General features: G+C 43.2%; 1 protein-coding gene and 1 non-coding gene across 3 annotated transcripts; one reads left to right on the top strand and one right to left on the bottom strand.

Annotated features, from left to right (window-relative positions):
• The first annotated feature begins 69,098 nt into the window (after nt 1–69,098).
• CYGB (cytoglobin) lies at nt 69,099–131,796 on the top strand. Of its 2 annotated transcripts, none has more exons than XM_063120349.1 (4): nt 69,099–69,578; nt 100,878–101,109; nt 103,160–103,291; nt 128,958–131,796. In XM_063120349.1, exons 1-4 carry the CDS (start codon nt 69,436–69,438, stop codon nt 129,030–129,032), a joined length of 582 nt encoding a protein of 193 aa, XP_062976419.1. In that variant the 5' UTR covers nt 69,099–69,435; the 3' UTR covers nt 129,033–131,796. The 2 variants fall into 2 exon arrangements, with proteins under 2 accessions (XP_062976419.1, XP_062976418.1); XM_063120348.1 differs by having other exon boundaries at nt 103,160–103,323; nt 128,958–131,581.
• On the bottom strand, nt 91,754–91,822 carry TRNAA-UGC (transfer RNA alanine (anticodon UGC)). Its single transcript has one exon. It is a non-coding gene; the product is annotated as a tRNA-Ala (tRNA).
• Nucleotides 131,797–132,147: the final 351 nt, after the last annotated feature.

Genomic DNA, 132,147 nt, shown 5'->3' with positions numbered 1-132,147 from the left:
CAAGCTTTCCATACAACAGAGTTCCAGAATAATCAGAAGTGCTGCTGAGTGACAGGTGCAGTGGGGCGGGGGGAGGAGAAGGCAGCAGTATGGCAAAAAGGAGAGGGAGGAAGAGATGGGGTATACACAGTATCTGTACAGGCTTAGCCAGGATAAAAGGGTCAGCAGGGGAGAGCATTTAGGGCCATGTAAAGACAAGCTGAGTGTTGCCAACAACCCACTCATGAGGATTCACTTACTATCCTTTGCTTGTCTAGGTTGGTTCCTCTCTATTTAAAACAGGGCTGAGTAATCTGCAAATGACAGGCATTATAAATCCTCTAAAGCTGTGGCATGCAGCTCAGAGGCTCTTGTTTAAACCCTAAGAGTTGCAGTGGCTAGCTAGAGTGTTGGGCCTGGGCATCGGCAGCCAAGGTTGAAATCCCAGTAACTCAGATTTCATCTTAAAATGTATCTCACAGGGTTGTGGTTGTGAGGTTAAAATACCACTCTAGAATTCTTTGAAAGAAAGATGGGATACGAAGGAATAGATAAATCACCCTCTCTCACTGGATTACCAGATTCAGAAATAGACACGCAGCAATGGGTTTAACAAAGGGCCACAAGTTTATTTGTTTATACACAGGCACTCTGCAATGGAGGCATGTTATCTGATCTGTTAGGATGAGGGTCACCTGGCCACAGAGCTGCACTGTGCCTGCCCCACCTTTGGACCATGTCTCTAGGTACTGAGGGGCGCCCTCCTCAGTCTCATCCCCTCAAGTCCTTCAATTGCAACTGACATCAAAGGTAGGTATCGTTGGTCACCTGCTGAGGCTCACACACCTGAAAAAGGCCCAGTGCCACTCTCTGGAGCCTCCTGTGCCTGCTTTTTGCCATCCAATCCCTTACTGCCATTGCTTGTTCACCTGCCCGTTCAGAGCCTCCAAGCAATGACAAGAATTAGGAGCTGGGGCACCAGCCTCCCTTCTGGACAGCTGTATGGGTTGGGACCGCAGGGAGAGGGCAGCCGAATGGACAGCAGTGCCTTGGAGAGGAGGGGGGCTATTGAGGGGAACTTGCATAAGGGGCTCCCAAAACTGGGAGATGGCACTCCCACAACTCTAGTGTGTGACCTGTTCAGGCCCCAGAGGGATTCCTTTCCCTGCACCAAGTCCCACAACCCAACAGGTCCCAGGAATCCCCTTTCACCTCTGGGTGCTCACTGAAATTCCATCCCCGAAGTACCTTACCTGCAATGCCTGCCTTGCTGTGACCCCCTACTGACCTCTTTAACAGCACAAATTGCCAATTACTCCTCTGGTGCTGCAGTACAGGATAGGTGAAATCTACCCTCAGGCCCCGGGTCCAACCTGCAACCTGTACTGCAACTATCCAAGGAGGGAGGGTGTGTATGTGCTGTCAAAGTAGCACATCAGTTGGTGCATGAGCGCTCAAGATTCCACGCATGCGCCCCATGGCCTGCAGATTGAAAAGTAATGAACTGCTGAGAAGGAAGAATTATAGCATCATCAGATGAGCGCACACTCATTATTGGCCACTGACGGTTTTTTGCAGATCCATTTCACGACAATGTCCGTCTCCCGTTCCTTCTGGTCTTTTTTCCATCATAAAATAAAACAGAGAAAACCTGATTTTGTGGGGGGGGGCGCTATAATGAAACTTGCGGCCATTTCCTGCTGTGTGCAGGAGAAGTGACATGATAAAATTGCCCTCTGACTGGGCCACGTCTTCGTTGCTTGCTTCCTCCTTCTTCCCCGTGTGAAGAAAGAGGAAGCTGCTCATCCCTATTGTGGGACAACAACAGGAAGCAAAGCGACGGTAGGGAAATGCGATTTCCCCTGCATCTGATGACACAGTTCGTGATGAACTGTTGGAAATCATTGCAGTTGGTGTGAGAGAAACTGCAAGTTGATGTGGCTGGTGAAAAACCTACGGCAATCTAAGGTACTGCAGTGGACTTGTATAAGTCTATGACATCATTAAGTCCTTTTAAAAAAAATATTCTGCTTACATGTTGGTTGCCCTGTGGGAATAGACATGGCCAACCCCAGATGTTTTGCTGCCTAAGATAGTACAGTCTGCACAAGTCAAGGTGCATAGGGCACAGTGCTGGTCAGGTTCTCTTGGCACTGGAGGGAGAAAAATGCCACAAGAGCTTCTCCCCCTCCCTGGCAGTAAAAATATAAGAGTAATAAATGAAATGAATAACAACTTGATGCCCCTTCCTGAGACTCCATATCAGCTGCTGAAGGCAGCCGCCTCACTCTGAGTAACGGTAGGGCCGGCCCTGATGAGATACTCTCAATCACTTTGAAGAGGAAAACGAAACAATAAAGAAAAACAATAAGAACCAGCAGAAGAACAACAAAACATATTCTTCCTTCGGGCTCAGGGAGGATTTTAGATCAAGGGCGTGAGCAGGGGTTGTGACAAGTGGTGACAGTTTGGAGAAAACAAAAATGAAGGGAACATCTTGACACTGTCAAGAAACATGAAAGGCAAGTTCATGGTGGCAGCTCTGGGCATTTGGCTCCTCGTGTTTCTTTTTAATGCTTCTGAAGGGTTGCAGGGGCAGGGAGGGAGGGAGGGAGGGGAGAGAGAGAGAGAGAGCTGGGAAGATGGATAGTTGGAGGAATTATTCCTTGAGAGGTAAGCACAGGGCTATGCAATCTGTGGCCCTTCAGATGTTTTGACACAGCACCCCTCACCATTGCGAGTGCTGGCTAGGAATGATGAGTGTTGCTGGCCAAAACATCTGGCAGGCCACCGGTTGCCCAGCCCTGAGTTAATTGTTCAGATGCTGAGCCCATGTGAAAGTAGGGGGCGGGATGCAGGGAGTATCCCCCTTTCCAGTTTCTCCAGGGGTCCTAGTCACTTGCTTTCATCTGAAATGAGAGGTCGCTCCTTCTACTGTTGTCTTCTTTTTCTCTCCGCACCTGCAGAAACCTGAACCTTCCGATCAGAAGGATCCAACCTAAGCCCGTCAGCATCATTTTGCCCACACTGTTCTGATGGCAAGGTTTGTATGCCTTTGGCATGGCGCTTATCCCTCCCTTGAAGGAAGACATGCTGCCATCACACACACAGCGGCCTCCTCAGACGTTTAACCTACCACACTTGATAGGGTTATGCTGAACCCAGCCCCACTTCCCCTCCATAAAAGCGCATGCTGGGGCCAGAGAGGAGTGATGGAGGACAAAGCACCATCAGACGAGTGTTTTATTGCTGACTCGTGGCTGGGCACTCACGGATTTTCATGGGTCCCTCTCACGATGTCGTCTACCTCCCGCACGCCTCCTGCCCCTTCTAGCCTTCTTCATGTGACAAAAAAAAATCCCAGTAAGTCTGACTTATTTTTAAAGACGGATGTTGCTGCTATCTCCTACTCTGTGTAGGAGAAGCAGCAGGATTAAAATGGCCCACTGGTCCATGCGCACATTGTTTGCTTCCTCTTTCAAAAGAGGAAGTAATTGACAAATGTGCAGGCGGAGAAGCGACAGTAAGCAAACACGATTTTCCCCGGCGGGATGACGCTCCCAGTCAGCTCAATATATTACTGGTCGTTTCAGCTAGTTAGATCACAAAGCAGGATGCTGCAGTATTCCAGCACTTCAGATTTCAGAAGGGGAATCCTGGTTTTTTCTCCATATCTGTGAGTTATTTGAAAAATGTTTTGTTGGGGGTGTTATGATCATGCAAAACCATCTACAGCTACCAATACCTCCCAGAGTTAAAATGCTCTGGTAACAAAACAAACCTTCCTCTGAAGCTACAGCTGCTTCCTCCAGTAACTGGATAGCCTTCTCTCTCTCTCTCTCTCTCTCTCTCTCTCTCTCTCTCTCTCTCTCTCTCTCTCTCTCTCTCTCTCTCTCTCTCTCTCTCTCTCTCTCTCTCTCTCTGTGTGTGTGTGTGTGTGTGTGTGTGTGTGTGTGTGTGTATGTGTGTGAGTGAGTGTGACACAAGCACAGAGCAAGTACTCTGGAAGAAACATTTACTGAGCAGCAGCTCTTCATGGCACTGGGTTGGTGCCGCTTCCAACCAAAACCTGCAGTTTTCATCTCCCAGGGTCACGTGGGGTAATCCTGATGCCGAGGAGAAAGCGTGGGGTTTCTGGGCAGCCATCCGGGTACCGGAGCCAACCCCCATCCTCTTCCTGGTGAAAGGCTGGTAGCCTTCGCTGGTAGCCTTCCACCAGGCACTGCCCCCAGATTGGCCCCAGAGTGATGTCAAATGGCAGGAGAGCTGTACCGTCACTCCCATTGAAAAAGTTGGGGTAAGTCCCTGACTTTTTCAATGCACAGCTTTGCAGGAAAGCCCCACATTGGCTGCGAAGCTGTGTCTGCATCACATAACTGAAGCAGCGCAGAACTGCAGCCACCACAGGGCTTTCCCTGCATATAGACAGCCCCCAGGGGTTATTCAAGCATCCCTCCAGGGCTGATGTGCAACCCTTCAGGGTAAGGCAAAAGTCCATGATGCAGGATTCAGCTCCTGGTAGCCCGGTCAGACCAATTATGAGCATAGGGAACTGCCTTATATGAATTAGACCATGAGTCCATTTAGCTCAGTGTAGTCCACTCTCCAGGGTTTCATATGGGGCCTTTCCTAGCCCTACTGGACATGCCAAGGACTGAATCTGGGACACTACATGTTGCCCCCCCTTTTGATTCCAATCCCTTGAAGGACACACTGCCTTGTCTCATTGCCAGCACAGAGCCAAAAGAATGGATGTGGAAAGACTAGCCATCGTCTAAATGGAACTTACCATTGGGCTACTCCGAAGAGCAGGGTTTGGGGCCTTGGCCCACACTTCTTCTGCCTCCCTTCACAAAAAAATGAGTTGCACTCATATTCTGCTTGTGGGTTTCCCATGGTCGGCTGTGTGAACAGAATGCTGGACTAGATGGACCCCTGGTCTGATTCAGCAGAGCTCTTATGCTCTTAGGGTCTTCTTTTCATTTTAGATTGTAGTAGTCTTGCACATTCTTCCCACTCTGTTAGAGATGACAGACTGATGATCCCGTAACAGTGCAAGCAGGGGTGGTCCATCTGAGATCTCTCCAGCAGTCCTATTATTCTATTAGACCAGCAATGGGGAACCTGTGGCCCTCCAGGTGTGGCTGGACTGCAATTCTCATCATGCCTGACCCTTGGCCATCTTGGATGGGGCTGATGGGAGCTGAAGCCCAACCACATCTGGAGGGCCCCAGGTTCTCTCCTCTCCCCTTTGCTTTTCTAAGAATAAACCTCAGGAATGAATGATTCATCCAGCCACATGGAGCTACTTGCTCTCTGCTGTCCTGTTCATTCCTGTTTCAATGTTGCTCTTTGTTTTTCACATAAATCCGACCCCTTCTTCTCCTTGGTAATCTCTCTTACACACAGCATCTCTCCCCACCCTTTCCTCTTCCCAAATCAGAAGTGGCAGCTGTGATTTATAGGCTACCACTCTTGAGACGGTTCTCGATATTTGTTTATTTGAAAAGCAAGACTATTAATGGAAAAGCCAGAGGATTCCACACTCCAGCGCAGCAGGTGGAGGGAAAGAGGCCGGAGGGCAAGCCAGAGCAGGGGGAGGAGGGAGGTGATAAATGGCTGCCAGCCTGTTGCAGCTAGTGAGGCCATGGCCTGTTGCTCCGCTAAGAGACCTTGAGGAGACCTTGGGTGGCTTCTCATCTCTCCTTCAGAGGAATGCAATGTTTTTCAGAGGGGAGAGAGGTAAGCTTTTGCAGGAAGTCCAAAAATGGGTGAAAACATCATTTCCCCCCCACAGTTTTGTCTCACTTTCAGCATACGTACACAGGCCAGGCCTATTCCTATAGCTTATTACCATGCCCTACTTTTTCTGAATCTTATCAGCCACCTTGCTTTCATCCCTGTCGCCTGTTCTCCTCTGCCCACAGATCTGTGCAGCATGTTCCACCCTCCCTGTCCTTCGTACCTCACAAAGATGTCTTCATTTGTCAGAAATCTCCCTAACCAACCTAAATCTGCAATGCTTCAGTTTCAGCCATGACTGCTTAACACTAAAATGGGAAGTGGGAGGGAAGAGGAATGGTCCTTGCCATTTTGGCCGGTACCACCTCCACCTCTAGGGCTGCCTCCGCTCAGCGAGTCCCCATGTAGCCTTCTCCTTCTTTTGTTCCCTGGCAACTGGCATTCAGAAACTATGAGCCTCCTGTATCTCCTGTGAGATAGCATGAAAGTTCTGCCTGTGGTGCCCCTTCCATGAATGTAAGTCACTTTGGGTTGTTGCGTGACCCTCTCCTCAGAGGCCTGCGGCACATGCACTGTAGCAAGGAGGGGGAGCAAGAAGAGCCTAAAGAAAGCCCCTTTCACTAGAGATGACATTCCATTATGTAGCAAAGAAGGAATGTCATCTTAAAGGACTACTGCCCCACCAACCTTTCCCAAGCTCTTTGGCCTCAGACCATGTCCTCCACTCCCACCCAATTCACTTTCCTATGCAACATCCTGATATAAACCATGTATACCATTTACTACAACCTCCCACCCAGCAACTGGTGTATATAGGCTTACTGTCTCACACATATTTGAAGATCAGTTGGGGGATGATACAACCCCAGAAGCAAAATAATCCCGATGCCTCTGGAGTAACCATAGGTAAGATGCTCTCCAGACACATACCCCACACACACTCATACCACTGCATTAATTTCTCTACCCCCACCCACTTGTTTGCTCCTCCCCCCTGCAAGAAGGGGAAAGGATGGGTCTGTCTTTCTTTCTTTGGGGAAAAGGGAAAACAGAAAAGGGGATCCATTATTTTAGCTTCCTTTCACCTAATAATCAGGGGGAGAGCAGGGGAATAGATGGATGGAGAGATACAAGAATGAATAATTGGGGGACAGATGGATGGGCAGATAAAAGAAGGAATAATCAGAGGATAGAGGGTTGGACACAAACAAGAACGAATTCTTTTTAGATTTCTTTTAACAAAGAAAAGCAAAAGTGTCTCATTCCCTCTCCTCCTCCTCTGCCACCTTTCACCTGGTGGTGAGAAAGGGAAGAATAGCTCCTTCTTTCTTTCTTCAAAACTTTTCATGGAGGGTGTCAGCATGTTTGCTCAGCATGGGGTTCTGAGGCTGAGCACGCTGGGGAAATGATGATAGAGGGTGCAACATTGCTCCAAATGAGGGAAGGGAAAGGAGGGAGGGAGGGAAAACATTGCAACAGCTGCCACTGACAGGGCACACTTGTTGGGGCCTAGATGTTGACAACCTCTACACCAACGTGCAAAGTTGAATCTTTCCTAAATGCTTACATCTACCCGACACAACGTATGTACAATTTGGGGGTAGACTTAGGACTGCCTTTCTCAATCTCTTCCCTTCCATATATTTTGGACGTCAGCTCCCATAAGCCCAGCCAACACAGCGAATGGTCAGGAATGATGGGCATTGTGGTCCAAAGCATCTGGAGGGGGTAGGTTTGGAAGGGCTGTCTTAGGTCTTCCTGCTCCTTCAAATTTGCTAATACAATTCCATTGATGTCAATCTCATTTCAACCACATCAGGCCCATTTCTACTGCTTGGTAGATGAAGTCATCGAGCAAAAGTCTGGGACCAACGTCTAGGGGCTCTTATTTCTGTCCTCTGTTCAATCTGCATTTATACAGCTCTCTTTTGCAAGATTTAGCAAATTAGAAGTGACTGAATTAATTATAGGGTTACACAAACATCAGAAGGAATCAGTGATTGAAAGTCTGAAGCAAGTTAAAGACAGTTTCATTTAAGAGTTGCTTGCTTTGAAATGTCTGGGAATTAAAAAGAAGGGAAATGGACAGGAAAATCCTCCAAGGAATCTGCATTGGCCAGAACAGATGATAATGTCTCATTCAACATTAAACCACAAGGCATTCAAGATTGTATCTGAAAGCACCAGTCAGCATTTTCTACAGCTTGTGGAAAGCAGGGAGCTGCAGGACAATTCCTAAAGCCGCCCTGGATTTTCACTTGAGAATGAAAATGCAGTCAAAATTAATGGAGTATTGACAGTAACTTTTCAGCACTTCATGGGCAGAGCCTGGGGTGGATTGCCTCTCATATATCACTGCTAAATTGTCCAAACTGCCACCTTTGGGTGCTCCTTAAACTCAGGCAGATGCTTTAAAAGTGGGTTTACAGATAGTTCCAATGTGGTTTAAGTTAACTGCAACACAAAGTGCTGGTTAAGTTATGGTCAAGATTTATTTGAGCTGATGTGCAGGTGGTAATCTCCAGAGTGAGCCTAGGCACTTAAAATAGTTCTATATTATCCAGCAATGCCCTTCCCCATGGCCAAGATCCTTCTATAATGTTCAATCGCAGCTTTTAAAGCTCAGCTAAAAACTTTTCTTTTTTCTAAAGCTTTTAAAACTTGATTTTGTTCTGACTTTTATACTGTTAGTTTTACTCTACTCTGTGCCTGTTTGGTGCATTCTCTTCCCCTTCTTATTATTTTATTATGATATATTAGAATGTAAGCCTATGCGCAGGGTTTTGCTATTTTATTGTTTTACTCTGTACAGCACCATGTACACTGATGGTGCTATATAAATAAATTATTATTATTATTATTAATAATAATAATAATAACAACAACAACAACTCATAAGGACATCCCACTCAGCAAAAGACCCCTGCAACATTAATTGGTAGCTTCCTTCCCACAGGTTCTCCCCTTTTTATGTGGCCAGAGGGATTAGTGATGAATTGCTCAGGGCTGGCCCTACCATTAGGCAGAGTGGCAGATCCTGGGAGGTGACAGTGAGCTGTGGGTCATATGGCCTGCCCTGTGCCCCCTAAGCTAGCCTGCTGCCTTCAGGTTTGGTGAAGGATGCTGTCCCATTACCAGTGCTGAAGAAAGATTCAACCACCAGTCTTATCAGCTTTTGTACATGAAATGGAAGAGGGTGGCATCTTGTCTTTTGCCTCAGGCAACAAAATAACATGGGCAGGCCCTGGATTTTTTCTTAATTAGTTTCTGTTTCTTATGCTGGGGTGGGGCTTTCATTACAGGTTTCCTTTCCTTATTTCTCCCCTTTCCCTTCTTTCATAGCAAATTATTCCTTAAAAGCCCCAATAGCACTTTTTCAGTTTGTAGTGAACAGATTGGCACTGAATTTGCATACCTGCCCTCACACCCCAAAAATGGGCCACAAATCAGATTATGGGGAAAAGTGGGATGCCAACACAGAAAATGACAGACTGCATTGATTTAGTAATGATTGGATTCTCTGCACAAACTAAGCGCAAAAACAAATTATGGCAATTGTAGAGAAAGTGTGGAAGCAATGTAGGAGAGGGGTATTCTCACACTTTGCTATATTTCCACAAAGAATATACCTTTTTACATGCAAACCATCCAATGCAAACCTGACATGGTTTTAGACAAGTGCTTTACGGGATTATAATGTAGTAAGAGTGGAAAGTTTCCAGTTAAGGTTTGCTGGTAATATCTAGATTTAGAGCTTGTTATCATGAGATAAGAATTCCAACATACATTCCAAAAACAAGCTTTTTCTGACTAGAGTGGGGAACAGCAGTGCACCTAGGTACTTATGGATTGCGGTATGAAATCACTTCTGTTGCGAATGACACATCTAACAATAATCTTCTCCCGGCTCCACCATACCACCATTCAATGCTTTATAATTGCTGCTACATTCCTGATATGTTAGAACATATCATCATCATCATCATCATCATCATCATCATCATCATCATCAAAAGCCTGCATGCCCACCCCACCCCAACAACTACTGCACCTCCCTAAGGAGTCCCTTCTCTTGGGAAGTGTAGCTAGGGAGGGTTGCCAACTGATTCGTTTTTTAAAAACAACAACAACAACAACATCCAGATCTGCTTTTGGGCCTTTAACAGCAGCTTGATCTGCAGAAATCAGAAGACAGCGAAGCTTTTCAACACATGGAAAGAAGCATCATCACCTGCATTAGTAAAGGCTAGTTGAAAAGTTATCAACACAAGGTGTTCATCTAGGAGCACCTTCCCCAAACTAGTTGCCCTCCAGATTGATGATCTACAAGTCCCATCATCCCCAGCTAGCCTGGTATATGTCAGTTGGTATGAAGGGAGTTGTAATATGACACAATTGTAGGGCACATGGTTGCAGTCAGAAGGCTGCTCTAGAGGGATGGTTTTGAGGGTGTTAGGAGCTGGAGAACCCATTATGGCTGCCCTCACCAATTGCATTTTTAGACCAGCTGGAGGCTACTTTGCTGTATACCTCCTATAGTACTAGAACCCAAAGGGGTCATACCATGAAGCTGATTGGTGGGAGATTCAGGATACATAAAAGGCAGTACTTCTTCACACAGCACATAAACTATGGAATTCTCTACTACAGGATATATGATGGCCACTCATTTAGATGGCTTTAAAAGGGGGTTGGATAAATTCCTGGAGGAGAAGGCTGCCAATGGCTATTAGTCTTGATGGCTATGTGTTGCCTCCAGTATCGGAGGCAGTAAGCGTATATGCACCCATTGCTGGGGAACTTGGGTGGGAGGGTGCTGTTGCACCATGTCCTGCTTGTGGTTCCCTGGTTGACAACTGGTTGGCCATTGTGCTGGACTAGATGGACCCTAGGTCTATCCAGCAGGGCTCTTCTTATGTTCTTATGTTCTCACCTGGAACTGGCAAAGGTGACTGGCAGCCACTGACCTTATAGGAGTGAAAATTGAAGCTGATTGTGCAAGCCTCACGGCTCAGAGAGATTTGTGGAGATGAGATTGATGCTCTTTTATAACAATGAAGCTGGAGATGTCTCCTAGAATTGCATTTGGGTGGTGAATTGGACTGACTTGGAGTGAGATTCTTTAGGGAGTGGAATAACCTCTGGATGACCTTGGGGAGTACTGACCAGATGGAACACCCAGGCTGTGTCTTAACTTAAACCACTTGGGAGCCAAGTTCCACACAGCGTTTGTTCTTCAGGGCAGTGATCCACATTTCTGAGTAATCTGAAAGACTAGAGGCTGTTCCTGCTGGTGTTTCAAAATTAATGGAGATACATTAGGCACTGCCGAGACAGTGATAATGACGCACAGATCCTCACCCTTCCTCTTTTATTTCACTTGAAATGAGGAGACTTCAAACAGAATGAGCCCAAATTGCCTACAGTTTTGAAAGGGGACTCATTTTCAGAGTTGAAACGGTAACATTTTGAATGGTAAGAGCGTCCAAGTCTTACTTTTAAAATGTAACTTTCCTCAGTGTTTAAAAACAACACTAAGGAAGGTCTCCTGCACAAACCTCACTGACATGAACAGGAGCTGCAAAAGAGTGTTGCTTACACAGCTTGGATGGCCACTTACACACTGCCAAAAAAAGAGAGAGGAAAAACCAAAAACGACAAAAGGGGACACAGACATGTATAGCTGCAAATTTAGAAATAATAACTGTAATTTAAATAGAAATGCAATCCATCTCACCCTAGTGAGCAAAAGTGTGACCAGGTGAATTGTATGCCTTGCTCAGCCTGCTGTCCTGGTGTGGTTGATGATGGGCAAATTTGGATGGTTCTTTATCTTAAACAAGACCTGGACTGGACAGCTTTTCAAAATTATTTATTTAAAATACTTCTATACTGCTTTATATATTAAAATCAAGAAGAGGTTGACATTAAAGTATATAAAAGGGCCAGGAAGGCCTGTGTGAATAAGTGTGTTTTCAAGAGGTGCTCCCACCAGAGGTGCTTTCACATAGTAGTTTGATTATGGGAAATGCATGTTAAGGTTAGAGCCTGCTTGTGTGAACACTGTACGACTTGATGATTCAGGCCAGATCTACACCAAGCAGGATATAACACTTTGAAAGCGGTTTGAAAACGGTATATGGAATGTGCCATGGAGCTCCATCATATTGCACGCTTGTTGCTGAGCACTCACAGATTTTCACGGGTCCGTCTCACAACATCTTCTGCTTCCCGTGCACCTCCTACGCCTTCTGATCTTCCTTGCTCCACAAAAAAACACCCAGAAAGTCTGATATATATTTAAAAATGGAAGCTTCCACTAACTCTTGCTGTGTGCAGGAGAAGCAGCGCGATCAGAACAGTCCACTGAATGGGCCACGTGCAAGTTGTTTATTTCCTCTTTTGAAAGAGGAAGTATCAAGCAACGAAAGTGGGTGTGGAGAAGTGACGGTAGGGAAGCATGATTCCCCACCCACCCCGTCTGATGGAGCTCATGGGCCCCACCAGTTGTCAGTGCACTTCAATACCATTTTAAAACAGTAGTGTAGATCCTGCCTCAGTTCATCCATCAGAATGTGTCCCATTCACATACCTTGAATGCAAACATGAGTGCATCGTTCAGAAAATGTTCACATATTCCCAAATTTACAATTGCGTTCAAAAAATACATGTGGTAGGAAAATGCACACTGTAAACATTTGTATTTTAGTGGGAGGAAATGCATTTCCACACAATATTCAAGTGGGGGGAAATATGCATTTGGGTGTGCACTTTACAGAAACATGTGCTCTTTCCCTATTTAAACAGCAAGGACAAAAAGCTCATACTTGGGAATGAGGAAGACTGAGCCATAGGGTGGAACTCAGAGAACATTGACAAACTCAGACCTCTCTGATTCTCCCATTGCTAAGCATAAGGGCACCCACAAGCATCTTGATTGGTTGCAAAAAAGTCTTTGCCCAAGTATTTCTAGCTGCACAGAGACATTGAGCAGGGGGTTGGACTCTATGGCCTTATAGGCCCCTTCCAACTCTACTATTCTATGATTCTATGTGCTTAAGGGTTGTTCAGTGCCTTTAGAAGTAAGCACTGTTGCCCTCCGGTGCAGGCCCTTACATTCATGTCGCTTTTGTCATTACAGCCCCCATCCCGGATCTGTGCCTTGGGCTCCTCTAGGATTTTGCTGCTTTGTTTCTTAGTATACATCATAGGCTAAGAATCTTAGAAATCTGACCCTCGGTTCTGCTTTCTGACCTCCATTTCATTCCTGCCCTTCAGTTCTGGCCCTTATCCTGCGTCCATATTCTGTCTTGTTGTTCTGGTTTTGCTCCTAGCCTAAGGTATCCCTGCCAGTCTCCCATGCTAGGTACACTCCTTGGTCCATCCCCCCTACCCAGAAGTGAATTCCTTTTCAGCTTTCTAATCTTACTAGGTCAGCAACCTATCCACCAGGGACTCTGAATCTGAAGCAGTACTGACCACTCAAACTCCAAAGCCATTTTACCTTTACGAGAATTTGTGGGTGTGCGTGGGGAAGTGAATGGCTGCTGGAACCCAGCCACCCCCATAAACGAGAGTGCATATAAACCTTACACTCTTTTATAGTCACAAAGCATTTAGAGTTTCTTATTTAGTATAAACATTTTCATCTCTGCTAGAGCATGAATAGCATTAAATAGGATCGTTAAAAAGTTTGGAGCCAACTGTGGGTCTGCTGTCATTCCGGGTGGCACCAGGGATGAATTTAATCTCTTTCCAAGCAGTGGCGATTCAATGCATGCAAGTAATTCTCTCTTAAAATTCCCCCAGTTGGACTCACTGGACCAGACTGGTGTAAGACATCAGAAGAACTTTACATCAAATTGTGGACCCATACTCTCCTTTTCCTCTTCCCTTTCATTCATCTTCTGTTCAAACAATGGTCCTAAGACTGAAGAGAGACCTCCAGTCAATGGATGTTTCTTATTTACCCAACGTGTCAGGGAATGGTTCAGCAGGTTTTTCCTGGATAGGTTGTAAAGTTATCTTTTTTATTATTATTTTCAAGTTTTTTTCTAAGAAAATTTAGGGATAAAAAGTTTCCATTCCTCTGCTGGAGGTGTCCCCTATAGAAATCACTTTCTTCCTCCTCAGGAGTGACTTCTGCTTATTTGGGGAGGGGGGGCATGTACTGAGCAGGTATTAGTCAGCAAGATCAGAGTGCCCCGGTGGCACTTATTCATTAGTAGTTCTTTTAAGGAGGACCATCTCATTAGAATTGCCCTGTTGTTCCTGCACTGGAGCCTCATCAAAGATTTCCATTAGCTTTCATTCTTCCAGCAGGAGGTATTCCTCACCAGATCTTTTATCTTTGTTAGAGAGAGAATCATTCTCCTCTCTTTTCTACTGGTTCAGTTGCACTTGACTGCATATTATCTTTAGAGCCCTTGCCCAGGCCACTGAAACTTTGTCTGGAGTCCAAGGGTGAAAAAGATACTTTTCTTCTGGGAAAAAATATACTTTTCAAGCTCCATCACACTCTTTTTTTTCCTGGTATGCGACTGCGATTTTGACTTCCTTTTCATTAGCGTGGCAAGTGCTGGCCCTTTCCACGAATGTCGCTATACTGGCGGACTCTCTTTTCATTGTTTGCTCTCCTGTTATTGCACCCACCCCACCCCTTCTCCTTCCCTCTGCCCTTCCCCCTGCCCTTCTTTCCACATACTTACATTTTAGAGGGGGAGGAAGAGGACCAAAATCTATCTATCTTCCAGATTTGGGAGAGGAAAACTAATAGAAAATGTAAAGGGGATGGAGTGCTCCAAAAGACGGTAAGGCAGTTCTGTTTGTTTGAAAAGATCCAGCTGACAATTCCTTTGCCTAATTTTGCACGTTAAAATGGAGACCATTATGCGCTTCTGGACGCTTGTTCGGCTCAGCTCTTTACACCCTTGGCAAAGAAGAATGCTCTTCGTTTGGATGCTTGAGGCAGGACCAACAAGATCAGGAGGAGGATCAGCATTGTTCTCAATGCTTGTTGGGGGAATGTTTTCTAAATAAACTCCTTTCAGCACAGTTAGATTTAAAGGGGTGGGAGTGGGAGTAGAAGGGAATGGGAGGAGGAGGAGGCAGCTCTGTTACCCATCCTCAGCGGTTTCCCCACCACCACCCCTATACAGGTTGTAGATCCAGCCACACACTGCATGGCCCAAAGTCTACAAAGAAGGAAGAATCACCCACTGGGGGTGGGGGAACACAAGAATGCTGCAGTCCATTTTAATCATCTGGGCACCATTTCTGCAGGCAAGGAAGGCGGAGTTGAAGCAGCAAAAGCTCATCCAACCAGCTCAGAACCTCACCACCACCCCTCTTTTGCCAGCATGCACAAGTTCAAAGCATAGGCCCCCAACAAAGGATATAACCCAAGGATGGCAATACACGGGGGAAGAAAGGCGCTTTAATCCCACATGGAGGGCCAGGATCTCGTCTCGATCCTCCCAGAGTGCAGGACACGGAATAACGGGCTCAAGTTACAGGAAGTCAAATTCTGGCTGGACATCAGGAAAAACTTCCTGACAGTTAGAGCAGTACAACAATGAAACCAGTTACCTAGGGAGGTCGTGGGCTCTCCCACACTGGAGGCATTCAAGAGGCAGCTGGACAACTATCTGTCAGGTATGCTTTAAGGTGGATTCCTGCGTTGAGCAGGGGGTTGGACTCGATGGCCTTATAGGCCCCCTTCCAACTCTACTATTCTATGATTCTATGAAATAAACCAGACTTTCCCCGCTCCAAAATAAGATGGAAAAGGGAGGGGAAGAGGCGTGATGAGTGCAGGACAGTGACGACGTCATGTGAGTACCATGTTGCAAAACCACAAACCAGGCACGATGAGAGAGCGATAAAACGCTGGTATGATGGATCCCTTCTTCTGGGAAGCCATTTGCTCTTCTTTATGCAGATTTATCTTGTTGAGATAATCATGGGCCCTAGAAACTTCCAAAATGATAAGTTTCCCAACTTTGTAACCTTTGTGATCAGATCCTGAATCTTTATAATATAAGGCCATAGAGTTAAGATTTTCCATTATATTTCAGTTAATTTCATTATAGTCATAAGGCTACTTCAATGTCAAGAGTGTACAAGATTTCAGAATCCAGCTCCTGCACCTTGCAATTGCTTCCCTGTAACCTGGGGATTAATCCTTCCACTCTTATAGCTTGAGCAATTACAGCTTGGGCAATTTCTGCTGCTAAATCAATTTCTCCATCTGTGGCAGATATGGCAAGTTTGTTCCAAGCGGGGTAGTCCACAGACTAATCGAGAGTGCTGTCACAAATGCTATGTGCTTCCTTCCCTCCCTTCTTCTTTTGAGGTAAACAAGTCTGAGATTTTTGTTTGTTTCATTTGTCTTTTTCTCTGGGGAAGATCAAACGTTGAGGGAGAAGAAGTCCTCAGGGTCTGACATCCTCATCCCATGAGGACCATACTCATGGGCTCAGTTACAGAATTCCAATTTAAAATGGTTTAAATTGGGATAAAATTAATTAAGATTAAATGGTTCAAATTGTTTCTGAAGAGCTCCATGTGGGTAAACACAGCTTGGAATTTCACAACTCTGTGGTGTTCTGCCCATTCATAAATTCAAGATAAGAGCATTCATGGCGATAGAGCTAATCACTTTAACCTCAGAAGTTCATAAAACTATGCAGAGAACTTTCCTTAGAAAAGTCTTAAGAACATAAGGACATAAGGAATGCCATGCTGGATCAGACCAAGGGTCCATCTAGTCCACACTCTGTTCACACAGTGGCCAACCCAGCCGTTGGCCAGGGAACAACAAAGCAGGACATGGTGCAACAGCACCCTCCCACCCATGTTCCCCAGCAACTGGTGCACACAGGCTTACTGCCTCGAATACTGGAGATAGCACACAATAATCAGGGCTAGCAGCCATTGATAGCTTTTGCTTCCAGGAATTTATCCAACCCCCTTTTAAAGCCATCCAAATTGGTAGCTGCGATGCCACCACCTCACATACAAGGCTTTGACACACACATCTCCCTCAGGCTAATCACCACCACTTAAATACCTGAGGAAGGGGTAAAAAGAAAAGTATAACCTTTCCCGTAAGCCTCCATGTAGTGCTGTCCCTTCCCTTTTTCCTTTGTTGGGTGTGTGTGCTTTGAATGGAGTCTTGCTGAGGAAAGGGGAGGGCGGGGCAGTTCTCCTCCTCCAGCACTCCGTGTGGAATGTTGAAATGAATGGACTTTTTCCGGCTCCAACCCCACCCTCCTTGCCTGCAGGTCCCTCATTTCTAAAGATAAAGAGATGAAACTTGGGACCCTGAGAGCTCTTAAGTAGAGCTTTAGGCATGCCAAGTTTGAATCAGATCGATTCATACCTTGACTTTTTAGGAAATTTATAATTCCTCCTTTAAACCCTGTTTGCAATTGTGAAGGATCTATTTTCCTTTCCTTTGATCATGCAAAGCTGTGCATCTCCAGTTCATAAAATAGAGATTTGGCATGACTAAAGCCCTCCTTAAGAGCTATCAGTGTGCCAATTTTGATCTCCTTAAGAGCTATCAGTGTGCCAATTTTGATCTCTTTATCTTTAAAAATTACACAGATGTAAACATTTTGGTTACCTTGCAGCAAAGGAGGCGACCCAACCACCTTTACAAAAGAAATTAGTTAAAATTATTGTTCATCTGCCCACCCTTTGAAATGAGCAAAACAAACTTTCATTCCTCCTCCCCTGTAAACCTTTCCCAAGCCAAGGGGCAGCAACAGCCTCCTGCTTCCTACAAACGGCCTTCCTTCCTTGGAGTTTGTTTAATATGAACTTAAGGGAAAGTACAGTGTGTTGTTTTACCGTAGTTTCAGGCTGCTGTACTATTGTATTTGAGCAGAAATAAAGAAATACTTTTTAAAAATAAAAAATTTACTGCGGGGGAAAAGAAAACATAGGAGATTTCGCAGGAGATTTCGCCAGCATAGCAGCGCTCCAGGTGAAAAGATACGTGAGCTGAAAGAGCACAGATCTGAAAGTGCCCAGTGCTCAACTCGCTAAGGAAACAGAAGGGGAAACCGCGGATGCAAACCTGATAAAATAAAGGAAGTATAATGGAGCTCTGTGCCTTGGTTACAACATATTTAAACTTTGAGAATGTACTCTATGTGGGGCTACCCCTGAAGAGTATCCGGAAGCTTAAGCTAGACTTCTGACTGGAGCAACGTATTGGGATCTTATTAAATCTGGCCTGAAAGACCTGCTCTGGTTGCCAATTGCTTTCCAGGCTCAATTCAAGGTGTTGGCCTTATCTTTTAAAGCCCTAAACAGCTTAGGACCTGGCTATCTAGGGGACAACCTGTCTCATTATGAATCTGCCCAGGTATTAAGGTCTGCAGGAGAGGCCCGTTTGAGGGCAGCATTACCCACAGAGGCCCATTTGTGGAACACATGTGAAAGGGTTTTTTTTCTTCTAAGTTGTCCCCAAACTATGGAATGTGCTCCCTCAAGAATAACAATTGGCCCCCACTGTCCTGGCCTTTACGAAGGGTGTAAAGATGCATCCTTTCAAGTTAGCCTTTTTAAAAGTGAGCAGTTTTTAATGCTTATACTGTTTTTAATGTTCTTGTTTTTATTGTTGCAAGGTTTGTTGTTTTAAATTGTTTGTACACCACTTTTTAGCAGATAAGTCTCATAGACATGCTCATAATAAATAAATAGTGTGGAAGACAGTGTTCAGGCTGCTATCCAGATACTTAGTGTTGGTGGGCAACCATTCTGATGATTCGTTATCTTTAACCAGAATTGAACAGGACAGCCCTTTAAACAGAGGTCATCTTCAAATAGAGGACAGTCCTCTGCCAGGCAGCCCTTCAAATAGTAAAAGAGGACATATGGCCACCCCAAGACAAGGCCTGTTTCACACGTGATAACCGCTATGGGAATAAAACAAATGTATACAGAATATGAAGCGTATGAAGCAGGAAGGTTGCTTTCAGTGAGTCTTAAGGCAAAAGCTGAATAGCACATGAAGCAAATTTGCATAAATCATTTTGGCGGTGGTGACGGTGGTTTTGCTTTTATCCAGTCTAGAGTATCTGTCTGCTGAGATGGTGAATACTTCATAGTGAAGGCCCGGCTGCTTTGGAGTAGTTCAGTGTAGTCTCCCAAATTTTCATGCAGGCCCGATGGATGTTCTCCTTCCAGAAGACCCTGGAAGAATGCCAACAGTTCGTTGTCCTAGGCCTACAAGCCCAATGTAATCAGCGTCAGTTTTGTTTTTCTCATGAAACTGCCTGTGGTTTTGGCTGGTGGGGGTGATGGGAAGATAAAGACAATGGAGCAGTTTCCCATTCCCATCCATCAAGGGCCTTCTGGGATGAACACAAATCTTCGTCCAGACAGTAAGGGCTCAGGGTGGGCCAGAAATCCTTGCTCACATATTTCTTAAAAGCAAATCCACCCACTATTAGCTCAGCCTCTGGCTCCAGCTGGTCAATTAAATAATAGTGAGCAGAATTCCCAGAGGATCTACTTCCATGGAATTTTGTGATCAGAATGCTGCCTTTTCCCAAGTCCTGGGATATTTTGCTTCTAAAAAAGTACTGCCCAATCTATGGCTACCAACTCTTGAAAGAAAAATGATGCCACCTGAGAGATGGACCTGGAGGTGAAGCCTGGCCAATAAGGAGGTGGAGCCTTATGTACCGGGGATGGAGCTCACATAAAACACTCCTTTTATCTACAAATGGGGTGCAGTATCAAAACTGGGCTGTATTATTATTATTATTATTATTATTATTATTATTATTATTTATTTATTTATATAGCACCATCAATGTACATGGTATGACATAAGGTGGGTGTCACCACTCCCACCTGTCATCAGTTGGCATGGCCGAACCCTCTAATGTCATGTGGTTGTGGGTATGCCCACCCAACTTAACTGGCTCCCTTACTGAAGCACAGGAACCACACTAGAGGCATTCAAGAGGCAGCTGAACAACCATCAGTCAGGTATGCTTTAGGGTGGATTCCTGCATTGAGCAAGAGGGTTGGACTCAATGGCCTTATAGGCCCCTTCCAACTCTACTATTCTATGATTCTATGATGCTATGGAGCCTGGCTTGAGTCAGGGACCTCAGCTAGACCTACCGGGTCTAGCGCGATGGAGGGGTGAGGATCTTGCGATATTTTTATCGCAAGATCTCCCCCTGGGTTTACACGTGGCGCATGATGACCTAGGAGGGAGAGGACGTCACGCCCGCCATTTTGTGTGGGTTTTTTGTTAAAGGAGAAGAGCGCATGAACGCTCGTGCGCAAAAGGTAAGTTATTATTTTAAATAATTTTTCCTGCTCACCCCACCCCACCCCCGATGGGCGCAGAGGTCCTGAGGAGCTCTGCATCTCGTGTGCAGGTCCCAGATCCTCGCAAGTAACCATGAGGAGCCGGGACAAACCGCAGCGCCCGCACACATGTTCCATGGTCTCGGGATCAGCCCAAGACTGTTGAAAAAGTGGGTTCAAAGGGTAGGGCGAGATCCCAGGGAAAGGGAGGGATCAATCCTTCCTGCTCCTGGGATCCCCTGTGCATCATGTGGACACACAGGGACAATCCCAGGGACCGCTCCAGGATATCACCCCATCTAGTTATGGCCAGGGACTAGGCTTTGCTGTATGCAGGCCTTCTCATCAAAGAAGCCCCACACACAGTGAAGCTGAGCCAGTCACATCATCTTCATGCTTCTGATTTTGTCCGCCCCACCCCATGCCCATTGGGGAGGAGTTGGGGCAGGCAAAGCTGAGCCAGCCAAGTCCCCGTCACTGCCCACTGGAGCAAAGCAGCGGTTCAGGGAAATTCCTGCTGTTCTCTCCTACCTGTGGTTGCAGTTAACAGCAGGGATTCCTCTCCCCACCTCCCCCCGCTCCCTGGTAGGGATGGGGCTTGAGGAGGGGAAGAGCCGCAGAGGCACACACCTCTGTGGGCTGGATGCAGATCTGGCCCACAAGCTGGAGGTCCTGCACCCCCGCTCTACGATGCTGAACTATGGCATATGCTTACAAATCCTTGGCCACCACACAAAACCTTCCACACATGGAATCAGCCCCTCTCCACATCAGTGCAGTCCAGGCTACAGCTATGCTGTGATTCTAAAGCAAGAAATAACCTACACTCAAAGAAGAAAATTCAAGAAAGTGAGCCAAGTCACAGACTGCAGTCCATGAAGTCCTTACATGAGAATTATATGGCTCAAGAATTAATCAAGTAGGAAACTGAGACACGTAAACATTTCCTCTCATTTGATGCTACGTGCACACAAGGCAGCGAGACCCAGGCCCAAACGCTTTCCCTCACTTGAACCCATTGGCGTGCGGACAACAGGTTCAAAGGGTTCAGTTGAACACCCTAATCAGCCACCGCCGCCATGTTGCAGTAGCAGGGCCGGTGCTAGCTGTAGGAAAGAGTGACAAATCCAGCTGCTTCCCATCCCGCTCCGCCTCCGGAAGCCTTTTCTCACCCGTGCAGCCGCTGCCCTCCCCCCAGCTTGCTCGCTCGCTCGCTCGCTGGCTCTTTCACTCACTCACTCAGCCGCTCCCTGCTCCCAGCTGCTCTGCCTGATGGGAGCAGCAGCCACGCTGGGGCCAGGAAGCAGCACGTGGTGGAGCCGAGGAGGGGACTGTTTCTGTAAGTAGTAAGATTGCCCTCCCCTTCGGAGCTGCTGCCCTCCTCTCATCATCAGCCCTGCAGGTACTGTAATGTTTGGGAGAAAGAGAGAGAGAAAGAAGCTGTATGTTTACGTGCCTTCTCTCCTCATCGCTGCCCCACCGGCCACCCCAGTCTGGACTCCAGCAAGAGAAAAGAAAGGGGGAAGGCGGGAGAACTGCAATGCCCCCCCAGGACCTCCTGGCTAAGGAGGGTTCATTCAGCAGCACCTTTTCAGAATGCTTGCTAAAACCATTCCTATCTGCCCTTGCTTATTTTAGGTTGTCCAACCCCCTTTTTTCAAGCCATTCTTTTGGTAAACATGGTATGTGTGTATCTTGTGTCACTTTAAAACAGAGCTGCAGCACAATCCTATGTATGTCTACTCAGAAGTAAGCCCCACTGAGATCAATCAAACTTACTCTGAGGTAAATGTGCATAGGATGCAGCCTGAAAATGAAGAGAGGATGAAAAAAAGACAGGAGAAAAAGAATTGTAGAAATTGAATAGCAAGGTAACTGTGGGATATTTAACCATATTTAAAGACAATAAGTACAGTAAAATTAGTGCTCCTCTACTTCAGTCCCAATCAAATAATTACAACAGTGCAGTACAGATTATTTGTTAATTAAAAAAATACAGTTTACTTCAGTTTTCATTTATTTCGTTTGTTTGATGAATGAAAAAAGTCCTTTGTTACTGTATATTCAATCAATGTTTACCTTAAAAAAAAAATCCCTGGCCGAACCACCTAATGAAATGTGCTGAGCACGCCTATGCTTGGACCATGTAGACGTGCCAGACACACAAAAAAGGCAATCAGACCAGGTTGTTTTGGTTAATATTGGCATCTTGCTTCAGTTCAGATCTGAAGCAGGGCTTCACTTTAGTTCATCTTCTGAAGTTTCAGGTATTTTCCCCATTAACTATAATGGAGAAATCAACAACTTGCTAGAGCTTTTTTTATTTTGGGGGGAAGAATTGGATGAAATTTGCAGGTATAATATTCACCTTCAGAGAAGGATAAAAACCTGTTGAATTTCAGATAAATGGGTGTTTGGAGTGTTAAGAACATAAGAAGAGCCATGCTGGATCAGACCAAGGGTCCATCTAGTCCAGCACTCTGTTCACACAGTGGCCAACCAGCTGTCAACCAGGAAATCACAATCAGGACACAGGTGCAACAGCAGCACCCCACCCATGTTCCCCAGCAACTGATGTATATAGGTTTGCTGTCTCTGATAATGCTCTGCCTTCTCTGTAGTTTCCCAGGCAATTTGCATGAACATGACAATACAATGTAGAGGGGGCCCTAGGTAAGTTTCCTTTAGGGCTCAACCCTATTCATGTTTAGACAGCAACAACAAAGAATCCTACAACTCCCAGCATTCTCCAGCCAGCCACTATGCTAGTGCAGCACCCATAACATTCTTGGAGAAATCAGTGCCCCAGCTAATGAATGCTACTGGTTTTGTGCTAGAGTAGTTTATGCTACTGCAATGTAATTTTCACTAGCAGTTGCTCCCCATTGGATACTGCCTCAACTCTGGTATTTTACTCCTTTCTTCACTTCTATTTTGTATTATTAGTTCAAATGGATGAACACAAGAAGAAGACAGTGGTTGCACCACATCATAATTATAAAATGATAAATAAAAGGGAATACTTTTATATTTTAATGCATTTGACATGCGTTTTCATAGAGTCTATAAAAGAAGCCAGGATTGATCAAGGCTCTTAGAATAGTGTCTACTCTCTCTTATATGTAGGTATCCACTTGGCTTTGCCATTTTGGCAGTTCTCCAGGTTTTATGTATCCACTCCTTTGGAGTTTGTGCTGTAAGCCACTTAAAGCCTATCTATCTATCATCTATCTATCTATTGTCACTATTGATAGATTTACACCATATTGTGGTGTGTGTTTTAACTGCTCTCCTCAAACATCCAAATAAAACATTAATGAGATTAAGATATATTTTTTCATTAGCCAACAAAATTCTTCCAAGAAAACATCTTAATTATGGAGAGATCCCACCAGATGTAGTCAATGTAAAGCAGATCTCTTGCATGTTGCCAACATTTATCCTGTGAACTTTTATATATTTTACTTAATTTGCACGGAGTTAGCAATAGAATACCTTTTCAGCATAATGTATAAAAATCCTCGTAATTAGGTGATATCAGTGCAGCAGATAAAAAAGTGGGAGAGAACTACAGCAAAGTTAGATGGGTAGGGAAGCATCACGTTAGAAACAGCTGCCCCAGGGTACTGGTCCGCAAGGTTTTACAGCAGCAGTAGGCAATCTGATGCCTTCCAGATATTTTGGACTACAACTCCCACAATCGCTGACCCTGGGCCTTGCTGGCTGGGGCTTATAGGAGTTGTAGTCCAAAACATCTGCAGGGCACCATGTTGCCTACCCATGTTTTACAGGCTTGGTTGCAGGATGCAAAATGAGCCTTCATCGGCCATCCATCCAATTCATATGCACTGCCTTTCGTCAAAGCCCAGGGTTGCCTATGCTTTTAGCGCCTTCTCCCAGTCTATCTCTAATTAGCTGCACCTTCTGTGTCCTCCTTTTCCTTGTGTGTGTGTGTGCTTGTAATCAGCTGCAAAAATGGAAAAGGCCCTGGCAGAGCAGTGGCTTTGCTCCCTCTTGATGAGAGACATTATTTCCGGACCAAAAAACATCATTAAGAGTTTGGAGCGGGAGTTGTAAAGACTTAATTAAATGCTCCAGGAGGAACAAGAAAATCTTATTAAAAGAACTTGGTAGTCATTAAAGAAAGAACGAAATCTAAGTCCTGAGTTATAGAAGAAGTTAGGAAACTCTCGAAACCAAAAGGTAAGCTTATTTATTTATTTATTTATTTCCGTGTGTGTGTGTGTGTGTGTGTGTGTGTTAAATACAAATATATCCTGCTTTGTTACATATAAAAGTGGTATTTTACACACACACATACACACACACACACACACACAGAGAGAGAGAGAGAGAGAGAAACACTCTACACTAATGAGAAGAAAATATATGGTTGAATATTGTCCTGATTTTTGCTATCAAATAAAACCCATTTTTCAATAACTTTATGTATTTGTTTCCCATACCTTGATCTTCCATAATAAGTTAATTTCGATAAGATTGCAGTATTCCATATTCTACCATATTGTTGGAGCAGCAGCTTTCTTCTCATTTGCTGCAATGCACATCTTAAGTGATGTGAACAAATTCAAGGTCAGTATCTTTAAAATAACACAACAGCACTATTTTAGGATTTTGTGGTATTGAGCAACTCCTGATTTCATTAACCAAATTCAAAATATTGGTTCAAAAGGGCTGTATAACTGGATAATTCCAAAATATATGCCAAAAATAAATAAATCCTCATGACATCCCACTTAAACACATTGCCAACAAAAACCAAGAGCTCTAAAATAAATCTGGCTTAACATTTGTGGAGTCAAATGCCATTGATGTTGAATTTTTAAAAAGTTTTCTTTCAAATCAGCTGATATGAATGCATTTGATATATTCTTCCATAACCATTTCCCCTCCTTTATTGGGATCTCTTGTCCCAAATCTTTTGTCCATTTTTTTTTTAGTAAAAGTACCTGTCAACTCTCTTAAATCTAATAACAACGCATAAAATTGACTTATGAGAACTTTGGAGTTAACAAAGATCAATAATTTATTTCTCCCCCACCTCCCAATTCGATTATATTTTCTATGTGAGGATATTGCAACATGTTATGCTTGAAAATATTGGATCCATGGAGGTAAGCTTCTATCAAACATCTCTTCGAGCAGAATTAATTATCCCTCCACCCCCTGAGAAGCCTAAAGCATGTTGGCTGGGAATTATAGGGGTTGTAGTCCAACACGTCTGGGCTGGAGAAGGCTGGGCTACACTTTGTACCAGAGCTTGGGTAATGTTACTACACCTAGTTCCTATCAGAAAGAATTTGGGCCTTCCCTGAAGACAATTAGGATGTGACTAGTTGTTGCACTTCCATTCTGTTGCTTTAGAGGTGAGCTAAACCATAACCTTTGCTGAAACAATGGGGGATCAACAATAGGTTTTCCAAAGTTGGTGTTCTGTGGATCTGTGCAGACTGTGCAACTTGGGTAGTGAGGTGTTAGTCCCTCTATTTTTCTGTCCCCATCTCAAGAAATTCTGAATTCTGCAAACATCTAAACTTTTGCAACTGGAATAAATTTGGGAAATGAAGCTTTTTTTTTGTCAATTAAACAAGTAGACTGTTTATTCTGCTAAGCCAGTCTTAAGATTTTTAGTGCAGAAATAGGAACTTAAGAACTTTGAAGTCGCTGAGATTGCAAACCTGGCTCTGCAGTCCTAACCAGTTTCTTTCGTCTCTTGGCCTGGTGAGTAGGAGCCTTTATTGTGTGGTCGTAATTTCTGACTCATGGTACTTTGTGGGTGCTTTACATGACTTCATTATCCTCCAGGGCCTCTCCTGTTATAATGGTGTGTGTGTTTTTCTAACGAAGAAAGTCCGGCATTTCTGTGCATCAAACCCTGTTGTATTTATGCAGTTCCACTATACTACAGCACCACCTAGTGTTTGTGTAAAAGAAAGGCAGAGAGAGCAAAAAAGACGTGCAAAGGAGCCAACCTTAATCCCACTAAGAATTTGGAAGCAGAAGCCTTGGTAAAGTGGTGGGTTAAAAGCTTCATATAGAAAAGCCGTAAGAGGAGGTGCCCCTTTTCCAGGAGGAAAATATGCAAGTTTAAATTGTTTGCAACAGAAGAAAATTGGGAGAGTGGGAATTTGGAATGGAAATCAAGGCTTAAGCACTCCCTGCACACTTCCACTTCCGCTATTCCCAAATGCCCTTTCCTGGAGCAACCTTTCCTATTAAAAGATTGCCATCAGGGTACTTTTACGTGCAACATGCTGTTTGGTCTTTAGAAGTAAGGAAAGCCTAGCTGCTATATGTGAGAGTATAAAATATTAATCAGGACAGGTCAAGGAGCTAGGAATGCTACTTGGCAATCTTGCTCAGCTAAGATTCAACTGAGATAACGTCAGTTGTGAAAAAAGGGACAAAGCAAAAGCACATGATGGAAGGGAGGGTGCAGAAAATAACAACACAGCGTCAGCATTCTCTTTCCCACCAGACCATAACACGTCAGGGCTTCCTTTGGGCCTAACATAAGTAGCCCGATTAACTTCAGATACAGATTTGTTTGTTGTTTTTAATTCTGGGGGAAGCTTTATCCAGGAGTGGCTCAGTTCCTCAGGGGTTGGCCAAGCAATTTTTCTGTCTGAGTTTTAATGACTGGGCTGTGAGTCACCAATATGAAATAGGAACAGGGCTGACCCAAGACAGTTTGCAGCCTGAGGCAGAGCAGCAAATAGCAACCTGTCTCCACACCCAAGTCAAGGTTCCAGCCTTGGGCCTTGACTCGCCATGGCTGGTCAAGTTATTCTGACACTCAAAGCAGAAAAATCCCACAACCACCTCTCCTCCTTCCTGGCAGTAGACGTACAACAACAGATTAAATAATTACCAATTTGCTGCTCTTTCAGTAGCAAACAAAAAAAAATAAGCTGCCAAGGTAGCCACCCCACTCTACCTAATGGTTGGACCAACCCTGGGAAGGATCAAGTGAGATGGAAGTAGGAGTGGACAGTTCTCCAGCTCTTGACTTTCAAAAATACATTTCCTTCCATGCCTGGCTTTACATGCTTGGCCACTGTATTCATATAGTATTTGTGATGACCCACAGAAATAGATTTTTTTTCCCCTTCTGTGATAAGTGGATGTTGCATTAACTTTGTGATAGCTCTGAATTCTTATGGTTGGAAACCTTTTCTCTATTATGGAAGTCTTTCTAGTGAAGCAATCTTTCTGCTAGGGTGAAGACAGATGTAACGCTCGCTGAAATCTGTACAAATGTCCCTTTTTCTTTCCTGAGGAAAGTTCTAACACAGGGTTACGTTTCAGCCTGGGAAAAGTCAGCTGTGGAGGGTCTGGTTTGGCTAACACCCGCTGTGACAGCACCGGCACACCTTCCCCCAACCCCAAAGCAGTTTTCCAACTGTTTTGAACATGTGTGAGGGATTATTCTTTTTAAAGAAAAGATAAAGGATGAATGAATACATTCGCATGTGCTGAAGAGAGCGAGAGCGAGAGCCAGCTTCATCACATCTAGTCAAATGCGTGGCTCCCGTCGCTTCTTCTGTCGCCACTCCCACGTCGCTTCCTGAAAACAGGAAGTAATTAGCCCCATTCAGTCGGGTAGGAGAAAGCAGCAACCGGACTTAATGAGGTTTTTTTGCAGCGCAATGATGGCCAGAAGGGGCGGAAGACGGGCAAGAGGCAGACAATGTAGAAGACTGCCCTATGTAAAAGAGGTCACACAGCCAAACTAAAAAGAGAGTGACCATCTGAAGGATGAGAAAGAAAGACATGAATGATGGCTGAACCAGCATTTAACCTGGCGATATGTAACTTAAATATGACATCTGTATTTAGTAATGCTTTGTGTTCCTGGTTAGCACTTTTCACCCACAGAACTTGTACTAGTATTTTTTTTAATACGATCTCATTAGACAATGTTAATTCTTTCCTGTAGGTAAGGAAGCTGAGATTCTGAGCCAAACAAGAGTGATTAGGGTGGTCCAGATGTAACACCACGGTTTCCTTTAAGCATTAGGAGCCGGAGCCTCAGGCTCCTGGGCTCCCACCTGCCCCTCCTCCCTCTCCAGCTGTGCAGGGCTCCTGCCCTCCATTCTTGGTTTGAGGCAAACCACAGTTGGCTTTTTCATCCAAACCTGCAAATGAAGCTTGGCCTCAAATGGAGAACAGGAGGGAAGGAATTGGCACATGCCACGAGAAAGGGGAAAGAAGGCAGAGGAAGTGGGCAATCCTGGGTGTCCATCCAGGTTTTTACTTGTCACTCCAATGCCACGCTTTGACATTCATTCTGAACCACCACACTGTGTCAAGGACACACAATCAGTCTGTGGAGCAATGGCAAATTCAGCCCATGTTTGTCAAATCCTCCTACTTCCTGTTGATCCAATATTAACCCAACAGTTATGTGCTTTTAAAGCTGCTAGATTCATAGGTGTACCATTCATTCATTCATTTATTTGTGTGTGTGATGACATCTTTGACAGACAATTAAATCCACATAACATGTTAGCTCCCTGATTGCAGACAATGGAACATTTCTTCCCTTGGAATGGCTTCTTCTCCCCCCTTTGTGATAGCACTGGGTTTTCATGTGGGTGCTGATTGAATCATGGATCTCTTCGTCTCACCCGCTGTGCTTTTAAGCAATGAAGAACCTTCTGTCACCTTAAAGAGTTCCTTTCTTCTTTCCTAAACCCCTCTGGAAATGCAGCTATTATTATATTTATCAAAACACTCTTATTATAGTTATCAAAACACAGCTAGTTGCCTTCATTGTTGGTGTGGTTTTCTGGGCAGCTCCTGTAACTGATGTATCATTTATAACCTTCCTTTAGGCAAGCTGAGGCTTTGGCATTATCAGTGCTTTTTACTGGAGAAGGGAGATGATTTGGTGAACCTGGAATGCAAAGCAAAATGAACAGATCATAAAGGTCCATGCAGACGGTGAAAGGGAACAATTTTGAACATCATCCTATTCCTACAGGGCTTGGCCTAGCCATGGCTTGCTCCAGCTCAAACTGTCAGAAAGTTCACATGGACGGGAGAGAAATAACAGGGATTACGCATCCCTTATAATAGTATCTCCTTCCGTAAACTTACAAATCTAGCTTCTGTTAAGGCTTTATGGCCTGATCCAATGTGGCTATATCTTATGCCTGTTGCAGCTGTTAGGCTAACTATATAGCAATACAATCCTATACATGTCTATTCAGAAATAAATCACATTGTATTCAATGGGACATGCTCCCAGGTAAGTGTATATAGGACTTTAACATAAGTTTGTTTGTTTTTTAAAAAGTGATTATTTCATGTAACTCCCAGAATTTTAAAATTAGACTCCAGCATCTGTCCACTGAACTCTGGACACTCTAGAAAAAAGACCGGGACATCTGAGTTATTGATTAAGGATCAGTAGTCAACAAGTCATGCAATTACAGACCTGTCAAATGTGTTAACTCTATGATCTAAACCCTATGATCTAAAAGAAAAAGAGATAGCATAATTGAGGTGATGGGAGAGTAGTCAAGAAAAGGATGAAGATGTTTGGGGGAATATTACCACCCCCACCATTTGTAAAGTATGAAAGACAAATGGGACCTGAAACAGAATGTTGCAGAACATCCTCCCTCCTAAAAGTAGTTGCTCTCCTGTTCAGGATTCCTGGTAGCCACTTCCTCAGAGAAGGCATTCTGCTCTCCCTCACCCACGCTGTGCCTTGTTTTTCTTTTGTAGCTATGATGCTACATTCTGAGGCTCCTGAACATGCTCAATCCTCATTGGGCTGGAGCAGGTGAGTCTCGCCCCCTTAGAAATTTTTTAAAAATATATTTTTGTACCTCTGCAAACATTGGGATCGTCTTGTTTCTCAGTGACCCCATTTGGGTGGCAAGCATGGTGGCACGCAAGACCTGAGTTTGCAATTAGAAGGAGGAATATGCGCTATGATCTCTTTCTCTGAAGAGCAAATAGGAGAAAATTGTGCCAGTTTTAGGAGACACTTTGCATGTAAAGTTGTTGCCTCTGCTCTTTCCTTTTTCCCTTGCAGGATAGTTATGTTGATTAATGAAATGTTGTTTTGTTATTGATTAATAAACCCTGTTTAGCTTGGCTATCTCAGGTCATTATTAGAACATGCTTGAAGAACACAAGGAAAGAGAAAAATACTTCTTTATTTTGACTGGACTCGCTGGACTGTTACCATCTCACAGACCTTTCTCTTCCTCTTATCCCCACACTGACTTTGGTAGCTTCCAGACGAGGCTTTTATTCTGGAATCGCTTGCCTCATTCACGGAATTATAAGGGAAGTCTTCCTTCCATGTAACCATCCCATAGTTGTTTTCCACGTAACCCTTCCATGCTTTCCAGCCACTTCCTTCCTTTTCATTCTTACCAGAAAAAGATCTATTCAGGAGGGAAAGCCATAATAACTACACAATGTCTTTTGATTGGTAGCACTAGGAGCCATCTGTCTCAATAAACCCTTATCCTCCATCTGCACACTTACCATGACATGACAAAAAGGCTGTGAATTTTCCACCCATTGATGTCACTGTGCAGTGAAGCATTTATTATTACTCTTCCACTCATTTCCAATCAAATTGCCTGCTGCAGGGACCAGAGCTTAATTTCTGGTTTTCCTAAACAGAACACAAAACACGGTTTAGTTTACATTCACTGCAACACAAGATACATATTTTGCAAGACAGAGACCTGGTTTATATGACATGGTGCGGCTTGTTGTCTATTATTTAACCCATGATGCCTGAGTATGGGTGCCACTTTTCATATGCAGCCCTGCTAGGTCTTTTGTAGAGATATGTGAGGATTGTTTAACCTTTGCATAAGCTATGGTCACTTGGTTCACTTGACACAGCAACCCTTGAGTGGGGGTTGGTTATGCAAAACGGCGGCCACACAGACCCCGCACATGCTGCAGCCTCACCGCAGGTTAAAAAAACCACAATGGGCTGTCATGTTCTGCAAACCAGCTCTGAGCCAGCTTTCCATACCTTTTGAATTAGACTACATCAGGGGTCCCCAACATGACATAAATGAGTGCCACATCACCAGTAGACATCTACAATGGCGCCTGTAAAGGGGTTTCCAATGTGACACCTGCAGGCACCCACAAAACTTTGAATTGTTTTTCCATTTTGTAATATATGTACATGGATTTGTATATATCTATAGCAATGAATACATATCAATGCATACAACTTTCTAGGACTTATAGATCAGCTTTAATAAAATCACACCAAATATCCAAATACATATCCAATTGAAGGTGCTGTCTATATGCCACTGTGATGTTTCACTATTGTATGCTATATATCTGTTATATAAATACTGTTTAGACTTTGTATGATAAAGCTGGTAAGTAGTTAATTCTGTTGGGAGAGGGAGTGAGTGAATAGAATGTTGGAGTGGATGCCGATTGGCTGTTGGATTTGAGTGTGTGAAGGGGAATGACAGTTAAAAATCAGTTGGGAGTTGGGAGTTGGGAGTTGAGGAGAGTTGGGATCAGTCTGCTGAAGAGGATAGATTAGTGAGACGTCTGCGGTTTATTGTTTTGGAAATAAAAGGGAGCAGGAGGGGTTAGATTTAGGGGTGTGCAACAGACCCCCCAATCCGCTTCGTGGCCCGATCCAGAAAATCCGGATCGGGCCCGATCCTCTTCGCGCCGCTCCGCCCGTCTCCCACTCCGCTCCGCGGGGTGAGATCCGGCTTCACTGCCGTCACTATATGGACAGCGGTGGCGGCGCAAGAGAAACCACCCACCCACCCCACCCCCTTACCTTCCTCCATCGCGGGATTCAATTGAGGCCCCGGTTGAAGCCGGAAGAGGCCTCGGCCTTCACTTACGGCTTCAACCGGGGCCTCAATTGAATCCGGCGACGGAGGAAGGTAAGCGTCCTTCCTCCCTGCTCCCTTACCTGGCGCCGCCGGCGCCGCTGATGCATGGATGGCAGCGCCGGCGGCGCCAGGTAAGCCAGACCCCTGCCCCGCCCCCGCCCCCTTACCTTCCTCCGTCACGGGATTCAATTGAGGCCCCGGTTGAAGCCGGAAGAGGCCTCGGCCTTCACTTCCGGCTTCAACCGGGGCCTCAATTGAAGCCGGCGACGGAGGAAGGTAAGCGTCCCTTCTCCCTGCTCCCTTACCTGGTGCCGCCGCCGCCGCCGCATGGATGGCGGCGACGGCGGCCCCCTCCCCCCCCACTTACCTTCAGGTGAAGCTCCAGATTGAGGCGATCCTCTTCGCCTCGATCCACAGCCCCCCTGACTCTCTTCGCCTCTGCCTTAAGGGTAGGCGAAGCCCCCCACTCCGCTCCTGCTTCTCCGGTTCGAGGAGAAGCGGAGCACATCCCTAGTTAGATTAGGATTTAAGGGTAGAGTAAGCAAGGATACATGATATCTTTATTGTAACAACCAAGTACTGAAACAAATGAAGCCACAAGCTTGATAAAATGCGTGAACTTACTTCTTCTTAAATAAAAGTTATTTTGTTTCACACTGGATTGGATTCTTTAAGTACCAGAGGTAAGGTATTGATTTATATGGTGGCAGTGGTAAAAGGTGAATAAAAAGGTACACAAAGTTCCAAGCTGGTTGTTGTGGGACCAAAAGGGGGTCAGAGAATCGCAGAAACATTAAGAGAATAAAAGGAGAGGCAGAAACAGAAAAGAAGATTAATCCACAGAGTGGGCAGCATCTACCGACTGCATTCATGGTTGGGATCCTTTAAAGAAAAGGGTAAAAAGGAGTCTCAAGGTGAATGAGCCACTCATTCAAATATTGAGAGTAAGGGCCTCAATCCATTGCATTATAAGAGGTGAGTGTTTACCCTTCCAATGCTGTAATATCAGTCTCATAGCTGTCAAAAGGGCACAGAGAATCCATTTACATTGACCATTTGTTACATTCCATGAACAGGTAAATAATTTAAAAGTATGTAAATCCGTGAATATTAAAAACTGCTCCAATACAACATTTAGCTGTGTAATAACCTTCTTTCAAAAAGAAGCAGATACTGGACACTGCCAAAACATATGTTTAAAAGAAGTATTAGATGTGTTTCACCAGCAGCAATTAGACAATCTCTTATGAAAGAGATGTTGCGGTGTCCAGTTGACATGAAACAAATGTATTTGCTGAATAAGGTACAGTGTAAGATCCACCGATGCGACAGGTAGATGCCAAAGCAGCAATCCATTGATTAGGCATTTGAGGTGGTGCCCAGAGTATTCCTCAAATTCCCAAATGTGCCCATGGGTCTAAAAAGGTTGGGAAGGGGGCTGCTCTATATTGTTGCTTAATGTTTTTAAATCACTCCAGGGTGTTGTTTTTTTAATCATTAAGAGGGCAATCCTATCCAAATCTTATCAGATGTAAGTCCCATTGAGTTAAATGAGGCTTCTTCACAGATAAGAGGGAATAGGACTGCAGCTTTAATCTCTAGCTACAACCATAGCCATGGTTGTATTATCATAAAGACCATCATCACACCAGGGGGGGGGGGGATTGTGTTTGCTTACTGTTGCTTCTCCACCAGCGCGTTTGTCCCTCATTACTTCCTTTTTTGAAAGTGGAAGTAAACAATGTGCATGTGGCCTATTCAGTGGGCCGTTTTGATCCTGCTGCTTCTCCTGCACACAGAGGGAGATAGCAGCAACTTTCATCTTTAAAAATAAGTCGGGCTTAACTGGGGTGGGGTTTTTTTGTTGAGCGAAGAAGTCTAGAAGGAGCGGGAGGGACGTGGGAGGCAGACAACATTGTGAGAGAGATTTGCAAAAATCCGTGACTGCCCAGCAATGAGCATGCAATGAACACTTGTCTGACAGAGCTCAAAATCTGATGCTGGACATAATCCACCAGGAACTTCTGCTCTGCAAAACTCATTTAAATGAATGAGATTTGTGTAAACATGCTGTGCTACCTTGTGGAGGAATCTGATTCAACTTCTTGCTTGCTTTCCTCTGTTCCTTCCCTGAAAGATGGAAAACAAAGAGAGCCAGTTCATAAGGATACATCTTTGAAAGCAGAAACTAGAAGCAGAAGAGCCTTTATTCACGCTTGGCACCAGATGGCTACTTCCACTTTATCCCACTGCAAATGAGCATTTGGGTGCAATCCACATCCAAGTGAAGTCAGTGCCAAATGCCTGTGTTTAATTCAAAGAAAATCCTAGCCCATTAGATTGATGTGGTTTTTGTGGCTTTTTAGATATGAATTAAGAGTGCCAAAAAACAAATACAAATGAAGAAGTGGACAAAACTCTTTAAACAGACATTTTGCATCTCTGAGAGCCTCGGCAGGTTCCAGGTTATTGTGAACCCTTGGGGAAGGAGGACCCCTTAACTGTCTGGTGGGGAGAATGACAGGTCATCTCAATTATCTGTTTCACATGTAATGGCAGCAATTCTTGGGTTGTTTGACCCAGGAATTGCAGGGATTAGTGCGCTTATCATTACCAGTTTTAATTATCAACCCAGGAAGGCCACGTTCCAGGGTTGCTTTGGACATAAGAACCGAGAACTCTTTATGGGTTAAACAACCCAGAGTTAACCCAACAATTGCACTGGTTCATTGTTGGGTTAACTCTGGGTTGATTAACCCATAAACAACCCAGAGTTTCTGGTTCACACATCATGAAACAACTCAGGAATGGGGCTTTCAGGAACTGAAAGTGGAAATGGCCCATGCGTGGCTCCTGCATTCTTCTCAACCCCATAATTTGTGGATTAAACAAGATCACACATCCTTGTATTCTGGGTTAATTATCTGGAAGAATTACCTCCCCACAGTTCAATATTCACATAAAGAGTGTCATCAGATTGGGGCGGGGTCGCATTTCCCTACTGTCATTTTGCCTCCTGCTTCTGTCCCACAGTAGGGACAAACAGCTTCCTCTTTCTTCACACAAGGAAAAGGAAGCAAGTAACGACCACATAGCCCATTCAGTGCACATTTTTATCATGCTGCTTCCCCTGCACACAGCAAAAAAATGGCGGCAAATTCCATTACAACCAAAAAAAACCTGGATTTTCCAGGTGTTTTTGTGTGATGGAAAAACAAGCAGAAGGAATGGGAGATGCATGGGAGGCAGACAACTTCATGAAAAGGACCCATGAAAATTCATGAATGGTCAGTAATGAGCATGCTATAAAATGCTCATCTGATGATGCTCTTTGAATCCCTGGGCATGTCTAAACCATGCCTATATACCAGGATAATCCTTGGATCATCCCTGTGCATCCACATGATGCACGGGGGATCCTGGGGCTAGCAAGGACTTACCCCAGGATATCAGGAACTGCGGAAAAGGTGACTTTTCCATGGTTCCAGGACCATCCTGCGGAGTGCAGCTATGTGACCGCTACTCCCATGTTGTCCTGTCCTCCCCATGATTAGCAAAAACAGTAAAATGGGCACAGAGCTGCACGACGGCAGTCCGTGCCCATCAGGGGTGGGGAGCTGGGTCAGGGTTTTTTCCCCTTACCTTTAGTGCTGGAGAGCAAGTGCACTTCTCTTGTTGTTTTTATAAAAGGTGGACGTTACGTCCTTCTGGGATGTTGCACGGCCGTCTAGACACCCAGGGAGGATCGCGGAAGCCAGAAAGTCCGCGATCCTCCCCCTACACCCTTGTGGTGTAGACATGCCCCCTGTTTCAGCCTTTAGATTGTACTGAAAGAATAAGCAAACTACAAAGTCCTGATTCTGGGAGCACCAGGGTGATTACAGGTGATATGGATTGTTACGTCATCTCAAGTAGGTACCCTCTGCATTGCATTTCTTTGTTTCTCATAATACTGGAACCAATGAAGCTGAATGGTGGGAGGTTCAGGACAGACAAAAGGAAGTATTTCTTCACACAGCGCATAGTGAAACAATGAAATTCATTACCACAAGACATAGTGGTGGCCACCAATTTGGACATCTTTAAAAGGGGATTAGACAAATTCATGGAGGAGAAGGCTGTCAATAGCTACCAATTCTGGCTGGATGCTACCTCCAGTATCAGAAACACTGTGCCTATGTATACCAGTTAATGGAGCAGAACAGCAGGTAGGTGCTATTGAACCCATGTCCTATTTGTGGGCTTCCCACAGGCAGATGGTTGGCCACTGTGTGAACAGAACGCTAGACTAGATGGAACCTTGGTCTCATCCAGTGTGGCTCTTCTTACATCCTTATGTTCAATGTGACCCTGTAGTGAATACACAGATTACAGCCCTCCCAAATGTTTACACGGTTGCTGATTAGCTTTATTTCCTTGGTTAAACGTTTTTATGAACTGCAATGGATTTGTTTTTTTCTTTGATTTAAAAAATAGCTAATTTCCACCACTCCAGAGTTAGTCTTAAACTTGGAAATTCCCTTACAGCACTTTGGGATACTTAAATCTGAATAAGCAGGAATTAATTATGGAAGAAGGGAGAGCTAGGGTTTGTTTTTCAAGTTACATACAACCAAAAGTCATAACAAGTAGGACTGATGTTTTTACTAGGCTCTCAAAATGGAATTTGCACTTTAAAAAAGGAAGGCAGTAATGTCCAGCAGGCCAAATCTCCTTATCATTGATTTTCTATTTCTCATCTGTTTATGTCCATATACTTATATATTCATGTATTCAAGACAATGATTTCTTTGAAGATTTTTTTTAATTTGAAAGAGACGGTAAGCTAGCCCAGGTTATCTTTTTGGCATATTGTCACTGGAATGCTGTCACAACATATATTGGAGGTTTCAGCTCCAATATATATACTTGTTCCTAAATCTGGATGATTTATGAAGGGCACAATCCCCATGCTGGCTGGGGAATGCTGGGAATTATAGGACTTATTTCTATCTAAACATGCATAGGATTGCACCGTATGTAGCTTACAAAGAGAATATTTAAAAAATGTATCCAATAGCAAAACCGCAATACTATCAAATACACTTCAGAGTTGAAAACCTGCAGTGGTTAAATCTTCCAGCAAAGGAAATTAATCAAAACACCCCCTGGGGAGGGAGTTCAAAAGAGGTGGGGCTTCCCCAAGGAGGCATTGTCCCTGATCCCCTCCAATCTAACAGCTCTTACCAGCAGGCCCAAGAGCAGGGCCCCGGAGGCTGATAGCAGAGCTTTGGCATGCTTATATGGGTGCAGGCTGTCCTTCAAGTAGCTTCCAATGTTAGTCTTACCTAGAGTAGACCAATTTAAATGAATGGGACTTACTCACAATTATCTTAAGTCCTTTTCATTTCAATAGATCTACTATTGTAGGGCCGACATTGGGATCCCTAGTCCTGAATCATTTCAAGGTCAAAACAAGCAATTTAAATTGGGCTCAGAAACAGGGCCGCCATGTGCCCTGTCCTTCACAGAGGACAGTTCTCTATTTAGTGTTATTTTATTTGTTACATTTATATCCCACTTTTTCCTCCAAGCAAAACTGTGTAAGCGATCCTCCCCCTCTCCATTTTATCCATCTTATCAGGATCAAGCTGGCTTCTGTGTTTTTTTTCTTTGTGCTGTTTCTCATCTTATTGATTTCCACAAGGGGTCACTTCTCTGCATGAATACAGCGTAGCATCAGATGCCAAATACATCACCAGATGCAGCTTGCAGGATATTTTATAATTTCCTAAACGCTTTTCGAGAGAGAGGAATTATTGTCCCAAACACAGGAATTATTGTTCCAAACACATTTCTTTTGTCCCACTGTTATCTTTGATCCAACAGGTTTTGTGGGGAAACCTGCAAAACCTAGTTCCCCGCTTAACGGGGAACACACACTGGCCGGCAGCGAAGGGAGAAAGGCTGGTGGAGAGCGGTGCGGTGGTTCCAGCACAGACTCAGCAGCAGCATCTTCTTCCCAGGAGGGGGCTGCTGAGCCAATCAGTGTGATGATGGGTGTGGCCAAAGAGGCGGACCCGGCAGAGTTAGATCTCTCCTTTGTTTTGCCTCCAGTTCAACCTCAGGCTGTCCTCCCATGCGGCTCCAGGATTGAAGTTGCTGGCTTCCCCACCCACCCACTCCTGGTAGTAAGATGTCTTGCAGTGGCAGAAGTAGTCACCAATTAATGGGGCTGGGAAGCAATTTTACCTGCACAGCAATTGGCAAAGGCTGTGCAAGGTTTTTGCCTTTCCCATTGCAAGATTAACTCTATTGTAAATAAGTTGATCTGGACTATCAGTATATTCTCTGTGGATGCTTCATTTTATAACATTTGTCACATTTTACGTAGGCGTGATAGGGTCCATTGGTGAGGGGGAGTGGGATTGGCCTCCTTGCTCCCCACAGCGAGGGTTCCCACGAGGGATCTCGGGGATGTGGTGCCAAGACCAGACCAACGTGGGGGCTGCGAGCTGGCCACGTCTAGGGAGGTGGAAAGGGGTTCACATTAGCGGTCCACACCGTGATGTGCCCCGGGGTGGTAGAAGGGTTTCACACTAGTGGTCCATACTGTGGTGTGTCCCTGGCCCTACCATCCACCACCAGTGCCCCTGGAATGTGGGCCGGGAAGGGGAATCGGTCAGCAGGCTGGCTGGCCAGTTACAGGATCCACACCCTATGCTACCGCCAAGCCTGTTCAAGTGAGTCAATAAAGTTGTGGCCAATTTATTACCCAGTTATGCCTGTGTGTCAAATTTGTTCTCGTCCCTTCGCCAACCGGACCCAATAAGCGCTACTCTCACAAACCTGTTTCCCAGGATTAATAGTGGAATCCTTGTGCTGCACACAGCAAACAAATGCCTCTTTCATATCACCTTCATCATTTCTCTGAAAAAGCTCCCTTTCTTTTAAAATGTTCTGTGCTGAGATTATTTGGCTTCTTTTGCAGATTGATTTTATTAGTAGTGTGGATTTGTAGTTGACCGTTTGTCCCTAAACACAAAATATAAACATTTATTTCATGTTGAGCAAAATATGCAGAAGGTGAGATACTGTGAAGATGAATGGAAGGATTTCTTGTTTAAAGTCAATGATGAATCGAAGGCATTTTTATCAACTTAACGAAAGAAACTAGAATGCTAACAGATAAGCAGAGTCACTGGATGAGTTATTACTTGGGACAGCTAAGGTATCTGATTTTGAATAAGAGATTAATTACATTCTAAAAATAGGCATTTTATCTACACAGACTGAAGAGCAAAAGCAGGCGTTTTATTATTATGTTCCACATACCACAGCAGATAGCACTGATGCAGATATTCAGTCCATCCGCTTGCTTTTCTTTAAGAATAGTTATTTATAAGAATGGTTGTGTTCTTTGCTGATATATTCCTCTTAATGGTTCATCTAGGAAAAGGATTCCAGTCAGAGCAGGGCAAGTTGTATAGATATACCTGAGATTTAATAGGCAACATCTTCTGTCACAGTGGATGTTCCTAAATAATTGTTGCTGAATCCTTCTGTGGTACAGGATACAGTTGGAGAGCTTATCCCCTCAAAAACAGACATATCCCGAGCCAGTGTGGCATAGTGGTTAGTGTCTTGCATTGGGACTTAGGAGATCTGGGTTCTAGTCCCCACTTGTTTATTAAGCTCAGTGGGGCACTTTGGGCCAGTCACTGATTCTCAGCCTAACCTACGTCTCAAGGTTGTTGTGAGCATAAAAATGAAGAGGAGGAGGAAGATTATGTAAGCCACTTAGGTTCCATGTGGGAACATAGGCAGGATATAAATATAATAAATAAAAATAAAATAAAAAGTATTTTTTATACTCTGGGCCCTTTCTCTCAACAACTTCTGCATTCTGCCCTAAGGGCTACTTGCCACCCCATATAACCAGTCCTATGCTAACACACCAGTTTTGCAACTAAAAACTATTTATTCATTTATTTGTTACATACTTATACTGCCCAACAGCCTAGGCTCTCTGGGCAGTTTACAACTTATTTATTTACCAAAGAAAAATCAGTAAATGTATTCAGTTATGTCTATATGATAACAGTTTTGCTGAACAGTTGCTTAAAAATAATTTTAAAACAACATTAGACACCTTGGTTTGAAGGCTGCCTACAAAAGACACTTCTGCAATGATTATCCAAGCAAGATATGTTTCTGATCCCCTTCTTTCAGGAGTCCAGTGGATTGGATTTTACTTTCCAGAGCCCAGGCCCCCATTTATATGACAACGGGATTGCTCCTCACTTAATATAAACCCGAATTTTTGTTGATTTGAATCTAGGCAAAGAGCGTCACACTGCAGCAGCAATAGCGATTTATCTCCTACATTTTTTTTGTAGTGCAGTTCTTAATGTGCACATGGCACGTATGCACATTCGCACATACGATGCTACGGAGGAGAGCGAGGAGCGAAGCTATAAATGTTATCTGCGGACCTCCGCAGAGTCATGTAAGAGAAAAACTGAAAAACTGAGAGGGGAGGGAGAGGAAGCGTTGCAAAGGACAACCCTCCAAAAAGAAAATGGAGGCTTTTCTTCAAGCAGCAAGACAGGGACTGAACACGTTCCCCCCCTCTTTGTTTTAATATTATAAGCTCTATCTGTAGAACTCTGCAGAATCATATAATTTAAAATGAAAACCATGGGAAGGAACGAGGGAGCCAGAGGAGGATGTGATAGGTGGGAAGGCAGGAAATCGGCCAATCACTTTGTCCTGCCCTGAAAGCTACGCCCACATGTCAAAATGTGATTTAACTTCCCCAACGACACATCACTATAACGCGGTGCAAACTCGGATGTTGATCCAAAAGTCGCGGTAAATCTTTACAAAGGTGCATTGGCGCCGCGAGCCCCCCAAAAGCCTGCACTTGCACTCCTGCTGGTTGTCCCCACACTAAGGAGCGAGTGTGGGGTTTGCATCGGAGAAGGAGCCACTGAGTTTGTGCACCGCCACGCCCGTGCAGTGCTGCACAACTGCGCCACATTGCATGGGCACTGCTGCACGTCCGCGCACCCCCATGTTTGTTTGTTTTACCTTGTCTTTTTACCCTCTCCACCAAGTGCCCTTCTGCCCATGCTGGAGAAGCGCGGAAGCATTCCAGCAGCATTTCGGTTCACTGGCCCACCCCCTCCCCCCAGTCCAGACAGATGGCGACCAATTAGGGGTCACCATCTGCTCAGCCGTGCCTCCGCCATGATTCCAGAGCAGTAACAGACGGCAGATGCGCCGTCGTCACCTCGCTGCAGAGGAAAAAGTCAGGGTAAGTCCCTGACTTCTTTATTTTGGAGCTTCAGGGGAAAGCCCTGGGATGGCTCCGCAGCAGCTTCTGCAGAGCCACCCTGGGGCTTTCCCCACATATAGACACCCCCTTGGATCACATTAGGAATGTGCTAGAACTATGGAAACTGGCTTTTATGGATGTATGGAGGAGATTTCACCTGACTATGTTTCGATACAACCGTAACCACTTTAAAGCTTGGAACTATAGATATTCTATGTGTGCACTCAAGAGATGGAGACTGGATGTGTCAAGTCGGTGAAAAACATCCAATATGACATAAGAAGAAGGCAGGATCTGAAGAAGGTGAAATGTACAAGAGACTCTTAACATCACCTAATTGTCTTTCCGCTGTTTGAAATGACGCCCATCGATCCTTCTGTGACTGAAGGGCTACTTGCCGCTTTCTGTTATGTACGAGGAATGAGAAGCTGAGGCATCAAGGCTGCAGAGGGATTACTGCTCTATATCACATCATTCTTAGCTTAATGGGTGATCTGCTTAACTGCCTGCCCGTCTTTCAGACATATGCCTCTCCACTGCGTGATTGATAAGGGGCAGTTGCACATACAGATGGAAAATACGCCCATGCGCCTGCAACACTGGGATTGTATTCAGTGGAGGTTGGTGACTCTGACATCAAAGGGGCTGTAAAGCTGCTCTGGGTTTCAGTCAGAACTCTAAGTGAGCTATCCAAAGTGCTGAACCTATTTGGGAGATTGGGTTCATCACCTTGGATAGCTCCTTTAGGGTTCTAACTGAAACTCAGAGCAGATTCACAGCCGCACTGACATCGGGGCCACCAGCCTCCACTGACTTTATTCCTAGTTCTACATTTTGAGAAAGGCTGCTAATGTTTTCTGCTCTCCCAAACCTAGGCAACTCAGGCTGCAGTCCTACACTTGCTTACCTGAGAGTAAGTCCCATTGAATTCAATGGGGCTTATTTCTAAGTAGATATACATAAGATTGTACTGTTAATTTAGCAATGTAGATCTAAATGCTGATTGAGGTTCACCATCTCTCTCTCTCTCTCTCTCATCTACATAGGCATACAGGAGGTATCCTTCCATAATCTTGTTAACGCATGTCCCCCATTCAACGTTCCAGAGCAAATTTGGGTGGGGTGGGGATTTGCATTGGGGGGTGTCAAGGGGAAGTCCTACTTTACAAGTGTTGGTCTGCTTGTGTGAAGTTGGATTTAATCTATAGAGTTTTAAAAACCTGTAGCATTGGGCCTGTTCAGACAACACGCTAAGCCATGGTTAGGCCACTAACCCTGTTGCAGCAAACGGCTAGTGAGCGTGTTTAAACCATGGTTATGTAGCCACCATGGTTAGGAACGGTTCACATGACACACTAAGTCATGGTTCACATGATATGCTAAGCCATAATGTTAAGCTCAAAGTGCTTAACCACCACGGCTTAGTATATTGTCTGAACAGGGTCAATGAAAAGGTCTTTGCCTGGTGCAGAAATTTATTTCAGTATTCACCAGGTGGGCATCCCTAGGGAGAGCACTCCCTAATTGGCAGGGATAGTGATGAGAAAGCTCTTTCTCATGTGGCAGAATCTCAGCATGCAAGGACACTTCTTTATTTGCAGAAGATAACGTGCATTAAGAGCACATATTCAGGTAGTACACTGCTGATGCCACCAAAGGAAGAGGATTCAGCAGCTTCTACCCACCCATGATCAAGATTTGGTTTGAGGCCAGAAATGCCTTTACTGAAAGGGTTTTCTGGGCCTAGTATAGAAACTGTACTCTGCTCAATCTCCACCCCCAAGCTCCACAGGCTTGACCCCACCATGTGCACTAAGCCCTTGGGAGGAGGAGGAGGAGGAGGAGGAGGAGGAGGAGGAGGAGGAGGAGGAGGAGGAGGGAACAATCTGTAGCCAAAGGGATGATGGAAGAACAGGAACCAAGAATAATGTGTGAATGCATGTAGGCATCCAAACAGTCCAGAGCCAGAGAAAGTTCCAGATCCATCCCTTCCACAAGCAGCTGCTGACAACACATCATGACAGCCACCTATCCACAGATAGAAAAGTGACAGGGTGGACCAGGCACCCTCATCAGCTGCAGGTCGTCCACAGAGCTGTCTCTCTGTGGGTGCTTCACCATACAGTTCTCTGCCTCCTTTCCCACTAAAGTAAAGCATTTGTTGCTACTATAGCCTCTTTTTAATATCAATTTAAACAACAAATAAATTAAATGATGCACTGGAACCCAATTCTTTAGCAGACCCAAACCATTGCTACTTAATTAGCCACGGCAAGTAATGCTGATAACCTCTTGGTTGAGCAGCTTTGTTGATACAATGCAAAATGAAAACCCCGGATACCCACTTGCTTGTTAATCTGTAAAACACAAATTGTGAGTGCACCTTAATTTGCTTTGAACAGAAGATGCTATCGTCTCATCTATACAATGGAGCTCAACTATAACCAATTTTGGACTATAATTGGATGAGGTAATATGGCTCTTTAAATGTCAATTTCACCTACCCACTTTCAGCAGACTCCAGGCTGGGCTGAAAAATAGATTTGCATGTCTGTAACCGAAAACCATTACTGAGCCAAGCCTCCTGTTTGCAGAGAACAGCTGTACTCTCTGCAGAGGCGCCTTGTAACCAGGGTTGCATTCTGCAAGGTTACAAAGCATTGAAAACAAGATGGGTTTTATTTTATTTTTTAAAAATGCTTTGCGAGACATAGGCTGCAATATTCTCAGTTGCCTGGGAGTAAGCCCCACTGAATATAATGCCCAAGTTTGCTTCCCCTCCCCCTGTCCTCCCTTGCAAGGAAGATTACATCTGAATAGACATGTACTGTATAGGATTGTACAGTTAGAGAATTGTTTTGCATGTGTGCTCCAAGTTAGAAAAACTTGGGCAGCTTTTTACATTTGCTTTTCTACATATCTGGCCCAGGTATTAGGGCTGCTTCACATATTACATCTTTCAGGTGCATACCTAAGTTGTTTCAAGAATACACCTAAAAACAGAACGTGTGAATGTGACAGATGGTGCATGTTTGCAAATACATGCAATATACAGCTCCACCCATCAAGATTGGTTTCACTTTGTTGTTGAAGGTACACTGGCAAACATAGGTTTGTCTGTGTATAATTTGTGAAGCAACCATTGGTTGCAAGCTGTTTCAGGGGGTGGCTATTGACATAAGATTCCAGAGTAAGCTGGAATCCTCAGTTGCTGGGGAAGTTGAGGTTCTGCTGGGCTGAAAGGCAGATTAAAAGTAAATAAATAACATTTACATAAAGCAAATGAATAAATCCTATCAGCTTCTGCGAAGGCAACCTCTGCTAACCACTGAACAATCTAGGAAGCTAAAAGTGGAAGCCCATTTTAGGAAGTGTTCCTATGGTGTGACAGAGAACTCTAAGCCCTCGCTATCTTCGGTGAGATGTGAAAGTTTTTGCTTGATGCTTTAGTACAGGAAGAAAGGCCTCCCTGACATTCCATCCTATGTGTGATGTAATTCAATGACTTCCACAGTAGACCACATAAACCCTTCTTGAGACTGGGCCATCCCGCCCTCCTCCTTATCCAACGAAGATTACGTATGAGCAAAGAAACACAAATTATAAGATCATAAGAAGAGCCATGCTGGATCAGACCAAAGGCCTACCTAATCCAGTATTCTGTTCATTCAGTGGCCAACCAGCTACCTGTGGGAAACCCATAAGAAATACATAGCTGGCAGAGCGGCCTCCTGCTCCTGTTCCCAAGAAACTGGCATACAACTGCATACTGCCTCCGTTACTGGAGGTAATATGTAGTCACCATGACTCATAGCTACGGACAGCCTTATCCTCCATGAATTTATCTCATCCCCCTTTAAAGCTGTGCCATCCTAGTTGGTGGCCATTACTACATCTTGTAGTAGTGAATTCCACAGTTTAACTCTGTTCTGTGTGGAGTACCTCCTTTGATCTGTCCTGAATCTCCACCATTCAGCTTCACTGAGTGAGCCTGGGTTCTAGTATTATGCGAAATGAAGAAAAACTCCCCATCTACTTTCTCCATATGATTCATCATTATTATGAATCATAATTATTATGAACCATAATTATTATGGTTTTAATTTTTGTGAACCGTCCAGAGAGCTTCGGCTATTGGGCGGTATAAAAATGTAATAAATAAATAAATAAATAAATACACTTCTGTTTTGTTCCCCCTTAGCTGCTTTTCCACCCCCTAAGCTAGAGAGTCCCAAATGTTGTAAACTTTTCTCATTTCGGTTGCCCCTTCCTGCACTTTTGCAGCTCTACAATAATCTTTTTAAGGTGCGGTGGCCAAAAGTGAACACAGTGGTCACATGGAATAATTTGTATCCTGTTACTGGCAGTTTTGTTTTGGATTCCTTTTCGAATGCCTGATTCCTTTCCAAATGGAATTTGTTTTTTTCACAGCAGCTACACACTGGGTGACATTATCATCGACTTATCCGCCATATAACACCTAACCTACACTCTCATTAAAAATATTAGAAGATGAAGGTTAATATAGCCCTGTATCAACAGGCCAAAGCTGGTTTTGAATGCTTCAAGAACTTGACTATATGGATTTAAAAAGAAGGGAAGGGGGTAAACTTGACAAACACCATAGGAGCCCTGCCATACTGGGCCTCCCAGGCACCAGAACCTTGATTTTATTTATTTATTTTATTTGCAAGATTTATATACCGCTCCCCATTCAAAATTTCAGAGTAGTGTACAAGATAAAATAAAATAAAAACAGAATAAAACACTTTAGAATAGATTTTAAAACAAGTAAAATGTACACTAAGCTGTGGCTGGACATTAAGGAAAGGCTTCCTGGAATAATGACGTTTTCAGGAGGTGACAAAAGGAATACAAAGTTGGCGCCTGCCTGACTCCAGAGGCAGGGAATTCCATAGGAGGGGGGCCACCACGCTGAAGGCTCTTCCCCTGGTGGACTCCAATCGGAGAATGGGTCTACGTGGAACCACCAGGAGCAGGCCCTCGGATGACCTCAGTGACCGGGCAGGTTGGTAGGGGATAAGGCGCTCTCTCAAGTTGGTCCCAAGTTGGTATTGGGCGGTATAGAAATGTAATAAATAAATAAAAAAATAAAATTGTACATAAGTACAAGAACCTTAAACCTGGCCCGGTAGTGAACAGGCAGCCAGTGCACTTCCCTCAGCAAAGGAGTTACATGCTGGAAAGGGGCAGCTCCAGACAACAGCCGAGCTGCAGCATTCTGCACTAGCTCCAGCTTCCAGAGCATCTTGTTTACTAATGCCTGTACCACTGTGGCCAAGCTATCCCTGTCCAGGAGAGGCCACAGTTGGGGAACCAGCCGAAGCTGGTAAAAGGCACTCCGAGCTGCCGTGGCCATTTGAGCCTCCAGCGACAGAGATGGATCTAAGAGTACCCCCAAACTACAAACCTGATCTTTCAGAGGGAGTGCAACCCCATCCAGAACAGGCAATGAGCCTATCTGCCAGACTCGGGAACCACTCACCCACAGGGCTTCCATCTTGCCAGGATTCAGTTTCAGTTTATTGGCCCTCATCCAGACCATTACTGAGTCTAGGCACTGGTGCAGGACCTGTACAACCTCACCTGATTCAGTTGTCACAGGGAGATAGAGCTGTGTGTCATCAGCATGTTGATGGCATTTAGCTCCAAATCCCCTAATGACCACTCCCAGCAGCTTCATATAGATGTTAAATAACATTGGGGACAAGATGGTGCCCTGCGGCACCCCATAGCTCAATTGCCAAGGGGCCGAGGAACAGTCACCCGATGCTACTCTCTGAAAACAACTCTGTAGGTAGGAGCAGAACCACTGTAGCAGAGTGCCTCTGATGCCCATCCCACAGAGCCGATCCAGGAGGATACCATGGTTGATGGTATCGAAAGCTGATGAGAGATCAAGCAGGATTAACAGGGTTGCATTCCCCCTGTCCCTCTCTCAATAAAGGTCATCTATTAGGGCGACCAAGGCTGATTCAGTCCCATAACCAGATCGGAACCCAGACTGGAATGGGTCTAGATAATCAGTATCCTCCAAGAGTTCCTGCAGATTCTATTTCACATGTGTTACATAACAACTGCATGGAAATTCTACCTGGAAGAATTATTTCTATACGTCACCTTCTATCTTACTTATGTAAGTGAAATCCTCCAAACTGAATATACAATGGGTGCATGGTCCTTTCATGTTTAAGGCAACCCTCATTGCCAGCTCCATGAGAAAGAGAAGAATTCACCAAAAGGGACACAGAGGAAACTACATCAGTGTATGGATTAAAAGCCTGAGCAACAAAGTCAAACAATCTTCTTTGTATCTGCAGATGCAATCTTTCCCAAAAAAACAAAAGCTAAAAAACCAAACAAAAAACCAAAGGGCTTCTAGTACTATTCCTCCAGAACCTCTGCCCCCTCCCCACCACCATGTAATCTGGCCTGCTTCTACACCGGGGGGGGGGGGATCTACACTACTGCTTTAAAGCACTTTATAACAGTTTTGACAACTGTTGGGGCCCAGGACACACTGCATATACAGGTTTCAAAACGTTTTCAAAGCGCTTTAAAGCGCTTTAAGAGCAGTAGTGTAGATTTCCCCCCCCCCCCCCGTTTTCTAGCACAAGAAGGAAATAAGGACATACGGTTCGACTTTGTTGAAGAAACGTCGGCGCAGCAGGAATGCCAGGGTGGTGATGACCAAGATGGTAGTGCACATGGTTCTTCCTCCATTACCAAACCAGGGGCATCACTGGGCTATCTAGGGAGCATAAGGCAGAGTAGCTCCACTGCCCTCAGCCTGACTCACCAATGAAGACTAGCACGCAAAGCCACAGAAGGAAAGGGGCTGTTTTCACCTCAGTCACCTGCAGGCTCTCATGACTGCTTTAGAGGAGATTAGAGTGGGATAAGATGTAATTAATAGGCAGGAAAACAAGGACACAAGCCTCTTGCCTTTCAGAGAAAAGGGGCCGGCACTACCCAAGTCTAAAGGACTTCATTGCTCTTTTTTGTGCAATGGTCCTGCATCATGAGCTGAGAAAGCCATGGACCCTCTACACTGGGGAGCAGGTCCAGCTCACTAACTTAAGACCCCTGAGTTCAACAGTGTTACAGGGACTTCCCCATTAGTTGGACACATGTATTACTTCAGTTGTGATGCACCCAACCAATATTTCTCTTCTCCCATCTGCCGTCCCATGCTTTACAACTTCGTCTACATTCCTGGCATTAGAGCATCCCCACAAACAAAAACAAAGAAACATTCTGAGCATCTGCAATATACATGTGCAAATAAATCACAGCACCATCACAACGGTGGTCACTTGCTTCTGCTAAACACATTTGTTTGGGAATAAGCACCACTTTGTTGTAGAAAGGGAGATTATATATTCTAAAGTAAAAAAGAAGAATAGAGAATCTGTAACCATGCACATGTTGGGCTGGCTTCCTCCTGACTATACAATGTTTTTTTAAAAAAAAATAAGGAAGAGGGGATGCTGTGGTGAGCAGTGTGAGCCCTGGTATCAGGCCGGCCCATGTGCTGATTCTAGCCCTGTTTGCCATTGCCTCCATCACTCCCTGAGGGCCCCCTGGACCTTGTCCCTGAGGTCCAGCCCTAACTGCATTGCTGAGCGCATGCCCTCTAATCCTGCACAATGACTCAGGGACCTAGTTCACACATCACAACAGCCAGACATCGTGGATTAATTTACCCACAGCAGCTGTTATGTTGTGCCAGGTACCCACCAGTGCCATTTTTGCATGGTGCCCACAGGCACCTAGCTTGCCATGGTAGCAGTAGTTATCTGAGGGTAAGAAAATCCTCAAATACCCCTTGGCTTGGGTTGTCTAACCCATGGTTGTGTAACCCTCAAATAACCCTTGAACAATCCCTGCCACCTAAGCAAGCCGGTTGCCCCTGGGGGTAAATTAAGCCACAGCAGGCTGTTGTGATGTGCAGACATACTCAGATTCTAATCACTCCTTCCCATCTCTTCTGAGATACCTGAAATAACCTTCACGGGGAATCAGGGACGTTACAAAGATGTCATGTTCTGAAGACTGGAAAATTCTCTACCTTTCGTAGGCTTGTAAAGTTCTGGAATAGGAAATAATTTTAAATGAGAGGAAAAGTGAGAGGAGAGGTTCCATTAAAATAAGCCCAAAGTCATCTGGAATTTTTTTTTTCCTTTGAAATTATCCACTCGGAAGTTCTTTGGCATGCACAAGTGACTGTGCCCTTTGTTTCTGCCTCTGTTTTAAGGCTTCCTCAAGAATCCATTACAATACCAGATAGATGGCTTTTCTTTCTGTCAGCACAGGTCTTTGAAAACTAGCTTTACTCTCCTTTCCACACCACACACTCTGTTCTCCTCTAATACCACCCTCCCTCCTGCCCCATCACTTGATAATCTGTAAATCCCTCTGGCTCTGTGCCAACCAGCTGATCTTTTAGATGCTGTTTCACTGCCTTTCCTCGCTCTTCCCTTCTGCCTCAATTCCTCTGTTGTGGTTCTCCAACACAGGGCACTGGCCAACGACACCTCCCCAGGCACCCATTCGTTCTTCCCTGCCCACCATCCCAGCATCCCTTGCTTTGCTGACTGTGCCATAACAACCTCCCTAACAATCACTTCTGGAAGAAGCAGTTGAATGAAAAAACAACAAATGTCTTTTGTCAAGGGAAGAATAAAATACTAGATAATCCGATGTTTTCTGGTACTGCAATTATGCAGTCCCATTCTGGAAGACGTTAATGCTCGTATTAATGCAGGTAACAGTGCACTCTAATTAGATCAGCTGTAATGATGTGCTGGCCACTCACTTGCACATGCTTAAATAGGCCAAGATGATAGCAAGCTTTGCTTTTTTGGTTATCTTGTATAAAACGGCTAGGCTTAGCCCTAATGCCCTGGTCTGCATCCCTTACCCTCGAGCTCAGGACTTTATTCTGTCTCTCCCTTCCCCTATTCACTTTCAATTTCCTCTTCTCCAAACAAGTCATTTTCTGTTTTGTTCCCCCTTCTTCCAAGAGCTGTATTACCCATGGACTCTGCCCAGCAGCTGATTACTTGACTTATCCAGCAGGCCTGGTATGTAGGATAATCCCCCCACCCCACACGCACATGCATACTTCGTCTAAATAATGGACTTGTTCATATGTCAGAGGGGGGAGGAAGCATGGCCCTGCTGAAATTTATCCTTCTTCAGTCCATTTTCTTGAGGGGAGGGGTGGCATCTCACCCCATAAAATCCAAGGGATAATAATACCACTTCAGTTCAAGTAGCCACACTTCCTTATGAGTAAATTTATTCAGGATGAGATGTGGCCGTGTGGATGGAGTATGTCCCTTGTGATGTTGGTGCAAATCACAAAGGACATTTCAAAGAAAGTTAATGAGATGCCAACTTCCACAGCAAGGAATTCAGAAGGAAAGCTCACAAAATGGGATGAGGTGCAGGTAACATCATTTGTTTAAAGTATGTTCTGTGGCATAGCATACAAACAACTAGTGCAGAGAAAGTCTGGGGAAAAGAGGGGTTCAGAGGATGCAGGAAAGAGGCATTGAAGTAGGCTTCCCATACAGCGATGACAACACACATCCAGGCCTCTGCTATGGCTGTGAGTGGTGGGAGCTCAAAGGCAGCGTATCTGAGATGATATTGGCACAGCATATGTCAACCAGTTTCAGATCGGCATAACTTTCAGATCAGCTTTCCCAAAGAGACAGGGAAGAACCATCTTAAAATTGCTGGAAATTTTCTATGACAGAGATCTCTGCTCCTAACAAAACTATTGTTCTCAAGGTTCCTTGGAGGAAGCCATAGTAGGTAGACCAGATTAGATCTGTAGCATACACAGGGTATGAGAGTCAAATAAGAAAGCAATAGAACAGGTACCTGGGTTGTTGCCTGGGGCTGCAAAATGTGGCTCACTTCAAATTCACTCCAGTTTTTTCTTTGTCCTTGCTTAGCAGAATTAATTTTGTGTAAAGGGCACAATGTTGAAGTTGGATTAGAGAGTCCTGTGTTTTAATCTCTGTTACTGGGTGGCCTTGGATGAGTCACTATACCTACACCTAACATACATAACAGAGTTGTTGTGAGGGTTAAAACCAGTTAACTCCATGGATGCTGCCCTGTGGCTCTTGGAAGAGGGTTGGATATAAATTGGATGGATGGATGGATGGATGGATAGATGGATGGATGGATGGATGGATGGATGGATGGATGGATGGATGGATAGATAGATAGATAGATAGATAGATAGATAGATAGATAGATAGAGATAATAACAGCCTGCTTTATATCTGAACCTTGTCTTCAAATTGTCCCTGTTTTAGCCCATGCTTCTAGAGTCATTTGATTCCTGATGGGACCTGATCTAGAACCCAGTTAAGATGAAGTACTTGGATACCATTCAATCTATCATCCACCCACATCAAGCCAAAGCATTAGTCTTATCTGAAGTGTGGAGCGAACTGTGGGAGGGGGTTCCAGTTCCAGATCCCCAGCAATGTTTGGGAATGTCCGGTTGTGGTGTTGACTCTCCCCTTTCATGTAGCCTGGTCCCCAGATACTTGACATCCTAAGTTGTGATAAGGCATGGTTATTGTAAACAAAATTCACAAGCACTAAAAGAATAAAGAGTGGGATGTGGTGGAGATGATTTGGAATGAAGAAAGGCAAGCATCCTTTCTGCGCTTGGCTGGACGCATTTTAAAAAGAGATGCCTCTCTGCATTTCTATCTCGTTGACACTCAATAAACTTTACGAAAAGCACTTTTGAGTCCAGATAGAGCATATCAATTTCAAACAGGCTTGACTGACACCGAGACACCCCGAGTTCAAAGGCACGCCATGTGAGCCGCCTAGCTAATGCTTCCTGCCCTAGACCTTGAGAGACCAAAGAGCACATGAAAAGCCAGACTTAATGGCTTCTGAAGGTTTTTTTGCTTTTAAGATATGAATCAATGAATCTTTATGGGAGCATCAGGCACACGATCTGAATATGAAGCGGGGGCCTGGCTTTGAACCTGAGCTCGGATCCTTGACAGTGTTTGCTTCAAGGGCCAGGGCCAAATGCAAGATGACATGAATAGGACATGAGCCACCTGGCTTCTCAGAGCTCCCCCAGCCAGGTTCAGACCTGATTCATTAAAAAGTAAAGTTTCAAGGCAGGGGGTGGGGGTGGGGACATGAGATCTGCAAAACATGACAGCTTGTTGCCTATCCTTCTCCGCCAAGGTATTGAACTTGGAAAGGACATTGTTCGCTGCCTTAGATGAGTGTGCAGCCAGACTGGAAAAAAGGGTGAGGGGAGGAGGGGTCTGGATTTCAAATGATCATCTGACAACACTGTTGTAGGGGAGATTAGAAAATTGTCACATCCCTGCTGTTGCCCTCCTGCCTTCCCAGGCTCCATTTTCTCCCTTTCATTTTGGCTCTGTTTATTCTTCTCGCCCTTCATCTTCACCAAGGAGTCACCCTGGGAAACTGGAACCAAAGCAAAAAGAAGACCACCACCACCACCCGCGAAAAAATGCTTGTTGTTTACTGGAAGGAGAAATGGAGTTTTAAAAAGAGTTTAAAACTGCACTGGATTTTACAGACGGTAATGCAACACCGATATGGCTAAATCCTGACCTGTGGTGCACTCATCAAAATAAGCTTAGATTAGTTTTACTCCATCTTTGCTTGGCTTTACAAAGGGTTCGGTGAAATTCAGTGGAATGAGAGACAAGGAATCTCAATTTTAAAACTAACATTTTTTTAAATTTTCATTTGCAGGTTACTTTTAGGGGGAATCCACACGTCGTTCGCAGGGCGCTTCCATCCGCCCCCAGTGCACCCCGAAAACGATTGTGTAACTTGCCTGTAAAAGAGACGAGGAAGAAGCGTCCTTGCCGGCACCGCCACCCACAGACCTCCTCGCCGGCTGGGACGGAGAGCTCGGGGGAAGAAGGCGGGGTGGAGAGCTTCTTCCGCTCTCCACCCCGCCTTCTTCTGCTGAGCTCTCCGAGCTGGCCGGTGAGGAGGGAGTTGCGTGGCGGTGGCGGTGGCAAGGACGCTTCTTCCTCGTCTCTTTTACAGGCAAGTTACACGATCGTTTTCGAGGTGCACTGGGGGCGGATGGAAGCGCCCTGAGAACGACGTGAAGATTCCCCCTTAGTTGCAAAGATTTAAGGAACCTAAGACCAAACCTGTTTATCAGGACAAGCCTTAACTAGGAGAGAAAGACTTTATGCTACGAATAGGAAAAAGCATCAGACAGCTCCCAGACCAGATCCAGCCCTTTGAATGGTGTTACCCGGCCTTCTAGCTGCCAGTCCAGAATAAAAGACATTTGTGGGGGAAATGGCAACGAGACTTTTCTGCAGGCCTTTGGAAGGAGGGCTGAGGGTTGGGCTCGAGGGTAGCATTTTATGCAAATACATGAGCGCACATGTATTTGCATAAAATTTGCATTTGCACCTTTCTGTCTTGATGTACATTTGGAAATAATGACTATACTTTAAATAGAACTGCAATACATCTCACCACCATGGGGAAGACTGTGAGCAGGTGACCTATGTGCTTCTTCAGTCTGCTGTCTAGGGCTAGATCTTTACCAAGCAGGATATGACACTTTGAAAACAGTTCAAAAACTGTATATGGACTGGAGTATGTCCTGGGCCCCAACAGTTGTCACTGCTGTTATGAACTGTTTTAAAGCAATAGTGTAGATCTGGCCTAGGTGATCGCAGCTGTTGATGAGCAACCGAAAGGCCCTGCTGCTTTTCCTTCTGATGGTTCTTTATTTTAAAACCAGACTTGGGCTGGACAGCCCTTCAAACAGAGGGCAGTCCTCTGCCAAGGAGAACACATATATACATGGTTCTGAAAGTAAACCCTGGCTAATTATTATTATTATTATTATTATTATTTATTTATTTATTTATTTATATAGCACCATCAATGTACATGGTGCTGTACAGATAACACAGTAAATAGCAAGACCCTGCCGCATAGGCTTACAATCTAATACCATCTCATCCAGCTTTCTTTACTAAGGCAAGAAATCCAGTACTGATGCAGGACCTCCAAAGTGGAACAGAAGTGTTAGAAGGCAGAGCAGAATTTCTAAGCCCAAATTATCTGAAATTAAAGCTGTCAAATTTGAATTCTGTATGTCCAGTGAATTGAAAATGAACATTTGAAGGAGTGCAGTGCAGGGGTAAGCAACCCATGGGCCACATGCAGCCCTCAGGGGGTCTTCCCTGCGGCCCACGGGCATCCTAGAAGCTGCCCTATTTCCCCTCTCTGCACCTTTCCCACTCTCCTACTTCAAATAGGAAAGAGAAACGTGGGACGTGAGTGCCCTGTTGGGGCCAGACAACCACAACTCTCCATCCTCCTCCAGAAAAACAGATTGGTGAATAAGGCTCTATGTGTATGTATGTATATATATATATATATAGAGAGAGAGAGAGAGAGTATAATAAACAAAAAAATCAACAGGTGAAGTCCTTTGTGCCATGAGGTTGCAGCAAGGAGGAATGGTGTCCCTGTGTAATTTTCCGCACAGCAGTTGCAGGCCTACAAGACCTGCCAGAGATAAAGAGGGCAACTCTCGTTCAACCAGACATGGGTGCTGAAAAGCAACGCCAGCAGCAAGCTGGAGAGTAAACACAACAAGGAAAAGGAGACTGCCAGGGACCCTGAAGTTCATGTAAGAAAGGCAAGAAAGAAATGGAGAGCCGAGAAGTCAGGGAAACGGAGACTACGGCAGGGAGACAGCCGGGCTGCCATCACCCACAAAATCATGTCAGCACCTCTTGCAGAAGTGAGTGAAAATGGAGGCTGCCCTGCGATGCACTTGATCGTTCTCAAGCTGGAAGGAGTTCCTGTCTGTCTGTCTCCAAAGCAGTTTGAAACTGACAAGACTCTGATCCCTTTGCTCCCTGACAAGCAGCAGGTCAGGCTCCTGTCATTTCCAATCCACTCTAGGCTCAGCCCTGGCAGAGCACGCTTGGGTTGCTTTTAAAAGGGGAAAGGCGTGGAAGCAAGAGATGGAAAGGGGAGAAAACGTACAAGGAAACGGAGATGAGAGACCAGGGGAATGGAGAGTGACAGAAACGGACAGGGGCCTTAATTAAAAAATCTACCGAAGGGAGCAGGCGAGACAAACAGAGAAGGAAGATAAATGATGCAAGAAGGCTGGATGTAACAAAACTCAGAGGAAACGTTCAAGAGGAAAGGAAAATATTTGGACAGAAAGCAAACAGGATGGATAGATGGAGAATCAGACTAGCCATGGGTGTTGGTGTCAATGCTGTTACCTCGCTGGAGGCCTTACTGGGCTCATAAGAGTACTGGGAGTGAAGGCATCGTTCCTGTAAAACTGTATGAAACGTTATGCTTATGCATGGAGTTAATGCGGCAGAGGGAGAAGGCACGGCTGAGGTATTGCGAGCCAGAAAATTATTGCCCTGATCAGAAGCTTGCAGGCAGAAATCAGCTTGAACTTAAAGGCTGTGAGAAGTTAGCAAAACTGGGGGGGAACCATAAGAAAAGAGGATGTGCACAAGGCGGAGCTGAGATGAAGGGAACTTTAGCCCCACTTGCTTTGGGCTTTCCTGTAAACTAGTAATTTCCCAGCGGAAATTGTAGGGTTATTTGAGGGTTGTTTAACCCTCCAACAAGCCATGCCTCCCAAATTTGGACAACTTGATAAGCCGTAGCCAAGCAATGATTATGCAACTTGAGCCTAGCACACACAGCAGCTCACAACAAGTTACCATGGCTTATTCATTCATTCATTTATTATATTTCTATACCTCCCAATAACTGAAGCTCTCTGGGCAGTTCACAGAAATTAAAACCACGAAGTATAGCATAAAAACAATATAAAATATAGGATTAATACAAAGACTTAGTACAATTAATGCAAAGACTTTTGTTCCATGTTATAGGGAGGCTTCTGCTTTTTGCACAAACACTAACTGGGTTCACATAATTATGACAGCCCTCCATGGCTTAGTTTACCCGCAGGGGCTGATGTGTCGTGCTGAGTGCCCACGGTCACCATTTTTGTATGGCATTTGAGAACCCAGGTGGCAGGGGCTGTGTGAGGGTCAGACAACCCATGAATAACCCGTGGCTTGTTTTAAGGTTGAGAGTTGCCTAACCCTCAACCCTACCGCCTATGTTTGCACAACATGGGAAGCCAGATACCATGCAGAACTGGTGCCTGTGGGCATCTGGCACAACGCAACAACCCCTGCAGGTAAATTAAGCCATGGTGGGCTGTCATTTCGTGTGAACCAGGTAACTGACAAAGACATCCTGCTGGTTACAATTAAAAGACATCTTTCCAGTTACGATTCAGTGTTCTTTTCCCCCTCTTCCCTCCTATCTTTTTTTAAAATTTTGTGTCATGTATTAAAGTATTATAAGCCTGAATACAGGACTAACTTGTTTTTATTGATCTGTAAACTGGCCTGGGAGCCTTTCCAGCTGAAGGGCTGGAAACACTTTAAATAAACAAATAAGTATTCTCCTATTGATTTCAGAATGATTTAATTTTTATGTCAGTTTTGTTTACCTTTATTATTTTGCACAGAGACTGACCTGTCAGTCCTAACTATGTAGACAACAGAAGGACATTGAACGCAAGTGATTGCTCATATTATGTTGGAGGGTGAATAAGTGCATGAGCACAAGCCCCTGGTGATCTTGCTGATGTTATTAAGTCCTATAATACTATGAGTTTTTTTAAACAAGGCCATAAATTGGCTGTTAATCCACTGTATCTACTTTCAGTTTTGTCACAGAACTGAAATCTGAGCAGTACACAAAGTGTTTCCTTTCCTGCATTTCCTCTATATCACCTCTAGGTGGTACCGTGATATAGTGGAATAGTGTAAATACACAAGTGAAAAAAGCGTCTCCTTTCACAACTAAATGTTGCATTTTTCCTGGGCCAAAAAGAAATTCATCAAAAGTGCTAGTTAGAAGCAAAATTGGAGAAAATGATGAATGCACAATAAATGCATCATGTAGAAAATTTGCAAGCCCATGAAGGTTTCTCTGCAACTTCCACTGCTTGGGAAAGTAAGGAGGTTGAAACATTAGCATCCATGGGACATATGGCCTCCCATCAAATGTCCCTAGTTTCCCTTTGTCTCTCTCTCTCTTTCAAAAGTTCTTTTTCTAGTTGTACATAGATCCTGCAGAAATGATAGCAATGGAAGCTGATGGCAAAGCCAGTGCAAAAGTAAAATTTTGCATAATTCATTATATTCTTCAAGTTGTACCAGTTGAAGCCACTGTCTTGACTATTCTAAGCTCCATCACCTCGGTTTCGCCATGATCAGTGGTGTAATGGAACCAGGGCTGACAGGGATGCAGAGAAGATGATATCAAGTTGGTCAATTGCTATGACAGCATTGGCACATGCTCTTGTCCAAATCAATTAGTGCTCTGTTTTTTAGCTGCCCTCCTGGTAGATGATGATGATGATGATGATGATGATGATGGGAATGGGTCATAGCTCTGTGGGTGGAACACCTGCTTTGCATGCAGAAGGTCCCATGTTCGATCCCAGGCATCTATAAATTCATGCCTGAAAACCTGGAGAGCTGCTGCCAGTCAGTGTCAACAATACTGGGCTAGATGGCCCAATGGACTGACTCAGTATAAAGCAACTTCCTGTGTTCCTATGATGATACTATGTTTTTCATAAGCATTTGAGTACACAGAGTTTTTCTTCCCTTCCCTTCGGTTGCAGCAATTCCAATCTGAGTGACCACAGTACATCTATTCCTTCTTCAGACAATGTGTGTAACAAAGTTTGAGAAATGATCGTTTTCCCACAGCTCCCTGGAGCATCGCAAATAGGCTTTTGCTCTATTCTCATGGCAATCAAATGCTTGAAGGATTTCCTCAGTTATTTCCAATTGCTCTGGAGTTGCCTTTGCTTTTACAGACGGTTCAGTCTCTTGTGCTATTTCCCCTATTGTTATTTGGATCACGTTTTATTGGCTGGGTAACCCCATAGGCTTATTTGTTAGACCATGTGTTTTCAAGATGTCACTTAGATCTTTAAATCTGTTTTCCTGAGAATTTTTTATTTCATTTTTCAAGTTCCACCAGAATACACCTGCTTCTTTATGGTTGCTTAGATGTGTAAAAACATCTGCCTTAATTAGAAAGGTATTCGAAAGGTGCTGCTTTTTCTAGGGCACCAGGTTGGGGAACGGCTGATGTACATAATCATCCCCTACCATGCTTGCCAAATTTGCACAACCATGCCCATTTTAAAATCTACTTTTGAAAATATTTCACAGAAGCAAGGCTTGCATGGATACACTTCATTGATATGGGCTTGAAACTATTTTAATAGATATGGGAAGTAAGGATTAGGTTTGCGTAGCTATGGAAAGATACACATATCTGTAAGTGCATCCACAAAATTTCCCAGCTCTTTTTCTGTTCTGTTCTGCTCACCCATTCATATCCAGTTGGCTGAAATGTTCAAAACTCTCCGGGAATCCTTAAATACATTTTCATCCTTTATATGATTAAATGAAGCTGCCCGTGTTAATTTGGTAGCCCATTCAGTGAAGGTTCCGATTTCAGTGGAGCTGTGAATCCATTCTGGGTTTCAGTCAGAACCCAATCTCAGAATAGAACTCTGTTAGACTTCTGGCTGGTTCTGAGTGAAACCCAGAATAGATTCACAGCCCAACTGAGATCGGCACGCACCAGCAAAAGCCGGCCCTTGGACTGGATTTAGCACAGATCCCCAGAACAAACGCTCACGGCTCACAATTTGGAGGTTTAAGACCATTTATTTGGAAAAGGGTAGGTTACATGGGATTAGCATACTAAAACTATTAAAACATGCATATATATAAGAACCCAGAATAAGCAAGCCAGAAAACTAAAACTACAGTTCATACATCACCCAACCTTGGAGTCAGCCAGCCGCGCCGAACTCCCCCCCCAAAAAAGTATGCTTTATAGTTTCTTTTTTCTCACTCCTTCCCCCCTCCCCTTGGCTTTTCATACGTAGATCTTTCACACCTCCGCCTGAGATGTTAATGTCTCTAAAGGCCGGGCGGACATGCCTCAGGCGGTTCCTGGCATCACCATTCTCCCCCATGCAGCTGGACTGCTTATCTCCCTTTTCCTATGAACCATAATAATAAAATTAACATGTTAAAAGACAGGCCAGCCCCAGTTTCATTCACCCATCCCTTACAGGAGCCACCAACCTCCACTGAGCCCATCCCACTTTTAAGCAACCCCACACAATCTTGATGCACTGTGGAGTCAGTTTTGTGCACCTATGTAGCAAATTTTATTTGGAATGAATATAGCATAAGAAAAATCCAGGGTTTAGGAATGTAGGAAAATAGCCAAACCATTTATCCATTTAGTTCAGTATTCCCTGCACTAACTGGCAGGGGCTGACCTGGATTTGAGATAGGGCTTGCTTTTCCAGCCCTACTTGGAGATGTCAAGGATTCTCTAAAGGCTGAACATAGGCATACATTTAAGAAAATTCTAGCAAGCAATTCATTCCTGGAGCCCCATTACTTAGTCTGAATCTGACTTATCCTGAGTGGAACTTCAAAAGAAAGAACTTGCTTCATTTAAAAATCCATATAAAGTAGTTTATAATTATTGTGAAACTCCACAGGCATTAATGTGATTGACCGCCAAGTAGGTGTGCCTGGAATTCCACTCCAAATCATATGAGGTGGGGCCTAACTGTTGCAAATTAAAGAATGAATGTGCTTTGTTTTGGTACACACAATTGCCAAGAGCTTGAGGTCTGGGAGAAAAACAAGGAACTCCCCCTCATAGTTGGGTTTTCTGCTTTCACATATCCGTCTTCCAGCATTCAAAACTGATTATTGCAATTCCAGGAAAGGAGGGAGTTTACTTTTTTCACCATCTCAGATTTCAGAAGGTACCTCTCCTGCCAGTACAATGAATCAGAAGGCGAAGGCAGAAAGATGCACAGAAAAACAGATATAGCTGGGAAACATTACAGTGAAAGATGCCTTTAGCTGAGCATTTCCTGGTTGCTGGATTTGAAGGTTCATAGCAAAATAGCTGGACTCCTCCTGGTGGTAACACTTTGTAATCGGTTCTGTATAACATTGAATGAAAGGCACAAACATTGTTAAGTGTCTTTTTAAAGTGGAAATAATCCCCTTAGCTTCGGTAGAAACTAAATTTGACCCATAGGTGGGAGGGCTGTTGCAAAAAGGATGTCTGGAGTCTCAAATATCTTCCATGCAGTTAGTTGAGATTCCAGCTTGCTGGTGTGAGCCTGTGGTGAGAGCCAAAGCCTTCTTTGCTCTCAGCCATGGGCGACAAGCCATTAAACAGGAGCTGGTAACTTAAGAGAAGAGTGGAACTGGTTGAGTTCCTGGAGAGGTGAGTAGCTATACACACAATGACCTACAACTGTTCAGAGGGCGAAGTCTGGATAACTCTATTCCCTATTGGGAGGTGCATGTGTGCTGATCCCCATCCTGTTACACGGTGGGAAATCGCATTTCCTTACCATGGCTTCTCCACCCGTGCTTTTGTCTCTCATTACTTCCTCTTTCAAAAGAGGAAGTAAACAATCAGCACGTGACTCATTCAGTGGGCCGTTTTGATTGCGCTACTTCTCCTGCGCACAGCAGGAGATAGCGGCAAGTACCGTCTCAAAAATCATTTGGATTTACTGGGCTCTTTTTTTGTTGCGTGGAGAAAGCTAAAAGGGGTGGGAGGCGTGCAGGACTCAGACAACGACATGAATAGGATCCGTGAAAATTTGCGAGTGCCCAGTAACGAGCATGCAATAAAACACTCATCTGATGAGCCACATGGAAGGCCCTAAACCTTGAATAGCCTAGGCATATAGACGATTCTGTTTTATAGAGTTTTGATTTTAATCAAGTTTATTTTAAGTCTAAATAAAGGCTAAGTCCCTCTTAATTGGGCAGTTATTTGCTATGGTTTGAGACATATAATATCTTTTTTCCTAAGGGTAGAGACATTTGGGGGGTGTTAAGGGAAAGTAAGATGGGTTCGAGAAAATGCCCATGTAATTTTCTACACTTATTCCCCCCCAACAAATTTAAAACAAAGGAAAACAGAAGAATTTCTTCCAAAACCAAGGAGTTCAGTATTTCTGTTTCAGAGAAGTTCTGCATATTAAAAGCAGACCATTTGGCACCATCAAATATGAATTAGAAGCCAAAACTGAATAACGGAAGAGAAGATAGAAATAAGGATACCAGAATCAAACCAACATATTAATATTATTTAGAACTTCTTGCAGAACATAGCTTCCTTTTTGCTAAGGCCTTACAATTGATTTACCAACAACTGGAAAATATTGCTATAAATATAAACCAATTAGCTATTTTAAGTAAACTTGATAGCTAGAATAAAAGGTAGAAGATAAACAGACTAGAAGGGGAAATATAAACCAAACAAGTAATAAATGGGAAGATTTAGGGAGAACAAAAATGAGCTAAATACTAAATAGAAGAATAGGAAAGACAGTGATTTAGTTTTTCAACCAAAACAGATTATCTGGAATATACATCCTTGGAGGGGACATTTGACCTCCTGCGATTCAAAATCTCTTCATCTGAGCCAGCTACATTTTGACCCTGTTCAAACAACACACTAAGCCATGGTGATTACACATTTTGAGCTAAACATTATTGTTTATTGTGAAGTGTGAACGATGATTTAGCATGCTGTCTGGACCATTCCTAACCATGGTGGTTACATAATCACAGTTTAAACACGCTCACGAACCATTTGCTGCAAAAGAGTTAGTGGCCTGACCATGGATTAGCGTGTTGTCTGAAGAGGCCGTTTATTTGAATTATAAGCAAATAGCTATTAGAACTTTAGAAATATTGAATGATTTTCCCCCAAATAAAAAGATTCTGGTAACGTTTGGAAGTGCAAAAATCCCTGCCTTAATTCTTGGGTGGGAGAAAATATATTTTGCACGATGGAATTGTCCCTTATCATTTTTTGTGTGCATAAAGTGACAGGATGAAACAGCCCCTAGTTGGGGGAGGGATCCTATTGACTGGGAAGAAATATTAGTTTCTCAGAGAATTTCAAAATTCTAAACCTACTGAAAATGGCCTAGAAGTAGTAGTGAATGATGTCAACTCACATAAAGAACCAGCTGAGGAAGCTTTGTTGAGGAGTCATGTGGTGCTCTACCCTTTATGGAACAGAGATCTATCCTTCAAAAATTAATTATTTCTGCAAAAGGAACTAACAGATAAGAGTAATTTTGGGAAAGGGAGTTTGGGAAGGACAGAGGCCATAGCTAGACAGGGCAATATCCTGGGGCGATCCCCGGGATCATCCCTGTGCGTCCACATGACGCACAGGGGATCCCAGGAGCAAGGAGAGATGATCCCTCCCTTGCCCCGGGATCTTGCCCTAGCCTTTGAGCCCACTTTTTCCACAGTCTCGGGCTGATCCTGGAATGTGTGGGTGGGCGTTGCAGTTTGTCCCAGCTCCTCGCAGTTACTCGCAAGGAGCCAGGACCTTTTTAAAATAAAAAATGTACCTTTTGCACACGAGCGTTCTGTGCTCTTCTTCTTTAACAAAAAACCACCACAAAATGATGGGTGCAACGTCCTCTCCCTCTGAGGTCATTGCACGCCACGTGTAAACAGAGAGTAATCAATGGGTATTTCATATAGGTGCTAGAAGTTACAGCTCTTGTAAAGAAGAAATGGAAATACAAGCACTGTTATTGATTAATGTATATATTCCATCCCAGAGCTGTCCATCATATGATCCCTTAGTCCGGAATCAATTGGAAGATTATTTATTAAACATGCAAAATGAGTATCCCAATAGATAAATTCTGTTAATTTGAGAGTTTAATGTCCTTACTGGTAAGGATTTAGATACCTTAATTAATATAGGAAACGCCTTTTTGGAAGAAGATAGGATGATTAATTTGATCTCAAAGAACTGTAAAGTAAACAAATTTGGTTTATTTAGTTAGTAGATAGGTTAGATTTAATTATTTTAAATGGGAACCGTGTTTAAATGTTTTGGATGGGGAGTTCCTGCCCTCTTTTTGAAATATCATCATAATTATTAAAAACTGATAAAAAATAAGGTGGAGGCTTTTATTAAGGAAGGCTGGATGGAGTTGGCACAGGCATTGGAGATGATCTGGAAGTTGGTGAATGATACGGAAAGTCATTTCTCTCAAGAATTTGATTAAAAAAAACTATGTGGGAGGACTTTTTTTTCAGTTAAACTGGTTAACTTCCTGCCTCCATTGTTGAAATCTGTTGGTAATATGGCCACCTACAATAACAGATGAAATTGGAGCCTTCTTTAGATTAATGGGAAATTGTGTTGCCTTACCAGGGTTTTGCTTCCTGCTTCCCTTACACAATTTTCTGGAATGGAAATTGAGGGAGTATGGGTTTTTAGGGACCCATGATTAGTGTTTTCATATCAGGAAGCTGAACACAACATGTAGAATTTACAAAGGAGAAAGTGGCAAAAACATCTTTGGGTATTTTATGTTTTTATGGAACTAGAGATGGACATCTAGCAGCACCACTACTGGAGCTGTATAATAGGAAATTCGTTCCACAATTACTCTGTGGGCTTTGGGGGATGGAGCTTGCCAAAACATTTCTGAGGCAGAGACTGACTTGTATAAGAATCACTCCTTTTATTACCTTGTTATTTAAAGGATTTGCAGAGACTTTGAGATAAGATGGACTTTACTAAAGCTCAGTTAAATCTGATGCCTACAAGGAGGGGATCTACACTATTGCTTTTAAAGCGCTTTAAAGCACTTTGAAAACGTTTTGAAAACTGTATATGCAGTGTGTCCTGGGCCCCAACAGTTGTCAAAACTGTTATAAAGCGGTTTAAAGCAGTAGTGTAGATCCCCCTAAGGAAGATACAGGAATAGGTCATATTCTGAGTGTACCTGTCCTTCTGGTTTCAAACAGGTGGAAGATACCTGTTGTATAATGTGGTAAGGGAATAATATTTGGGTCAGATTTTAGAGAGCTATTTGGAGAGGTCTGTCCATGAGACTAATCTAGCTGCCTTGGAAGCAAGATAGATATCTAACGGCAAAGACTGCACATTTTTGCACAGAAGTCTGATGTGACCCATAAGGTTAATGATAGAGAAGGTTCTTCCCTTAAGGCAACAATATTTCATCCAGAGCATTATAAGAGTGACCTATATATATTGCTCCTATAATAATTTTTAAAACAATTTTTTAAACTGCATCCTGTTTTATGAGCCACTGACAACCTTGAAAGAGTCCCCCATCCACTATTTCTGAGCAACTATTTTAATTTAAATTTTTAACAAAAGGGACCTGTGGAATGCAGATACTGGAGTGTTCTTTTTGATGTGTGTCAGTCTAATCCATTTACATGACCAAGGCCAGAGTTCTTTCTCTTAACATAATTCCCAGCCTGCACCTTCATTAGCATGTCAGACTTACAGTTCAGCTTTTTTAAAAGAATCATAATCTCTTGTTGTGTGTAAAACTCTTTAAACAAAACTATGTGTACACACACACACACACACATAGATACAGACAGAAGGGGAGGATGTAATTACAAAGTGAAGCAAGAAGACTCAACACAATGTAAGAGATGAATGTGTCAGGTTCACTACAAAGGACACAGATGATGAAAACAAGATCTATTCAAAATAAGGAAACGATCCAAACAGAATGTGTATGGTTCAATTGCAGCTGATAATGACCTGGCAATAACAAATAATACTGATGATGAAAACAAGATTTATTTTTTAAGAGAAAAGATCTGCTCAGAATGGGTATTGCTCAATCACAACTATAATGAACTGGTAAAGTACAATGAATATTATACAAAAACACCTGGAGAGGGACAATCACTTTCTGTAGTGATTCAGCCACTCCCAGGCCACAGCTAGACCTAAGGTTTATCCTGGGATTATCCTGGGTTCGCCCCTGCCTGAGCACTGGATCCCCTGTGTGTCACCTAGATGAACAGGTTTGACCCCTGGACAATCCAGGGATAAACCTTAGGTCTAGCTATGGCCTCCGTCTCTATTCAGCCCAACTTTGATAGTGTCATGGATCTGCATATGCATTCCAACTCAGCAGCTTTATACTTGGTTCTTTCTTTGAAATGTTGTTGTTGTTGTTGAAGTATGGCAACTTAATTTTCAAGTCTGTTACTAAATGTCCAGGCAGATTGAAATGCTCCTTCACTGGTTTCTGACTGTTGCCATCTTTAATGCATGATTTCTCTACGTTTATTCTCTTGCACAGACACAATCAGTTCCAGCCAAATGTAAGTGGCAGAAGAGCATTGCTGGAACATGATGGCAGATATCACATTAGAAGATGTGCATCTGAATGAACCCTTAATGGTATGGATGTTGTTGCTGTTTTGGTCACCAGTAGGGATCCACATAGAAAATCATTCCTTCTGAAATACTGCTGAGAATATGGTTGCTATATGTTGGAGCCTTATCTAGTGGAAAACGCACCAATGCACACCAACCATATGGAAACACTACAATGAGGCAGCAGAACATCTACTGGCCCACCTCAGACCACCCCTCAGAAGACACTATACACTCCAAAATGCCTTCAGCCAACTCACAGCTCATTCTCAATTTCTCCCTGTGCCTTCAACACCCCCCCCCTCAATTTCTATTGGTTTCACCAGTTAGCATGATTGCAGCGAGGTAAAAAACAACAACAACCCATGTTGGCTTCTTTTCTCTGTCATGCAGGCTGGGTGTGTGCTAGTGAGATTTTGGTAATTACCTTTGCCATGCCATCTAAACCTGGGCTTGAAGCAGGGGTTGTGGGGTGGTTTAGAAGTTACCCCTGCTATGCCAACCACCAGATTTGGCCGATGTGGCAACCTGTAACATGGTGTGGGTAATTAATCAAATGCCAAGCATGCATGTAGCATGTGTGGGAGCATAGGAAACAATCCACCCTGTGTGGTTTCCCCCTGCATTCATGCAAACCTGGCCAATGAGACAGTTCACATGAACAAAACAAGCCAGTGTGGCTCATTTAAGCCACAAATAACCCTCAAATAACCCATGGCCTGTTGTTGAGTTATTTGAGGGATATTTTCACCTCAAACAAGCCATGCCACAAGACACCATGGCTCATTTAAGCCAAAGTGGCATGTTTGGTCATGTGAACTGGCCCAAAATGAGAAGCACTGATTGGGGACTCCACCCCTGTAGGTGGGAGCCCCCACAGACATTTGGAAGTATCATCCTTTAGCCTACTCCTGGACTCTAATTAGCCTTTGATTTAAGGCAAAACCATAGCAATAGACTCTTTTACATAATCAGACAGCAGCCTCTGACAAGTTGCCACACTGAGGAGGCCAGAATCTCTTCTCGATCATCCCAGAGTGCAGAACACAGAATAATGGGCTCAAGTTACAGGAAGCCAGATTCCGGCTGGACATCAGGAAAAACTTCCTGACTATTAGAGCAGTACAACAATGGAACCAGTTATCTAGGGAGGCCGTGGGCTCTCCCAGACTAGAGGCATTCAAGAGGCAGCTGGACAGCCATCTGTCAGATATGCTTTAAGGTGGATTCCTGCATTGAGCAGGGGGTTGGACTCGATGGCCTTGTAGGCCCCTTCCAACTCTACTATGCTATGATTCTATGAACGCACAACAGTATGCTTCCCTTGTAACTATAGCAGACTTTTTTGGATTTTATTACAATGATCATCTTAAAACAAGTACGAAACCATAATCTCCCAAGTCTGGCTCAATATAGCTTAGAAAAACAAAGTGTTAGTTTCTTCCAGAGGCTTGTAAATTGAACGGAAAGGGAGGGAGAAGGGGCACTTTTAGCCCATAAAAACAAGGGGTCTTGTAGGACCTTAAAGCAAAGGTCTCCAACCTTTTGGGGGATATTTGCCATTTTGAAAAAGGGCCCTGAGCACCACCATCAATTGACTGCTGTAGTGGGGTGGGAGGCCAATCACAAAAATGTTAGGAGTGCCCACTCATCTGTGATTGTGTGTGTGTGTACATGAATCTTTTTCTCTCTCTAAAAAACCCCACATTCATTCTGGCATTCACTTTCATGGTCACTGTCCACTTTATCAGATGCATGAAGTGTTGGCTTCAAATTGGTAGATTTATATACATGTGCTGGAGTGAAAGGAAGAGATGTAACTGTGTTGTGTCAGAGGGAACTGAAATGCAAAAGGTTCAGACAGTGATAATTATCTGAATAGCTGCTATTCAAAAAACATTGTTAATGCAGGATCATCAATTGGGTGTTATCATCTGTCTTTGAATTTCCTTTATTCAAGAGTGGCCACCTGGAGGCCATTGACAGAGTGCCCTTGTAGTTGAAATGTTCCCACTTGTTTCTGAATGTCCTGAAGCAACAGGATTTGAGCCTTTGGCATCCATAGGCATTCAAATTGGGCATAACAATGGTCACTAAGCATGTAGAAGCAGGCAGTGCATTGGCCAAACATACTGTATAGGTTCTTCTAAGGAATAACTGAATGTGGTCTAAAATGTGGTGGGAAGTCACTGCCTCTCCTCTGCCCTCACTAATTAGCACCTCTGCAGCCCACATAGCTGCTAATGTTGAACTGATTTGGTAATTATAACCAATAGGTTGCCACTTTGCTCCTTGGCAAAGTTTCAATGGACATCAAATTGGTTTAGAGTGTTCTTAGAGAAGCTTGCCTTCCGTAACATCTGTCTGCATCTCCTTTGAAAGAGAGGTCCACCAAACATTTTCAGATGCCGGGGTTTATATAGTATGTGTGAACATTTCCTTGCATGTCTCTTTTTATATCCATCCATAGGGTTAACCATATTCACATCAGTGCATCTACCTTTTCCATCTATCTCTTTCCACTACCATCCATCCAATGTATTCTCTAATGCTACATATACACACCTGCAAATAGAGTTGAAATGTCATACAGACAGAATGAACCATCCTCTGCCCCACAAATCTATATAGCGTTCCCCCAAAGCAGCAGAAACATTTCTCTTTGCTTTTAATACACTCTTCCAACCTTGCCTGAAAAAATGTGCTATTTCCTATCTAAAAAAATAAAATAAAAAGCCAACAAGTTAATACACCAATATGTTTTCTTTACAAGTGCATCAAACCAGATTATTACTCTGATATCTGATTTAAAGATAAAACAAAGGCAGGAAAAATATTTTATAATTAGAAACATTCCCTTGGAGGCAGGATATAATTCAGATAGTGTAGAAGATAAACATTTATACAATCGGTCCTTTTCTTTTCTCCAAATCCCCCCTCCCTCAAAAAAAAGAGCACAGGGTGGTCAGGTTTTTTTTCTTGCTGCTGTTGATAAAAACAATTTCCTAACCGAGGAGAGATGTGGGGGGGGGGGGGGGGAAAGGCGCAATAAAAATGCTCAATCTCAGCTAAGCCAGCTGTTGGGATAAGTTTAACTGTTCTCTTCAGATGCTGCATTTTCTCTGAGCTATTTACAAACAGTGAAAAAAGAGAAATCTCAAGGCACAGAATACTCAAAGCAGAAGCTTTCGACACTCAAGATCACCTCTATTTAATATTTCTCTCTCTCTCTCTCTCTCTCTCTCTCTCTCTCTCTCTCTCTCTCTCATATACACACAGAAAGAGGAGGAGGAGGGGAGGGAGGGAGGAGGGGAGGAGAGAGAAAAGTGAGCTCACGTTCACACATTGGTAAAGAGGCTGGTCTTGCAATGCCTTTGAATATTTTACTTTTTGTCAGTTTCCTTTCAGAGTCATACACACACACATGCTGAAGTGAACCACAGCAATGGGCTGCACTGGAAGATCTGAAATCTGATCACACACAATTTATCTCTCTGATTATCTCTAGTACATACCTCCGCCTGTCTATATAGACAGACACACATACACAGAGAACAAGGCAGGAACAGTTTCAGCCATACCATCACCACCTAACAGAACACCTTATCTCTTCTTGCTTCACACACACACACACACACACACACACACACACACACACAGAGAGAGAGAGAGAGAAAGAGAGAGAGAGACTCACAAATCTCTTTCTCTCCTGGCTTCCCCGGAAGATTCTGCTGGCTGTTTTTCATGGAGAAAGTCCAAGGAGAAATGGAGATTGAGAGATGGGAAAGAAACGAAGAGATGTCAGACGCAGAGAAAAAGGTGATTCAGGAGACATGGAGCAGAGTGTACGCGAACTGCGAGGACGTTGGGGTCTCCATACTGATCAGGTATTTAAAATGGCACAAAAGAAGCCAAAAAAAAATTAAAAGTAACATTGAGGGTTGGGTGTCAGTATTGGCTCTGCTTGGGAATGATTTCACTGCATTTTGATTTCAAAATATGAGAGAAGGAAATAGAAGGGGAATACCTCTGTTACTGTAGTTGATGAGAATCAATATTTCAGCCAGAAAGGTCATCTAATCCCGTGTGTATGAAGTGGGGGTTTAGAAGGGATCATTGCATGGTATTCTGCTCAGCGGTTCTGACTTAGCTCTTTGCTAATAGAATTATATATACACACCAGATTCCTGGGTGAAATAACACAACTTATGAGCCAAGACAAATCCCAAACAGGGCTGCTGAAGCTTGTCGGTACCATCTGCTCATCAGCTGGGTTGCAGTGTCAGTATGAAAGATAATGCTGAAGTTGTCTCCTGGGGCTGGCATGAAGGTTGCGAACCAAGGGGGGAATGGAGTGAGCCAAACACCGACAGGTAAATGAACACTGGATGCAAGGTTGGCTTAACCTGTATTGGAAATGGCACGGGGAAATGGCTAATGCCACAGAAATCAATCAGAAAGGCAGGTGAAAGAACCAGTCTGCTTATATGTGGCCAACCAGGCGGAACAAAAAGGCAGGAAGTGAAGACCCTTAGTTTAAAACGGGCATGGGTTCGTATCAGTGAGTGGGATTCCTAACCATTAAAGCCATGCAAGCATCCTTAACCTATCGCAATTCTATGTACTTCAATGGGACCCCTACCTCAAGGGAGAGGTCATAGTTCAGTGGCAGAGCACATGTTTTGCATGCCTGAAAGTCCTTGGTTCAATCCCCAGCATCTCCGGGTAGGGCTAGGAAAGAATCATGCTTGTAACTCTTGAGAGCCACTACTAGTCAGTGTCAAGAATACTGGACTAGATGGACCAATGTTTTGACTCAGTGTAAGCTCCTTGTAAGCTACCTGTAAATAACGTTCCCTTCCTTATGTATCTTGTGGCCTTCTCTCTACGAGTATGGCCCTGAGTGTTATTTCAGTATCTGACCTTGTTTTGTGCTTCTGAAACTTCTGAGGACTCTCTTGGACATGCCAGAAATGTCCTCTTCTTGCTGGTATCAAAAGATCAATGCAGGTGAGAAGAAGAATGGGCCTGACATGAGAGTCAAAGATGGGAGGCAAGAGCAACAAGCTATCAGAGCTGATTAAAGGAAAAGCCCTTTAGACTTTGATCGAACACTCCCATTCCAAACACAACAGTATCGATCTTTTTTCTTCTACAGTGGCGCCAAAACAGGCTGGTTGGGGGTTGAGTGGAGAAATGGTACAGGGGGGGAAGTTTAGCACCCTCTCCCAATGCTGCTACCCCAGTTAAATGGGGGTCTCTCCCAGCTGCCTTTTAGTTTTAAAAAATGTTGGGAAATCCAATCAGAAATCTCCCATATAATGCTATATAATATGCAGTTTGTCCCCAAGGAAATAAGTAAATCTACACCCAGAAACAGTCAATGCCCTCACCCATTTATCAAACTCATTCTCCCTAACTCATCTGGATTTTGAGCTGCTTAAAATATTGTGTCAGTTTGTAGCAGTTGTTTAAGGAAGGATTTTAGGGACTCAGCCAGGTTTTGACAAACAAAAAGAGTTTCTTCAAAATTCAGGAGTAGCTGACTTAACTTTAGCCCCATGACTAATGGGGCAGCAGAATTTAGGATTTTGGAGTGACAGCTACACAAACAAATATGTACTGGTGGTTCCCCCTTCTCTAAAGTTCCCCATCAGTTTTTCCATGGAAAATTGTATTAGGTGTTGTTATAATGGTCCTCCCCTAAAATTCTCCAGATCTGCAAGCTCACAGAGAGCTTGACTGTGTAAATCCAATTGACCCAATGGGAGAAAAAGCAAGGCTGCAGCCCAAATTGCTACCTACAGCTGCAGGCAGGGCCTGTTTGAAAAAACCTGGCAAGACTTGGGTTTCTAACAGATCTGCAGTTCCTAAGGAATTTGGAGAGCATAGGTTAGAAACCCAAGGTTCCCCTTATTTTTAAGGCAAATTTTTACCTTAAAGGATTGTCCCTCTTACCAAAACCTCATAGTTCCACAGCGCTTGATTAAGATCCTTTAGCTTTGAAAGCTCCATGGTGTTGCTAATGTTTGAAATTCTAGTCACCACCGTAGCCAGGTTTAGGTACACTTATCCCAAAATATCCTTCCAACTTCAAAACCACCTTGAGCGCTGTTTTCTTTGGTGGAAAGATGAGGTACAAATCAAATAAATAAATAAGCCAACACACCTGTGAATCAGTGTTCACATTCAAATAGCCCTTTTGAGCTCTTGAAAAAGAATTTCTCCCAAATTCTCACAATATGCCCCATTTCTAATCGGACAGAAATCTGGTTGGATCTTTCAGGCTTAGTGCATGCTGTTCTAGGGCAGCCAGTTAGGATAAATGATCCATTAGAACCTTTCCATGGTTCTAATGATTAGCCCCATTTTGAATGAGGAAGGGGAGACGGGGAGATCAGGAAAGTGAAAGATATTTCCTTCTGAAGAATCTCCAGATTTCAGTTGGGCTTTCCGTTTGTCTCTCTCAACTGGGAAGTGTAAAACTACTAATTCCCCTCAACACAATGAACTAAGGCATAAAATATGTTAATTCTTTACCTCCATTGCTAATCCACAGACATGAATGCTTACAGCTTGAGAAAGTTTACGTATATGCAAACTATCTTAGAACACCTGGGCATACCCAGCCCCTAGAGCAAAATGGACTATGTAGCATAGGCTTGTCTACAATGACTTGGGTTTTCCTGAAACTTTGTTACCAATACTCATTGAGTATTTCCTTGCCACCAAACCAGTTGCGTGTGCAAGCCACTTAGGACCAGCTGTTAGTCCAAGGGCTGTCTATACATTTTCTAAGCTCCGCAGCGGCGCTGGGTCAATTATACAACGCAGCTGCCAACTCACAACCACCGCAGGGGGGGTTGTGTGGTAAAAAGTCAGGAACTTTCCCCGACTTTTTTCTTCAAAGTCACCAGAGCCTTTCCACCATTTGACCTTGCTCCCAAGTTGAGCCTAGCCCTGATTGGCTGCCGGAAGCCAGGCAGAGGGCAGGGTTGTGTTAATTAACTTCTCCAATTCTGTTTTAATTCACCCCAATTTATATCCAAAACTGCCCATTTATGGAGGGAGCTTTTATCCTTTACTTTGCTGATGCACAGCTGTGCATCTCCAGTTTATAAAAATAGAGATCTGCTGGTTCCCTGACAGTTTACTCTAATGAGGCAAAATTGAGGTGGGGTGTTCTTCTACGAAGAGCACCCCCCCCATTTCACCAAACTGTCAGGGAACAGCAGATCTCTATTTTTATGCACAGCTGTATATCAGCAAAGTAAAGGATAAAAGCTTTCTCCACAAATGTACAGATTCTCCCTTCAGAGCCTGCCCTGGACAACTTGGGATTTTTGCTTCTTCTCAGAACAGTGGGCATAATGAGGAGGAGGGGGCTATTACTCCCATGCCCCACTCCAGAGTATTTTTTTCCTAGCACTGAAAATCCAGGTTTTAGGGAGAGCTAGCTCTGCAGGTGTATTTAGTAGCCAAATATACAACTATATGGTAACCAGATCACAGATAAAATGTGAAGTGATTGCGTTCTCATTCACCACCTTATTGTCATCTTGAGACACACTAAGGGATCCCACCTGTGCATGTGCACACACAATAATAAAATTGGCTACTTTTTAGCCATGCATAAAGTGCCCTTTGATTATGGGAAACTGCTCAACTGTGTCAGAAAGACACAGAAAGACAACTCTTACAGTGTAAGGTCCCAGGCTGCTGACATATAACATAGGGTAGTCCTCTTTATGAAATATCAAACACAACCAGAGAACAGGAAAATGGACTAAATATTCATCATTTCTTATACACAGTGATATCCCATGATATCAGAAACTCACATCATCCAGCCTTTTAACTTAGGCAGCCATTCCCTGTGTTGAAAATACGTAAAGCCGTCCTGCCAAACAGTGGCAACTTTGTGAAGTGGTGCAGAGACCCAGCGATTCCAACTCCAAATTCAAAGATTCTGGTTTTCACTCCCTTGGAGAAAGAAGCAGGTTGTGGCAAATGGCAGCAATGGGTCGGTTTTATCTTTCAATATGACAGGATGAATCTAACACAGTTCTATGCATGGCAAACTGAAACAAACAAACAGGATGCCTTTGGCGATGAGAAACGTTGTTTGTGGTGGAGTGCAGGACTGAGGCATCTGCTCATAGTAAAGAAGTCAGAAGACTTGTTTGCCATGTGCAGTGAGCCGTGAGAGGGAGTAAAAGTAGCAGCCCTACGCAAGGTAGTTATTTAATTCAGTTTAAGGCTCTTGAGAAGGAATAGTGCAGGAAACACTAGGGAAGTGTGAAACCTGTCCTTTTATTTTCACACAGAGCCTTCTGCTTGCCCGTGCTCTCGGCTAGCTAGTGTAAGCCCATGGAGTATCTCAAATATCCTTGCTTTTCTAAATCCCCCCACCCCACCCTGCTTGAATAAGCATTTATGCAAAGTAATGCACATTATAGAATGGTCTGATGCATGTGTATTGATAGTTTTACAGGTGTTTCCAGATAAGGCTTTTAATGTGTGACTGCCCTGCCTCATTTACAGAATTTTACAGAGGACCCAGATATCATTGTTATCCATTTGCAGTCCCTGCCCCTGTGTTTTCCCACCACTTCTGCTACTTTTCTTACTGCAGAAAATCCTCTAAGGAAGAAAAGACAGAACCGCCACACAATGTGTTCTGATGGTTAGAGCTAGGACCCCTCTGTCTAGGTGTATCCTGTTTGAGCATTTATATGTACCAACTTGCTGGTGGTGTCATAATTTTCATTCTGTTTTGCTGCCTTGCCTTGAAACATGAGCACATGTATAATTTGAAAAGGAAAGAGCAAAGTTGGATCTGCACATGTGCCCAGTTTGTTCTGCAAAGTGGTGGTCATAGATTCAGAAAAATATCATTTTGTTTGTTTGTGATGCATCTGGCTCTAATTGCATGTGACCTGTTGATCTGTTTGTGCATCAGAATGAGCATCTCGTTGAGAGTAGTGCAGGGTTGATGGAGAGCTGCATTTTATTTATTTATTACATTTCTACACTGCCCAATAGCTGATGCTGTCTGGGCACTTCACAAAAATTAAAACCATGAACTTCAGGTGCACATTCAGCTTTGACTTCCCCCTTTCAACCTAGTTCGCACAAGATGTTTGCCCATCCAGCTGCCAGATTTCCAGCGCCACCCCTCCTCCAAAGGAAAGTAAACTGGATAGAAAAGGACAGAAGGAAGGTTTGTCCACCCCAGCTGCACCACAATATCTACATCAGAAATTGAACTTGGCAGATGATTGCGGCGTCCTGACCTGATTGGGTTTGTCTGCCAAGCCACCACAGTGACCATTAGATTTACAGCGTCTGTACAGATAACAATATAAGTTTATAAAGAATTGGCAGTGAATTCATTCAATACATGTACAAAATGACTGCAATGTCAATACTCAGCTGAGGATGCGGGGAGAATAATAATATTTATTTATTTATTACATTTTTATACCGCCCAACAGCCGAAGCTCTCTGGGCGGTTCACAAAAATTAAAACCATCAAGAGCATAAAAACAACCGACAAATTTAAAACACACATACAAAATACAATATAAAAAGCACAACCAGAATAAAACCCCACAGCAAAAATTAATATAGGTTAAAATATGAGATTAAAACATGGCAGAATAACTCAAGAATGAGCAATGGAGCTGGTAGGCAAAAACATCGCAGCCTACCTCTTACAGTGCTCAAGTAGTGCCAAAATAAATTTCAAAGTAGGGTTCCCCAGCATCCTGAAAATGGTGAAGTGATCATCAAATGATGTTTGTGACATTGCTTACCAGATCTAAATATTACTTAGAGGGGAAAAGGGAAGGAAGGAAGAAAATAAGTCAGCTGCACTTAGTTTATATTTCTCATAGACAGATTAGGGGGCTTTTGAATTCATTCCTCCCTCTTGTCTCCCACAAAATTAATTCCTAGCAATACTATTTCTGGGTTATTGTGCTGACAGGGAAACTCAGATCTGGCCCAAGACATTTTGTTCCCTGAGTTAGAGAAGCAAATGGTGCCCACCACCCCATGCCTAGGTGCATAGCATCCAAGTAATTTTGGCATCTGAGGCAGAAAATCGCACAAGCCCCTCTTTCCTTCCTTAGCAGCACAATACAATAACAATAAGAACAATTTGCTGCCCTTTATGACGCCCAAAATCAGTGGCCTGAGGTGGCCCTCTCATTCTAACTAATGGTAAAGCTGAACCTGTCCTAGCCAGAAATCAATAGGATGTTGTGGCAGCAATAGGTGCGCTAAAGCGGACAGATGAATGAGAAGGTAAATGTTTTGATCTTCAGTTCTTGACAGAAGTTACACGTAAATTTGCATTAGAGATAGATTGAATTTTCTGGCAGTTGTTGTTATGTGCTGGGCATGCTAGTATCGTGGTTAGAGGTAAGTGATCACTTTCTATATTGAAGCCTACCTCAAAGTCAGTGACATACTTATATACATATAAGTCTTCAGTTCAAATCCCTGCTCAGCTACAACATTCTAGTCAAACCACTACTTCCCAGCTAAACTTACCTCAAAGGGTTGTTGTGGGAAGAAAATAAGGTAAGGCTTTTAATGTAGTTTTGACACTGAAAAACGCTATAGAAAGGGCACAATAAATCCTATTAAAATGGATATTTCTCCTCAGCTTTGAGAGGCTGACAACCCAATTCCAAACACTAATACCAAACTTCAAGGAACAAAATTCCAAGGAAATAGATGATATGTGGGTCTCGTGGCTGAGTTCAACCATTTTAATCAACCATAAGATGACTTTCTTGAGGCAGTTGTGTGCAACTTGTGAATTCATTCCACATAGTTCCAGAACAGAAAACAGTCTGAGGCCTTAGCTAGACCTAAGGTTTATCCCAGGATTGTCCCGGGGTCGTCCCTGCCTGCTCCCAGGATATCCTGTGTGTCATTTACATGAACAGGGATGACCCTGGGACGATCCCGGAATAAACCTTAGGTCTAGCTAAGGCCTAAGTCAGAGCTTTCCAAACTTTTCATGTTGGTGACACACTTTTTAGACATGCATCATTTCGTGACACAGTAATTCAGTTTTACTTGCAAACCAGAGGTTAAACTAACCCCTTATAAGAGATATGGACACATACATAAATTGTAATACATTCGCGTGACACACCTACACATTGCAGCTGACACACTAACATGTCGTGACACATAGTTTGGAAAGCTCTGGCCTAAGTGTTCACAACTCAAGCTTGTCTAACACTGGTTGACATGGGATGAGCTATACATAATGTCAGGGTGTACATGTATATTTGCCACATTGTAACTGCAAAAGATCAGGGGAACGGGAGTGTGCAAGAATAGATGAAGGAAGGAATTAATCTGTGAATAGTGCATGCAAGTCTTTCTAAACTGTAAACCGTAGCAGGTGTGGCAGCCTCTGGGCACTGCTTCAGACAGCAAAATGTATTGGGCAAATATAACCATAGGCACTATACATAAATCATTCAGTCTTTAGGCGGTCCTAATACCTTTATCAAGCCTGCTGGAGGGGAAATTAACTGTATTTCAGTCTTAATGAAGTAATCATTGACACTTTGACTGCCTCAGAGAATGTTCTTGTCCATCACAGGCTGCTTGTCACAAAGGGCAGAATCCAACAGGGCAGTTACCCTCCCGCCGATTCTCTTTTGCCCCGCTGACTGCGCTGTGCAAGACGTCCCCACCTATTGTGCAACGGCAATTTAGTGCTTCAGGGGCAACCTGAAATGAGTGGATATTATTATTATTATTATTATTATTATTATTATTATTATTATTTATTTATATACCACCATCAATGTACATGGTGCTGTACAGAGTAAAACAGTAAATAGCAAGGCCCTGCCGCATAGGCTTACAATCTAATAAAATCATAGTAAAACAATAAGGAGGGGAAGAGAATGCCAACAGGCACAGGGTAGGGTAAGCAGGCACAGGGTAGGGTAAAACTAACAGTATAAAGTCCGCACAACATCAAGTTTTAAAAGCTTTAGGAAAAAGAAAAGTTTTTAGTTGAGCTTTAAAAGCTGCGATTGAACTTGTAGTTCTCAAATGTTCTGGAAGAGCGTTCCAGGCGTAAGGGGCAGCAGAAGAAAATGGACGAAGCCGAGCAAGGGAAGTAGAGGCCCTTGGGCAGGCGAGAAACATGGCATCAGAGGAGCGAAGAGCACGAGCGGGGCAATAGTGTGAGATGAGAGAGGAGAGATAGGAAGGAGCTAGACCGTGAAAAGCTTTGAAGGTTAACAGGAGAAGTTTATATTGGATTCTGAAGTGAATTGGAAGCCAATGAAGAGATTTCAGAAGCGGAGTAACATGGTCAGAGCGGCGAGCCAAGAAGATGATCTTTGCGGCAGAGTGGTGAACAGAAACCAACGGACTGATGTGAGAAGAAGGAAGGCCAGAGAGAAGAAGGTTGCAGTAGTCCAACCGTGAAATAACCAGTGCATGAACAAGCGTCTTGGCAGAAGAGACAGACAAAAATGATCGAATCCTGGCAATATTATACAGGAAAAAACGACAAGATTTAGCTACTGCCTCAATATGAGGAATATGAACAGTTCTGTCCATTTGGTGCTAAATCCCCCTTGCGTAAGCAGTGGGGCCTGCTTGCACAATGCAACCAGTGGAACCCACCACTCGCAGAAGGGAAACAGTGGGGTGGAAAGGAATTGGAAGGGACATAAGCATCCCATGGTTTCTGATCCAACTCTCCAGAAGCACTAAATTGGGGCATTACACCTACAGTCACTATATTCACTGAACATGTTTTGACTCTTGATCCTCTTCAGCAGCTTAAATGCATGGGAATAATGTCAGTAATAATCTTTGTTAAGAAATGTAGAGAATCCATTTTCTAGGTCTTCATAAAGGATTTGACTTCATAATGGCATCATCATTCTTCTATATAAATTTAAAACATTTCATTACAAGAGATTATAGTAATTTTACATTACAACCAAGAGCACAATCTTATGCATGTTTAGGCTGAAAAAAACATGGTGGTGGGAGTTGTAGACCTTTTTTTCTGTCTAAACATGCATAGGATTGCACCTTTAGATGAGTAATAATCTGAAATTACAAGTTATAATAATGTCTTTGGGCCAGTGGAAACATAGAACAAATTATATACATGGAGGGAGAACACTAAGGTGTAACATTTGGAACATCAGTGGAAAAGCCTGCATAGCTACTAAACATTTACCAAGTTGTTGTCCATATCTTAATTATAAATCACCCCACTTCCACAGTGAATTTTTTACAAATCCTTTCAAAAGCCGTATCATTTTTACTTGTAAAATGGAAACAAACTTAGCACTCTCTCTCTTTAAAGGGTGGCCAGTCTAACTATCCTCCATGGTACATACAAGGGAATCGAAATGGAGGCATTTTTTGACAAGTGTATAAACTTTTCTCTCATTGCTTGTATGCCTAATACATGTCGGGGTACAAGTAAAACCCATTGTAGATGTTACACTGCCAGTAATCTTCACAGGGCAGAGAGAAATATAAGAAAGTTTATTGATATTTTCCAAAATATGCAAGATCACTGCCAAGCAGTGGCATTGTATGTTTTGACCCCATGGGCATTATTAGCACTGAAGAGCTGTCTGAAAACTTATGAGAGTTGGATATACACAACCTTTTATTCTTGGTTGCCAAATCAACTAATGGTGCAGCAACCTGTTTTGTTTTGTTTTTGCTGTTTCACCCATAAAACTCCCCTACCTTCCACACCTCCACCCATTTCTTTGTGCTGGTTCACAGCCATTGTTCACCCAAGTTGCTGTTTCTTCAACACCACTAAAAACCACATACACGAAGGGCTCCATCACACCTACTTTTTTTATCCAGTTTTCATCTGCAGCTTCCCTACGTTTCCCAAGTCGAGCGCTGGGGAACTTTCACATCTACTATGCTGGTGAAATCTCAAGCCCTGCCCCTTGGGAAAGGTTTACAGAGGAAGAGGAGCGAAGGTTTGTTTTGCTAGTTTCAAAGGGTGGGCAGATGAACAATCATTTTAATTTCTTTTGTAAAAGTAGTCAGGTCCCCTCATTTGCTCCAAGGTAACCAAAATGTTTCCATTTGCGTAAGTTTTAAAGATAAATAATTCAAAATTGGGATGGTGATAGCAGTTAAGGAGGGCTTTCAGCATGCCAAGTTTAAATCATATTGGTTTATCCCTTGATTTTTAATGTTTTTTTAAAAAAATTCCCCCCTTTAACCCATTTTCCTGGCAGTCCACAAGTGCAAAGGATTGACCTTCCTTTACTTTGATAATGCGAAGCTGTGCATCTTCAAGTTCATAAACTACAGATCTACTGGTTCCCTTACTCAAGAGAAAATCCCATTGATTTCAACTGCATTTACATCCAAGTCATACTAAAATCCCACGCATGCTTCCCTTTCAGTAAACCCCACTGAACAGAGAGAGACTTACTTCTGAGTAAACACATATAGAACTGACTTTTAATAGTGTGGCCACTCAGAAACTTTTTTTTAAAAGTCTAAAACAGCACACTGGAAAGATGTGCTCTGCAACCCTATGCTTACTTCTGAGGTCCTATTTCTGCTTACTCAGAAGTAAGTCTCTCTGTTCAATGGGGTTTACTCAAAGGGAAGCATGCATGGGATTTTAGTATGACTTGGATGTAAATACAGTTGAAATCAATGGGATTTACTCACTGCTCATTAAGTGCATCGCTTATTTCTTCATTACCTGTAAGTATATCTTTCCCTTCTTCCAAGGAGCTGAGGGTGGCATAAATGCTTCTTTCACACTCCCTGCGCAGTCGTCACTTCCTATATGACAAGAACAGACCAACGAGGGAGACTTGTGGGGTGGGGGGAGAGAGTTGGATAAAGGGAGAACGAGCACAACGGAATCTTGATCAGGAAATACTTCCAGATGCCTTCCTCAACCCCTTCCCTGGGTAGCACTTCGGAGCTACTCTAGCAAATGTGCGTACACCTTCAAGGCAGGAGGGTGGTGGTTTGAACCTAACAGTACCTGTGATAGCAGCTCTCACCCAGCTGGCTCCTGCCTGTATATTTCACAGCTGGATAATTGATCATCGCTCCCATCCTGGAGAACTAGGTCATGTGGAGAGGCTGTCAGCATTGTACTCCACTTGCTGTTGCCGTTTTCTCACCAGTAAATAATTCAACAGCTCAGCTACTACAAATTTGGTAGGGTTCACTGTCTGTGTCACTGGATCACCTGCATTTAAATGTGCCAAAAATCATCAGAAGAGAAGCAGTGTGACCCAGCGAAGGGAGTGCTGTGCTGAATGCTGGGTTCAAATCCTACATCAGCCGTGGTGTCCACGGGTAACCTTATTCAAGCCACTCTTTCTCAGGCCCAGTTCCCTCACCTGAGAATGAGGATAATGATCAAATTCATGGGGCTGTAGTGAGAACAAATGTTATGGCTATGATAAACACTGTAAAGGGTGTTTGTTATCGAGCATATATGGAAATAGAAAGATGAATATTATTATATACAAAACTTAACTTAAAAAAGCATTAAAAAAACTAACAGATCAAACAAGGATTGCGATAGAAGTAGTGTGAAAGTGAAAGCAGATTTTTTTTCGGAGATCAGGATTTCTGATTTACTGCATTCAGCACCCACAAACCACATGGGGACCTTATCAATCCCCATGTGGGCCTTAACTAGTCCAAATAGCATATTGAGGGATTTTAAGGGAGTGGGGGCAGCACTGGTGGCCCAATGCCAATGAAGGAATCCACAGAGATAGTTGTACAATACCCTTGCACCGTTTTTCAGGATGGGGTTACTTCTTCCTGAAGTTTAACATAAAACTGTACAACCAGCAGTATGGGGTTTGGATACAGCTGTATTGAAATAGGATTACATCATGATAAACCCGAGCGTATGATATGCAATTATATAACTGGCACAGATGTTAAAAATAATGAAGACGTAGACAAGTTTATGGAGAATGGGAATATCGAAGGATGTTAATTTACAAATGACCAATGTAAAAGTCCTTCATGTTAGGGTGCCCCGCAATCATGAACTGATGGGACCTGGGATTGACAAACAATGTAGAGGGCATGCTTTTGTACACTTTCCCATATAGAACTGACAAATATTAAGTTACAGGCAGGATGTCTGCTTACATTTGGTGCTGATCCTCACATGCGCAATTTGATAATTTAGTTCCTTTGAAATTTCACAAGCATCTAGTACACTTCTCAATTCATGACTGATTGTAGCTGTATAAAAAAAAATTATAAAGGAATCTTGGAGAGATCTGACAATCTGAGGAAATCAGATTGTCAAGGTCTTTCCTAAACTGCAATTCAGTAAGAAAACAGCCTTTTCAGTTGCCAATTCCAAATGATAAAAAGCTCAGGACAGTGTGGAAATATGGAATCTTTCTTCCTTCCACCATGTTATATGTCCTTTACAAAGCCCTGTCTACATTTACGCACTATGAATTGTTCATGCCTTGGAGTCAGGGATGTTTTCTCAAAATATGGGGTGTCTGGCAGCCCATCCTCTCTATTGGCATCTCTTGTATCTTTCATCAGCTCTCAAAAAGCTGATTTTTAGCCTACCCTTCCTTCAAGGACCTCAGGGTGTCATACATGTTCCCTATTTATCCTCACAACAACCCTGTCATATGTTCCAACAATTTCTCAGATAAAAATAGGGATATACTTGGAACATCAAGCCTCACCCACTCCGCTATTCAGTAGTGCATTTAGGAAATTTTAGACTCTCAATGGTATTATGCTCCACCGCACACTCAGCACCTTTAAATGGCAATCTGTATTACTTCACTTATTTTTAAATCTACTCAGTTAACCCTGCTAGTGGAGGCTGGTGCCTCGGATATCAGTGGGGTAGTGAATCTGCTTCAGGTTTCAGTCAGAACCAGCCAGAACTCTGCGTATTTTGTACTTGTTGTTGCTCCCTGCCTCGATCAGAATGGAGAGGCAGGTTAGAAATTATTATTATTATTATTATTATTATTATTATTATTATTATTATTATTATTATTATTATTATCCAAGGGGCTCTGGCTGGTTCTGAATGAAACTCTGCATGGATTCACCACCCCGCTGATATCCAAGGCACCAGCCTCTACTGACTCATGTTATGTTGGGGGCCCTGCCTGCCCATTCTACTGAATGGGGCCTGGGACCTCAGCCTCGAAATCCTACCCTGATAGTACCACTGTCATCCTTACATGTCTTAAAGGCTGTTCACACTCAGTTGGAAGTTGTATTCAATTATTCTGTAGTAGTCTCTCCTTCATTGATATAAAAGCCAAGAAGGAGATTGATTGTTCCTCTGGCAAAGATATATGAGGAAAATATAGCTGTTCCCAGCAGTTAAAAGTATACTCCGTAGGTGCAGTTTGTGAAATGGCAGGCTGTGCACCGCAGGATGTCTTAGTCTTCAACTGCATGCATTTATCTACATGTGCGCTAGAGATAAAATCCACCCACTCAGAGATTTAATGTCTAGGGCTTTTCTACTTGAGGCTTTTAATCCACCACTTCACTGAGGCTTCTGCTTCCAGATTCTTTGTGGGATAAAGATTAGCTCCTTTACAGGTGTTTCCCCCCCCCAGGGGTTTTCTCTTCCTTTCTATATGTTCCGTTACACAACCACTAGGTGGTGCTGGGGTATGGGGGAATTGTGCAAATACATAAGGTTTTCATAGCGCCATTCACAAAAATACTAGACTTTCCTTATTACAAAAAAAAAAAAAATCTGCTCTAATGGTTGCAAAACATGGGAGAGGCCCTGGAGAATGATGCACCCACAAACTACTGTGAATGAGGAATCATGAGTGTGTGTGCGCGCACACACACAAATCCTTATATAGAAAGAATGTAATTATTACATTATTAGAATGTAAGCCTATGCGGCAGGTCTTGCTATTTACTGTTTTACTCTGTACAGCACCATGTACATTGATGGTGCTATATAAATAAATAAATAAATAATAATAATAATAAAGACTTCCAGAGACCTTGGGGAGCTAGTGGGATCCTGAAAAGCAGCAATGCTAGCAAATCACACTAACATTTGAATGACATGTCATTAAAAGGCAACAAATAAAGACAGCACATTGATTGGCCAAGGACAGGAACCAAAAAATAGAGAGTAATTCTCTTGTAATTAGAAGTTACAATTCTCTAATTCTCTTGTAATTAGAAGTGTGTGCTCTGTGATGTAGGTTAGGCTGGCATACACCCCCCAGTATATTTTGTGGCTGACTGGGAATCTGAACTCATTTCTTCGCACTCAGAGTCCATTCTACCCACAAGAATATTGAACCACCCCTGGCTCAGATTTGCCTTCTAGACTGATGTTGCCTTCTTGAGCTGTACTGCAAAGCTCCTTTAGCCAATAAGGAATGATCAGTCTGGATTCATTTTTATCACAGATAGAAGATAGAGGCAACAGCAGCTGCACAGCATCAGAAACATATGGAGATTTGTAGGGGCTAAAGAAGGTTAAGGAGATGAATGTAAGAGTGGAAATTCTAGAAGCAAATAGAACTTTAAAAAACCAAACTTTAAAAAAGTTTCACTTCATATTAGGGTGTCAACATTTAAACCGATAGACAGATAGATAGATGGATCCCCAGTAAGGCTGTATCATATAAACAATGAATTATCACCATTTTGTTAAAGAAGATCCCAAACCAGGAGAATACTGAGTCACATGTGTCAGGAATGTGAATGTGTGCCAACATCTTAGTTAAAGATATTTATCTGGATTACATTTATATCCTTTGTGAACAAGGGAGACGGTAATTTTAAACCTCCAGTTTAGCAGGGATTGGATTGGAGAGATGCAATACCTTGAAAACTGCCATTAAAATTGGACAGATATTTTGATAATCTTCTATAATTATAGCATTTACCTGGTTGCTGTAGTCAGGGGTGGGCAACTTGTGGCCCCCCACATGTTGTTGGACTGCAATTCCCATCATACCTTACCATTGGCTGTGGTGGCCAAGAACCATGGGAGATGCAGTCCATCAAGATGCCCAACCCTGCATAGATGTATATTGTGAAAAATCTTGGTACTCTCTCATTCTGGTTATATTCTATTGTTTCCTATTATGTTAAAGTAAATTTTAAAAAAAAACATTTTAAAAGGTTTTATTTATTTATTTACAACATGTGTACACTGCTCCACATCTACAGATTCCAGAATAGTGAAAAATAAACGATAAAAAGAATAAAACACCATGTTAAAGTTTTAAAACAAAACAAAATACCAATAAAAATCATGGCTGGTCAGTCAAGGAAATCTTCCTGAAGTGAAGATGTTTTCAGAAAGCACTGAAAACAACACAATGTTGGTGCTTGCCTGACCTCCAGAGGCAAAAGATAAGAGGCAAAGGAATGCATCCAACTTCTAGTTTGCAACCAGGAGCATTCCCTAAGTAGAGTTCCACTCAGAACACTCCTGTCAGCAGAAATGGGGTGGAGAGTATGTGGATGTTCACAGCCAGGGTGGTTTGCTAACCATGCAGCGTGGCTTATTTTCTTGAACAAATCACCTTGAGAACCCATAGTTTGTTGTTGGGTTGTTCAGGGTGTTTAACAAGCCACCCTGGCTGCATTCAGACAACATGCTAACCCACCCTGTGGAAAACATGCTGCATTGACCCCAGAGGCATGCTTAGAAAATGTGTGTGTAGAGGACTGCAGGGAGAGGGAGGAATCGACAAAGAATGCCACCCCATCAATGTTTCTAGCAGAATTCCTCCAATGGATAAGAAGCTTCCCGTGGATGGAAGGAACCCTTCCGTCTACAGGAGGCAGATTCTAGATCCATTCCAATGTAATGTGAACTGTACACAGCAGCCCTAAAGAAACATTTATAATCTGAAAGCGGAGAGGAAACAACTGTTCATCCTATCCAGGACTGGACATTCCAGGCATCAGGTTTAAATTACAGGCAGGTAAATTTAAATTAAATACTAGGAAGAACAACCAGTTCAGAACTAGGGGCACCTAAGCCCATTGATTTTAAGGCTGGTGTGTGGCTTATAAAGAAAGAAAGAAAGAAAGAAAGAAAGAAAGAAAGAAAGAAAGAAAGAAAGAAAGAAAGTCAACCCAATTCCACATAAAAGGAAACAGCCCACATAAATATGCTGCATCCATTTGCGGTGCCTCCTCCCACCTGCCATGTGTGGTTTTAAAAACATAACTAAATATGACAGTGTGTGTTTGAGAGGCCGAACTCTGGACATGCTCAAAGCCGCCCCCCATCCTGATATCTCTGTTTTCTTAGAAACTGAGGGAAGCACACGCAAAGCCTTCACCTTTAAGAGGGTGGGAGGGAGGAAAGGGAAGCACTCTGCACAAGCCCAGAAACAAGCTTGACGAAGGGGGCACGTGCCCAGCCCAGTCCTGGCCCTTCAGTACAGGCTCACTGATGGAGCACTTCGTGGGTGAGAAGTGAGGGCTAAGGCAGTTCCAGCAGGACTTGGCTGGAGTTGTGGTCATCCACTAAGAGCTGAGGACATGGGCAACTGAGGGCTGCCAAAGGCATGCTGGGTGGTGTAGTACTGGCATCACTATATCTCAGTCCTAACTCAGCCCCCACTAACTGACTTTCCGCAGCTGCCACTCACCCCGTCCACCATTCCATTCTAGCCTCAGCTGCCAGTCATTCTTCCATTCACTCTTCTAATGGCATAGTCAGGCTTTAACATAAAAATCATAAACTTTATTCAGTAATTCTTGCATCTGTCTTGGAATAATGTGGTTTGGTTATAACAGAAGGGGAAACCACAACATAACAAATCCTATCAAGTTAAAAGGCCTTGGAAAATAAAATTTTAAAAAATCACTTGGCACAGGAAAGCCATTAATGCAGTCACTAGTCAAGCCTGCCTGGGAAAAAGAAATCCTTAAGCAGGGAGCTACAACTAAGAAGGCCCCCTCTCCCACCATACTTCAGATGTGTTCAAAGATTAACATGTTATTCAGGGAGCTAGGCTTGTGTCTACAGTTCCCAGCATGCCTTGGGCGTGAGGGAAGACTTATCAGGCTTTGATGGCCATCATCTGGAAGTAGCTCGCCATCCTGGGCCTGAAATGAGAGCGTCGGGCTGGCTGGAGCAGAGAGGAAGGAGGTCGCAGCTCTGGGCTCATCACTGACGGCAACAACCAGGCTACCTGTGAGTCAGCCAGCTCCCTCAAAGGTGGGGATGGGGGAAGAAACTAATTTAATTTGTTTTAAAGTTACCTCACAGGCTTAGGACTGGCCTACCTTGCAGGGTTGTTGTGAGGGTGAGAGGGGGGGGGGGAAATGAATTTAATTCATTTAAAGGTTAACTCAATGACCTAGCATGGTCCTGCTACTTTAAGATGATTACCTCCCAGACATATATCTTAGGGGGCCCAAGTAGAAACTTGAATTTTGGCACGCTGATAGGTCTGGCTGTACAATGTACCACAAAAATCTAAAAACATTAAACTTTGGATTTTAAGTATTTTTAAAGAATTTAATAATAAAAAATAAGGCTTATGGCTACAACTGCTTGGGTGGAACTCCCAAGTGTCTTCTCTAGTCACCAAACTATGACTCATGGTCACGATCAGTACAAATTGATATTATTCCTTCAGGACATTCCATAAATAAAATTTCTTCAGCAGGAGATATTTAAAATTGCTTTATGTTATAAACGCCATTCATGGACCCCAGCAATGCCAGGCATATCAGTTAGTCAATATCTAAAATGGGAACATTTGGATGCATGTCTCTGATTCATGGTGGGCACAGTCTCTGTGTGAGCAAAGACCTGTAATTGTATTATAAGTTCTTATTTGTTTATTTTATTTATTTCTTAAATTTGTATACCACCCAACTGGCAAATGCCCTTGGAGCAAATAACAACAACAACAACTCACCAGTTTTTAAATAGTCCTTGACAGTCACTGATATAGATACAACTAAATAAGATTGTTTTTTTCTGAATGTTATTAGTATAATGTGATATATAAACAGCATTTTTAAGGTACAAAGGCATTCTATCTTATATCACCTATCCATCCACATCCACAAGGTAAATTGCAGAATGGTCGTAACCATGTTGCAGCAACATAGATTCCCCAAATACTGTGGCACCTTAGAGACTTGTGATGAATTGCTTTGCGAAAGAAAGACAAGTTATAAATCAATTATACAAACATCCCTTCACTAAGACCTCGTCAACCTTGGATAAGAAGTAGGTTAAGGTGACAGATAGCGACTTGTCCAAAGTCACCGAGGGAGGGCTGCTGCTTCAGGCTTTCAAAAGTAAAATTCTACATTTAAGGTACTTCCACCGAGGGCTTAATGTGCAACCTGTGTGCAGATCATCATCTTTTGACATTCATATGCACAGGGGTTTCATTACTTGTGCATGCATTTGCTGGAAAGCCGTGATTGTACAAGGACAGGAAAAGCCTGGATTTCATAGCTGTACAGGATTTTAAGCCTAGGTCTTGCTTGTTTGGGCTGACAACAAACTGCTTATTGCACCAGACAAACTCCCTTTATTTTATTTTATTTTAAATTGTTTTTTTTTGGGGGGGGGGTGAAATTTCAACAAAAGAAAAACAAAGTGGGGGGAAATTGTAGCTAAATAGATTTGTTTATATCACTCCCTTTAGATAATAATCTCGAATGAATTGACATAAAAACTTTAGATCAGCCTCCCCTAACCTAGCGCCCTCCAGATGTTTTGGACTTCATTTCCCATAAGCACCAGCCAACATGGGCAATCGTCAGAAATGCTGGGAGTTGTCACCCCAGTAGGGGAAAGCTGCCTTATATCCTGTAAGCACAGCCCTAGGGCAGTGCTGGCATGCAGTTTTGGGGGCTCTCGGGCAAGGGCTCCCTTCATCTGGAAGAAACAGAGTGTGCAAACTGAGAATTGTTTCACGCTGCTTCTGGCTTTAGGGGGTGCGTGAAGTAAGAATGGCAGCACCATTGTGGCCATAGTGAGTGCATTGCCAGTCTTGGGATCCCTCAGATGCCCAACTCTGGATCTGGTCCTGCTGCCCTAGAGATACAAAGCAGCACAACTGCTTCTTTCCTGGAAGGCAGCATAGACAATTATGGCAATAACAGCCCCAGCAACAGGGTTGGAGGGGACCCCAATGCCCTAATACACACACCAGCTGATTCGCATTCTCCTTTACCGTCCAGAGTTTTTGTTGTTGTTGTTAGAACCAAGCAAGGAACTATTTCTGTATGAAATCGTCAGGAATCGCTTTTGATTTCTACAAATCACAGCCATAAATGACAAAACAATACCTACTCCCCAGCTAATGCAGCAAATGCAGATTTCGAGATCTTTATTTTGCAAAGTCAAGGACTAAATAGGATTTGAAAATCTTACATGGATGAAGCATTGGGAAAAATATGAAAATAACTGATAGTGTATTTTAAGTGTTTAAACACCCAGCGGTTTTAAATTACGTAATCTTTGTGGTCTTTGTGTTTAAATACCAGGCAGTTTCAGTAATGGTGAAACATAATACATTTGTATTTCATTTTGACTTAGCTTAGTGTTTATTAGGGGCAGGGGTGTCCTCTTTGCTTTGCAAAAGCACTCCAGAAAAACAAGTCACCGGAGAAGCACCAAGGGAACAACGAATAAGATATAAATATTATATTTAACCATGCACATGGCACTCTACCCAATCTAAGTTTTATATGCCAAAATCAGCTCTCGATCAGTTTAGGCCAGAGTTGATCTCACACCATCTGTATTCATTGTCCGTAGGAAGAAGTTAAGAACACAAGCTATGCCATGAATGTGAACTCACCCCTTTTGGTCAGATGTACAAGCTTCCTGAAGGAATCAAGCTCAAAAGAAGCAACCATTTCTTCTTCCTACAGAATCCAGTTGTGCACAGTGCTGATTGGCTATCTATTGTGGCAATCAGCAAAGCCACCTCCCGCCCCCCTTCCCATCCAGCTGTGCAGAGTGCAGATTGGTTCCCTGCCCAAAAAATGTTTGACCTTGCAAACAAAAGAACTGGCTTTCCCCCCTGACAACAACAAGGTGCAGAATAAGCTTTTAAATTAGGGATGGGCAGACTTCAGGCTTGCAGGATATAGTTGGTGCTTTTTATTAGATGCACCAACTGGAGCCAGGTGCAAAATAGGGGGGCAGACATATACTATGAATTAAGAAACAGGATGTCTCTCTGAGTACATGTTCAGCTCAGTAATTTGTGATCAGTACTAGAACCAACCTCACAAGTTATTTCACACAAAAATCCATTCCTGGTTCCTCCCACTGCCAATTTTTTTACTTTTTCAGCAACTGCATTTAGTAAAGGGGGAGGGGGGCTTTTTATTTGTGGCTATTGTTTGACAATTTGGCAAGTGTTTCTGATTCTCACCTACATCAAATCACCCAGTGATCTATCAATAGATCCTAATCTACCTTCTGTCTATTCCTGATTTTAACGTGCCAGGTTTATGCATGCAAAAAAGGAAAAAAGCTTGCTCAGAGTGGTGGAGGAGAGGGTAGAGGAGAAGAAGAAAAAAATCACCATTAAATCAGGTTCATGTGTCAGAAGGGGAGTGAAGACAGCGGTAAGCAGAGCTCACTCCACAGCAGGAAAAAAACCAACCACCCTGGTTTACGTAGGTAGGAAGCTCACAGGTAGAGCAAGAAGGCACAAAAGTAGCACATATTCAATTATATTATTGTTTGTCAAAAGAATAGAGTGAACCTCATTACCATCCTATCACCTATTTTACAGACATTTCCTCTCCTGTCGTATTCCTAACATGAAAATAATCTGAACTGGAGTAAAGTGGTAGAAATCTGAAAAGGTTATAGAAATGCTTTTGACTTGTGAACCCGATTCTACACTCACAGTACCAGCTTAGAACAAACTCATAGCACATGTCAAGATTACATATGTAAATCGACTTGAAACCTACTTAACTCTCCTCAGTCCCAGCAGAAGAACGCTGATAACTGCAGCTTCTGTGGAGGGTCTTAGGATTCCTAGAAAAAATATTCTCCAAAAGAATGCCTCTCTCAACTCTGCATCTTTGCAGGCTTGTTATTGTACCGGCTGTGGAAACTAGCACATAAAAGTATGTTCCAAAATAAATTGGACAGAAAGCGGGGAAATGTGGAAAGTGAAATCAAAATTCCAGCAAAGATCTTTGGGGAGCAGGGAGGTGAGTTTCTAAGCATGAGATCAGATCATTTCTGACCTAGACCACAGAAACCACTGTCATGTTTCCCACACTGCAGGCATCATTCAAATCTATGAAAACTAAATAGATAGTCAGAATGAAGGGCTTACACAGCCACAGAGTGAAAAGTTAGATTTATGAATCAAGGGATGTTTGGGTTTCTGGCGAAAGCCACAGGAATAATGAAGACAGAGTGAATCCAAGAGCCATTATGCTGTCTAGTAGAATGTATTGCCTGTGGTGGTGAAATGACTACACAGGACAAGATTCTGTTAAGCTGATAATTACTTCAGAGCACAGCGGTGGCCTCTGCTCTTTGAGAGGAGCATCTCTGAAAGCCTTTGATAAATCAAAGGCAGGGCTGCTGAAATCAAGATAACAACGTTACTGAAAAGGACAAGCAGCTGTCTACAGAAGGTCAACAGCAATGGCTTAATGCTCAGGCAGAAATGGAAAGAGCCTGTCTGTTGCTAGCTTGTCAATTTGGGGGGAAGGGGGGTTGTGCCAGTCTTTTGGAGAATAGGTACAAAAGGTGGATAGAATAGAGAACAGGAGGACTGGGCCAGGGCTGCTGGCCGGGGGTGGGGATGTTCGGGGAGGGAATCCATTGCATTTTGCTTGTCATACATTCAGAAAGGCTAAGAGATCACTCGAAGGTCCACATTAAAAGGCAGGCTAGGCATAGGAACATAGGAAGCTGCCTTGTAGTGAGTCAGACCATTGGTCCGTCTAGCCCAGTATTGTTGACACTGACTGGCAGTGGCTCTCCAGGGTTTCAAGCAGGAGTTTTCCCCGCCCTATCTGGAGATACCAGAATTTGAACCTGGGACCTTCTGCATGCAAGGCAGATGCTCTACCACTGAGCTATGGCCCTTTGCTTCATATGTCACAGAGCAAGAGGCAGAGGGAATTTTATGCTTCTGAAGAAAGAAAGAAAGAAAGAAAGAAAGAAAGAAAGAAAGAAAGAAAGAAAGAAAGAAAGAAAGTTTCTGTGCCAGTTCAAACCTGAAGTGTCCCCCATACTCAGCTATCCAACAGTATAGGGTTTTATATCTGGCTGAGCAAATGACAGTAGCAGGGTACACTTTAACTTAACTACCATGATAGAAGAAAGAAGTATAAGCATTGCCACTAAAGATAAATGGAACAGGAGAGTTGCTGAGTATTTGACTGGAACCAACTCCCACAAGTCAGTGGCTTTTAGAACTTGGAAAATCAATGCTGTGCTTCCCAAAAGTAGGTCCTCCAGAGTACGTCATTGGTCAAAAGTTAAGCCTAGCAGGACCTGAATTTTTATTTATTTATTTATTTATTTATTACACTTATATACCGCTCCCATAGCCAGGGCTCTCTGGGAGGTTTACAGAAATTCTAAAACTGATATAAAAACAAGTATACAAAATTTAAAACTCTAAACCATAGACCATACACACATAAAGCATTAAAAACCGTTAAAAAAACTAAACATGTGGGTGATTAAGATGTGCCGCCATATGCCTGGGCAAAGAGGAAAGTCTTAACCTGGCGCCGGAAAGATAGCAGCATTGGTGCCAGGTGAGCCTCGTCAGGGAGATCATTCCATAGTCTGGGGGCCACCACTGAAAAGGCCCTATCCCTCGTTGCCACACTCCGAGCCTCTCTCAGAGAAGGCACCCGAAGGAGGACCTTAGATGTTGAACGTAGTGACCGGGTATATTCACGTCGGGAGAGGCATTCCGTCAGGTATTGTGGTCCCAAGCCGTGTAAGGCTTTATAGGTCAAAACCAGCACCTTGAATTGGGCTCGGAAACATACAGGCAGCCAGTGCAAGCAGACCAGAGCAGGTGTTATATGGTCAAACCTTCTGGTTCCCGAAATCAATCTGGCCGCTGCATTTTGCACGAGCTGCAGGTTCCGAACCGTCTTCAATGGCAGCCCTACGTAGAGCGCATTGCAGTAATCTAACTTGGAGGTTACCAGAGCATGGACAACTGAAGCCAGGTTATCCCTGTCTAGATAGGGGCGTAGCTGGGCCACCAACCAGAGTTTGTAGAAGGCACCTGAAGGGCTCTGAATTCTTCTTCTTCTTCATCATCATCATCATCATCATCATCATTATTGTTATTATTGTAGACTTTAGAAACAAACACTTCCATTTAAAACAAAGTAGAAGAAAACATTCTTTTCTCCTGCAGCAAAGTTAGCTCCATTTTACCAAAGGTGGTTTAAACAACTGTCACGCCACTGCTCCAAGATGGAGGCTGGCAAATCTAAGAGGGAAGTTATTCTGCTGATTCTTATGAATGGTCATATTTACCACTGCTGATAACTCCTTCTAATTCCAGAGTCCTTACTCCCCACCTCCATAAAAGCAGGAAAAAACATACACGCTTGCATACCAACAAATATCATGAGTATATGATTGGGCCATAATATCAACACATTTAGAGGTGGCAAAAATGTACCTATTTCAGCAGTTCACTAGAGTTTGACACTAGTATTGTATATATGACATTAATACACATACATACACACACAGAGAGACCCCACACACTGCTATAGCCATGGTTATATACTACAAACGAGAAAGATCTTGGAATTGTTGTAGATCACAAGCTTAATATGAGCCAACAGTGCGATATGGCTGCAAGAAAGGCGAATGCTATTTTGGGCTGCGTTAATAGAAGTATAGCTTCCAAATCACGTGAGGTACTGGTTCCTCTCTATTCGGCCCTGGTTAGGCCTCATCTAGAGTATTGTGTCCAGTTCTGGGCTCCACAATTCAAGAAGGACGCAGACAAGCTGGAGCGTGTTCAGAAGAGGGCAACTAGGATGATCAGAGGTCTAGAAACAAAGCCCTATGAAGAGAGACTGAAAGAACTGGGCATGTTTAGCCTGGAGAAGAGAAGATTGAGGGGAGACATGAGAACACTCTTCAAATACTTAAAAGGTTGTCACACAGAGGAGGGCTAGGATCTCTTCTCGATCCTCCCAGAGTGCAGGACACGGAATAACGGGCTCAAGTTAAAGGAAGCCAGATTCCGGCTGGACATCAGGAAAAACTTCCTGACTGTTAGAGCAGTGCGACGGTGGAATCAGTTACCTAGGGAGGTTGTGGGCTCTCCCACACTAGAGGCATTCAAGAGGCAGCTGGACAACCATCTGTCGGGGATGCTTTAGGGTGGATTCCTGCATTGAGCAGGGGGTTGGACTCGATGGCCTTGTAGGCCCCTTCCAACTCTGCTATTCTATGATTCTATGATTCTATGGTTGTTATGCTAAATAAAAGCCAAAAATGCTAAATAGTAATGACCAATTAACTGTTCTGTGCCAAAATAGAAGCTACATCCAGTGGTGCCTAATTAAGAAAATCTGCACCCAAATTTGCTTATTTTGTAATATTTATTCATGGACTAGTCTCTGCAAGTCATGGTATGAGGCAAAGAAATATAGAGGACACTGGAGCCCTGTCCCCGATCACTAAAAAGCCAGTTCAGCACACACACATATCCCCAAGTTCTATGATTTCACTACCCATTCCCCAGACTAAAACACACATTCAAACTTACTTTCATAGCCTTAAGGACTTGAAACTTGGCTTTAAAAACAAACAAACAAAGGTAAAGCTAAGATTCTCAGAGTGCTTTATTCTGCAATGAGACCCCACTTCCACACACTAAGTGGAATCATAAAATACATGCAGCCCTGCTTGTAGCTTGTGTTCATCGTTAGATCCTTGTTTTAAGAGGCTCATGGATTAAACTTTGGCCAGTGTACACAGGCCTATTAAGATCCGCCCTAAATAGTTCCAGATGCATTGACAGAAGAAAGAAGATTGCCAAATATAGTTCATCCATTTATAAACTTGCAAGTGTTGGAATAATATTGGAAAGATTACGAGGATGCAAAATTTCATTCCCCTGACAAAACATTTGACAATGAGTTTCCTTCTCCAGCATACTGAACAAATCTCAGATTCCAAACACATAGGAACCCGAGGGCACATTCCCAGTGCTTGCAGCAATCTTGCACCTTAATGACATTGTTTCCCAACTTCTGCTGTTGATTGAGGCCACTTTCCATAAATCTAGGCCCCCTGAGCCAGCCCCACTTGTTGCACAACAGTATTATTTATTTATTCATTCATTAATTCATTTAAAACATTTGTATCCCGCCCTATATCATTAAGATCTCAGGGCGGCATACAGTATGGTTCTTATCTAAATCCTGTTCAATTTGATGTGGCTTCTGGAAAAAGGATTTCCCAGTGGATGGATTGTGCTCAAAACCTATGGCTTGGACCCTAAGTTAAGTTAACTTAAGGACGTTCATGGGAGGAAAGTTTCCCATCCCCTCCACACCCCTGCAGCTATCTGTGCCCCCTACCCCAGTCCTCTCTGGAAGGTTGAAGGGTCTAAGTTCTGACTAACGTAGGATGAAGCACAATGACAGAGGGGGAGGGGGAGGGGGGGCAGAAGAAAACTTTCCTTCCGTCAATTTCCTTAATTTATCTTTTCTCAGGATCCAAGTCAGATCTTGGGCAATTTAACCCTGCACTCAGCCATCACCACACCCCATCTCACATTATTCAGTAGGGCCCCCAACCCTCAATAAAGGCTTTTGAAGGGCACAAGTAGCTGCAGGGGAGAGGAGGGGTCAGAAAAGTTTCCTCCCATGAACTCCCTCAAGTTAACTTAGCACAGATTCCGTGCCCATGTTCCCAAAAATCTTAAAAAGAAGAAAAGCCAAGGGAAAGGCATTAAAAGACATCTTTGTCCATGTTTATGTCATGAAAGGCAAAAGAAGAGGCTTGGGATGGAATTAATCAGAGAAGGAATTTTGTGGAATTGGTATTCCGGCATCTGTTTTTTATAATTTTTAATTGTGCACATTATGCCATAGCGAATATTAGATTTTGCAAAGCCTTGCAACAATATACAATAATAATTTTCCGATGCCAAGCTTGGATTCGCACGATTGTTTTCTCCCACCATGAGGTGATTTCTCCCCCCTCCATCCCATGGTAAAATCCACACAAAAGCTAGGTCACAGGAGAGGTCCAACAAGAGCATCTCTCCCTGGCCATCATTCAACAGGCAGATACTAATATAGTTAAACTTCAAGAAATGCAGAATCCTAGAGCAGATGACGAAGTATGCCTACGGAGGGTTTTGAAGGGGTCAGATTGTTCTCTCCATTTCCAGTGTTCAGGCCGTGACTGCTGTTGCTTATGTCGCCAAAACAGCACCACCTACGCAAAGGAGGGAGGTATCCGAAGGATCAGGGGAAGGTTTGAAAAGTACAAAATAATTTTTAAAATCTTTAGGAAAAATCCTTAAGCGGGCGGTGGGAGGTGGGGGACTCTGAAAACAGCTCCGTAAGGAATGACCATGCTCAGTGGCCCATGGAATACTAGTTGGGGGCGGGGGGGGGAGCAGGGGAAGGAATGGAATGGAATGGAGTGGAGTGGTTAGAATCCTGAACAGGAAAAATTCTACACAGCAACATTTTGTTCTAGGTCCCACTTGTACATATCAGTGGAGGCTGTTGGCTCCAATGTCAGTGGAGTGGTAAATGCACTCCAGGTTTCAGTCCGAACACCTTGGATAGCTCCTTTAGAGTTCTGACTGGTTCCAGCTGAAACCCGGAGTGATTCACCACCCCACTGACATCGGAGCCACCAGCCTCCACCGGTGCATCCCTAATATCCATCTAACCCTCAAAGTCTGCATGCGCTATAATACTCAGGCTGTGCTAATTCCCTCTCCGTTTGCACTGCAGGCCATGATAGTTATGGGCTCAACATGATTCATTCAGTTTGTATGAGCTGGCATGCATTCTATAAAAGAACATGTAGCTGTCTTCTCCTAAGTCAAACTAATGGTCCATTTAGCAAAGCGCTGTGTAACCTGACTGACAGCAACTCTCCTAGGGTCTCAAGCAAACATTCTTCCCAGATGCCAGGGCTAACAGTTTTGGGCTCCCATTCTTTTCATTTTTAAAAAATAAAGGACGCTGCCTAGATTGCTTGGGTAATTGCCTGTTTTTCTGAAAAGGGTTCTGGTTTGGGGACTCTGTAGCCTAGCTCCGTCCCTGACAGAAAAAAAACTGAGGTAGGCTGTTGACCTGGAGTCCTTGCTTGCAGAATAAAACACTAGACAGGCTTGTCCTGAGCCTTTGACTCCAATTCAGATGCACCTAGGAGTTTAAAAGCAAACAAACCCTGACACGTGCACTCCTTATTTTGTCAAAAGCAAACTTCATAGGCTAGCATTTGGATTTAATTTGGCTAAAGAAAACAGAAAAGAAAAAGGAAGGGAAGCAGTTCCCTTTGTGTTTCATCTTACAAACAACTTAATCCTCCTCCCCACCCCTCAACTCTAGTCCTTTTTTTTTATCCTTCCTTTAGCTGCCACACAATCTTCACACATCAAAACCTATTTTAGGCTGGCTGATGAATCCCAGATGTCTAGGGAAGGCAGCAGGAGCTACGGTTATTCCATTCGCGGCTTCACACGGCTTTCCTGGCAACCTCCTGTGTGAGATGCAGCCAAGTGGGAAGAGCATAATAAAGTGGGAAACAAAAGAGTCTGCTTCTCAATAATGTCGTGTGTGTGTGTGTGTGTGTGTGTGTGTGTGTGTGTGTGTGTGTGTAAGTAAAAAAGGGTGCTGGAGGAGCAAATCAGGATCTCAAAGAGCTGAGGTGACATTGGAGTGAAGGAGTAGGGCCTGCCCCTGTTTCTGCCTGCACCAGGGTGAAATTAGAGACAAGGTGAGTCTAGCAAGGTGTTTCTTTGATGTTCAAACAATTCAGGGCACAAGCCTTGGAGCCACAGAGTTAATATATCCTGGGTTGCCTTTCTATGCCAGGGTGGTTTGTTTTCTTAACCTTGGGTTGTTTGTTTTCCTTCTCCTTTGCTTGCTCCCTTGCTGTATCCTAAATGCCTTTGTGGCACTATAGTACTGGCATGCAGAGTAGCTGTTTTTTTCTACCACTCCTGTCTTCCACCTCTGTAGCCTGGTGAAATAACCAATGAACAACCCACAGTTCTGGGTTCACATCTAACAACCCATGTTTTAAATAATCCAGACTTCACAACCCAACAACAAATCATGGATTCTCTTTCCAGGTTGTGTGTGGTTAACAAATCATGACTTGTTAGTACAGCTGTGTTCACACATCACAACATCCAGAAGTTAGCAATCCATACTATGGATTCGTGTTATGCGTGAACCAAGCCTATATCTCTTAGCTAATCTACCTTGTGAGTCTCATCCTTCGGAGGACAAAGTGGGGAAGGAGAAGTACGTACACCACCTTGAGCTCCAAAGTAGAATAAAGGCAATGTAATAAAATAAGCAAACAGATGACTCTCATAAAGTGAAGAGTAGAGAATGAACCATCCTCGATGGATACAATTCTCCTGCACAACCTCCACTAAAGTGCATGGGAATTATGGAAGGAACTTGTTTGTGGTCTGACAAAACTCAGCTTTGCCTGAATTGAATGTTATCTCATTGCCAGTTTCTGTTTATTCTGTAATTAGCCAAACTATGGAAAAGTTATTATTCATACATTTTAAAAGAAATCATTTGAAAACAATATGTTAGCATATGGCCCTGAACTGAATTTCCCATATGCATCAGCGTGCAAGAATCTACATTTATGCACCTGCCTAACAGATGGTTGGCAGTACACCAATCACCTGTGGGAGGAAAAAGGAGAAAAGGGATTCTGGATTTAGTCTCCCCCCCCTCCAAATCCCTACAAGTCATTGGTGCTGTTAAAGGGCATCATCCATTGCTACTGGGGTTTTCCTGCAAAAAATGGACAGGAGCTGTACAAGAGCACATTAGTTGTTCTTGTGCTGCTGCCATTTGATGAGGCCTAAAGCCGACAGCACTGACCATCTGTGTGATGCTGCAAAAATGGCCTCAGTCTAGCCACTGGAACTGCAAAGTGCAGGACCAGGTACCAAGTGAATGGTACACATGGCACACATTTATGCACAAACTTGCTGATTCAGAAGACGATCTGCCTGAGAGAGGTTTTTCATACATAGATTGCCCTTGCTTGACCATGGGCAACTGTACACACACTACTTTCAGACTTAGGACAATGAGGAGGGCAATGAGGATGATCAGGGATCTGGAAACAAAGTCCTATGAGGAGAGACTGAAAGAACTGGGCATGTTTAGTCTGGAGAAGAGAAGATTGAGGGAGGACATGATAGCACTCTTCATGTCACACAGAGGAGGGCCAGGATCTCTTCTTGATCATCCCAGAGTGCAGGACATGGAATAATAGGCTCAAGTTACAGGAAGCCAGATTCTGGCTGGACATCAGGAAAAACTTCCTGACTGTTAGAGCATATGACAATGGAAGCAGTTACCTAGGAAGGTTACCACTTGAAGGCCACACTAGAGGCTTTCAAGAGGCAGCTGGACAACCACCTGTCGGATGCTTTAAGGTGGATTCCTGCATTGAGCAGGGGGTTGGACTAAATGGCCTTGTAGGACCCTTCCAACTCTACTATTCTATGATTCTATAACACTGCTATATACAACAACTGCTTGTTAAAACATGCACTAAGATGTACCCAAATAGTGGTGCATAAGGCACCTTTAAGAATTGGATGCAACTTGGAGATAAATGATACTTGAAGAACATGTACTTATTTTAGTTTGTTTCCAATGTTTTATGCAAACTGCCTACCACTTGTTCAACCACTGGATACAACCCTGTATTCCCCCCACTCGCATAATAGTGGTGGACATGATTCCTCCCTGACCCCTTTTTATTCTCACAACAACCCTGTGAGTTAGGTTAGGCTGAGAGAAAATGAAAGGTCCAAGGTCACCCAGTGAGTTTAAGAGCTGAGTGGAGAGATCTGAACCTGGCTATCCCTGATTCTAATCTGATACCACTAGACCACATTCTCCAAACAACAAAAGGAGCAGTTCTGGGCAGGATCTACACTACTGCTTTATAACGGTTTACAACAGTATTGACAACTGATGGGGCCCAGGACACATTCCACATATAATTTTCAAACTGCTTTCAAAGTGTTATATCCTGTTTGGTGTAGATCTGGCTCTGGATTCAAAAGCTCTTCCTAGCCATTAAAAAAGGACAGAGTGAGAGCCTTTGTCTCTTTCCTGGGCATGCTTTGGCCCACTTTACCTCAAACTAAGGACCAATTCACTCATTCATGGATATGGCTCAATATGCAATGACTCATGGCTGAGCTAATGTGTGAACTGTCTCCGTTGAAAGTATTGTGTTTGAGGTGATACCACCAATATGAAAGCTTTGTCTGTGGAATTTGATCTACAGTGGTCACTACACACATGCAAGTCATGGCCTAATGTTGCAGTCCTTGAGCAATGAACACACATGTGTGAACTCAGCCTATGAGGACAGATTGAGGCCTTGTCTACCCTTGCAGCAGAATGAGATAGTAATGTAGATTATACCACTGTAGGTGTATGAAAGGGGGGGTCCACTTTGTAATGCTCTCCAATATAAAAAACAGAAAATACCTATTAGCTCCTCAGAGTACCTCAAAATAGCCCATTGACTTCTCTGATCACCTGAGGTCCGCTGCAGCAGTTCACTTACAGATGTTTTTAGAATGTGTTTAGGATATTTTTTAGGAAGTTTTTAACATGTATATTGAGTTTTGATTCAGTTTTATGTATTTTATCATTTGTTGTTGTTCCCCGCCTCGATCAGAATGGAGAGGCGGGCAAGAAATATATATATATTTATTATTATTATTATTATTATTATTATTATTATTATTATTATTACTATTATCATTAGCACAGCCCCTAGGCGAGCCTCATTGTCAGGGCCCCCAGTTGGAAACGTCTAGCCTTTCAACAGACTTCTCTCAGAATGACTTGGCTTTCCTTTTCTTTCTCTCCTTAATGGCACTCTACAGGTTTTTTGTCAACTTTCCATCTGCCAAGCAGTACTTCAGTCAATTCAAGCACATGGAGGACCCACTAGAGATGGAAAGAAGTCTGCAGCTGCGTAAACATGCCAGGAGGGTCATGGGGGCCATTAACAGTGTGGTGGAGAATATCTACGATTCGGAAAAGGTCTCCTCCGTTCTAGCCTTGGTGGGCAAGGCACATGCTGTCAAGCACAAAGTCGAACCAGTCTACTTTAAGGTAAAGACAAAGCCAAGGCCTGCCTTTTGGTCAGTCATAGATAACAGAAAATCAAACACAGTAAAAAACAACAACACAGCTATATTTATTTATTTATTTATTTATTACATTTTTATACCGCCCAATAGCCGAAGCTCTCTGGGCGGTTCACAAAAATTAAAACCATCATAAAACAACCAACAGGTTTAAAACACAATTACAAAATACAGTATAACACTATACTGTGTTGGTTGTTTTATTTGTTTGTTTATTTCATTAATATTACATTTATATCCCACCTTTTTTCCTCTTGCAAGGAACCCAAGATGGCTTATGTGGTGTAAAGGGAAAAGCACAAGACTTTTTATCGTCCCAACAACCCTGTAAGTTGGGTTAGGCTGAGAGTCAGTGATTGGCCCAGAGTCCAGTGAGCTTCACGGCTGACTGGGGACTAGAACTCAGATCTCCTGAATCTCAGTCAAAGACTCTAACCACTACAACACACTGGCTGTCGCTGGTTGTTTATTTTTGGATGGGTCATTTCATCCAGCAGTACTCACAGATCTGCTGTGCAATCCAGATCAAAGTGTGGCATAAGCAAAGAGCAGATATGGTACAGAAAGGCGTTTGCAGAGCAAACGGCTCCAAATTACTCAAACAAACTAGTCTCAACCACAGTTTTGGCTGCACCTGGTTAGCTGATATATTAAACAACCTATCCATCTATTCCTTAGGCCCTGTGCTGCACCATAACTATATCTAAGTGCGCGTAATTGAAATAAACACATATTCTTCTTACCCTGTTTATTCAGCTAATGCCCGTTCCTATGTTTTCTCCCTTGGGTTGGATTTTAGATTGTGAGCTCCTCTGTAAATTATGATCACATTGGTGTAACAACAACGAAGTTGGCAGAGATTGTTAAAAGTGCTTCTCCAAACCGGTGCCCTTTAGATTTTTGGACTACAAATTCCATCATCCCTGGCATTGGCCATGGTGTCTAGGGTTGATGGGAGTTGAAGAAGTCCAAAACTTTAGGAGAACTCCGATGGAAAAGGCAGACCCTATGTAACTGTCCTGTTTTAGGTCAGCTCAAGGCTAGAGGGGAGACTTTTTGAAGCAGTGGCACTTACTAGAAAGGCAGGGTCTCTTTAATAGAGCAAACACAGGATCTCAACAAGCTGGGCCTTGGACAGATCACTGTGACAGGTGCTGGCTGCCAGAGAGAGGATTGAGTCCAGAGAACATGACGATAACTATGTCTGTACATCATGACATGGAGTCCAGATATTTAGCACGGCGTTTTGTAGCAACAAATGAATCAACGTGCTTTTTAAATCATTTTTCTTTTTTTAAGAACAGCAAGTTTCTGGTTCTCATGATTAGGGAAGAAAGCTTGCAAATATGCAGGTAGTGTCTGATAGATGTGTCAAGATCAGAAGAGTGATGCATGCAAGGGGCTTTCATGATGGGGGTGGGCATGAACACTAGCTTTTCCACTTCTACTGTTCATTCCCCTTTATCTAAGAGAACCCAATATACTTACTTTTACTTTGGAATTTCTACATGAGGCTTTATCCTGCATCTTTACTAGAGCTTCTGCTTCTGGATTCTTTGCGGGATTAATATCATTTACACGGTTTTTCTTCTGGGTGTTATCTTTCTCTGCTTTTCTATATGTTTCATTGTACAACCACTAGATGGTTTTGTGGTTTCTTATTCCACCATTTCCAAATAATACCAGACTTTTCTCGTTAGGGGTGGTTAGGGGTGATGGGAGTTGTATTCCAAAATATCTGGAGGGCACTACATTGGGGAAGGCTGGTTTTATGGTTTTTATCATACTTTAATGTTATGAGTATAAACCACCTTGTAATCGGTGTATTGAAGGGCGGTTTAGAATTCTAATGAATACATTTCAGTTATGGCCACAGCAGCCAGATGATGATGATGATGATGATGATGATGATGATGATGATGATGATGGGCCAATGGTAGTATCTTGTTTTAAAACGTTAGGGAGAAATTGCGAAACTCTGCTCTAACTGTTACTGTTGCTTCTTCTCCTCCCAGATTCTGACTGGTGTTATGCTGGAAGTGCTTGCAAAAGAATATGCCAATGAGTTCTCCGCTCCAGAGGTCCAGAGAGCCTGGGCCAAGATGAGGAGCCTTATCTACACTCACGTGACTGCCGTGTACAAGGAGGTGGGCTGGGTGCAGTATCCGAACTCCAACATGTGAGCGGACCAGGGAAATGGGGCAGGGTGGGTTTGGGGTTTCCTTCAAGACTTCACTGTGAGTCTCACTACCTTCCATCCCACACTACCCTTTCAGTAGACTCCTAGGTGACTCTCTGTAGCTTGACTGTAAGAATAGTGCCACAGCAATAAGGGAAACAGTGTAGTTGGGTAACACTTTACGTTGTAGCTCAGCATTGATTTCACAAAGTCACCTAACTAGCCCTTGAATACGCTGCTTGTAGGAGATCAAATGTAAACAGGTACTGCCCTTAGTGCACACGTGCCTGGAGTTATCTAAACAATTCAGAAGGGCTTTGATACAATCCCAAGAACTGTGAAATATGCATGGGCTGAGGAGCTGGTAGTACAATGTTTAACCCCCTATTCTTGGCAATGCACATAGAGAGATTAGCCAGTTATCTGCTCTTCTGATGTTTGAACTGAAGGAGAAAGTACCTTGTTTAGTTAGAGACTTTTCTCATATGCCTCCATGCTTCGGATTTTTCACTGCTGCACTAAATCAGAACATAATGCAACATTGAATGACGATGATGATGATGATGATGATGATGATGATGATGATGATGATAATGATTATGATTTATCAATGGAATGGAAAGCTGTTAATGCATTTAGCTGTGTCATTTAGAAACCACCAACTGGGTCTGGACAACACAATAGCCAATGGTGGGCTAAATAGTCAATGGTGGGTTAAATAGTGAACAGTTGGTTATTGTGTTGTCTGTCAGGACTTTTTCACACCATGGTTGGTTATTCAACCAAAATAACCAACACAAACAAACAACGCTGTGCAGAGTTGATTATTTGAACAATCATTGGTTATCATGTTGTGTGTCAGGCACTGTTGACTATTTCATCACACACAGTTGGTTATTTTTGGCAACTACAGAGTACCCTGGCAAGAGCAACCAAAGCAGTGACTGCTGCTCTCATCCAGCTGGCAGAACTTGCAATGGCTGATGGGATACTAGCGGGAGGACTGAGGGAGGGACAGAGGGTGGGAGAATGTGTCAGTCAAACACACCGTTGACTAATAGTCAACTCAACACTGGCCTTAATCCACACCACAGTTGATTATAATCATGTCGTGTGGGGAGTACCCCCTCGATAATCAACCATGGAGTTGACTGTTAACCCACTATTGACTATTGCATTGTCTGAACACAGCTACTACGTTAGTTATTAATGACAATTTGCTAGACTCTCTAAATAAAACAAAAAAATGAGTCTTGTAACACCTTAAAGACAATCAGATTTCTTGTGGCATACATTTTTATGGACTAGGCTCCACTTCAGCTGATGAAGTGGACTTCAATCCACAAAACTGTTTGTCATTAAGGTGCCACAAGAAAGTTCCCACAACACCCTAATCCACAGTCAGTGGTTGAGCTGTTGGACTGTGGGCTATTTGCTGAACCATAGATTAGTGTGTTGTCTGAACCCAGAACACTTTCTGGAGGGTGGCTTGTTAACCATGCATTGTCGCTTGTTAACAACCCTCAACAACCCAACAACAAACCATGTGTTCTCAAGGTGGCTTGTTCAAGAAAAATAAGCCACACTACATGGTTAACAAGCCATCCTGTGGGAAATGTCCTGAGTTTAGACAACATGCTAACCCACAGTTCAACAACAACCTACACTCAGCTACTACGTATGGGTCAGCATGTTGTGCAAATCCAGTCTCTGTGTTGGTTTTGCTGCAGAGTTTGGAAGTTGTAACCACAAACTAAAGTTGACATGACTATTAAAAACCCCATTAATTTTAGTTTGAGCTACAAAGTTACACAGATCCCCAAGCTTGGGTGGGAGGATGTCCAAATTTTCAGAACTTCTACCAATCAATGTGCCCCTTATCTTATCCAGCTTGTGGTTATCAGGATCAAGAGCAGACCTTGTCTGTTGTATCTATTATGAACAAATTCGTAGGGTGATTTCTTCAATCGGTCCCTAGCTCAAAATTGAATCTCCCTAGACTATAAATCATGGATAATAAGGCAGCTCCTGCCCATTGAGTCATCCAGCCTCATTTCCCTCCAAGCTTAGAGATATTTTTGTTCTTCTTGTTGATGCTGATTCACTTGCATAATTTTGGGAGCCTGTGATTCACCTCAGCTATCTGCCTAGGTGGTGAAGTGTGTCAGTTCTGGCCTATTTTCAGAAAAAGAGCTCAGGGATATTAGAAGAGTGTGCTGGGATTCCCTCTCCAGTCTTGATTCATACTGGGTTAGAACAAAGGATTAGTCAGCCAGATTGATGCAGAAAGGGGATTCGCCAAGATCTGGATAGTCTCCCAGAGGCAAGCCAGCCTCGGCAATGAATCAGCACATAGTAGGCGACTCAGTGTTTAGCCAGGCCAGCCTGTGAAAGCAGTGGCAGGAATTAGGGACAAAGTGTGTAATGATGGCATGTCACTGATTAGCTCTTTCTGAGCTAGTAGAAAATTTCCGTTTTAGCTGGCCAGAAAGCTGGCTTCGCTGCTATCTATGTGAGCGACAGCTGAGCAATTGCTGCTAACTCCCAAAGGATACCCTACCAAAGCTTAGAGCTGCGTATCTGTTGACACAACTGGATATCCTCCCCCACCCAGTTCATCTTCTATGTTGGCTTCTTCCTTCTTGCTGCGTGACTTGCATTCTTTTAACAAGAATTAAGTGAATTAAAATGAACATGCAAGGCACTTCATTGTACAATTAACTCTGCAGTTCTTTAAATGAAATCAAAGAGACAGCAATAAGGCATTCGTGGTTCAAATAGATTTGACTATGGCTGCTAAGTGTGGCTTGAATGCACACAGGCACTGTAGTGCACTGCAGAGAGCAAGCGGGAGATGCCGAAATGGTATTTCTTCAGCTGTAGAAAAACCTCTTCTACATATTGATGGATTATTCCATCTTGAATGAGAATGATGGAATTCATTATCCACACACAAAGCCAGACTAAGGCTGCAATTCTATCCACATTATTTGGGAGTAAGCACCATTCAACACAGTGCAACATATTTCTGAGTAAATATTGTTAGTGCTGGGGATCAGTCTAAATTACATCCAGGGGTCCCTTACAATTCAGTGCTGCTGAGTACAAAGAGACTGCGGATTCCCCCACCCTCCACACACACACACACAGTCTTTTGGGCAAGTTACCCAAAGGTTATATTGAATTGGTAATCTTTGTTTTACAAGGCCTAAGGGGGTAGAAGGGACTGAATCTGGGGGAAGGCTAAATCTAAGACAAAAGAATCATAGAATCATAGAATCATAGAATAGCAGAGTTGGAAGGGGCCTACAAGGCCATCGAGTCCAACCCCCTGCTCTTTTGTCTGGGAGGGATTGGCTCTTTTGTCTGGGAGATAGAGATCCTTGGCCAGCTAAGAGGCAGCAGGGTTTTGCTTGGAGTTGTGATGTTGTAGGCCTTCACCGTCAGCACACTGTTTTTTTTTTTTTATCAAAGAAACACCTCAAGTCTCCATTGCCCTTCTTCTAGGAAACTGAAGTCTGTGTATGTGCTGAAATCCCTGCAAGTTCACTCCTCTCAGGACTGGGGTACAGGAGCGTAACACTGTGTATAGGATCATGTTACGTACGTGTGTGTAGGTGTGTGGGTGTGTATGAAGAAATATGTATTGATAAGAGGTCTAGAGAACAACCAGCTTTTTTTCTTTGTTGTGATACACAGTTTATTGTTTTCTATACCTCTCCCCCAAAATCTAACAATTTCAGTCCCCTACCACCCCTTAATCTGTCTTTCGCTGAGGAAAAAGAATGATGGAGTAACCCAATTAATCTGAGGCAATCTAATTGTTACTTAGAATCTTGGAATAACACTCTGGGAGGATCGAGAAGAGATCCTGGCCCTCCTCTGTGTGACAACCTTTCAAGTATTTGAAGAGTGCTATCATGTTTCCCCTCAGTTTTCTCTTTTCAAGGCTAAACATGCCCAGTTCTTTCAGTCTCTCTTCATAGGGCTTTGTTTCCAGACCCTAGGGCAGGATCTACACTACTGCTTTAAAACAGTAGTGACCACTGTTGGGGCCCAGGACACATGCCATATACAGTTTTGAAAATGTTTTCAAAGTGTCATATCCCTTTTGGTGTAGATCTGGCCCTGATCATCCTGGTTGCCCTCCTCTGAACCCCTGGTCTCATTAATTCCATATCTTTTGGTTTTCAGAGTGATAAGCCATAACCCAAACATTCTGGGAGACTGCTGCAGTGTACGTCTCAAGTTACATTTTAATTCCCCCCTCATCTACTTTCCCCATCTTGGAAAGAAGTGGAAATTATTTTGCCTAAAAGACAAGGCAAGGAATGATCTAAGAATTCGATACAGTTATGAGCTTCCACCCAGCTTTATCTTTTACATGAGAACAGGAGCCTGAATTCTCTCTGCATGCCAACCTGGAGCTTATCAAAAATCCTCTTCAATATTCATAGAAATATTGATCTGGACAGATAGAGCAGTAGGACAAAGCGGTCTTTTACTGGATTTGTATCTATAGCAGCAATGCAGGCTACAGTAGGACAAATGTTTGGCAGAATGGCCTTCCAACAGATTAGCTGAGAGCGTAGGGACTGTTCCACTTGCATTAACTTTTGTCCTCTGAAAGCATCCGAATGACCAGAGTCCAGCTGACCTCGCAGGCTGACACCAAGTGTTTATAAACATGATGCTTCCTCCAATGTGTCAACTAATAGAAGTTTAAAGTGCTTCTGCTGACCTGGATTGTTTCAGGATCAGCTGGAGCCTGGGGAAAACATCCTTAGTAGAATCTTCTGATTTCCAGGTTTCTTTCTCCACCTCCCACCCCCGCTTTTAGAATCGAAAGATAGTTATGCCATCAGGAACACACAATTGTATGATGGGCTAGGCTTGGAAAGGCAAACGACAAAGGAAGCCTATCCTTGTTCAGCACTTAAATTAGCTGGCTGGCATGTTGGTTGCACATGGAGGCCCTTGAAAAGAATTGGCTGGGGAACCACTGTGACTTGAATGCCTCCCTAACTAGGGGAATTGGAAACTAGAGTTTCCACTTTGCAACCTGGACACTGAATTTAGGCTTTTAAAGCTGCAGCCCTATATACACACACATCACAAGGGGACCTACTTCTGAGTAGACATGCATTGGGCTGCACTTTATGTTGAAGTTGGAGATGAGTCAACCATGGGCAAAATCCAACAAAAGTCCTACTTAGAGTAGACCCATTCATATCAATGGGCTTAAGCCCATTGATATTAATACGTCTACTCTAAGTAGGACTTATATTGGATTTTACGCCATGACGCCTTCTGCCTATTCCCTCCACAGTCCTGTTGCCTGACCCTCTCCCTCGCTTGGTGTACAGACAACTGGAGACCTTCTTACCATAGCGGTGGGCCCCCCGAAAACAGGATTGAGATGGGAATGCCTTCTGCTTCAATTTGGGATTTAAAGGCTAGCTCCAGCATCGACATTGCAGAAGATGTTATCCATATAGCGAAACGTCACAAGTGTCAACCACTGGAAGGAAATTGTTATTTTAGGTTAGCTTGGCATGGTAGGGACCAGCTTCAGAGAGAAAGAGGGAAACAGCATTATAATTTCAATCTGACAAGGTTAGGAAAGGCCAGTGCTAATTTACATAAAATATTATAGTGAGCTGAAGGACATTGAGTCAGAATAGGTTGTTTGCTCCAATCCTGAATGATATGAAGGTCTGTGATAAATGGAGCAATACTATTTGGAAGTGCTCTCTACCCTTGGAGGCAAAGAGCCAGAAATTCCTAACTAAGTTATTAGCATTATGATTAATTTCAGACTGCAATTATGCAAGACTATTTTTCTCTTTATGAGATATTTTGCCTCTCCCAGTTCAAGCAAGGATAGGCAACATGCAGTCATCAGGCGTGATCTGCAGGATTCAAATTTTTAGTCATTAAGATATTATTAAGACAATCTTGACAACTGAACGGCACCATGTGTTAAGAGACCAGAAGAAACTAAGGCCTAGTTCTTTTCACAAATGGTTTATGAGGAGGAAAGCCTGTTTCCGAGCACTACCACTTCAGAATTCAAATGAGGGTTCACATGATTAAATGCTCATTCATTAAAACAAAACAAAACACTACAACACAGATTTATCAACTGTTCTGGTATCTATAAGAACTTAGGCCCATGAGGCAATAAAACAGCCATATTCATCCACGGCATGATATTGTTAAGGTTCTCCATGGGCTTAAGGGAGAATAGGGAGGAGAGGTGGAGTTGAGTAGACTGTCTCCTCTGGGAGAAGCACTTTAGTTTCTAGTTCAACATGGCTGCTGGTCTTTTTTCCATACTCTCTACGCAAGGTAATATGTCAGCCATTTTACGAGAAAGTCTTGATAATAAGGCCTCTTTGTGAAAAGAGCCAAACTTTGAAATGCTCTCTAGTATTGTGTGGGAAATTTAAAGAACCCCAGTGATATATATTGTTCCCACTGCTAACACCCTGTAGAGAGCTTTATGGCTTAAATATGATGGAATTTTAAAGATGCCACTTCAGATCATCCACTTTGAGATTCACATCTAGAAACTAGTGCTGTGCCGAAAGTTTCTCCCACGAAAATTTCAACCATCCTCCTTCAATTTAATGGAAAAGAAATTGCTCTCAAAAAGCAATTCAAAGGAGAAGAACTTTCAGAGAAATCCTCATGAGTTTAGTTCAGGGTTCTGGTGCTTACCTTACTCATGACATGGCTGAGGTGTTTATGTGAGTGTCCTGTCTTTTATTGTACAATCACCTCTCTGACAGCCTGTAGCTCCTTGGCTTCTTGCATTTCCTGCTCAGAGAAAGGCATCATGAATTTATTCCTCCCATAGAGCTTTTTCAAATCAGGACATGCAGGCAGCCTGGGAGACTGTAGAGCAATGGTGAGATGTATAATATAATATAAAGAAAAATACAGATGGTACCCTCAGCCAACTCACTGTGATTAGGTATAACCTCCTCCAATACATCAATAAGAAATGCCACTTGAGAATTTCCACTATTTTTCGGACCTTTGCAAGTGGGCAGATTCCCCCGCCTAATATAATGATATCCCCTCTCTAGTACATCTTCAAATGGCATGTGTCAGTTTACTCCTACACTTCATTGCATCCCTAGACAGTGGAATTACTTTTTTTTTTTAAAAAAAAAAAACCTTCTTCAGGATTTGTGCATATTTAATGTGTGTGTTTTCACCTTTGGGGAGATTTGCGCAAATTTAAGGTTTTTTTTTACCTTTTCGTAGATTTGTGCAAATTTAGCTTTTTCTTTGATTGTTTGTTTGTAACTTGTTGGGACAGTGGTGCAAATTTGCAGTAACTATTGCACTTACTTACAGTAAATACTGCACATTGGCGAGTTTTTGCAAATCTCCCAAACATTTTTTAAAGTTAAATATGCTCAAATTTCCCCAAAGGTGATTAAAAAAAAAAAAAAACCTTTTACTCTGCTAATGAGCACCCTTGTGCTCATTTATGGAGTAGTGGAGTAGGCTGCTGAGGTTGTGCTGCAAAGGCCCATGGGATACATGCCACGAGCAGGTGGGAGGACTGAGGAGGAAACAAGCCATGGCAAGTCACAAAGCACTTGATTGTCTATCAGGAGTAACATAGATTAGCGATTGAACAACCAGCTCATGTTTGCCTTATTTCCGCATGGCTTATCATGACGTGTGAACTAGCTGTTTCTAACAGTGGACAGCCTGTGGGAAACCCACAAACAGCACATGAGTGCAACAGCACCATCCTGCTCATGTTCCCCAGCAACCTGTATACAGAGGCATACTGCTATTGATACTGGAGGTAGATGGTTCTTCAGAGACCATCCAATTCAGACTTGCAGTAGTTATATCAAGATGTTAAGGCTAGAACGTGTGTGTGTGTGTGTGTGTGTTGTATCAACATACCCCACAGAGAACTATGAGAAGGGCAAAGGTTCTAAGCCCAAAACATTTTGGAGTTTTAGATGGGAATCCCAGTGTGGTTCTGAACCTATGCCATGTTCTCATGGAATATTTATTTACAGTGCTAAGGATGTTTCCAAGCAAAACTGTGGAGTGAAAACCTGTTATAATTCCATCCAAGCTTGCAGCAAGGGCAGAGGGGTTTGTAGTAATGGGACATCAAGGAATTCTGCGGGATGCCTCAAGCATTCGCACAAAGTTTATCTTGACATGGTAGGACTTCCAAGGGATTTCATCCATCACCCTGAAAGTTGTTGACATATTATGTTTTCAAGAAAGAGACTAATGAGTACTCCAGAAGAACCCTGTGGCTTCTCAGCAGGGTTCCAGAATGCAAGAGTAGCTGAGATTTGGGTGTCCTTTTGGTGTCCTCCCAACTCCATGAGAGCCGCTTATCTTTGAGCAGCTTGGGTGTAGCTGGGATCATGGTTAAATGACCCCACAGTGTGGGTCTTTCCCATGGAGTCATCACTGCTCCAGAAGGAGGATATCGCCCATTATGTGGGAAAGATCCACCCATGGGGCCCCATCCACATGACTGGATCTCTCAGCCACACTGAAGCTACTAATTTATTATTGCATTTATATCCCGCCTTTTTTCCTTCAAGGAACCCAAGGCAGCATACATAATTCCCCTCCTCCTCTTCATTTTATCCTCACAACAACAACCCTGTGAGGTGGGCTGGGCTGAGAGTCTGTGACTGGCCCAAAGTCACCCAGTGGGTTTCCATGGCCGAGTGGGGACTAGAACCCGGATCTCCCGACTCCCAGTCCAACACTCTAGCCCCATATGGCTCAGAGAACATTGAAAAGACACTTTCGAATTCATTGCAATTCATATGTTTTTAATCTGTTTTATGTATTTTATAGTATTTTTGTATTTGATGTTGTTCCCCACCTTGATCCAGAGGGAGAGGTGGGTAAGAAATATATTATTATTATTATTATTATTATTATTATTATTATTATACCAGTTAGGAAGAGAAAGGCAAAAAAATTGCTCCATGGCCACCTAATCTTAGTGCCCAACATTGGGAGAGACCTCAGGGTCAAAGAGTTTGACCTGGTTCGCATGATCACCATAGCCCACTTATTAGCCACAGTGGGTTGCATTGCCTGTGGGCGCCAGGTTGCCAATTCAAACCCCTGCCACTGTGGCGTCTCATCTCATCCGAACCTAGCGACAGTGGCTTGTCTGGGTGGTTACCTGCAATCCTACATCAGACCATGGGTTCTGGATGGTTTCTTAACCACCTCAACAAGCTGCTGTTGCTGGGTTTGGATGACACAAGAATCCACAGCAGCAGGGGCTTGACATGCAAGCTGAAACCCACGGGTGCTGCATAATTGCATAATTTGCAAAATTGCCTGGTGAGGCTAATTATGCAAATCAGCTGGCATGCAACCAGAATGCCAAGGTGGCTAACAAGTCACCACCCTGTGATCCTGTGAACCACGCTTTTCTCTAACATAGGGGTAGGCATTCTGGTCTCCTCTGCATGTTTTAACTACAACTCCCATAAAGCCTGGCCGTTGGCTATGCTGGCTGGGTCTTAAGGGAGTTGTAATTCAAGCTATCTGGAGGGCCCCAGATTGTCTACCCTGCTCCACAAAAACATCAAACTGAGTTTCACTTTCAAATACTTTGGCATCGCTGCTACAGAAAGGCATCAGGAAGAGAAAAATAACTACAGGCTTGTCAAATTACTTTATGCTTCACAATTTGGGGTTTTCTGGTCCTTTCCAAGTTGTTGCAGTGTGTTTTATAATTTATCACAAAAAGATTTTTTTAATATAATGCTTGGTTTATTGTTATTATTTTGAAGACATCCATTTTTATTAAGTTAAATCCAGATGTGCACAGCTGCCATCCCTCGGGTATATCAATCCAATAAGCAAAATGGCAAGCCACTAAGATAAAACATGTGCAGGCACAAAAACATATTTATAGTTATCTACAATGTCAAATATAAAGTTCAGTTCATACCGCCCCACACAAAAAAAGATTATACTTTGAGGGCCTGTTCCCCCTTCTCTTCCTCCCAGTCTCTTAGGGCACAAACCTATGCATGTTTAGACAAGGAAAGGTCCTACAACTCCCAGCATTCCCCAACCAACCATGTTTTTCTGTCAAAACATGCGTAGGATTTGCACCCTTACTTTCCCAGACCCATTGTGTGAGAGGCTGATGACCTGGATATATCAAGAAGACACAAACGTCAAGCTGAAAAATTGTAAAGCAACTCCTGTTTTTTTTAAAAAACTGAACTGAGACGTAGAGGTGAAGAGCAGAAAGGAAGAATAAATCTTGGCACAAGTTGTAGTTCCTCCTTAACACACACGCACACAGAGACAGCTGCTCCATGTTTCACACAGGTCTCATATCTGGATCTCAAGCCTTTTCTCTCGCTCTTTCTGACATCAAAAGCAACAAACATTTCGAAATGAAAATTCTTGGAAACCGGATTTCATTTATCTCTTCTGTTTTCCCCTGTGCCCAGTAGATACATTATAGATTGCATCACCATCATGTTTACTCTGCCTAATGCCTTGCATATTTCTATTTCTAGTGACTTGAATCTAACACACTTTGACTTGAACTAATTGGATTGTCCAAGAGCCCATAGGCTGTAATTACTCGAGGAAATTACAGCACTCTAAAGGCTAGAAAACACCCCACAAATGTCTGTGTGAGGCTGAGAGCTGGACTGCAATTTATCCAGTGACTTATGCCAAAATCAAACTAGGAACCATTCACACAACATGGAAGATGATCATTTCCATTCACATAACCTTAACTGAATGAGATACAGCTTGTACTGCTGGTTTTTCCTCTTGTTTGGTTCTTCTGTTTGGTTGATTTGCTTTCATAAAAGATTTATTGCTTGTTTGCATTTATGTTTTTCATGTATTTTAATTATTGATGTCAGTTTTAATTTCCTTTGTAAGCTGTTTTACCCACCCCTCAAAACTTTCTAGCTGAAAAGTAGCATAGAAATATAAGAAACAAGGAAATAAATACACGTTTACCAATTGCAAATATGTTTTGGGCAGAATCCAACAGGGCGCTTATGTCCCCATTGATTCTTCTGCGCCCTGTAGCTTATGTTGTGCAAATGGTGGGTCCCGCCAATTCTGTTGTGCAAGCGGGATCTACTGCTTGCACAACAGAGATCTAACTCTTCCTACAGGAAGCCCTGAAGCAAGCAGAAACTCTCCTTTCTGGATCAGGATAGGTCAGCAGAGCTCCATTATGCCAGCATCACCAACCTGCCCCATTTCAAAAACAAGCATTTTTGCTTGTTTCTGGTTACCCTCGGAAGCAGTGGGTGGCATGTGTGGATGGGAATTGGTGGGGTTTGGGAGAATCAGCAGGACTTTAAGTGCCCTGTTGGATACTGTCCAATTTAAATAAAGAAAAGAATAGGGTTGCAACCCTAGAATGATTTTAGCACCAAAATGCAAGGTCTGGTAAGCCTGTAAGCTTATCACAAGCTTGAAGAATACCTGTAGTTATTTTAACTGTGCAAAGTGCTTAACAATAATTATTGCTGAAAATTAGAAGTGGGTTCCAATTATAGATTTTCCTTCTTGATATGCAGAGCTGAAGAGTACATTAATCATTCAGTATTAGTTCACTAATTGAACAGGTGGCTTCCAAATCAGCTTTCAGTCAGAGCTGTCACTTCTGAACAGGTGTTCAGTGCTACTGCTCGATTCAAGCAAGGCACTGCAAATTAGCTTTCCCAAAAATGTAGTATAAGCCTACTTAGTGGAGATTTCGTTGAGATATTTCCTCAAGACCTCACCTGTACTACTGAGATGCTGTCGTTTAATGTCTTCGTTGAGGATAAATAAGCAGTTGAATAGCTAATCAACTATTCCCCCAAACTCTTGATTTTGGACAACCATCATGGAAGGAATATTGTGAATTCCCAATCTTTGTTGTCTAACCATCAGAACTGAAAGAGCCCCTTCAGAATTCAGATTGCTTTGCCTATTACTATCACGACTGAAAACTCGATTTCTTTGGTTGGAATATTTTTGCGCATTGGTACTGCATTTATGTCTGTCCTATGGATGTGTCTTTCAGATTTTAATTTTTTTATGGACCCCAGGGCATACAGTATGGTCTGCTGTACAATTTCCTCACAATGTTAGTCTAACCAGTTAATGAGTCTCCAGACTGGGAACTTGTTCTACAGTGAATACAGAACTGATAAAGCTTGTGGCTTAATCTTAACTACTGCAGCATCTCATACTATTTTATTGATTTATAAAATTTAATATCCGACCCTACAGTTCAGTTACAAATCTCAGGATGGCACACAAACAAATAATAAAAAAGGCAGCAGTAATAAGAAGTTGATACGATCTTTACTTTTCACTCCATAAAGTGTGACAAGAACATGCTTTGGAATTGTGGCAGTGGATTCAGGTTGAGGTTCTCTCAGTTGTGTGCAGCAATACACAAAATGCAGTAGTCGGGTCTTCATTTAGTAGGCAGCTCATTGTTTCAGAATTGGGCTTTAAAATTAGTGGTACATCAAATGTTCGTGTAAAAATATTTTCACGGTATCCAGGGAGAAGGCAGAAATAGCTCCTGAAATTCCCTTTGCTTGCCTTTTTGCCCTTGCTCGACGACTATCCGCTGCATGATCAACAGCTCTTTCATTTTTAGAAGCATGTGCTTCTTTCCCTCTGATTATATGAGGGATCATGTAGTCAGCATAATGATGTCACGACATCCCGACAGTGCCTCGCGACCAACTCAAAGTGAGGGGAATGCTTCCTGACTCACTCTTAAAGGAGTTCCATGTAACCAATCAAATCTGGCTGCATGGTAGGTCATGAAGGCAATTCACACTGAGAGTATTACTTCCTGTCCACACTCACGCTGAATGGACAAATAAATCCTTTTACTTCTCTTCACAGCCCCACCTACTTTTCATGGAAGGTGAAAATGGCCCCTGTTTTGATTCATCCCTAATTCTAATAGAAGCTGTAGATCCTATAACACTAAAGCCAATTTACACAAATAATCAGCAGTCTGGTGGCTTATTGAAATGTGGGAATATCTTAGATGCAATGGTCTGGTACACAATCCAGCAATTTTCACTATGTCTTTACAGACATGGATCTTTTCTGGCTCTGCTGAAATGCTCCAGATCTGTACGCATGAGCTACTATACATGAGCAACAGAACTGGAAAAAGTGAACAGGGCTGAATGAAGCCTGGAGCCAAGTGTAGGTGTGGCAACATGGGCAGTGACCCACTAACATTTCCCTAGGCTATAAGCCAAAGAATATGGTATGCTTTGGCTAATTTAGATTAGCAAACTACTCAGCCCAGTAAGCACTTGAGCATAGCTGCACAGTCCCTGAGATAACCCATTAGAAGGGTAGGCAACCTGGTGTCCTCCAGATGTTTTGGACTACAACTTCCATAAGCCCCAGCCAGCATGGTCAGTGGTTAGGAATTATGGGAGTTGTAGTTTAAAACATATAGAGAGCACCAGGTTGCCTATGCAACAAATATGAACAGTATTGTGATATCACACAGAAGAGCAAAATTTACATAAAGAGGGTCAGAGATGCAGATACCTAGAAGCATAATGTAGTTTGGTGTGAAATACATGAATGAAACAGGCCTGGGGGTTGTATATACATTCTGGAATCCCCAAGATGGCTCTGCGGTGGCGCTGCGTCGATTATATGACACAGCAGCCACCTCAAAGTCATTGCGGGGCTTTCCAGAGAAACTCCACATTATAAAAGTCGGGGACTTACCCTAACTTTTCAGGATGGAGCGAGGCAAACACAGCCTTTCTGCAGTCTAACCTCACTCCATCCTCGATGCAGAGGCGTGACCGGGTGAATAGCAACCCCTGATTGGTCACTGTCCGCCAGGGCAGAGCGTAGGGGGTGGGCCTGGCAGCTGGAAACCACAAAAGCACAGGGTTTTGCTTATCATAGCAGCAACTCATAATATAAAGTTTGTTCTTTATTAAGTTTATACAGCACATCTTCCACGTATTAGGCACCTGGGACAATGTACAATAAAAATACCATTAAAAATTATCATAAACACAAGAAACACAGGAGCAACAAACCCCATACCATACAATAAAATTTGAGAGAAGCATGAAAATTAAAACTGAAGAATGACATAAAACATTACACAGCATTAAAAACGACAGAAGAGAACAGTCTTTACTGCCCATCTAAAGCAAAATAAAGACGGAGACATGAAATAATCCCAATAAAATAACAATACATTTCAATAAAATTACAAGAAAAAACCACAAGTATGTGTCCATCATCCCAATGCCTTTCTATGTACTGGCCAGAAAAATGGAAGGTGGAAACAGGTTTACCATTTTATGGAGCAACTGTCTAAAATACTGAGTGTGGGTTGCTTTATGTTTCTGGAAGTAAAAGAAAAGGAAAGCTTAGCCTACTTTTTTTTTTTTAAATGATAACTGAAATTCCAGGGAAAGAGGTCAGGACATACTGGAGAGATACAAGTCTCTTGCAGATCTTCTGAGGCTCAACCACAATGACGCCTCTGATGCTTGTGGAAATCCTTGCTGAATGCAGTCCTCTAATGATGTGATTTCTAAATTAGCTTCTGCTTCTCCCTGCTCTGCTAGACAAGTCATGGCAACCGCCATCTGTTTTCGCCTGTTTTGCCTCTGCACCTCAACTGAAAATGAAGGAATCCAGTCAGTCCCAGCCCTTAGCCTTGCCTCTCGCTACATGTTGTAAAAGGATACTAGTGTTAAGAACTTAAATAAAGGCTTTAAAATACAAGCAATGGATCTGACAGGCAGTAACAGATGGGCATACAAACTATGGATGTTTCATTCATACTTCCGGGATCCCTGTGGTATAGAGATTAAAGCCACTATGTGCAAAAGAAGTAGGTAGCCATTCTATTGTGGCTCTCACATCAACGCACATTTCTGTCTGTCGTTTGTGCACCCCATATGGACAGTTCTTGGAGTGTTTGAAGAGGAGCCAATGTACAAACACCTGCGAGGGTTTGGCACCCTTCTGCTTCACCTTCCAGCTGAGTGGGGCTCCAATCCTGCTTGTACACAGATTGCTGTTGAGAAACTTTGTTACTGTTCTGGCTGGTTCCATGGAGGTCCTTTCTTGGGTCAGAATTAGGCAGTGACATTTACAAGCCAAATCTACCCCTGACATTTCTTAGGACCTGCTGTGGGCTCATTTCCTGATACCAGGATTAGTGCTAGATTTCAGGGGTCTCTATGCAGAATACCCTCTGGTGAGCCCTCTCCTCTGATGATCATAGAATCATAGAATAGCAGAGTTGGAAGGGGCCTACAAGGCCATCGAGTCCAACCCCCTGCTCAATGCAGGAATCCACCCTAAAGCATCCCTGACAGATGGTTGTCCAGCTGCCTCTTGAATGCCTCTAGTGTGGGAGAGCCCTAGGTAGCTGATTCCATTGTCGCACTGCTCTAACAGTCAGGAAGTTGCCATGGACCCTGGTGGCTTACTTGGCAGCTGTGGCGGCAGCAGCTCTGATTAGCACCAGGATGCTGGAAGACACCATTTTAACTTCCCACAATCCCACCAGTGGAGTGTCACTCCAGGGCATTGTGGGAAGTTTAAATGGCAGCTTCCAGACCCAGCCGCCCTGTGCTGATCGGAGTATTGGAGCATCAGTAGTAGGCCTTGGCAGTGGCCCAAGGATGCTGTGTGCTGATGCAAGGCCTGCCTGGCACTGGCTCCCCTCTATGCACCTATTGTCTGTGGCCCAACTCTGTGCATGTGTGTAGACCACCGTAGTATCCACTTAGGACCAAACTAGGTGCGTGGCACACCGTGTGCTTCTTTTCACATGTCTGTGCCATTCACATATGAAGCAGGAGATGGAAGTTCCAGCTGTCCCAGGAAGGAACTAAAGTGCCTGGAACAATGAATTTAGGGGACCAAAGGTATGGAAGGGAGGAGAGTCAAGCACCCCTTCTCCTTTTAATGCTAAACAAGTATTCTGGTGTATATGTGAATGGAAGGACACATGAATGGTGCTCCCATCATATTTTATTCTGTCATAAGCTTCCTGGATGCTTCCAAGTTCTTACACATGAACCTAGAAAGTAGCATCAGATGTGCGGCAATTTTGCCACTGCTCTCATATCAAATACTTTTGGTCTAAAGCAGAGGTGAGAAACATGTGGGCCTCTAGAGCAGCCTTCCCTAAACTGGTGCCCTCTAGATGTTTTCGACTACAATTTCCAGCATTCCCGACCATTGACCACACTGGCTGGGACAGATGGAGTGGAAGTCCAAAACATCTGGATGGCTCCAAGTTGTGGGGAAGGCTGTTGGACTGCAATATAGCCGATGGTGAAGGGTGAGTGGAGTTGTAGTACAACAACATCTGGAGGGCCACACACACACACACCATCCCTGATCTAAAGTGTTAGTCTCGGGCAGAGGTAGGCAACCTGCTGCCTCCAGATGTTTTGGATTACGATTCCCATAATCCCTGACCATTGGCCATGATGGCTGGGAGATATAGTCCAAAAGATCTGGAGGGCACCAGGTTGCCTACCCCTGGGATGAAGGTGGCATTTTGTAAAGAACCATCTGCTAAATCCTCCAAGCTCTCTAACCATTCCTTTCTTACCTAGGTAGTATCCGAGCTCCTCCATTACATTCTTAAACAGCTGGGTAACCCCAGCTTTTTCACAAGAGTAGAGGGAATTTGGTGGCTAAAACTAATTCAAGAGTGGTCACTTATTTTGTTCTCCTCCTGCTCTCCCATGTGTCCCAATTCTTCTCCTCTGCAAACGCAGTAACAGATTGTACAGCCAAAACAAGTGAGTGAGTCAACAAAAACATCTTGAAGGAACCATCAGGGGAAGGCAGGGGAGGGGGCAGAGGAAATGTGTAGTATTAGTAACTAACTCCCCAGTTAACCCTGTATCTTTCACATATCCCTGTAATGGAAGGGAAAATCCATTTCCATGCAGTGAATGTGCTTAATGCGCAGAAACACTCCTTGGGGTCCTCACCACATCCTGTATGCAGTTTTGACTCCAGGAGGAAGGAGATTAACATCAAAAACTATCTCAAGAGGCTACAGCCAGAATTTTTGCCTGGATGGGAACAAGAAGGCTCCAGGGAGTCTGTGTTAGGATAGAAAATGGTTCCCACATGAACCACTGGTTTAGATCCAGCAAGGATCAATGGGATGAAAGGTCAATCCGCATCACAGGCTTTTGGGTGGTGATCATCTCCACCACAAAAGTCTGCATCCCGTATAGCATCCCATTGTGCGTGCACAACCTCCTGCCAATATCCCAGTGTTTCGGCATGTATACTGGCGTGTTGTCAATACATTCTCCAATGTAGGTGACCACAGAAAATGGAATGAAATGAAAATCCATGGACAAATGATGGACAACCATGCAAGGGATAGGCAAAGCCAATAATCCGACAGCTAAACCAATAGTTTAGTGACCGGTAAATAGAGACACAGATCTCAAAATGTGAAGTGGGGTTCCTTACATAGCTGAGAATGAATGAGCTGCTCCTTCCTGAGCCCTCCCATCTCAGTTTTTGTGTATCTTGTGGCTGAGCTAGCTGCCAATGCTACGCCATCCTCTCTCTCCCAGTTGTATTAGGAAGCTTTGTGGGCAGCTCTGCACTTTTGAATAGCTCCTTTAGAGTTCGGCCTGAAACCTGGAGCGGATTCACCACCCCACTGACATTGGAACCACCAGCCTCCTCTGGTTGGCAGTGCTCTTATTGATTGACTCAAAGGCTCTTTGCATTTTTTTAGATTCCCCCCCCCCCTTTCAGGATACATTGTCACTGTACAACATTAAGTCACTGTATGCCCTTCTCTCTACAATGTTTTTGTTCGAGGTGATCCCTGCCACCGTTGGAGGGAGTGGGGGGTGGGGGAGAGAGAGAGACAAAAAGACTCAGATGCTACTTACCTCTTTAATGTAATGTGTGCTTTGGCTCAGAGATAAAGCCCTTTGCTTGCTAAGATATAAAGCCCTTTACTCTAAAGCCCTTTGCTTGCTAAGAAATGCTAAAGGAAAGATGGTGATCTTATACCAGTTCCAAACATTTCTCCACACCATAGTGTAGGGATACGAGAAGCAGTGATTTTTGAACTGGCCTAAATTCTCCATAAATCACTAGGAAGCTCATTTTGGCCCTCTCCTATTTTTGATCTATTTTGGGGTTCTTTCGAACAGGGTAAGTGTGCATTTATGTGTGTATTTTTCAAAACTGTGCACTTCCCCGCCCCCGCCCCCTCCCCCATTGATTAAAGCATGAGAATGCTTATTTTTTGAAAAATGTGCATTTCCAAGTGTGCATTTTAAAAAAAGAATTTTCAAACACAATTGCAAATTTTGTAATTTGCAATTATTTCTGGGGAGAAAAGCATTCCCACTTGCATTTGCGTTCAGGATTGTGAATGGGCCATGTTCAGATGATTTGCGAACAAAAATGAAATTCTCGTACATCCCTACTACACTAAACTACAAGCTACGTGCTGTTTGTTCAGGCCACTATTGTATTTTGCTATTGTACTTGCTGCCTTGGAGCTCTAGAAGCAGCGGTAGCAACAGCAACAAGCAATGCGGAAGATAGGATAATTATGCTGCACTTAACTTAGGGAAGCCTGCGGCAACATAATTTGAGAACCCCTAATCAAAGGGAAGAGAAAATAGTTACAGCTGTAACTACACCCAAAGCCCTGTTCAGGCAATTGCCTGAATGTGTGAAGGCTAAAAGTGTGCAAGCCCTGCCCCCAAGATCCCCACATGGACAAACTCCTGTTTAGACCTTTGTACATTCAGCATGAAGGCCTGAAGAGGGTTTCTGTCCACAGAGTTCTGAAGAGGGCTTCTAAACATGTTCAGCTAAACACACTTAGATGCCCTCCAGAACTTCACATGGAATGCACAGAGGTCGAAAGAGGAGTCCACCTGCATGAGGATATGGGCCCGGGGCTTGCATGTGTGCACCCCCATCTCCTATACACTTTTAGCCCTCACATTTGAACACAGCTCTAATGGTGTTCAGATCAGGACTCCCCCAGGCTAAAGCACAGGTATGACAATTCTGGATGGTTCTGTGGTCAGCTTTCTGCTGTGTGCCATAAATCCCTTCTTTATTACCATTCCCTTTTATTAGCTTTCCACTTGCAGGCATGATTCTCCCAGGCAGCTCCCCTTTTGATTTTCGAGAAATAGTCTGTTGGGGGAAGGATAAGAATGAAATTCAGGATGGATTCGTATAATAAAAGGGATTTCAGCATCCATGAGAACGTCGTGTTCAAGTACCCTCAGGCTTGTAGTTAGATTTCTATGCTAAGAATAGCAGTTTCTATCTGACCCGCAAACTCAAATTCTGTGAATTAAACAAAGAATGCAAATGATGTTGCAAAAATATATCGATTTACATTCTTTATTTAGGTTGCAGAACATTTGCCAAGGACTGGATGGTGGTGGACCAGAGAAGAGGGAATGGATGAGCAGAGTCAGCCCAAGTCATTTTGCTGACTGGCAGAGCTGCAAATGGCATCCCACCCACCCACCCACCACTTATCTCTGCCAAGGTGCCTAGTACCTAATGCCAACCAAATTATTTTGGCACCAGAGGCAGAACATCCCACAAGCATCTCTCTCCATCCCTTGCAGTAAAAATGCAAAGGGGTTGGATCCAGCCTTTGTCATACTTACACTAGATGCATTGAAATCAATGGAACTAGGGTTAATCATGACTAACTCCAGTCCTATTGATTTCTACTATTAAGTGAGACTAGGTTCTGGTTCTAACCCAATCATAACAATTTGCTGTCTTTTCATGACACCACCAATCTGCTACCTGAATTGGCTGCTTCACTCTACCGTGTGTGTGTGTGTGTGTGTGTGTGTGTGTGTGTGTGTGTGGACTGGGGGAGGGGAGTACTTTATTTATTTACTTATTCGCAGCATTTATACCCCACCTTTTAGCCAAAAGGCCTTCCACAGCGGATTACAAAGATGTGGCATGACAGTCAGATCAGTAGGAGTACTGATCAGTTTTCTGTGAGTGCTTTAGGCTGGATTCCTGCATTGAGCAGGGGGTTGGACTCAATGGCCTTATAGGCTCCTTCCAACTCTACTATTCTATGATTCTATAAGAACTTGTAGGAACAAGTGAGGCAGTCTATCACTGACCTGGTTCGTACAACACGATAACACATGATGGGTTGTCAGCTGCGTTTCAGTGTGGCTTGTCATGATGTCCAAACTGGTGCAGTTTCTTCAGCTAACCTGGTTCAATGGCTTCTGCAGGGCTTGTCAGAAAGGGTTACAGAGCCACCTGCCAAGAACAGCGAAAAACCTGGTTGCTCTTTGTGATCTCGCTAATAATATCCCCTCTCTATTACATACTGAAACAACACTAGTCAATTTACTCCTCCAATTCATCGCCTTCCTAGCCAGCAGCACTTAAAAAAAAAAAAAAAACCTTCAGGGAGATTTGAGCAAATTTAACTTTTTTAAAAATAAACTTTTGGGGAGATTTGCACTCGAGTGAATTTGTGCAAATCTCTCTGATAGTTTTTTTAAAAATATGTGCAAATCTCCCCAAAGATGGAATAATATATATCTCTAGTAAATAGGTGCAAATCTCCCCAAAGGCGGAAAAAATCTACAAAATAAATTCTACTCCACTGATGAGTGCATTTGTGCTAGGGCTGTGCACGGACCCTCCGATATGCTCTGGATCCCGATCCGCAACTTTCAGATTGGGTCCACTCCACTTTGAGGCAATCCACCTCCAGTCCACTCTGCTCCGATGGGGGCTCCGGGTCCAGATCGGAGCTCTGCTTTTCCCTCCATAGACTTGCATTGAAAATGTCAAACACCTATAACTTTTTTAGTTTTCAAGTTAGAAACATCAAAACGGGCACCATGAGAGCTTTCACATACTGTAGATCCTTATTCATGCCCATTTTGAAGGAAATCCGATGATGCCCTGAATTTTGGGGAATATTTAAAAGATTCCCCCTCCCATTTACAGAAATGCATGTATCTCCGTCATTTTTCCAGATACACACCTGCAACTGGCCACCATGAGAGCTTCCACATACATCCTTATTCATGCCCATTTTGAAGGAAATGCGATCATGTCCTGATTTTTTGGGGAAATTTAACGTTTTAACGCTCAACCATAACCCCAATAAACAAAACTGCATGTATCTTCATCATTTTTCCAGATACACACCTGCAACTGGCCACCATGAGAGCTTCTGCATACATCCTTATTCATGCCCATTTTGAAGGAAATCTGATCATGCCCTGATTTTGGGGGAATATTTAAAAGATTCCCCCCCATTTACAGAAATGCATACATCTCTGTCATTTTTCCAGATACACAACTGCAACTGACCACCATGAGAGCTTCCACATACATCCTTATTCATGCTCATTTTGAAGGAAATGCGATCATGCCCTGATTTGGGGGGAATTTTTAAAGTTAAACCTAAATCAGAATCTTCCTCTCAGGTAACCACATCAAAACACAGGGAACTTCAAGATAGAAAATTATTAAAGTGGGTGAGCATACAGCACGTAGCTGTTCATGGGATAAACTCAGACCTTGCATTGCCACGCTTGGGTCGCAATACATCTAAAAACTTAACTTCTTTCATGCCATCCACTCATTTCAAAGTGCTATAACGTGTTGGTTTTTCAAGATGCACATGCGCACACACACCTCTATCACAGTTCACACACTCCAGGGTATGCCCAGCCAATAATTGTAATAACGATAACAATAAAAATAATCAAAATTATTATTAATAATTAAAACAACAAGAAGAATTAGAACAAAAACACTGTCTGACTTTATTACCAGTAAGGGGAAAGTGGACATGCCCAGTGGGACAGTGGACTGTGCCACCAATCATTCGGCCAGTCCTGCCTAGGTACCTGCCTTTGAGAAGCTTCCTTCCACTGGTTCCCCTTTGGAGGGTTCTGATGACCCTCAAGGGCAGTGGGTACTGGGCACGTCCACATGCCGTACAGCACATCATCCACTTGCACCACATCTATTCTGTTGTTCACCAAGGTTATGGTGGGCACCTTGCAGTGCTGTGTTGCCTATCTGTTATTTTACTTTGTATATTATTTAAGGTTGTGTGTGTGAGTTTGCTGGAGCTACTGCTTCATCAATGCACTCAAAAAGTGACAGCTTCACATGGGCTGATCAGCTTCACATCAGCTTCACATGGGCTGATCAGTTATCACGATTGGGAGATGAACCTGTCAATCAATCCTGAAAAAAGCAGGTTCCCCCCTCCCACTTTACCCATTCAATAAAAATTAATTGCAAGCAAACCGCACAACGAAAAATTCTGAAAATCAACAAAAATGACCCCCAATCATCAATGTCTAAGCACAGTAATTTTCAGGGATCTAGCTTTAAAAACAAAGAAGTTATAGGCATTTCTTTGCCCAATGCAATCCTATGGGGGGAATTCCAAAATTGTGGGCGGAGCCTCAAAAATAAGTGGAGTGCTCCTCAAATGAGAGAACTGCTTTGCAACGCTCCGCTGGCTACCCGACCCAATTTGAATTCGCCTTGGGCGGACGCGAAGCAGGCCGCTCCACTACTGCTTCTGCGACCCGAAACAGAGCGGAGCACAGCCCTAATTTGCACTCATAAGCAGAGTAGGCTGTGGATGTTGTACCACAAGGGCCCATGGGATGTGTGGTGGATACAGGCAGGAGGACTAAGGGGAAACGAGTCACAGCAAGCCATAGATCGTCTGTTGGGAGTAATGTGGGTTAGTGAGCGAACAACCCACCCACTGTGGATCTCCATGTTTGGAGGCTATTTACTTCTGCTTTCAAGTATGAATGGCTATCTGCTTCTAATGCAAATAGCTGTGTCTTACCTGCATGCCTGACCTGATTCACACAAATGTGCTTCCATCTCTGTACTGGGGCCTGTGAAGCTACAATTTATGGACCAGACTCATAGCCAGCATAAATAGTCTTGGTTTCACGAACACCAATTGTTTACATCAAATGAGCATTTGGCCCAGTTTTTCTTTTCCAGATTCCCCCTTAAAGAAAAGGGGACAGAGAGGGGCGAGAGATTTCTGTGATACTAGGACAGGAATGCAAACTGGCCTCATCTGTCTCTTCTTCATCTGCTCCGAGTGATATGGTTTATCTGAGATGCGCTTAATATAAACTCTGTCAGCCTGGTCCAAGATTAAATTCTCCAGTGTTTGGCAGCAAATAGATTAGATAATAGGCAGTGGGGAAGGAACTGAGAGATGCAGGAAGCAAACATATATTTAATTTTTTAACCGAATCTCCAGGGGCACTTTTCAACCTCCATTCTTGTTACAATAACAAAAAATAAAATGTAAAAAAAGGGAGCCATGCAAAAGAGAGATGGGGGCGGGGGAAGAGAATCTGTCTTCAGCCACTCACTTCCTGCTCTGTCCTCCTGCAAGGGAAAGCTGGTTAATGACCAGAAATTACATAGCATCAATCTTCTCATCTCGCAGAGAGATGGAGCATGGAAAATTCCATTTCTCCCCCTGTGCAAAACTCTTGCCAAAAGCCCCCAAGGGATTCCAGGGACTCTAAATAGAATACAATCACCAACCTGTGGTTTTAATTGACTCAGTAAGTTCCTTAATCCTTCTCCCCCGCCACACACATATACTACTTCCATGTACTAATAATAAACTTGCCTCCCTGATTTGTAATGATCTATAATGCATTTATTAATGCCATTCCTTCCAACACTACATTAGGACAGCCAAACCATATTATTTTGAATTGACAGCATGAGTGGGTTAAATAATACATGAACTGTGCTAAATCTGGAGAAGGCCACCGAAGATGTTGTAGTTATTCTACACATCATTACTATTATTATCATTATTACTACTACTTTGCATTACATAGAAATTATAAACAGTTCAACAGACAAAAGAGGACAAAAAAAATCTAACCATAGCAGCTGCCTTCACAACTATGATACCTAAACAATCTGTTCTCCCATTTACTAATGTGAATTATCAAAGGCACATTATACATTCTTTTGCACTTTATTAAGTCTTTTAATACAATGTCTTGGTTGGGTTAATAGTCACTTATAAAAACTGAAATTGGAAATTGGTATCATGGAATTCTATATTTAGGATAATTTTATGACTTACATTTCATTTTGTTTATCTTTATTTATTTATTTATTTATTTATTACATTTTTATACCGCCCAATAGCCGAAGCTCTCTGGGCGGTTCACAAAAATTAAAACCAAATCTTCTACCTTATTTGTAACATATTGGCCATTTTTCCTGTTTACATTGTGGTGGCCTAGGGTTACGAACAATAACATTGAACTTGACTTAAAGAATTTCAGGACTTGATACATAGTTCCCAGGTTTCCTTGATTTTCAGTGTTTTATGTTGCTGTCCTACCCAAATTTACTGAGTTTTGTTCATGATCCTTGTTCCATATTTAATCCCACACCACAAGAGACCTTTGTCAGTTTTGAGCAACAACTATTCTAGTTGCTATCAAGAGAACTTCCACTCACCCTCTATCCTAAAACTGTTGCATCTACAGCAAAGCAGCAGTAGTAGATTTAATCTTACACCAAGAGATTCAGACCATCATCTGATGAACATAGAACCATAGGACCAAAATGTTTTCAGACTTAACTTCTAAAAAAGCTCACTATATAGTTAGAATGGATAGTGTGAAATACTCCTCTATTCAGAATATTACTATATGGAGAAAGCCCCCAAATTAATCTAATTTATCTTTTATAGATATTTCTAAAATGAATGTAGAATGTTCATTCAGACTCTACAAGTGTGAAAAGAGCTCTACTCTGGGGAGTAGTAAGATGAACAGGGAGTTTGCAGAAAGAGATGGAATTCCTATAAACCATAGCAACACCCCCTCTCAAGTTTCCCCTGAACCAAGTACCCCAGTGGGCACAGCTGGGAGATACTAACTCCTCCCTGCTCACCCAGTTCTCGGTTATACATGCCAGGTCAACCACCTCATCCCCTATTAAGTCATGAATGAAGGCGGTCTTATTTTGAACTGATCTGGCATTTAAGAGCATAAGGGGAATTCCACCCAACTGTTCCAGAAATTATCGTTTCTGCTCATTCTGGGGCTTCCTCTTCTGTTTTGCAAGTGGTAGGTGCTGCTTGCACAATGGAATCAGCGGGGATGCCTGCTTACAGAACAGAAGTGGTGGTGGGCCCCACTTACAGATGGTCATCATTGGATACTGCCCTTTGTTTTATACATTACTTTAATGGTATATTACTGATCTCCTGAGTAAATTTGCAGTTCATTCCCAATTTCTTATCTTTTTTGAGGGGGGGAGGCACACAGTCTGCACCCTGGATGTAGGGGAGGAAAGTCATTCTGCCATGTTTACTTCCATCAGGTGTGATGAAATCGTTCAATCACTCCTGTTGCAGAGATGTAGCAGAACAAAACTCCAAAAGGTGAATGAGTCCCATTAACCAGATAATTCCTTTCCTTTTCCCTTTCTTTCCCTTCCCTTCCCTCTCCTCTTTTCTTCTCTCTTCTCTTTTCTTCCAGGAACCCCCAGGTGACAGCAGTGGCAGCAGCAGCAGGAGCAGCAGCAAAGTGACAGAGCTCCTCCCACAGACCTGAAATGCTGTTTCTCAAAGAGGAATAAACTGGCACCGGAACATGATAGCACCCAAGAGAACTACATCTGTCTCCTTTAATTATCCCGTGTACATATTAGCGAGGGGAAGTGCTTTATGATTTCTATAGCTAAGGCCAGCAAAGTTATAGAACACCAGGTGTGCACAAGCACTCTCCTTGAAGTATAGACAGGCAAATTTAAATCACGTACACTGTGACGGGGGGAGGGAATATCTTTCATTTCCCCAGGGGGAAAAATAAACATTCAATAGATCACGACTGTTACGGTTCATACACGTTTATAGCTCTGGAGACTTTTTGTCTGCCTTGCAGAGGGCATTCCATCAAATAGCACTGAATTTGTTTGTTTCCATCTTTTGTACTAAGGTGAGAATTTAAAGCTCTAGTATTTGAACTCTGCAAGTACTTTTGTGCCCGTATACCACTTACGAGTAAATCTGTGCCCTTTGTTTGATTCAAAACACTAGTGATGTGTGCATAAGTGCTTGCAGGATCTAGGTCCAGAATTGTATCTGCATGATCCATCCAGAGCCATGTCCTTAATGGAATACATTTGATCACAGCACACCTAGCCTAGACCTTGAAATCTTAACTATGGGTCAAATTCAAGTCTTGTCATTCGTTTCTGCTTTTCTCTGCTGTTAACTCCTCTGGACTGGAGTTTCTCTAGAATTATATCGACAGTGTTTCCAACTCTCACTGTTTTGTCGTGAGTCTTGTATTATCTAGTGCTTCTTCCCCCTTACAGATCCGAACTCCAGGAGTCATGAGATTACAGGAGAGTCTTTCAAGGAGATTTAGCCAAAGTTTGAATATGTAAAGTGAATGCAACCAAAACCAAAATGATATATTAAAAGAATATATTGATACATGCATTTCTAGACATCTCATGATGCCTAAGACATTATAATGGTGTATATGTGTGTGCGTGTATGTGTGTGTGTAAGAGAGAGATAGAGAGAAAGAGAGTGTGTAAGGCTGAATCATGATTTTTAGCCAAGCCTATATATGTTGGCTCAGACTTAAGGCCCATTTAGTTCCACAGGTCTCAAAAGTAAGTATGCATGGCATGTGTCTTTGTTACACATTTAGGCCATTAACCCTACCCTGTGGACTTTTATAACTGAGTAATTCCCATGGAAGGAAATGTGATTTATGCAGGCTTAACTGTGCACAGGATTACTGCTTCAGAGTTAGCAATACTGCATCAAGATAGGCTCAGTGGGCTGTATCCAACTGTGTCCTTCTAGCAGTAGAAAGGACCCCACTAGTGAATCTTATTCCCCCTTCTCCCTGAATTCCCTTTGCCAGTCCCAAAGCTCATACAGAAGGTTAGGGTACCCTCCAGAACGGATAGGGGGCATGATAGGGGTTGCAAGGGGAGGAAGGGAAAAGACATCTGCATTACATGAACAGAAACCATTCACATAATGGTGGATTTAGTTCAGAGTTGCAATCTACTGTAAATTATTTTCCTTTTAATTCACTATGGTGAGAGTTAGAAGGATGCTTACCTTTGATGAATTCCAGCAACTAGGCTTGCCACCTGACCAGGAAAAAAAACCACCTGGCTTGGTTCCTCCTATACCTTTAGTAGAGACTTAATCTGCACAACTCAGAAGGCCCAGAGTTTTAACCCATGGTTTGTTGTTGGATTAAAACACTGGGTTATTTAATCCTCTATAACCCAGAGTGCTGGGTTCTGATGTCACAACTAACAACCCAGGAATGGAACATTGCTGGGTTGTTCACAAACCCTAATCAAATGCACATTATTCAGCTAAAATAAAGGTGCATTGGCAGGTCACTTAAAAAATAGCATTGTTCAAAGGCTATGAACTTGGTAGCTGAGATCTGAAACGGATCCAGAATTAAACTATGATCATATGCCGTAATCAAAATGTACTTTAAAGTTCATTTTCAAAGCAGAAGGAAATAGTATTTTTGGAAGAGAAATATACAGATGCAGTAACTGATTAGCCTTTGAAGCACTACTTCAGAATTTAACTTTCCAGCCCCATGAATTTCAATCCATAACAATCCCTCTTGGCTTCTCTTTCTCTCTCTCTCTCTCTCTTTTTAATGGTGGTGGGGAGAGCCTGACTGTTATATTCCCATACACAGAAATCAACTCTGTCTATATATATAATATATATATTTATCTAGAGCTATATTCATTTGATTAAAGTGATTTTATTATAAATAAATAAAAAAGAAACAGCCAAGTAAGAATGAAAAACAGAAGCAAAAACACCGCATATGCATCATCTTGCCTGTTGTAAGCCAGAGATGGGAAATGAAAAGCAGCAGAAGGCAGCATAGGTAGTTTAGAGCTCATGCAAGCAGAGTGCAAGGAAACCATAGGATGTAGCTCTTTACTGACTCTCACACATTCAACTCCATTCCTTCCAAGCCTGTTCTAAACAGTAGGGTCCTTGAGGGCAGGAAGCTGTTTGTCATTTGGATTGTCTGTTAAACTGCCATGCACACAAAATGGCACTGTATAAAATAATAAATATTAATACATATGATTTAACTGTGTATTTTATAAAATAGGCTTTTGGTGCTATGAAATGTGATTTGTGAATGTTTTCCTCCCTTGTTGTACCAAATCCTCTTGTTTACTATCCAACGTACTGGTTGATCCCTGCTGTAATTTTCCTCTGTATTATTTGTATGACTTATGTATGCTGCCAATATGCTGTCTTGTGGTTTTGTTTAATCTTTATACATCTGTTCCTTGTTATATGTGTCACCATTCTGTGTTTGTTGAGATTCCATGTACAGGGCTGGGGGCAACCAAAGGATTGGTGTCTCCTTAATTCCCCTCTTGTGGCATGAGGCTGGCAATCCTAGACAGAATATTGGACTGCCTGGACTTATAGACCTGGTTTGTATGTCATGATAAGCCACAGTGGGTTGAGAGTCTGTTTATGTCAGCAAGGCTTATTGTGATGTCCAAATCTGGCGTGGACAATTCAGCATTTAACCAGGCACAAGCCACCCTGAGAACCCATGGCTTATTGTTGGGCTGTTGAGGGTGGCTTGTCATGACATGCAAACCCATCAGTGTCGCTTGTCAATGGCTTCTTGGCAC

The sequence above is a fragment of the Elgaria multicarinata genome, chromosome 3, assembly GCF_023053635.1.
Source record: "Elgaria multicarinata webbii isolate HBS135686 ecotype San Diego chromosome 3, rElgMul1.1.pri, whole genome shotgun sequence".
NCBI lineage: Eukaryota > Metazoa > Chordata > Lepidosauria > Squamata > Anguidae > Elgaria > Elgaria multicarinata.
The sequence above is the reverse complement of the archived record's forward strand: the minus strand, read 5'-3'. Positions and strand labels throughout refer to the sequence as shown.

Excerpts from the sequence above, each read along its gene's own strand:
- CYGB (XM_063120348.1), top strand. The coding sequence starts at position 69,436 with ATGGAGAAAGTCCAAGGAGAAATGGAGATTGAGAGATGGGAAAGAAAC. Across the intron at positions 69,579-100,877 it reads GGGGTCTCCATACTGATCAG|GTTTTTTGTCAACTTTCCAT; the intron begins GTATTTAAAATG and ends GGCACTCTACAG. Across the intron at positions 103,324-128,957 it reads CAGTATCCGAACTCCAACAT|GAACCCCCAGGTGACAGCAG; the intron begins GTGAGCGGACCA and ends CTTTTCTTCCAG.